Source organism: Strix aluco, chromosome 10 (genome assembly GCF_031877795.1).
Source record: "Strix aluco isolate bStrAlu1 chromosome 10, bStrAlu1.hap1, whole genome shotgun sequence".
NCBI lineage: Eukaryota > Metazoa > Chordata > Aves > Strigiformes > Strigidae > Strix > Strix aluco.
Window position 1 is genome coordinate 18,442,840 of NC_133940.1, and position 141,715 is coordinate 18,584,554.

The 141,715-nt window shown below is 51.1% G+C and overlaps 2 protein-coding genes across 16 annotated transcripts; both read right to left on the bottom strand.

The window, feature by feature from the left end:
- Positions 1-246: 246 nt before the first annotated feature.
- Positions 247-79,075, bottom strand: DLG3 (discs large MAGUK scaffold protein 3). 9 transcript variants are annotated; one of them, XM_074835606.1, is made up of 24 exons: positions 78,714-79,075; positions 76,503-76,634; positions 69,123-69,271; positions 67,325-67,480; positions 39,289-39,342; positions 31,732-31,782; positions 28,532-28,656; positions 27,878-28,047; positions 27,361-27,497; positions 26,908-27,052; positions 26,597-26,756; positions 21,826-21,982; positions 21,268-21,370; positions 15,307-15,421; positions 11,366-11,542; positions 10,602-10,677; positions 9,902-10,001; positions 6,953-6,994; positions 6,196-6,246; positions 5,285-5,386; positions 4,932-5,104; positions 4,248-4,357; positions 3,164-3,255; positions 247-1,413 (listed from the first exon to the last, which is right to left on the bottom strand). In XM_074835606.1, exons 1-24 carry the CDS (start codon positions 78,727-78,729, stop codon positions 1,307-1,309), a joined length of 2,700 nt encoding a protein of 899 aa, XP_074691707.1. In that variant the 5' UTR covers positions 78,730-79,075; the 3' UTR covers positions 247-1,306. The 9 variants fall into 9 exon arrangements, with proteins under 9 accessions (XP_074691707.1, XP_074691706.1, XP_074691708.1 ...); XM_074835605.1 differs by lacking the exon at positions 78,714-79,075 and having other exon boundaries at positions 247-1,193; positions 1,284-1,413; positions 76,503-78,651; XM_074835607.1 differs by lacking the exons at positions 9,902-10,001; positions 78,714-79,075 and adding an exon at positions 8,126-8,171 and having other exon boundaries at positions 76,503-78,650.
- A 146-nt stretch (positions 79,076-79,221) lies between these two features.
- Positions 79,222-99,831, bottom strand: GDPD2 (glycerophosphodiester phosphodiesterase domain containing 2). 7 transcript variants are annotated; one of them, XM_074835616.1, is made up of 16 exons: positions 99,382-99,831; positions 95,285-95,326; positions 87,933-88,081; positions 86,675-86,778; positions 86,507-86,600; positions 86,303-86,362; positions 85,869-85,967; positions 85,389-85,482; positions 84,797-84,942; positions 84,202-84,284; positions 83,506-83,656; positions 82,733-82,948; positions 81,726-81,877; positions 81,221-81,368; positions 80,422-80,450; positions 79,222-80,119 (listed from the first exon to the last, which is right to left on the bottom strand). In XM_074835616.1, exons 3-16 carry the CDS (start codon positions 88,044-88,046, stop codon positions 79,804-79,806), a joined length of 1,806 nt encoding a protein of 601 aa, XP_074691717.1. In that variant the 5' UTR covers positions 88,047-88,081; positions 95,285-95,326; positions 99,382-99,831; the 3' UTR covers positions 79,222-79,803. The 7 variants fall into 7 exon arrangements, with proteins under 7 accessions (XP_074691717.1, XP_074691718.1, XP_074691719.1 ...); XM_074835617.1 differs by lacking the exon at positions 95,285-95,326 and having other exon boundaries at positions 99,382-99,574; positions 99,722-99,799; XM_074835618.1 differs by lacking the exon at positions 99,382-99,831 and adding an exon at positions 96,951-97,145.
- Positions 99,832-141,715: the final 41,884 nt, after the last annotated feature.

Consider the following 141,715-nt stretch of genomic DNA (forward strand, 5'->3'; position numbering starts at 1 on the left):
TCCATCCAAGGCACAGCTGGGGGCTTTTCCTGCCAGTGACTAATGCAGAAGAGAATGCCAACGTGCTACCGCAGGCTAGAATGGGTCATTTCACCTGTGCCCACAGGTACAGGGCCAGCCCAATGTCCCAGGTTTTCCACAGCAACACAGGACAGAGAATTCATTTGTTCCATGTGGCCAGTAGAGTATTTCCTAACTAAACACTGCAGAACTAGATTCTATTTACAATAGAGCCAGCTTAAAAAATAAGTTAAAAAACTGGATTTTATACCCATTCAGTTCATTATTAACAAGAGAAAAATGGAATAATGAAAAAAAAAAAGCCAACACAGCAACACAATATGGTTTTGGTTTAAAATCAGCTTAAAAAAATAGAACCAAAAGGAAACCTCTCATGCAAACACATAAGGTGGTGTGTAAAACAATGTGCAATTTAATATGTAGTATCATCCATTCTCTTGCTGTGCAGCCTCCTGCTCAGTCTCCATCTCCCAGCCTCACTCAGATCAGCTGTTGCTCCTTGCTGGACCTCTGGTCCCTTCTGCAGGCAGCGTTCCAGTCTCTGCTCTGCCTCATCGACCTGGAGTGGCTGGCAGGAGGCTGGCCCCGAAGGGAGACGCTTCTGAAGCACCTGGTACCGTTTTGAGCTCTTCCTGCCCAAGTGGACTCCCTATGCCCAGTCGTTGGGACAGAGAAACTGAAAGATCCTTGCAATAATACAATACCTTTTAAGAGAGGTCCCTCAGGTTTCCTAGTCCACATACATATATATATATATAATATATATATAATATCTCTCTCTATATTATATATAAATTACATATACAGATAAATAAAATGCTTTCTGCTGCCTTTCTGTTGCACTGTTCAGAGCTGCTAGACAGTCACACTTGGAAAAAATGCCCCTGGAGCTCTGATACTAGCTCATGTGCTCAGAGTCCATTGTTTCACTTGTTTCTTACGTTAGTCCTTAGTCGCCTCCTCCCATCTTGATTCTTGGTTTAGTTAATAATAATAATAATAATAATAATAATAATAATAATAATAAAAAACGACCTTGAATGGGTTCTCATCTGTCTCTAATGGAGCAGTGGGAAGGTCCATGCAGGAACGGTGGGAACAGTCACGTGATGAATGAGATGAGTTCATCCCAACAAAAGAAACAGGACTAGAAAACTCAATTTTGCGACGATCTAAAAAAGGGGGCAGGAATAGTTTTCATATCCCCCCCCCTTGGGGCAGAGGGCTTGGGTGGGGTGGGACTTCGGAGATCTTCTGCTCACAGGGAAGCAGGTGGGGGACATCTTCAGAGTTTCTCTGGGGATGGGACCCAGATGTAGTGCCCGGACTGGTCCTCAATGATCTGTTTGATTTTGCTGTAAATTTCTTCAAGAGAGTCTCCTTGTACAATGGCTGGAAGAGGAGAGAACAAGCAAGACCTTGAGCATCAGGCAGTGCTGCACCTTCCCCACCACACTCTGCACCAGACGGGCCGGTGTCGCGCAGCCAACAATTAATGGACGAGACAACCCGTGTCCAAGGAGCTGTAAGAGGCGCACGATGACACACAGGGTTAACCCAGCGTGTCCAAGGGGATTAGCGAGAGCTGATCCCGAGCTGGCAGAGCTGCTGGCAGAGCTCCTGCGTGTGTGAATTGCCGGCTGGGTTCTCCACAACAGGCTGCTAATCAGCTTTGCAAACTGTGTCACGCCACCGCGCCGAACTGGCTGCAGCAGCTACTGCACCGCGGAGAACAGGAGGGCCTCACGCAGACCAGCCCGTGTGTGCCGAGCGCGCACCCCGAGGTGCCGCGTTTGTCCATCCCCTCTGGTCGGCTGCCGAGGGCTCCTCGTGTTTGTTGCTTCCTTTGCCATGGGGTGGGAATCGCAGCACTGTCAGGCTGGAGAAGGCCAGCTTTTGGCTGTCACTGCCAGCTGTAACTCTTGCCCAAAGACCAGTGGCAGTCTTGCTGCTTAGTACAGACACAACACGAAGCACTTCACTGTGCTTCCTACATCAGAGCAGGAAGATGCACACGGAGGGCCAAAGCCTTCTGGTAATTCAGCCTGCCTGTGTAGCCCAGCCAGGACCATCCTCCAGCATCTCTGTTCCCTCATTCCTGGCCCAGAACTTGCTACAGTGACCATCTCTCTGCCCATTACCCACTTCTTTCAGCAATGGGTTTCAGCCAAGAGCGTTCCTTCCCCAGGTCAACTTCAAACTCACCGTCCAAGCACGCGACAGCATGCCAAGGCATGCAAAACCATGGTGCATGCTTCCTTTGCGCTCCTCCTGGAAGAGCAGCTGGCAGCTCTGGAACTGCTGCCCAGGACAGGAGGCCTGGGGAAAGCTTTTACTCTGTTTGTACCCCTACATTTACTCAGCTGAGATCCATTTTTGGAAAACGTTCTGCTTGGGATTTTTCCCAGTAACTGTTAGGTGGGTAATGCAGGGTTTGGCAGGATTATCACTCCTCAACTTTAGAAAACAGTTACTGCACTGGAGAAAAAATGGCAGATCAGCTTCTCTGCCTCTTTGCCTGCCCATGATCTTCCAGAATTAACCATGTTACAAAGGTTAGTTCCTTAATGCACAAGGATGTCTCTGTGTGTCATGAGCAGCTCATCTCTGCAGGCACAAAGTGCCAGGCAGCCCCTGACTGGCTCTTCAGCAAAGACTACTCAGGAAGCCAGCCAAACTTCCAGTCTTTTTTTGGGAGATGTTTTGCAATAACTCAGGGCAGTCTCCACTATTTAGGTCACTAATTTTTTATCTTTCCTCTTTAAAATTACTCTTTTCTCTTTTTGGCAGGGAGTTTTTTTATTTTCTGTAGCCTTGTAGCACCCTGAATCTATGCTCACTTCCCCTGCCTGGGCATTTTTTTCTTATTTTATTGTTATTAAAGTTGGTGATAAACTTTCACAAACTCAGAAAATCCTGCCTGACAACTTGTCTCCTTCTCTAGACCTGGTTTACTCTTATCCACTGATCTTGGAGCATTCCGTTTGCAGAGCTCTGCTGGCAAAGTGCCACTTCTTTTCTGCTTTGATGAAGCTGGACATTTTCCCATGACCCTGCAGTAAGACAGTGCTGGTAGAGAGGTCACAGCTGCCAGCTGGAAAAATAAAATAAATCAAGATACAAGCCTGCTCAGGACACTCACCTGTAAAATACTCTCCAAACTCTTGCTCGAGTTTCATGGCTTTGTCAAAGACCTTGTTGGCCTGTTCGTACGTCTGTCTCCGGTTCATCTCCCTGCCATGTACAAAAAATAGAAACTTAGCTCTTTTTCTTAGCAATGAACAGAAGCAAAAATAGCCCATGGAGCCAGGCTGCCTGGGAAGCCTCTGCACACCAGGAATGGAAGCTGTGCAGGACCCAGCTCTCGAAGGCAGGACCCTTCCCCATATGTTCTTTGCTGTCTTGGCACTTCATCTCAACTTCCAACAGTTCTTCCCATCACCACCACTCCCCCTTTCACCATGGCACAGAAGTGGGCTCAAATCCAGACAATCCTCCAAATTTGAAAGACCACAGCAGAAGTCTCCCTGCTTTTCCAGAGCTTGCCACCACCCTCCTTGCCTAGGTTCTCTCATCTTCATACAACACCCAAATAAGCAGTTTGTGGCTTGAGAAGGGGTTTTCCCAGTCCCCTCTGTGCCAGAAGAGCCTCTTATGATCTCAGAGTCCATCTCCAGCTACTGAATCTCCTCACAGATAATATTCTCTGCTGCTGCTTGGAAGAGTTGCAAGCTCAGCTCTCACATCCTTTCCAGCCTGCGCTCCCCAGGGCCAGAAGCAGCAGGACAAGCAGAAGGTCCCCCTTAGGCACACAGGAAACGTCTCTTCTCTGCTCCCCAGGGCTGTCCTGGCTCAGCCACCATCCAGCTATGGTGATCCACTGCTACGGGCTGCAGGCAGCTCTCCTGGCTGGACTCAGGGCCCAGTTGAGCAGGTTACATCAGGCACATTTGGGATCATTTTTAGATTTCCCATGGATAATCCTCTTTGGGGCAAATGAAGGGCTTTAAGCTAGAGCAATCCAGGAGCCTGGATGCACCACGGCATTAGATGTGAAGGGACACCACCGAGACAGCAATGGGCCCAGCTCCTCTTAACAAGGGACAAGCTCAGCCCCAGCAGCAACCTCTGCTGCTTTCTAAAAAGCTGATGCAGCAGACATACAAATTCCCAACATGACAGAGCTGCTTGCCCTGGAGAGACACAGAACACAGTGTTGCACTTACATGAGAGCTTCAATGGATTTTGGTTTGATGAAAATGGCAATGGGATAAAGTTGTGCTTGTTGCAACCTCTTGATAGCATTGCCAGACACATCCAGGATGCAGTGTTTCCCCTGGAAAGGAGACAATCAGGATCAGACCTACCCACGCAGTCTACTCCGTGGAGAAAACAGCTTGCTCATACAGCTGTGCTTATGAAAGAGAGGAGCCACAGAGATGAAACACCAGTCCTGAGACACAAGCCAACTCCCAGTGGCCTTGTGTTCCTGCCTGCTTAGGGCAGGACAGCAGCAATGCAAAGGGACTGAATCTTTCTCTGAATGTGTGAAACAATTTACAAGCCATCGGTACACTCCAGTACTTCTGTGGAGGAAATGCTGCTGCTTCGAGGAGGGCAGCTGGGCACCTTTGCCCTGGGAGCTCCTGGGCATGAGGCTGGTGCCACCAGTGCCAGGCTTTTGGGTCAAGTTTGGATGACAGAGGTACAACACTGAGGTGGAGTAATGCAGCTGAGAAAAGCAGCCACGTGGCTTGGCAGGACTCTGGAGAGAGGAGAGGCTCGTGCCACACTTGCTTAATGTGGTTACAGCCCTTCGTTAACAACACAGGGCGAGGAGGGGAACTGCTGAATGTGTCTGGGTTCGGGCTGGATGTGTCCCGGTCCCAGGAATGCCACCCGACACTCACCCTCTCCGCCACTGCTCGCACTGACTGAATGCTGGTCCCGTAGAGATTGTCATTGAACTGCCCAGCCTCTATGAACTTGTTGTCCTGGATGTCCTTCTCCATCTGTTCACGGGATACGACAAAGTGGTAGTCTTGTCCGTCCACCTCGTTCTCGCGCCGAGGCCTGGTAGTGTCTGGAGGAGAGCAGGCACCATGAGCGAACCCAGAGCGATGCGCACCAAACCTCCCGGGAGGGAGAAAACCCACCCGTGCTCCTGGCCCCCTCCCCATGCTGTGGGCTAGACCCTGCAAGCAGCAGAGCCACCGCTCTCCCCTCCCTCTAGCAAGGGCACGGAGCGCCAGCTGGGACTTACGGGGCACGCAGGAACCAAACTTGTGTGGGAATTCGGAGATGAGGTCGTCGTTAATTCGGTCCTTTGTTGGCCCCAGGATGATCACTGGCCTCGCATAGTGAACTGCAAACAAGAGCCACAACCTGAGGCCCCGTCTGCGTTGCGGGCAGCTGACCCTTCTGCCACTTTTGGCATCAACCTGCCCTCTCCCTGCTGGCAGTGGGTGCTCCTGATCATATGGGCACCCAAAGGTGCCTCCTCCATGTGAGTTTATCTCTTCCTGGTCACAGTCAACATTTCCTTCCCATCTGACCCAAACCATCTGTATGACCCCAGGGAAGGTGCTGCAGGTTTTCAGGGTCACAGATCAGCAAAGCTGCTCCCTTGCCTGTGGCAGGAGCCAGACAACTGGGACAGCTGGGCAAGGATACTGCAGAACTGGGGAATTGACGGGAGTCTAAGAGTCTGATTCAGCTTCTGGCAGGAGACACCGCCGAGGTTGGGACTATTCAGCCTGTGAAAGGGTCTGCAGGGATTGAGCATCGAGCACAGTTAAATGCTGAGGGCTGGGGGGGAGTTGCTCTGCAGCAGGGACCTGGTCCAAGGCAGGGAGGGATAATCCCATCCTAGATGGGAACTAAAGTCCAGCTCAGTTTTAGCTCTGGATCTCTCCCTTGGTCTTGCAGACCAGGTCAGAAGTCTTTTCTATTAATTAAAAAGGGACAATCAAGGCCAGGGGAAGCCCTGTGAGGCAGCATGCATGCCTGGCTCCCCTGCTGCACACAATAGACAGGAAATTCCACTTGTGTTCACCCGGCATCGAGCTGGTAAGGCAGAGGAGGGGAGGAGGTCCCGACAGTCACCCTGGCTGTGCTGGGGACACAGGTGCCCATGCTGGAGCAGGCACGGGGCAGTTCAGCACCAGGACTTACTTTCTTGCCGTGTCACTGGCTCGTACGACAGGATAGTGTCCTCTTGTCCTTCTGCAACAGAGCCAGGGAGAGGCAGGTGAGCTCGCAGCTTTCCAGCCCCTCCACACCCGCCAGGAGCTGGCTCTTGCCCTGGCCAGCCTCCCACAGCCCTGGGAACACCTCCAGGCTGTCCCCACCATGCCGCCAGCTGACGTGGAGCGTGACGGGCATGCAGTTACCAGCCCTTGATCCACGTTAATTATTCACATCCCAGCTCTGGGTCAAGTGTCCTCTTTCTCTCCCCGCTGCTGCAGGCTCGGGGCCCATTGGGACGCATCATCCTCCCTGCAGGGTGGATGGCAGATGTGCTGCAGATATTTAGAGGACCCGCTGGGGATAGAGGGATAATTCGCTGCAGCTGGACCCCCACGCTGTTGTACAGGCTTGGGCTTCAGGAGCTACCTATGCTACAGAGCCAGCCTATGGCAGCAGATACCGAGGATGGGGGACCACCATGGACTGAGAACCCACCACCCAGCCTTGGAGCAGAGCCCTGTAGCCAGGAGAGTGCAAGGAAGCAGCCAGGCTTGCTCCTGCCCTCCAGCCCCTGCTCTTCCCACCCTCGAGGAAGGAGCTGGCACAGCATGTTGGTGTCACCAGCAGGAAGGACCAGCCTCCGGACAGAACCACCATCAAGACAACACAAGATGGAAGTGCCAAAACGTGTGCACACACACACGTGCACAGGGGTGGGAGAGCAGGTGAGATGCACACTTACTGGAACTGCTCTCGCTGTCACTGGTGTTTGATGTCACGCCCTCTGCAAAGCAACCAGAGAGATCCACTTCAGAAGGAGCACGGGCAGAAGGCACAGGGGCACCCTGGCTGTAACCCAGCACTACTGACCCAGGGCAGGGCAGTACCAGCCTCCTGAAAAACCCACTTCCCAGCACCCTCTGGGACGAGCCTGCACTGCATGGGCAGGGCAGCATCTCTCACCCTTTGCTGGGAAACTGGGGACGTGCAGGGCAACACTTGGCTACTCTGGGAGAAGGCAGGGATGCCAGGAGAGGGCTGCCTGGCAGGCGTGGGCAGACATGTGCAGGCGCTGGGCTTCCCAGGCTGAGGGAGGGAAGGTGGAGTGCATGAGGAGGAGGGTGCTGGCGGGGGGAGCGGGTGCAGCATGCACATGGGGGGCAGGGGAGGGCACAGCTCCACACCGGCACGGGGATGGGGGACCCTACCTCTGGGGATGGGGCTGGGACTCACAAAGACAAGACAGTGACAGGATGGGACAGAGTTTGGGGCTTTGCTTGCTTAGGCTGATCCCAGTGCTGTGACTGCCCCACAGAGGCTTGCTGGCTGCTGTCTGCCCCCAGTCAGGCTCTGCACTGGTCGGGGGGGTGCGGAGCTCGGCAAGGGACTCACACCCAGCTGGGAGGGATGAGGGGCTCCTGCCATCATTGTTTTTCAGCTCTGGGTACGTGGTGCCCCAGGGTAGGTGGCAACACTTCAAAACACTGTCACTCGCCCCACTCAGAGCAGACCCGTCATGGTTATAGTCACCTCCCACCTGCACTAGCAGTGGCTCTGAATCTCCGAGCACTAAACCAGCAGCCAGCCCAGCTAGGAGCAGGAGGAAAAGGAGGATGAGGAGGCACAGCTCATCCCGGGTGCAGCAGGCAGCACTCAGCTGGGCGCGCTTAGGGCACGGCCAACATCCCCAAGCAAAGTCCCCCATCCCCTCCCGCGTGCAGCAGCAGCACCTTCCCAAGCCCAGCAGCCTCCGCCGGCAGATGCGGCGTTCCCCGGCAGAGGGGCAGCGCTTGTGGGGCTCCTTCCCTGCACCCAGAGAAGCACAGCTGCCCCAGCTGGAGCCCGGCCGTTCCCCAGGCACCACCAGGCATGCCAGCGACGGAAAGTGAACAATGCGCATCGAAATTCGACTTACTCAGGTTCTTTGCTCCATAATAATCGTCACTTAACCCAGGGAAGTCCTGATTTCACAGACAGCGAGAAGGGGGAGAGGGGGAGAGAAGAGAGCGCGGGAGAGGGCAGTCAGAGGGATGGGGGAGACAGAGCCAGATCAGCATTAGTGACAGGAGTGCAGAACGGCCCAGAGCTGCAACTGCAAGTGAAGTTAAATGTTTTCAGAGCTGACGCCATCAGCCTGCTGCAAACGGCTCGCCTTGCGCTGCTGGGCCCCCCCACTGAGCTCCTCCTCTCTGCCAGAGAGCCCCCAAGGGCCACCCTGGGTCTGGGGAGGGCAGGGCAGCCACGGCAGCACGTGCTGGCACCGAGCGGTTGCAGCCCTGAGCTGCTGGCAAGCGGGGCCAAGGTGTTTCTCCTCGATGCCTCACAGGGTGTACTGGCAGGGCACAGCAGCTCTGCAGGCCTCTGGAACAGCCTGGCCGCTCCAGGGGAAGACACAGCAGAGCCAGTCCTCCAACACGTGCCAGGGGGGCACATTTTTCCCTGCTGGCATGTGTTAGATGCCCACGCCCCAGTGCTTGCATGGCCTGTGGAAGGACCCCCCACTGCAAGCCGGGACGGACAGCGGCAGAACACAGGTAGGGAGCTGGCTGCGGGTCTGTGACACGGGCTGGCGAAGAGCGTTGCCTGCCCCATCCCCACTCTGTACATCACTGTGCCGCAGGGCTGGCCGAGAGCAGCACCCCAGTGAGTCCCCAGCTCCAGCACGGAGCTGACGGGAGCCCAACCATGTCCAGGCACTACAGAAGACACCCAGACACACAGACTTAACCTTCACCACAGGCCAGAGGCTCATGCTGGCTGCTAAGCTCACTGGAAGCTGGTGCCAGCTTGGCACAGGCAGCAGAGGGATGTGGGCAGCTCCCAGCATCAACCTCCTGCCTTTGCGTCACACCCAAGAGAGCCACTGGAGGGGAGGGGACACACTTGCTGCGCTGGCAGTGTTCTGCCTCACCCACCTCCTCTTCCCTGAGGTGCGAGGACTGAGGCTCTCTGTCTGGACACTTGCTGAAGGAGCAGATGCAGTTTAGCATCTGGAAGAAGGAGGGGCTGGGTTTGGCAAGCAACTCCAGTGTTGCCCGTGTCAGAATTTGGGGCAACAAGCTGCATGCCCTGCCTTCACTGGGAGCCCCAGGGTGCTGCCAGGTGAGAGCTGGGGAACCCCCAACATCTGCAGCCAACTATCATGTGCCTCAGTTGCGGGTGGGCAGCTCCTCCACCAGCAAGGGCTTGGGTCTCCCCTACCCACAGGGTTTAACCTGTGGGAAGGACTCTCAGACAGGAATACGTGGCTGCGAGTCACTTCTAGAGGAGATGAGGAGCGCAGCCAGGACCTCCCCAGCCCCTCAGCCCTGACTGGGACAGGAAAAGCTCTGCAGGAGGTGGCCAGCCCCTCGCTTGGAGGGGAGCAGTCCTTGGCAGGTGGAGGGAGGGAGCAGAGCCCGCAGCAGAGAGGGGAGAGTAGCGGGAGGGAGAGCAGGGGGTCAGGCGAGTGTAAAGTTGGATGAAAGGATGAAGACATTGAACATGAGAGAGAGAAAGAGAACACCAGCCCGCAGCCGTTGCTTTCATTTCAAGCTCTGGTTTCTCCCTAGCTGCTGGCACAACTGTGGAGCACAGACCCGACACGGGCAGACACCAGGACCCCTGGCTACAGAAACGTGCTCAATCTCTCCCCCCAAGGCAGGGGACCTGAGGGTTGCACGCCTGCCCTCTCTGGCCAGCTGCTACTTACGTTCCTGTCCGCTGCTCTCCTGGGCCAGGTTTTCTTTGCTCTTGTAAAATGGAAACTTTCGAGAGAGGCGGAAACTCTTTTTACGTTTCGTTTTGATCGACTGAAGAACATGGAGATGGAAGGGAGGACAGAAAAAACAATGGTGTTTAACGTATGTGGGAAAAATTAAAATGAAGAGACAATGAGGAGCTGTGTCAGGGCAGTTACCCTCAAATGAAATCATGGAGATTACATGGAAACTGTAATGCAGGAAAAAAATTAAGCGTGGAGAAAAACATGTGGTAGGGATGCTGGGAAGCTGACGGGGCAATCAGCAGCTCTGCAGGGGTAGCCAGGCCGTTCTCCCTTCCTCGTCTGCTTGCTAAGCACTCCACACAGGGGTGAGGGCAGCCACCTTCACCTGCATGAGCTGCCTGCAGTCAGCTCCCAGCCACGGGCCACGGTGAGACAGTCTCTGCTCCCCCATCAGTCCAACCAGGGGTCCTTCCCCAGCACTTTCACACCATCCCAGGCTCCTCTGCTCACCCCCTGCACAGTCACTGAGGATTTGTGCCGAGCAGATGAGGGCCTGGGGCAGGTCCAGTCACACTGCCCTTTGCTTTGGGATTGCTCCAGCCGCCCCACCAGGCTGCTGGGATTCATCCTGTCCCTGCTAGCTACTGGCTCAAGGGGCCCCGCTGAGCCCCAGCTTGGCACTTACCCTGTTGGACTCAATCATTCCAGTCCTGGCATGGAACTTCACAGTTTTCAACCGCGCTCTCTCCTTCTTTTCCACCCTGATTGGAAGTTAAAGGGGAGAAAGACCTGCTAGTCCTGTACACGTGCCCTCCATGCCACCTGCTTAGTTCCCCAGGCAGCTCCATGCACCCTTGGGTGGTGGCCCCATTGGCAAAGGGCAGCTCCTTCCCAGAGAGGGACAGAGGTGGAACCACCTGCCCAGGGTCTGGCTAAGGCCAGCATCTGCAGGAGCAGGAGAGGGGAAAAGCCAGTCTTCCCAGGAGGGATGGGGGATAGACACAGGCCTGGCTCTGCAGACCTGAAGGCAGTGGCAGCCAGCTTCTCTGCTTCCTGTGAGTTCCCACCTCATGGAACCTGACTTGCAGCGGTTGTCAGAGGACACAAGGAGCAGCCTGCAGTCACTGCTGCGGCTCTGCTCTCACTCGAAGCTCCAGACTGGCTAACACCAGCTCTCCATCCCCACGGGAACCACAGAGCGGTCTGAGTGCTCTCCTCCTCACTTGGAGTCTCACCCAGCTTTGAAGAACATCTTCCCAGGGAGACCTGCACATGGCCCCAGCTTGCAACTGGGGTGCCCTTCACACCACACAGCCACGGAGGGGCAGGTGGAGTGGAACCTCAAGAGGATCCCACTCTGAGCAGACCCCCAAGGGCTGCAGGGCTCATGGAGGCTGGGGAGCTCCAAGGAGGCACCACATGTGAGAGCTCCTGCTGATGGACACTCACCTTTTCTTGCTGGGGATGACTCCAATCTGCTCACTCTCACCGTGGGGCGTCACAAGCCTGGCTTGCCACCACTCATCATCAGAGGCATTGATGACATGCAGGATGTCCCCGTAGGAGAAGCTGAGCCCCTGGCTGGGCAAGCAACTGTCCCGGGTCCGGTCGTAGTCAAACAGGGCTCTGCAGAGGAGCAGAGAGAGGAGCGATGCCTTCCCTAAGGATGGCCAGGCAGTGAGGGCAGCAGCACGGCCAAGCTCCTGGGGCACTGCCACCTTCATACCTTAAAGGATTTAAACCCAAACTTTGGGGAAGCCTCCTACTGAGGCGAGTGGCACCCCAGAGCCACCAGCAGACAGCTCCCACTGGCGGGCTCAGCACAAGCCCCAAAGCGTGCGACGCAGGAATAACAGTGCTGGACCAAACCAACTCGCTCTTGACCTCAGCTGCAAGAGGCACGTAAACCACAGATGCACTGAAGACAGCTGTGGTTAGCAAGCAGGTGAAGCTCACATGGCCTTAACAAAGCAGCAGCATGCACAAGGGCACCAGGGAGATGGGGTGCGAGGCCACTCCCCACCATCCCTCCCCAGCGGCTGCAGGGCCAAGGAGCAGGATGGGGAACATCAGACCCCACTGCTGGTGAGCAGTCGCACAGGCAGAGACCGCAGGGCACTCTGAGCACGCGCTTTAGTTATGTCCAGGGGTAGGTTAGTCCAGAGCCTGTGAATTAGGAACGTATCTGAGGATAACTATATCTGCTTCCACAACCAATCCTTTTCAAAAACTCAAACACTTCCCCTGAGAACATTTGATTTAGTTTAAAATTATCTTCAGTATTAAACTAACCAGGTACAGAAAAGATTTTTTGATTTTTTGTTTTTTTAACTAGAGGAGCACCAATACCCTTCCTCCACACACTTTTTTGCACGCAGCACTGCCGACCGTAGCCACAAGCTGCTCTCAGTGGCTTCATATGCAACTAATGTCAGATCTCAAACCATGTCTGCTTTGATATATCCACTCCGCAACAAACCAAACCATGGGAACAGTCACTAAAAGCACCACTACCAGCCCTGTGTTCACTCCTGAGACATCGGCTCCACTCGCCCCCCAGCCTTACATGAGCCCAAGCACTGCAAACACTGGCTTGCTGCTGGTTTAATCCCAGTATTAACAGGCCTCTTCCTCAACCAGCAGACATGCTCTCTGCCCTGCTCGTTACCGTCTTCCACTGTGGGGACACGGTGCAAACGGGAGGGCCGAGAGACCATGCAGCAGGTCCCTGTGGAGCTGCAGAGCTGGGAGGGCACTTCTTCAGCCAGATCCCTGCTCCAGTGTTCCCAGGGGAGCACCAGGTGATAAAACTTTTCAGGTCGCTTGGGACTGGGTCAAGGCAGCTGGTCTCAAATGGGGAGAAGAGGGATTGCCCCGTGAGCTGGGGAGTCCCCTCCAGGACAAGACCCAGTGCAGCCCTACACGTCCAGGTACACCCAGCCACCAGGTCGCTCCCCCATTCCCGGCTTGCTCAGGGCTGGGGCAGCTCTCGTGCTCAGTTCTCCTGCACCCAAGCGTGGCCCCCGGCACACTGGAGCCAGCAGCAAAGCACCACAGGGTGCTTTGGCCGGAGGTAAGCAACCCTTGCAGGCAGCTCCTGGCCAAAAGATAAGGCTGTGCATGGCCGGCAGGCCCCTGCGATGCCATCGGGAGCAAAACAAGAGCCAAGGCCCCCGGGGAACTGGTCAGGCCGGTTCCGAACAGCAGCAGGCTGCAGGCTGCCCTGCCCACAGCCCACACCCTGCCCTGCAGAGCAGTGCTGGCCCCATGGCTCCTCCCGCAGCAGCCACCGGCATCCCAGGGCAGGCACAGCAAGGCCTGTGCAAAGGCTGGACACGGCGAGGCAGAGGCATGAGGCATTTGCTTCAAGGCACAACGCTCCCGGAGACCAGTGCCTGGCCGTGTCAGCACCCAGGACCCACCGTGGCTGGGGGCTCCCCGGAGTGCACAGGGCTCAGGGGCCAGACGGCAGCGCGGTGGCTCTGCTCGGCCCCGGCTCACAGCACAGACCATGAGCAGCCCGGAGAGCAGATGGTTTGGCTGGAGGACAGGGGAGCAGTGCCAGGGACTCGGTGTGGCCTCCTCCCGGTGCCCAGGCACAACGCCCACCGTCCCCCATCCCTGCCCAGCACAGCCCCGGTGCTGGCGGACTTTGCCCAGCGGCAGCGCAGGCAGGAGGCAGGCAGCGTGTGAACCTGCCTCACTCCTGCCCATGCTGCGTGGCTGTGGCTCCGAAACACGTGGCGAGCACCTGGCACCCCTAAATCGGCTCCGGCAGGCGCTCAAGTGTCAGGATCCAGCCTTGTCGACAGTACGCGGGGTGCAACACAGCCTCACGAGGCTGACTCAAGCAGTTGGGTAGCAAGTCCTGTAATTGATGTCCTGTCCACAGCACAGCAGCTCAGCTGGTTTCGGGTAAACTGTGCTCGAAACTACCCCGCCCAGAAGGGCTGGGGCAGCCTGGGCGACCGGCGGCTCTCGCAAGCACTTTTGCGGGGTGCATGGCCGCCAGAGCCGGGGAGGGTTGGAAAGGGACATGCTTGGGGAAAGCTCTCCTCTGGGATCACCCTCTCGGTAAGGTGCTGCCCAGCTCCTGTCTGAAGTCACCTGGGTGTATGTGAGGGGACGTAGCACTGTGGAGGCCACCAAAGCCACGTGGAGGGATACATCAAGAGATGTGAGACACTACAAGCAGCCTGGAGGCAATGGGGAGCTCTCTGGCTTGCAGGCATACCCTAATACATGCAGCACCTGTTCAGGCAGGGTACAGGAGACTCATAGGCTCAACTCAAGCTGGACCCAGCCTAAACTCTGCTCCACCCACAAGGATGTCCATGGGACAGCAGGGAAGCAAGGGCAGGACTACAAGATGTTTCTTCAACACAGTGCCCGGCTCGTTGCATACCCCCAGCACAGAGCCCTGAGATGCTAAAACAAGCAAGATGCCTGCAGAGCCTCATCGGAAGGTGTGAACTGCAGGAACCCAGAGCTGCAGCTCCCCCCTCCTGCCAGGCTGGGCTTACGCCAGGTCCAGCAACAACCTGAAGCCCCTCTGCATGGAGCAGCTGTGCAATGGGAGATGCAGGCTGAGGCTGATGCAGCCTCGGCCCCTGTCATCCTTCCCATGCGGAAGAAGTATCCCCTGCTCCTCCCAGCCCCCACCTGCAACAAGCTGCGCAGGGCGAGGACTTACAAGATTATTTTAATTACGAAGTTAAAATTACTCATTGGTTGTCACTCCACTCGCACTGTGGCAGGCAGGAGGTGGCAGGAGGCAGGCAGTGAGCAGGGGCTGCCCAGCTGCACAGAACTTGCACAATTAGAGCTGCATGGCTGCATAACCCCTGCCTGCCCCGCGCCTGGCTCCACACCAAAAGCGCATCAAGGGTTCAGAGCAATAATCCTCCTAAGAGTTCATCTTCCCTCCAGCCAGATCCTGCTGCAGGAATGGTGGGAGGAGACAGGGAGAAGCCTGTTAGCAGGGAGTGGTTTGAGGAGAGCACCCTGAATGCTTCCTCAAGCTGTGTGAGGCAGAAGCAGAGCTGGATGCCCACATTTCCCAGTGGTCCCCAGCGGGTCGGCCTGGCCAGCAGCCACCCAGGGCTCTGTAGAGACACCAGTGCTTTCCAAAGCAGAGCAGCCCTTGGAAAAGGCACTTAACTGCAGAGCACCCAGCCCCAGTGAACCAGTGCAAAAGCACTCCTTTCCCTACTGCACCCTCTCTGCTTCATGATACATCTATCACACTCACTTTCCTGACCTCTGAAACAATCGTCCCCAGAGGTGCTGCACAGCCCAGGCTGAACTGTCCCACCCTGCATCCCACGCTGTGGGGATATACCCATCCCACCCACCTCCGGCTGCCTGGAGCAGCAGGGGCTGAGCCTTACCTGACATAGAGAGATCTCTTCTCGCTTGTCCGGAGCGAGCCGGAGCCAGAGCTCATGCTGCTGTTCATCATCTGCTCTCTCAGGTCGTGGATCTTTGACTCAAAGCGGCTGTACTCTGTGGGGAGAGAGGTGGTCAGTGCAGGCAGGAGCTTGCCCCCGAGCTGCCTCCCCTGCACCAGGCAGGGCGCAAGTGGTAAGCACCAAGAGAGGCAATGACAGCCTGTCCGTGGGGCATCTTGCCCACGAGCTCGTCTGTCCCCACACACAAGGGAGGACGAAGCTGAAGAGGCTACAGCACCTTGTGGGAGTCCAGACAGGGCATCCTGGAGCAGGCAGGGCACTGGCTGCTCCCAAACCCCTGCACAGGCAGCTCAGGCAAGGGCTGCTCAGACCACCACTACTGAGCTGCAGCTCAGCGAGGGAATGGCTGGGCAAGGCTCAGCAAGCCAGTGACCTACAGAGCAGTTCAAACTGTGCCAAGAAAGAGAGCCCCTCCAGGAGACCCTCACGCACCGGCTGGAGCAGCAAGGCAGGACCGCAGCCATCAGGGGGGTCCCCACCCACCACTCTGCAGGCAGCAGAGTCCCTCTCCCCAGAAGGCATGGGGAAGGGCGGAGGTAAAGCACGGACCCTGCCCATGGAAGGGGAGCGGGGAGAAGGAATTCACCTTTCGCTCCCACATCCTGGCAGTGGAGACCCGCAGGAGGAGCCAGGGGACCCTCCAGAAGCCACCGCCACCCCTCTGCCACGGGGCTGGACAGGAGCAACCACCACCCCAGCGCCCGCTGCCGCGCCAGCCTGACCTTCAGCCGGGTGTAAAGGTCGGGCCGACAAGCAGAGGGTGGAGGCACCAGCCCTGCTTACCCAGGGCTGACTGGGGAAGGTTTGCCAGGCAGCAAGCAACTGCAGCACCACAGCACCCCGGAAGCTGCCGGCATCACCACAGCCCACCCCAGCAGTTCTCACCCCGTGCCCTTTATTTGTCCCCTGGGCACACCTTACAGTTCCATCTCTGTGTCCCAGTGAGAGGGGACCAGTCTCATCTCTCCCGTAAGACTTGCCTAGAAATCACTCTCCACAACCCAGCAGTTTAGATGTGGTTTGAGGGTTTTTTTTGTGAACCGGGGCACAGCAGCAGAGGCAAGCGCTCACTGCAGAGCAGAGCCCCAGCAGTGTGGGCGACTGTGCAGGCTGCTGCCTGGCCTGCAGAGCCGCATCGCACAGGGGCAGTGGGAACAACACGCTGCTAAGAAATGCACTGCGGGCTGTGCTTGAGAGCCAGCCCCTCACCGCGCAAGGAGAGAGGCGACTCGGTGCAGACGCACGTGGGGCTGGGGTTATGCAGCTGCAGCTGGGCATTTCCTGACTCTCCAGCCAGACCTACCTGGGCATCCCCCTCCTGCGCCCAGCTGCCAAAGATGTGTTTTTATTTAAAGACCAAAAAAGGCGATACACACAAAAACCGCCAAGCAACACAAACTCTACATGAAGCCCCTTCCCCAGGACATCAAGTGGTGCTGCATGCCAGGCAGTCTGTTGCTTAATGTTGGGGGGGAGGGATCACCAGACCCCCACTAACCCTGGCTGCCCCATGCAAGGGGCACCCACTGCACCCAGCTGCCTTCCTGCTAGCAGAGGGAAACACAGAAGCAGTCAGGCGTGGGCAAGGCTTATTTTAGAAGAAAACTGAAGTCTGACACCAAAGCAGCACTTTTGCACACGCTGACCAGCACCAGGGTTTTATGGAGCTCCCAGCACAGGGATGTGAGCTTCATCCTGCTCCGCACCTCTCACCCCACACCAGGGTGAACCACAGCATCTGCAGCACAGCTCACTCTGCCCCAGGACGCCCATGAGCTCTTATATCCCAGAGGAGCATCCATCAGAAGCAGGTACAGCTGCTCCGCAAACCCTCTTTGGTACGGAAGGGCTATTTCCCCTGGAAAGCTGCTGAGTTGGGCACTACAATCTCCATCCCCAGCCGAGTCATCCCAAACCCCACTGAGGGTACAGACTCTGTGCACACTCCGCACCGAGAGAAGCGCTGCTCCCTGCCACATGGGCTTGCATCCCTTCTGCAACACCCTTCTCCACGAGAAGCCTGGCATAAAGGACGGACCGCCTGGGATCGGGCAGGTGGTGAAGGGCAAAAGCAGGTTTAGCTGCCACTGGCGTCAGGTGGGGATGTCGAGAGGGCAACCTTTGGGTGCCACTGCCCTGTCAGCAACCGCATCCCCTACATGCAACCCAAGAGCAGAGTGACATCTCAGATGCCACCACCTCGGTCGGGGCACTCCATGGAAGGGGACTTTCCAAATTTTTCTGGAGTGGCCACATTGCTTGGAGGGACTGGGAAAAGCCCGCCGACACAAGAGGCACAAGCCAGGCTTGATGTAGCAAACTGAAGGACACAGGGTCTGCTCTGGCTTTATGCCCCAGACAGCAAATACAATCCCATCCTAGGAAGGGTCTCCCAAGGAACCACCAACCTGTGCTCACTCTGACTGCGGGAGGGCGCAGGGAGGAGGAGCAGCCAGCCCCAAAAGCAAAGCCACCACCTCCCTCCCAGCACAGCGGAAGCCAGGTTACCTGGGGAGCAAGCATGGGATGCTCCCAGCTGCCACCAGCCCCCCCTTATCTGCGTGCTGGAGCAGCCTCTGAGACAATTGAGGCAGATAACCCCCAGCCATCAGTGCTCCTGCCGCTGCTCCCTGGTTCACAGCCACCTTGCCTCCGCATCCTGGAAGATCTCCCGCGCAGCCAAAACTCGCCTGGGAAGTTTGCCCACAGCGTGATGGGGAGGTGAGCCACGGCTGACCCCCACCTCCCCGGCATTCCCACAGGACCCAGGTGCCAGACACATTCAGGACACACTTATCAAGACTGAAAAATATGCAACAAGTGACCCGGCACCTCTTGCCACGAGTGCCACTGCAATGCTGTGCCACGCGCCAGGAGGGGCAGGACGTTTGCTATTCCCACTCAGCAACTCGATAAAAACACCGCTCCACCCTCCTGCCGCTCTTCCCTTCCCAGGGTGTGGGTGCCCCTGGAGCTGGGCCTGATCCTGCACCGTGGGGTGAGCTCGGTGCCAGGAGCAGGATACGGCCCTGCACGCCCGAGCACGCGTGGGCCGCAGACCATTAAGCTGAGGTGCAGGTGCCTGCCTGCACTGGGGATCCCCAGTACTGGCACACGCTGGCGTGGTGCACCTGCAAATATACCCAGCGGAGCCAGCAAGACGGTGGGTCTGCAGTTGATTTCTGGGCACCAGGAGACAGTGCCAGGGGAGAAGGTGCTGGTAGAGAGGGGAGCTGCATTGGAAAGCCACCCCCGAGCACACATAAAGCTTCGTGCACGTGTCGTGCTCTCTCTGGCATGCAAACCCGCTTGCCCAGGGCGAAGCCAGCTCTGCTGGGCTATCGGTGGAGCCCAGGGATGCTCAGCCACAGGTTCCAGCCCAGCCACCCGGAAAAACTACCCCCAGCTCCATTCTTCCCTCCAGCCCGGCATTTTAGTGCCCTGATCCTGCACAACTTCCAGCTGCAGGGTTAAAGTACAGACACCTCCCTGCACAGGACACACGTGCTGCAGGCCCAGACGAGCAGAGGGGAACATGGCCACGGGGAAAGCTTGGAGGCTTTTCAAAGCCACTGCGTGGCCCTGGCACTTCCCTTGGAGTGGCCAGAGCAGAGAAATGCCATCATGCGAGTTTTTGTATTTTCAGGTGAGGAATATCAAGGCTTTGTTGCATGGGGTGTGAGGAGGGGGAATTGCCAAACCCAAGCCCTGGTGATAGCAGCAGGCAAAGGTCAGGGGAAGAAGTGCTCGAGGGGAAGGGACCTCACAAAGAGCCCAGAGGCACCATCACAGGGAGCAGCCTCCTCCTCCTCCTCAATGGCATGCAGCCATGGTGACAGGCGCTGCACCGGGCACAGGTGCTCAGAAGGAAGGCAGGACAGCAGCTCCTCTTTCTATCCTTCCCTGGTTTTCTCTTTGCTTCTTTCCACTGCTAGTGCCTGGCAGGACCCCACAGGGAGGGCACCTCATCCCCCAAGACCTGTGCAAGCAGCCCCTCTGCTCGGAGCCCCAGCGAGGTCAGATGCAGAGCACGCATGCACTCATCCAGCACCCCACAGGCAAGCCCTACCTGCCCTCATATACAAGACACAGGTACCATTTTCCACCTCTGCTAGCAGGGAGGAACTTCTCAAAGCCCCTTTCCACCAGCATCTCCTCTCTTGGGTAGCCTACCATCCAGCTCTCCCACTCTTTCTGAAGCCATAATGCACGTAGAAAAGGCAAATGTTTGGGAGCATGTGTCCCCTTGAGGTGATCCAGCCTCACCTGCACCTCAGGCTCGTGCCAGGGAAGCCTTTCTCCTTGGCTCCCAGGCCTTCAAGCCTCTAAAGTGCTGAAGTCAACTCCTAAGATACAACAGCCTGTGTCACAGCAGCAACGCTGCTTCCTAGGGCAGCTGCAGCCTGTGTGCCGAGTGCTGCTGCCCGCACGTGCCAGGAGCCATCACAGACCCAGAAAGCCAACGACTACAAAGCACTGACATTTCAGCCTCAGTCTAAAGGGGTTCCAAAACATTTTGTCCTGTTTGACATTTAGGAACCACTCTTGGTTGGCATCTTTGCCAAATCTCAAGTAGCAGAGGGAGCCAGAAATACAAGAACATTAAGTGCTTCCTGGAAAGAAGAGAAAAAAAAAAAAGCATGCCAAAACAAACAAACCCCACACCCACAGCACACCCCTGAGTGACACTAACGGCTCCGCGCCCCAGTGGCCTCTGCCTTGGGACAGAGGAACAGCGGGGACAGGGACCCACAGCACACTGCCCAGCGATGCCACCGAAGAGGAACAAGGCAAAGGGCAGGTGAGGGGTGACACGCTGGCCTCGGCGCAGAGAGGGACCAGAGCTGCAGGGGGAGAAAACCACCAGGGCCTGGGAGAGACACCTTCACCAGGGGATGTGAATTGCTGTGTCCCAGCACTGGCACACGGTCACAGCGCAGCAGTGGCCCTGGGAGCAGCTCCTGGCCCCTCGCCCACCAGTGGGATGCCCTCTCCAGCACTCACCCTGCCAGCCCACGGGTGACCCTTCAGCCCTGCCAGTCCACGGAGGGTTTCGGTAGGCAGCTGCCAGCTCCCTTCCCGCAGCCACTGAGTGCCCCACTCGGGACCACCAGCCCCCCAGACCTCAGCCGAGGGAATTAAAGGCCAGCATTAATGAACGGCAGTCCTTGGGGCAGCGCGGCAAGCGGGATGCTCAGAGGCGGGGACGAGCCCCCACCCAGCCCCGAGGCCCCGCCAGCGCGGTGGTGGCGGGGGGGAGATGTCCCCGAAGCCCACCGCGCTGGGGGCAAAGGGAGCCGCCTCCCAGAACAAGGGATGGCCACCGCACCCGCAATCCCCTCCGGAACGCCCCGGGCCCCCCAGCAAGGCCCACGGCACCCCACAGAGCGGGGCCTCGTGGCGACGCCCTCCGGCAACCAGACCCCCGCCACCAGAGACGACCCCCCCACCCCTCCTCCCGGCGAGGCCCCCCGCCGGCCCAGGCCCGGAGGGGGCGGCCCAGGCCGTGCCGCCGGGCCAGACGGGGGGGCCGCGGGCGAGGTCGGCGGAGCCCCGCTCACCTGCAGGCCGGTGGGGGGCGGCGGCGCCCCCGGCAGCAGCCCCGGAGCGGCCCGGCCCGCACACAAAGCCGCGCAGGCACCGCCGGCGGGACGCCGCCGCCACGCCCCCTCCCCGCCGCGTCGACCAATCGGCGCCCGCACCTCCCCCCGGGCCCCGCCCCCGCGCCAATCGGAGCCTCGCCGGCCTCCCCCCGCCCCGGCCTCCCGGCCCGCGCGCCAGCCACCGCCCCGCCTCCCTCTCATCTGCATGCGACGCCCCGCCCCGCCCCGCCCCGCCCCGCCCCGCCCCGCCCCGCCCCCCTGTTCCCGGTGTCGGTACCTTCGGGCCGGTACTGCGCGATGATGGTCACCGTCTGCCCCGCCCGCTTCAGCGCCGCCGCCGCCTGCTCGTGGGTGGCGTTGCGGAGGTTCACGCCGTTCACCTGCCGGGACAGAGCAGCTCTGCTCGACCGGACCCACCGGGGCTCGCACCGACCGGGTCTGCCCTGCGCCCCGGCACCGCTGTCCCTGCGCCTGTACCGGTACCCGCGGTACACACACTCTCAGTGCCTCGTCACCCAGCCCGTGTCCACGGTACCGGTACCGACTGTACCGGCATCTCTAGTACCAGCATCCCCAGTACCTGCCCCAGGCCAGCCCGGGTGTTGGGGGTCCCCTCCACCGACCGGCGAGCAAGGACGCGGCCAGTCCCCGCTCTACAGCGGGACAGATCCTGGGCAGGCTGCTGATCCGATTCTACGCGCCCAGGAGCCACATCCACGGCAGGGCCCAGCCCCACTGAACCATGTCCCGGGTGGCAGGGGACAGGTGTCCTGCAGGCGCCTGCCCAGGGCTGTGGGAGGCTGTGAGGGGGCAGCGGGTGACCCCACCAACTCACCGAGAGGATGCGGTCTCCCCTCCGCAGCTCCCCGCTGAGGTCGGCAGGGCCTCCAGCCAGGATGAAGGACACGAAGATCCCCTCGCCATCTTCCCCGCCGACGATGTTGAAGCCCAGGCCGGTGGAGCCTTTGTGCAGGATGATTTTCCGGGGTTCCCTGGAAGCACAGACATGGGACAGGGAGACATAAGGGTGAGGAGCAGCAAAGCTGGTGACAGGGTCGGCCATGTGTGGGCTTCCCGGCACACCGGCAGGGCTGAAGTCACCCCGAGTGCGACCTGGCGTGACTCAGCCCTCGGCACCAAGGAGGCTGATAAACTGGGAGAGGTGCAGGCAGTTGCACAAGTGACATGAGACAGAGCACAAATGGAGATGGAGAGTCCACTGGGAAATCACACACAGAAACATCAGACTGTGAGGCAGCATCAGATGCCACGAGCCCAGGCATCGAGGACAGCACCACTGTGCCAGGAGAGGGGGATCAAGCCCCTTCACACCCATGCAAGCGTGCCTGCAACCCCACACACCCCCACGCCACAGGCCCTGCATGGCTCAACAGAAGTCCTAAATTTTTTGATGATGACTTAATTCTTTCACAGCTCAAACAATAGGCAGGCAAATGCAGGAAGACTGCCTGGCATTGCAAAAATCCTGCGCCACTTTTTGTCTAGGAAAAAAACAAGTCCGAGGGGAACAACGGCAGCTCCCAGCTCAAGTGTTGGATTAAAATAAGAAGGAATAAATGACGCCAGACAACTAGCACAGGCTGGCGGTGATTGTCAGCCAACACTACACTGGGGACCATCAGCACATCCGCTGCGGTGACTGGCTGGATCCTGGGTGCTCCGGCGGGTACTGCAAGGACCGAGGATCTGCCAGTGAGCTCAGCAGCCTGATCAACTCCACGCCTGCCAGGGAGCAGCGGGAGATCACTGGGACACAGTAGGAGAGATGCTGGAACCCCAGGCACAGCACTGGCTGAGGGCACCTGCAGTGGACCCTAAAATTCTGGCAGACTTGTGCTAAGGGGACTCTGGGGGGCTGGGGGGGGGGCAGCCCAGCTGCCCCCCCAGCTGCTGGCGACAGCCAGGGAAGGAGCGGGGCTCAGGTGGCATGAGCGGAGCAGGGACCCAGGGGAATAACGTTTGGCTGAGCAGACAGCATGAAGCCCTGCAGCCTGTCAGCGTGCTCCCAGGCCACTTGTGCAAGAAAACATCTTCTTCAGCCCCCCAGGCCAGGCTGGAGCATCACTGCCATCAGCTGGGTGGATGGGGGAAGATTTTAGTGCTTTCATGGATGCAGGCATCAGGATTTACCTCCAGGGACATGTGCCAGCACCCCAGGAAAAGTCTCCCACCATCCTTTCCTCCAGGGGAATCCTGATGGGCTGAATGTCACTTAGCTCCAGGCAACCACCTTATAAGGAGCAATAGAGCAGGAGGCGGACAGACAGAAGTGCAGGATGCCTTGCAAGAAGGTTTTGGTGGGCTCCTGCCCTGCCCAGACCCTGGGCTCAGCACAGCCTGACCCTCCTGGCTCTCCCATCTGCTCCTCTCCCCATCCCCGTGCCTCCCACCAGGCACAGCGGCATCCCGGTCCCCTACCTCTGGTCACACTTGCTCCTGTGGCCTCGCCACTGCCTGGAAGGGGACAGGGACGACTGTCCCCCGTAGGACATGGACGACGACACATTGACGGTGAACATTGCGGCGTGGCAGGCTCTGCTAGCAGCGCCAGCCAGGAGGCGTGAGGGGCAGGAATGTTCTGAATGCTCTGCGCCACGGCTGCCCAGCGCTGCCTGTCTCTGCCTCTTGACGGCTGCAGGGCCGGCGGCTTCCCCGACCAGCACACAGGGTTTTTTATGGAAGCACTGAAAGGACACAGCCTTCCCTCTGCTAGACCCTACAGGCTTAACTCCTTCCTGCCCCTGCAGGCATGGACAGAACAGCCCCGACAGGGGGGAGCACCCAAGTGAGGGCAAATTTGCCGCCCGTCTCCCTGTGCCTGCAGCTCCACACACACCATGCATCACCACAGGCCCTTGCCTTCAAACGCAGAGGTACAGCAGAGTTGTAACTCCAGCTATGTATTTCTGATGGGGCAGAGGCTGAATCTACCTTGTGACCTTCAGAAAATACCTGCTTTATCCTTATGGCCTTTGGATGTGTTCAAGTTCTGAGCTAAGTGGGGCTCAGGGCTCAGCTGGACCATAGTTTGAGGCTGGGATGCGCCGGGACCAGGAGGAGACCGGGTAAACACCATGGAAACGCCACTGGGGTCAAAAAAAGGCTCAACCCCAACTCCTCAGGATGCCACCAGTGCTTGGTTCGGGAGTAGCAGTTGTGAGGGGGCAGAGAGGGCTGCAGCCATCAGTGCCTCTGCAGCAAAGCTGTGCCTGGGGCTAGAGCTCTCCCAGGGGAAGAAATAGGTCAGATTTCTGGGTCTGCAGACCCTGCCTCCAACCAGCTGATGAACTTGCTTTGCCCCTTGGTTTTTGCCACTGCCCAAGCAGAGTGCAGGAACCACCACCCCAACTTGGCCTGGGGGTGAAGCATCCTCAGCATCAATGAGGACCAGTTTGGTGGAAGGTAGAGCAACACAACAGGAACCAAGGAGAGGAAATGAAGCCCCAGACAGGTACATCTCAGGTCTCAGTCATGACATGCACTCTCTGCTTCTGCCCTCATCCCGGGAGGCAGGGCACTGATCCTGCAGGCAGATCCCACGCTGGATGTTGCAGCGTTAACACTGGGATCTCAGCACAGAGTGACTGCAGGGATCCTGTGGGGCTGTGCCAGATGTTCTGATCCCCGTTCCTGGGTGCTGCAGGTCACGAGGATCACTGGAGCCATGTCCATGTCTGCAGCAGCACTTGTGCCCACAGAAAGGAAAGAGGCTTGATGCTAGATCCAGGCCAGGACCTCTGCTTGGGGAATGGCTGGCAGGAGCTTCCTGGGAGACAGCTGCTTTTTCAGGGGAGTCGCTGCCTTTCCCCACCAGTGAGATGCATTTGGCCCATGCTGGTCCCAGTGCACAATCTTGGTGATGCATGAGCCAACAGACCCATGGCGGCAGCGATGAAGCTGTCCTGGTGGGGGGGTTGGTGATGCACATGAGGTTTTCAGCGCTGCCCTGGGCTGGATGGGGGAGGTGCTGAGCCCATGGCAGGCTGTGGATCTACTGGGGAGCAGGGGGCTGTGGCTGGGGACAGTGGCCCAGCGGTGTCAGCCTGTCTGCAGCAGGGCCCTCCGCAAGGCAGCACCATCCTCTAGTGGCCACCAGCACGTGCTGCACCGGGGCCACTGCCAAGCCACTGCCGAGCCACTGCCGAGCCATCGCCAGGCCATTGCCACTGGGCTATGTCCAGCCCGGACTGGGCTGCTCTCTCCGCTCTCTGGCCTGCAAATAAGGACGTTGGTGGGTGTAGGACACACTGGTAGGACTGGGGTCCCTGGCGAGAGACAGGTGGTGCATTTTCTGAGCGCTGTGGTGCAACGTAATGGCAGAAAGCACTGCTCCTGCATGTGGCATCATCCTCCAGTGCCCAACAGCACAGGACTTGCTACACCCGACGAGGACGCAGTGCCGGGAACAGGCTGTAGAACCGGCATCGCTGGTGCCAGGAGCAGGTGGGAGAGATGGGGCGCGGCCAGAGGCTGGTGTTGCACAGGTCATAGCGTGCAGAGGCACCCGGCTGCGGCCGAACACCAAGAAGCAAAAAATCCCCGTGGTGAAGGTGAGTGCAGCCACTCCCCGGGGGACAGCGGACCTGATGCTGGATGGCAAGTCAGGGTCTCCCGCTCTGGCATGTGCCAGCGTCCTGAATGGTACAATCCCAGCCGAGGCTGCAGCATCTTCCACTGCAAATGCAACCCTGAAACCAGCCTGCAACCCTGCTCCTAACCGCAGAGCCAGCCCTAAGCTTAACCCAAGAGTCGGTCCTAGGAATACAGCCTGAGCCCTACAGCCCTGGCCCTGGAGATACCAAACCAAGAGCAGGCTCAGCACTGGCTGTGAGGCTGTTGCAAGCAGAGGGAAAGCTGTGAGTCCAGGCAAGCAGAGCAGGACCAGCCGGATCTCGCTCTCCCATCCTCAGCATGAGGCTTTGGAAAAGTTTTACACCACGTTTAGGCTCAGAGCAATGTCTGCTTTGTGCTCCTCTTTATTTCCTGGGTTCAGGAAACAAACCTGCTTGTGCAGTGTAAATGACGCTAGTGGGGAAAAGGGGGCCATGCCAGGGCTGTGCAGGCTGTCAAGCCCAGGGCTGGCCACTGGTCAAATAGCACCTGGGTGCAGGTGAATGCCGGGCTCGGGGAGCACAAGAGGAGGAGCCCTACTTGTACCCAGACCTGTGTCCCCTCCGGCCCCTCACACCCAGCACAGCTCTGCTCGGGGACAGCCAGCTCACAGCCTGGGAGCCTGTGGTGCTGCTGGCACCGGATGGCAGTGTCAGGGCGGGGAACACCTTGTATTCCAGGGATTGTAAAACAAGTAGGAGAAAGAAGCTGAAATGCAGAAGTGTAAGGCTCGGGGAGGAGCAGGAGGGGAACAAGGAAGGGAGGATGCAACAAGCCAGGGAGTGACAGAGCAGGGATGATCTTGGAGGGGTAAGCATGGAGCTCACTGCGGGGGCCCCAAGCTTTGCACCATGCACCCACAAATGGGCTTTTGGCCGAGGCTCTACACTGGCAGCAGGGATGAGGCATCCAGGGAGGGAAAGAGAGGGAAGGAGAAGGAGCAGGGAATGGGGATGCTCATGCCTGGTACTCACCTGGTGAAGTCGTCATCCCCGATCATGTGCCGAGGGATGGGTGAGTACCGGGACGGAGTCACCTGGGGAGGGACTGGGTAGGCAGGCTTGCTCTCAACGCTGCCCAGGTAGCCCAAACTGGAGTTATGGCTTATGTGGTTGTCAGCCAAAGCTGAGAAGGCTGCAGGGGAGGAGAAGGACATCAGGAGCAGAAATCCATCCGCACCGCAGACATGGAGACCAGCCCAGCGTTGCCCGCTGCCCAGCACGCTCCGTCCCCCCCAGCTCTGCGGTGCCCCGGCTGCCGCACCAGCGGCTGGAGGCGTACGTACTGCTGGCGTAGTCGGGGGGCGCGTACATGTCGTTGAGGTGGATGTTGCCGGGCTTGGCCACTTTCAGGTACACCATGTCAGAGGTGTTCTTCAGGGCGGCCACCGCCTCCTCGTGCCGCACGTCCTGCAGGTTCGTGTTATTCACCTGCCGGAGGGAAGGGGCTGGGTGACACGGCTGCAGGCAGGAGGGCAGGAGCCAATGCAGCCCTGAGGGAGCAGAGCGGTTTTCCACAGAGTAGGTGTTGCAGTAGCTTTGGAGACAGTCCCATCTCCATGGGTTTGGCCCTCCTGCCTGCAGCCAGTGCTGCGCCTGCCCCTCCCACAGCCCCGTCCCAGTGGGGACCCTAGGGAAGGGGCATGGGGCTGTCGGAGCGAGGGGTGCTGGGGTTCAGGATCGGCATGGCAGAGACTGCCCGGCTTTTCCTCGTGACCGGCTGTGGGCATGGGGCTTACTGCGAGCAGCCGGTCCCCGATCTGCAGGCGTCCGTCCTTCTGGGCAGCACCTCCCTCGATGATCTTGGTGATGTAGATGCTGTTGTCCCCGGGGATGTGCTGGTTCCCGATGCCCCCTGCGATGCTGAACCCCAGGCCTGAGGGGGAGTGAGACGGCAGGTGAGGGGTGAGGGACAGACAGATAGACGGAGCTGCAGGCTGACATCACGGCCCCTCTGCCTCACCGTATTTCCCACCCTGCCCCAAACCCGGCAGGCAATAGGCCACCCCATTGCTGTGAGGGAACAGCCCAGCCACTGCGCACTGGCCGTGGGGCTATCCCACACCCCGTGCCCCATAGCATCCCGTGCTGCTGTGCCACCCTGCGGCATCCTGCACCGTGGCAGTGTCACTTTGCATCCCACAGCCCCCACGATGCTGCCTCACACCCCGTGGCATACCACACCGAGGGGCCACCCCACATCGTCCCGTGGGGCAGCGGGGCACCCTGGTCCTGCGAGCAGAGTGAGGGGTTCACCTTTGGGGCCCTTCATCAGGTTGACCTCCATGATGGTCTCTGGCGGGGGCTGCCGGCGGCGCACCACGAGCCGCACCACGGGGCCCGCTTCCTTCAGGGCCTCCACGGCTTTGCTGTGCACCACCTCGGAGACGTCCACGTCGTTCACCCGTAGCACACAGTCGTTCACCCTGAGGGCACAGGGTGGCCCTGAGCTCCCCTGGGGAACTGCCAGCCTGTGCCACCCTCCTCTGGACACCTCTGCCACCCTCCTTCGGCTGCACAGACCCTTGTGTGAAGGAGAGCTGCTCAAGCTGGCCAGATCCTGCCCTGCTGGGGTGAGAGTGGGGTCCCTCACGAAGGAGGAGGCAGCAGGGCTGGTCCCTACGGTGCAACCCTGGTGGAGATGGGAGATGAGGGGAAAGGCTGGATCCTGCTCTGGGCTGCAGGGGGAAGGATAGGAGCCAGAGCCTGGCGCAGGTCGGGGTGGAGGGGTGGCTGCGGACCAGAGGCTGGTGACAGGGGATCACAGGCATCCCTGCACTGAGGGGACTTGGCTATGGGGAAGGGACCAGGGGGAGTGCTGGGGACCATGGCAGGGGAGGGGGACAGGAGCTGTCTTGAGGGTCCCTGGGGAGAATCCTGATGGGACTGCTCCCCTGGCCCTGTACTCACCCTAGACGGCCATCCATGGCTGCTGCTCCCCCGGGGATGATTTTGGTGATGAAGATACCCGGGTCATCTGGAACATGGGGGTTGTCGATTCCTCCCGCTATGCTGAAGCCAAGGCCAGAGTTACCCTGCGGGAAATCAAACACCGCGTCTTTCCCCCGCAGGCAACCGCTTGCTGCTGGCCCTCCTGAAGCGCTTCCCCGCCAGCCACGGCTGCCCGGCGTGTGGGAGCCCTTACAGCATCTGTTGCGCCCCAGGGTGCCTGGCTCAGGGGGCAGAGGGATGCACGGCCAGAGGGGAGGCCGGCACTCATCAGCCAAGGCGCTCAGTGCAGCAGCGCGGAACACCGAACAGATGGAGTGGGAGAGTGGGAGCCGCCGAGGACCTCCCTCACCACCGCGTCTCCGCTGAGAGACTCTGAGGCAGGCAGTGAGCTGGGGGAATAGGGGGTGGTCCTTGGCGGAGAAAACCTCCCCTTGCTGGCTGCTCCCCAGGAGGAGACACCTATGCTGCAGCCTGCACGGAGCAGTGGGGCTCGTACTAGTCACCAGCATCCCACCCCTGCCGCCCTGCACCCTGGGATGCAGCCCCAGCAAGGAGCCAACTCAGGGACCAGCAGTGCTGATGTCAAAATATGCAGGATTGGGTGGAGGGGGCTGTCAGGATGGAGTGGGGTCTCCAGTTCTGCCTCCTCTTCCTCCTGGACATGCCTGGAGCATCACTTGAGCTTTGTTCTGCTGAAGTCTGCCCGGGGGGCATGCAGGAATCGTGCTGTGTCTCCAGCCCCATCCCAGCAGCATCCCAGGACGAGTGCCCATGGCCCTGTGCTGCCTCTCCCACTTGCAGGATCCCCTGCAATTAGTGACACACTCACAGGTGCTGCTTCCAGCTCCATGCTTGATGCAAGTGGACAATTCCTGCTTTTTCTGCTCCACTTTGAAAATCAGATGGCTCCTCACCTTGTTTTCTCATGGGGAAGAGCTGACACTTAGTCACATCCTATCATGCCACCTCTTTCGTACACAAACAGGCTTGGGCCAAGCACTCTCCTGGCTGCCCACGGCCCCAGTGCTCAGTGTTAGGTGATGGGGAGCTCTTCCCTTCTGGGGGACCTGTGGCCAGGAGGGCCACACTGGAGCTCAGACTCCCCAGCATCACTTAGCACTGGCTGCAGCTCACACTTCTGCCCAGCAGCTTGGGCTCAGCATCAGCTCTTGTGGCGACGCAGAGGTCTCCGCTATGACTTTATGCCACTCGTGACACAGCACATGGCATCTCCAAGAGCCACCAATGCCTGGCACTATGCGACACTCCCAGATGCTCTCCTGCCGGCTGGGATTTGGCCGGCACATGACAAGGAGGCACTCAATGGCGAAAGGTCTGAGGCCACTCTCCTTCCTCTAAGCTGGATGCTGGTTATCCCGAGCCCACTGAAACAAGCTGCTTACTGTCACTGGAGACCCAACCTGGCCCCAAGCAAGGCAGGTGAGACTGTGCAAAATGGTCTCCAGCCATTCATTGTGCCTGTCTATGGAAAGGTGCGCTCTGACACTAGGTACAAAACCTGGACATTATCCAGGTATTTATTTTTATTTTGATAAACCTTGAAATGGAGTTCAAGGGATTTCTTAGCTGTCATCGGGGTTGATGTAGATATGGGGGCAGCTCCTGCTGTGGACACACGTATGGTAGGTAAACCCAAAGCCACATCCCTCTGTGGGTGGTGTTTCCTCAGTTATTGCCCCCAAAACACTGCTGAATTTGCCCTTGTCTTTACAGGGACAAGGATTAATAACAGTGACAGACCAGCAATTTTAGGATACACTGAGGTCACCTGTGGGAGTCAAACACCCCAGCAAGAGGACAGTGTCATCCACAGGCACCAGGGTGCTTCTCCTGCAGTAAGACGGTGCTGTTGGATCCCACTGGGGACCAGGTGAAGGGGAAGGACCTGGGTATGGTCCATGCTGGCCCTGACTGACAAGCACTGAAATTCCCTCCTGGTTTCTCACTGCCTGAGTCCCACCGTCTGGGACTTTGAAATGGGGGGCAGCAATGAGTGCTGACTCTCTGTGTGACCCTGCCAGCTCCCCCGTGCTCCCGCTGGGGGATGAGGATGGCTGAAGAATCCCTGAAAACAAGGCTTTTGCCTCTAAATTGGGCCTGGAGTGAGAAGTGCTCAGCCCAAAAAGGAAGCATCCCCTGGGCTGGTTTCGTCAGGCACGCTGGGGAAGCAGTGGGTGAGGCGGCAGCCCCAGATAACCTTCCGTCCACCCACCTCTGTGATGCAGAGCCAAGGGGAGGAGGGAGATGACTAAAGGCAGAGAGGAACAGAATAACGAATGATGCGTCTTCCCCTGTGATGCCGGCCACGCGGCGAGGCTGAGCCACCCAGCGTAGCAGCGAGGAGGAGGCAAGGTGTGTCGTGGGGCACCGTGCGCAACCTCCCGCCTCAGCCATCCCCACTCATCAGGGCTGTGCCCACCTCTCAGAACAAACCTTGAGCCAGCTTCTCCTGCTCCCTCTCCATCCCTCCATCCCTGCCACTCCCTGGGTGCCAGCGGAAAGCCCTCCCTTCCCTGCACGGTGCCAGCTCACCCCTGGATAAGCCCCATCCACCGGGGTAGGTAATCTTAGCCACGGCTGGTGCGGCGCACGCCATCAGCTCTGCGTTGCCAACGGACAAGAAAAAGCTTGAGCAGAAACTCCCCCTGTTGTGGTCCGGTTACGAGAAGACCCGTCCTTGCTGCTTAGCATCCCCTGGCTGTGTACCCCAGAGCGATGGGGGCTCCCTGTGCCTGGCTGTGGGGTGTGCCTGCCCGCACGCCTGCACGAGCAGAGCTTCCTGGCACCTCCATCTTCCGGCAAAGGCAGTGACAAAGAGCCTCCCCCCGGCTCTGCGCTGGTGGGTTTGTGGGGGCGAGGGTGTGAATGAGGGAGGTGAGGGAGAGGCCTTCCTCCCTCCCTTCTGGAGGGGTCTGCGGGGGTGGGGGGGAGCAGCAAGCCCACCTCTCCCCATGCCAGGGGGGCTGTGCAGGGAAGGCAAGAGCAACACCCCCAAAAGCCTCTGGAGAGAGCAGGAGTGGAGAGCAATCTCTCTCCATCAGCTGGCGCGGGGATGCGGGGGGTGCCGGCTGCGCCAGTGGGAGGGCGAGTGGGAGGAGGCAGCAAAGACTGTTGGCAGGTGAGTAAAGAGCACTTACCCTTTCCAAGACGATCTCCTCGTATTTGAACATCCCATCGCTGCCATTCACCTGCGGAGAGGGAGACAGCGCGTTACGGCTCTGTGCCGGTCAAGGGGGATTTGCTTTTCCCCTCTGATAGCTGAATATTGAGAATCCAACCTAAAAGCTGCACCATCACTGCTGAAAAAACCTTAAACACAATCGCTCAAGCCTGCCCTGGAATTAAACTGTGCGCTGCTTTTCTTTCTGGGCATGAGCCAAAGCCCACTGACTTTAATGCACTTCAGCGCAAAGCCTTTATTCTCCCAGCTCATTTCTTGAGCCATGAAAAGGAACACAACCAAAGGCACAAAAAGAAATAACGCCTTTGTTCCACAGCATGTAATTAACCTCGGGAATTCACTGCTGCAGGAAGGAAAGAAAGGGGGCCGGTCTATTTAAAGGAAAAAAAAATAATGTCTGTACATAATAACATAATAAACACCTTTAGCAGCTTATATCTTCTAAATCTTTTAGTAGCATGACTGTGTTAACAGGGAATTCAGAATAATTTATTCTACCAAATTAGCTGGGTGCAAAGGAAACGAGGTATGAGAGTGGGGCACAGTAAGAGGGGAAAACATTGTGATGCCCTTGTATAAAAAAATGGTGTAGCCTGTCTCAGTGCTGTACACCATACTGATCTCCACTCTTAAAAGTCTCCCATACCCGGAGGGTCAAAGCAGGGCTCTAGGAAATGTAATGGCTTGAAACAAAAGGGATGCAACTGTGGGCTCTAAAATAGAAATGGTAAATGTACAGGTCAAAAACTTCCATTTTCCCCAAAAGCAGCAATGCACAGGAAAATAAGGTGGCAGTTTCACTCCAGGTCATCACGATCAGGCCATAAACAGCTGCTGAGATCTAAAATTTAGCAAGATTTGCAAAGCAATTAGCTATTGGAACATCTAGAGTTGTTACACTCAACAGCAACCGTTTTGGAGGGGACTGGACTCAACCTCACCATTTGAGTCACTCTGAGAAACAAGGGAGGGGATGCAGGCAAGTCAGCACAGCACGGCAGAGGTGGTGGGACCCAGGGCTCAGCAGGCAAATGCCTCTCCCATCATGCAGCCCTGCTTCTGCCTGTGGCCCCTGGACAATGTGCAGGGTTTCTCATGTGGATTTTACATCCACCATTAATTGATGGCTTGTAGACTGTATGGAGCCACTTTCTGTATGCGCTCTGTATCCCAGACAGGAGCTGCTGTGGCATTGTTTGGACACAGGTCCCCTCATCAGGCATCAGCACACTGGTTGTGTCCTGCTTGCCCGGCTCCCTGCTATCCACCCCTATGGAGGCACAGCCCAGCCATCCTCCAAAATCCCCCAGTGCTGGGTCGTTAGATGGAGGGGTCAGCAAACATCATTTAGTCTGACACCATGGAAGGAAACTCAGCGAGGTGGCTGTGAGGCCCTATTTATAGGTAGGAAGAGGAAACAGGCATTTTTCTAGGTGGGAATAATCACATGCCCAGGTGGAAGAGCCGGTGTGCATGCCAGGATCTGGGATGGGGCTGTGCCACCTGCGACACACCCCCACTCATCCCCTGCCTGGTTCAGCCCTGGTGAGGCCAAAGCAATCCCACACCCTGTTGTGGGTACCACGCTTCAAGAAGGATGAGGTTGGAGAGAGTCTGGAGTGGAGAGATGGGATGGGAGCTCCAGGGAACACAGGCTGAGAGGGTTGTCCCTCCTCAGATGTGCTCCATGCCTGGTGCCTCAGCCATGGGAAGATTTCAGGGCACAGTTCAGTGTTGGGACATCTAGGTGCTCCAATACGAGGATGGTCTGGTCTCCCAGCACATTGGGAAAGGCTTTGGTCAGCTCCTGAACAGGACCCCCCTGCAGAAAAGCACCAGGAGCGGTGGGATTAACCCACAGCAGGATCCCCGACAGCCTTGGAGGGACAGGGACATGTGGCCGGTGCCACCTCCTGCCACAGCACTGCCCTGGGCCGTGCTCCCACAGGCAGGGGCGCATCGCTTCCCTCGTCACAGGCTCCCTCGCTGCCATGGGTTGCCTTTCCCTCCTTGCATCCTATTGTACTGACTAATCTTGAGTGGAGCCGGCTCGCTGGCCCATGCCGCCCTCACAGCCTCCCTCGCCACAGCCTCCAGGCTCATCTCGTCTCCGCAGTTGGTAGCCCAGTGCGTGGGGTGCAGCGTTGCCTCTCCCCGGCTTTCCAGCAACTTGGATTCCTGGCACCCTTCGCTACTACACACATTGTCCTCTCTGCTTTGGCATTCAACACAGTTGCCACACAGCCAGCCATATGCACACCCACGGCCGCAGAGGAACAGCACATACATACCTACAGGATGGGGATGTGCAGAAAACTTTGACAATCTGTGAGCCGCGGAGAGAGCCAGCAGCACGCGAGCCCCGCCAAGCGAGCGGCCGCTGCCGGCAAGTGCCTGGGGCGCAGAGACACCCCAGCATGCAACCCCATCAGGCACCCTGCTGCCAGGCAGGTGAGTTTGGGGTATCCCCACTCCCCAAATCTCAAGGCTGCCAATGCTGAGCAGTGTTTTGCATCGCTCCCTGAAAGCAAGAGGTGTCAGTGCTCGCTCGGCATGGCACATGCTGGGAGCAGCCTGCTCCGGCTGGGCATGCTGGGGTCAGCCAGGCCTGACCATGAAGTTTTAGCTCTGATTATGTTTCCAAAATCCATGCAACAAAACGCCAGTTAATTGCATAAGGAAGCCAAATGGAGAACTTAATATATACCACGTAACCAAGGGAACGAGCCAACAAAGCAAACGTTCCAGCATCGGAAAATTGAATACCAGTCACTCGCTGACGGCAAAACCTCCCCGCGGCACCCACTGGAGCCACCATGACCCGGCTCTGCCGCAGGCTGTTCCCCCTCTCCTTCGTCGGTGCCTGTGCTCCTCCCCAGCTCCTGTTTGGGGGCTGTCTCAGTGCTACGGGCTTGGTGGGGAGATGCCCAGCTCCATCACCCCTGGGCAGGGAGAGTACACCCCATCCTGCTCCCGCCTCCCCACGTAACGCCTGCAGAGCTGACGGGGGTGTTGGGGGCTAATTAGCTGTTCCCAGCATATCACGATCCTAACACTGTCTGATTTCTCATGGAAAAGAGTAAGGGTATTTTTTTCCAAGCCCTTCCCACGCAGCAAGCCCACCTCAGGGCTCAGGAAGAGGCCCCCTTTGCTGGCCTTCGCTTCCCTTTTGTGTTTTGAGCAGCAGGGAAATAGTTAGCGATGATGACATTTAAATCATCAACAGAAGGCTGCAGAGTTAACACTCATTCGATAAACAGAAGAGCACACACCTTCCAGAGCTACTGCAAGCTGTCTGCAGGCTCTGCCGGCCAACACCGCACCAGCGCACGTGGAATGCGCTTTGCAATTTGCTAGAGAGTCAGGATTTGGTTGTGTGGTTTTTTTTAAAATAAAAAAGGAGGCCAAATTTAGAAGACTAAGATGGGGTTCCTCAATCCCAACCCAAATAGCCCACCAGGCTGCAGGAAGAAATAACCTGCAGGAAGGATAACGCTGCCTGCAGCCACTGTTGGAGCAGGATCTAGCCCATATCTTGTGGTTAGGACACGATGGGGACAGGCACCGGGACCTGGTGGTGGAGCAGCAGTGTACCGACATAAGGAAGAGAGTCTGAAGGCCAGAGGGTCAGCCCTTGGTGGTGCCAGCTGGACCCGGGGCTGAAGGGTGCCTGGCGATGCCCTACACGTGCCCCAGCGAGGGGAAAGGAGAGCAGCCCCACGCCAGGGTAGCGGGTGTGACGGGCACCTCCCCGCTGGCGCAGGCAGCAGTGCTGGCGAGGGAGAGCTCTCGCTGCCTGCACATGGCAGGGGGCCCAGAGAAAATAGGTCACGAGCTCCCTCCCTTCACCTCCCTGCATCCACACATCCTGCCGCAGCACCGAGACCTACCGACTCACTTCCAGCTAACCCCTGGCCTCAACCCCCTTCCATGTGTTGCCCACGGTGTTGGCCTTGTGTACAGAGTAAATAAACACAGTATTTCTGGTCAGCTTTTTGCCAGAGGGCCATGGGGACAAGCCTGCTGAGCTCGGGCAGAGGGAAGGAGTTTGAAGCCTGACAGCCCCAGCACACAGCTGGGAGGGCTCCACAGTCACGCTGTCTGTGGGAACTGGCAGCAGGATGTGCCACTGCCAGCGCTCGGGACCAAAGTGTCAGGGTGGCAGTTTAGTTCTGATTTTTTCTGGTTTTTCAAGCTTACAAGCAAGTTTTGCCCTGCTCAAAGGGACTGGACCGTGGTGGCCATCTCTGCTGCTCCCCACCTGCAGCAACAGTAGCTGAGGACCCTGGCAGCAGAGTCAGCACTGCACAAGGAGGTTGCCTCTGCACTCACCAGTTGTAGAGCCTGGGGGTCCTGTGGCATTTGCTGGCCAGGATCAGACCTGGGAAGCACTTGGCTTCCTCAGACCTGGCTTTTAGAGACTGAGGAGGTCATGGCACTGTGCTGCTGGGTGGTGGGGCACCAAAGGAGGGCTCCAAGGACCCAGGCTATGAAACTTTCAACTCCTCCAGGGCTTTGGAGTGACCTTCCCTGCTCACTTTGGGACTGCCTGGCAGCAGCTGCCATGCACCCTGGGCAGCCAGAAGTTGTTTCAGCTTCAGAGAGGCAGCTCTGAAACACACAGACCCCGTCCACCATGGGAACTGTGCTTTCAATGCTCCATCTCCCTGCTATGGACCTGCTGAGCAAAACACACCAAGGGGTGAAACAGTGAGCCTGGCACGGGTGATCCCCCCTGGCACCTGTCCTTACCCTTCAAGAGATGCTTTTAATACAGCAGGAATTTTATAAGGATTTATTTGGCTTTTTACACCCTAGGGGTGCTGGTCTCTGCACAAGCTGTAGGCACCAGAGCTGAGCCCCAGCCCTGGTGGTGAGTGGGACCTGGTGCTGCAGCTTGTACCTTACAGTGCTGCTGGTGCCACATGCTCTTGGGGATGGAGGTGGGTGGACAGAGAGATTGAAATGTGGAGCAGACTTCTTGATAAACAGCCGGGGCCAAATTCAGCCCAGCAGCTAGTCCGATGTAATCAATGGAGCTAGAACAGGAAGGAACTAGACTACATCCATCTGTTTATCATTAAGGAAAGCATTGAATAGTTAAGTAATTAAAGACTGGAAGATGTGACTTTAACCCTTCCAAATACATACTGTACCAACAGGCTTCAGCTTCTGGGTTTGTAAAAAAATATGTTTCCAGATTTGCCATTTTGGTGTGCCCTTCTGCAGCAAGCCCCTGGTGTGGCTCCTTTGCTGACCTGGAAACTGCCGAACGGGAGGTTTTGGGGTGTTTTCCCTGGAGCCTGAGGAGCCTGGCACCCCAGAGAAGGCAAGGATGGAGCAAAGTTTATTTCTGTGCTAGTATGACACGAAGTAGAAGGCAAGAGGGTTTCTAGGCTGGAGATTGAGAGGAATCCAAGCGAGGGGTCTCCCCTGCCCTGGGCATGGGCTCCTTCGGGCACCCCACAGGCAGCATACGCCTGGCACAGGGCTGGTGGTCCCCGCTCCACCCAGCAGATGACAGCCAGAACCTGCCCCTTCCTTTTGACCACCACAGAGCAGTTCCCCCCCTGACATGTGCTGCTGGGGTTGGATGGATGGGGTAGGTGACTGCCAGCCCCAGGGTGATGCTGGTGCCTGCCAGGGGTGTGGAGCACCCTCAAAACCCATCCTGGGGGTTGCAGGAAGGGAGGTCCCATCCAGCACAGCAAGAAGGAGCAGGGAGAAGGGGTGGACAGGGATATGGAGCTAATGAGGTGGAGGGAGAAGGGTGGGAGGGATATGGAGTAAGGGGAAGCAGCCAGGAGGGCAGGAAAGTGGAGTGCACTGCAGTGGGAGGAGGCTGCTGCTGGCCTCACAGGTGGGCTCCCTGCTGCTGGCTTCTGCAGGGCTCGGGAGCCTGCCTGGGGTGACAGAGCCTGTCCTTGGCCCTTGGGCTCTCCTCTTGCTGCCCTTGAGCACACAGGCAGGGAGGAGGGACAGGCACGGCTGGAGCCTGGCAAAGGATGTGGCACTGGTGGCTGCAATGGTGAGCAGGAAATGTTCCTCCAAGGGAGGGAGGGTTCAAAACTGATGTGAAAGCAGACTTTCTATCCAGGAATACCTCCCTGCCCTGCCCACAGCACACCCCTCACTCGCCTCAGTCCAACCTTGTGGTGTGGCCTTCCCCTCCAGGAGACATCGCCCTTTTTCCAGTTCCCTGTAGAACAGCACCAGCTGGGTGAGCACAGAGAGCAGACTGCAACAGGGCACTGCCCTGCAGCCGGGGTGCCCAGCACGCTGCGAGAAGCCTCCAACCCCACAAACACCCTGCCATGCCATGCTTTTGGAGAAGGAAACCTTTGGGGACAGCAACTCTCTTCTGCCACGTTCATACAAGGCTGCTGGACCCAGGACCACCATGCTGAGAGGCACCATCGTCTTCCTCCCCAATGCCAGGTGGCTTCAGTTCAGCACCTGAGGCATAATTAAACCACAGCCAGGGTTGCAGAGGTCTCAGCTGGGCTTCCCTTTCTTTTTGTAGCCCTGCCCAACCAGCCCAACACAGCTCTGATGCACACTGACCCCACCACTGAGATCTGCAGTTCTTTACAAGGAAGGTTCAACCACCAGAAGTCACCTGCAGCCCTTCACCATGACTCCAAACACAAACCAACCCCAGCTCTGAGTCCTGGTGCCGCTTCATGAGTGTGCAAGGCAGCTGAAATTTGCTGCATCAGAATAAAACCAGGTGCAAAGCGCCCAGCCCTGGCAAGCTGTCAATTCAGCTCCCTTTGGGGAAAAAAAGGGGAGCACCCCACAAGCACGGATCCAGTGCTGCACAGCAGGAATGATTCGCAAATGTTCTGGGAAGGGATGCAGCAGCACGCAAACCCTCTCTGCAACAAACTGAGGAGGATTGTCTTTATACTACGCCAAGAGTGCCAAATGCACTGTGGCTGCAAACACTCCCAGTCACCAAGCACTGCTCAGCTGCTGGCAGCCTTCACTGGGAGAGGAGCAGCATCCGATGGGTCCTGCTGCCCTGAGGACCAGTGGGTGTGATGCCAGTGAGCGCCTGGAGAGTCCTGCCACTCCCCTGAGGGGCCGGGGCTGCCAAAGGGGGCTGAGGCAGTGCAGGAAGGTAAGGGATGCCCCAGCAGAGCCTTGCAGCCACCCTGCATGGGAGGCTGAAGAAATGGCTGTGTGGGTGACCCTGACCGCAGCCAGCCCAGCTCCCCCTGCTCCTGTCACGCCTGCATACCCTGCAGTGTGGCCCTCTGAGTGCCTCCTGCCTTGTACCCTCCCTGTGCTGGAGTTCCCAGCATCGCTTGCTGCTGGCCGTGGCTCTGTGCAGCGTCACCGAGCGCCAGCAAGGTTTGGGGGTGGGACGTGCTGTGGGGACGTGGTGCAGGTCTGCCAGGGGGGGGACCTTGCCAGGGCCTCCTTGGGCTGGAGGAGCCTTTCCTGCACTGTCAAGCAGGGAAAACACACCGCTTGTTCAAAGGAAGCGAAACAAAACCAGGAGACTTACAGAGAGCCCTTGTTCCAGCGAGTCTGTGTTCACGATAATGGGAGCAGGGTTGGCCTGTGAGGAGACAAAAGTGGGATGTCACCGACCTGAGCGATGAACCCAGCCCTTCTCGGTGCACTACCTCTCCCCTGGTCATGCTACCACAGACCCTCCAGTCTGGGCAGAAGGGAGCAATTCAGGAAGGGTTCTGCTCTTGGCTGTTCTCCAGCCCTGGGACACAGCATGGCTCTGGGCATCAGTCTCCTCCTCAGGCCTGGTGTGTTCCAAACACCCCATGGCTTTGGCTGCTGGGAAGGAGACAGGCAAGGCTGGAAACTCTCCCAGCCTCAGGTCAGAATCCCACCAGCACCAAAATTTACTTGAGATCCACGTTACTGAGGAATTAGGAGGAGTAGGGAAGGAAGCTCTTCTGAGGCGGTATATATTGCCAGCAGACCAGCCCTGCAGCCTTCACGCACCTTCCAGCAGCTGCTGCTGCTGCTCCTAAGCACGGGGCCACCATGCCCTGGGAGAGGTGGCAGCGCCTGGCCCCTCATCCTCGTTACTCCTGGGGTGAACCCTCTCCTCGGCAGCCTCGGCTCACCCCCCACACCACCACACGCGCCCCCCCCCTCTTGCAGGGCTCCCCATAAACCTCTCTCCAATCCCCCTCCTCCCGCACGCCGTAGGGGGGTCACAGGCGCAGAGGGCAAGCGCCGGCAGGAGGAGGCGCTCCGGGAGGAGCCTCCCCCGGGAGCGGGGCACGGGGGGAGCCGCCGCCGTGCCGGTGGCCGGAGGGGAGGGAGGGGGCGGGTGGGGTGTCCCGTCCCCCCCCCCCCAGCGGGGTCCCGCCGCGCCGGAGCTGTCCAGCGCCGCAACCTCCTGAAGGCGCCGCGTCCCCCCCCCGCCTCCGCGGGCCGCAGCGCAGCCCCCGCCCCCGGGAGCCAGCCCGGGCCGGGGCAAAGCAGCCGGGAAGGAGGTTTTGTGAGAGGGAGGAGCGGCAAGAAGTGGGAAATTTAAGATTAATGACAAGGCGCGACGTTCCTCGCCGGCACGCGCCAGCAAGGGGTGCGAGCTCTGGGAAGGTCAGGGGTGGGCCGGGATTCACAGCGTCATCCCAAAACTCGATGGAGAACAACAGCCAGAGCGAGACAGGACAGCTGGGAGACGGGAGCTACATGGGGAGGTGAACCCTCTGCCTCAGGGCATCAGAAACATCAGAGTCAGCGTCAGGAGCAAGCAAGTCTATGTGTGGGCTAGTGCAGCAATGAACATGAACTGGCCAGTAACGCGGGGGCTTGGATTGCCCAGCCCAATGGCCTCCGTGAGTCTCTGATATTTTTGCAGGAGCAGGCTACCTCCTCATTGCCCTCCTCTGGGCTTATACACCCACAGCAGAGACCAACCTCCTCACATAACCCAGCGTGGCAGCCCCCACCATCTTCTGTTTTAGTTGATTGTCTTTCTGGACTTTTCAATCTCTTCATTTCATAGGTGGGAGAGCTAGAGGTCAACTGGATTGTGGTTTAAATCTTGCCCTGAAAGGTTCTGCTCTTATATGGATGGAGCAGGAGGTAGTTAATTTGATTTACTCAAATGCTTTCTGATCTTTCCTGCAGCTGTAACTATTGGTTACAAAACCATAGTTTTTATGGCAATTAATTCTCCAGCTCAGGCAAATATGACCACTTCCAAGCACTCCTGCCAAACCCCTCCCACACACATAAGAGAATTGCAATTTTCAGGTCCAATGTCTTGGGATCTCCACGGCCCTGAAGCAATGTTAAACTGGGAATATCCCCTCTCTGGCAGTACACAGTCCTTGTATTTAATCCAGATAATTTGTGAGATAGCATATATTAAACCTGGCACTGGCTTTTATTAGTCCCCAGTGCAATTCTAGGAAGGGATTCCACGTTTCAAGGCAAAAAAGAAGCACTTCTACTGCCAGCAATTAACAAACGATGGATGTTTGAACCTTGATGTGCCAGAGGCCTGCTCTTATTAGATGAGTTTCCAGGAAGGATGCAGAAGAGCCAGCCTAAGTGAATGTAGCCCATCACGTGCCCCATGATTTATGACATGAATTCAACTCCACAAATGATGCTTTGGATCCTTCCTAGGGAGAAGTGCTCTGTATGATAATGTTATAGAGGCTTTCGCAGGTCCAGGCTGAGTCCTCCACTGAGCCCCACTGCAGTCTCTTTGTTGAATTACTAATAGCCCACAAATCATACATCACATTGCCTCGCTCACACAGTGGTGAGCCCTAAGGACAGATTTTGTCTAGCCTGCTCACAGCACACTGAGCATCCTTCGCAGCCATTCCACACTAGTGATTTTTACATCTCAAAATACTGCTAGGAGCACAATTTCCCACTCAGGCTCCAGATGGGACCCTGGAGATGCCGAATGTGAGTGGCTGCTTAAAATAAAGTCACACATGGTCAGGAGAAATTCAGACCAGGAAATTCCCGCTTGCCTCCTGTGGCCAGCTATTCCAGCTACTACAAGAAAGGTGTTTGGACATTAGCTCTGACTTCCACTTGCAAATATTCTAACATTCACACCTTGCCTGTTCTACTGCAGAGTCAGACAAGACCCAGGACTCAGAAATAAGCAGAGGGACTGAAAATGAAAAGCCTCTGCCTTCCTCTGTCAGGCAGGCACATGTACCCAGCCCTCTGCTAGCCAGGGGAGGAGAGAGAATGTCATCATTTTTTGCTGGGCAGCAGGAATGTGCTGGTGAATTAACCATGCCCTCAATTCTATAGGGAGCAGTAAGTAATTTATGCCCTAAGGAGCAGGGGGTTGCTGCATGCAGGGAGGAGAGGGAACAGGGCTGTGCATTCAGGTCACATTCAATGGGGGCTGTCAGATCTCTTCCATCTACACCGCTTCATCACACTATTACTATTTACCAACTCCTCTTTGTGCCTGGGGGGTTTACAAACGGAAAGAGAAGAGGTCCAAGCCCGATAGTGCTCACCCCATGGCAGCAGGACCACTAAAGCTCAGTGGAGCTGGAGATGCCCCGAACTCCCTCTATCAAGCAGAGGTGCAAGGGGCTACACAGATCCTTGGGCTCAGGGCCTGGAGGCTGCGGGGAAAGGAGGAGGCTCAAGGAGGGCCTTGGGGAGCAAGCTGGGGGAGTCACTGCACAGATACAGAGACATTGATCTAGGTGCAAAGTCAGTGAGGCAGAGGACAGCTGTTGGGAAAATCTAGGCAGCAACAGGAGTCAAAGGGAATAGCGATGAAGGGGGATGAGGTTTGAAGGTCAGGATTCAAGAGCTCTTTGGTCTCACGGGGGCTGAGAGAAGCAGAGCCTCACATTCACGTGTGTCAAGGCACTAGCACTCGAGCACCACCCAACAGTCCCGGCGGGAGCCCCAGCCCAGGTGCTAACAGAGGGGAGCCACGACCTGCCCCGTGCAGCCCCCAGAGAGGAGCTGGCTCCCTACAGACGCCCCAAGAGAGCCTACACCCTTCTAGGGGCAGCTGCCTCTATGGCTAAAGCCAGAAGGAGGCTGTGGGTCTGCATGCAGGGCAGGAGGGACATCTCCCTGACAGCCCACAGCCCCCCCAGGCTGGAGCAATTCCACTGCAGCATGCGCAGGGAGCAGCAAGACTGCCAGCAGTGCTCGGACACACCCCGGGCTCAGGATGCAGCCTTTCAGAAACACCTTTAGGTATCTCCTCTGGGCAGTCATGTGAGAGGCACCGCTTCTGTTTGGGCTGTATTTCTAACGGGTAACTGGCCCTGGCAGCCCAGAGGCACTAACACAGTCATCCGGGGGCAGCCAAGACCCAAACATCTACAGGTATCACCCTTCATCTCTGTTTCTATTGTTGTCATCTGCTCGGACAAAGGTAGGAATTGCAAAACATGATGATTTTCCAAAACTTCCAAACAAAAGAAAAGCTGCAATTAAATGCAAAAAGAGGAGGTTCATTAGCTTGCTTCCGAGGGCTTGCCCTGTGGCATTTCCCCAAGGACTGCTCTCAGGGCTGGCACACAGGAGTGAGTGGGGAGATTCTGAACTGAAAGTTCAAGATGTTCTCTCCAGAGCTGAAATCCCAAAGCTTTGCAACAGCTTCACATCCTCCACAGAGCCAGCACGGGGGCCAGCCCACAGAGGTCAGGAATTATGTACCTCCTCCAGACAAAATAAATGTGCTGCAGATGTCCCAGGCCAACAGCAACAGGACTGTACCCACTTATAAACCCATTTCCATCTTAACCAGCAACAGGGCTCAAACAGGAGCCTCCAGAGCTGAAAAATACCAGGCCTAACGCACAGAGCTGGTGTCTGGAGGAGGCCAGTGTGCCCCATGTGTCACACACTGAGAGATGCACAGGACAGGGTGACTATTTGTGATGCTGGGCTAGTGCATAAGAAGCAAAGTACTAACTTAACTCCTTTATTTCTGCAACTTTCTTGGATTGGATCAGAGTGAAAAGTCAATCTGTCATTTAACATCCTTTGCTTTATACCATCTGAGGTAGAACAGTAACACTCAAAAGGAGATGGCTCTGGAGGTCAGTGGAATTCAGTCTTTACATCCTTTTAAAAGCTCTCAGGGGCAGAGGCCAAGCAGGGAGATGCCCAACAGAAGCAACTAAACAGGGTGGACACACTGGGCTGCTTGTAGCCCGGCTCCATCTGCTTTGATTTTTTTTTTTTTTAAAGGGTGTTAAACCATGGAGAAAGCTGTGCATTTATAGTTATGAAAGCAGCTGCTCTGTGGCAGGACCCCAGCTAGCTGTGAACACGCAGGTACTGGCTCAGGGACGCCGAGGAGCAGTGTGATGCCACCACAGCAGCGGGGTCAGCTGTGGGATGCCCGGGCACCAACAGGTTCCTGCTGCCAGGGGGAGCGGGTTCGCACCAAGCTAATGAATTAATTTCACAGGAGCAAGCCCAGGTCCTGCCGGCGCAGCACACATGGCAAGCCCACGCTCACCGCCACTCACCCTGATAAACACCGACACGCTCATCTGCTTCGCGCCAGACTTCCCCGCCCTTCGCACAGACGCTGGTTTTCCCAATGCTGGGGCTGCCTCCTGCACCAATCCAGAGCCCAACACTTAGCTGCAAAAAACATCACCTCCCAAAGTACCTGAGATGACACAGCTCCTCCACAGCAACCTGTGGGGAGTTCTGAGGTCGAGGCAGGACAGAAAGCTGCTCCCGAGGCTCCCTGTGCCGGAGGTGAGGGAGGGGATGAGCCTGGAGGTGCTAACACCACACCTCTAGGCTGCTCTAACTCCCTCCCCGATACCTGCATGCCTACAGACCCCCTCAGCCTTTACCGTGCCCAGGAAAGTCACCTCACAGTCACCTCACAGATGTCCTGTTCAGAAATGATGCACAGCACATGCCAGACCTGGCTCCCAGCTGGCCCACAAGATGTAGGGCTTTTCCTACATCTCAATACCAAATCCATGCTTTGGCCCTCCTAGCCCTTCACTTCTCAAGGGGAGAGGTACCACACTGCTGCCAGAGGCCGGTCCTCTTCTCACAGCTCCCTGTGCTCATCTCTTTTTGCCTTCACAAACTGTCTACACAGTGGCCAGAGCTGAAGGTGCTCGGAGGCGTCAGAGGGCTGCAGAGCCCTGAGGGAGAGTTGCATCCCTCAGGGCTCCCACGGGGTGGGACAAGGAAAGGGAGCAAAAGAAAATGGAGGCTGGAAACATCTGAAGGCTGAAGAATTTCAGGGCCAGAGATGAGTCTCCCTTCCCTTTAACAGGGCTGGACAAAATAACTCTCTTTTGGAATTTTTTTCTCACTCACTGCAAGAGCAACCTGTTGCCTGACACTGTTTGGGCAGGGGGAGGCACATACCACCCAACAGTGTGCCTGCACGAAGGGGAGAGACAGGCTGAGCCTGACCCCATGCCCTTCTGCACAGCTCGAAATGTGGCATAAACAACGTAAGAAACGATGCCAGGATCGACTATGGAGCTTGCGGGTGCCCAGACACCCTGTGTCAGTCCTGGCTAGCCAGGCACCAGCTGCTGCCCTTGCCCTCATGCTTTGCTCCCAGCCAGCATGGTGGCCCACGGGCGAGAGCAGCCCTCCTCTCCAGGCTGCCTCTGGGAGATACCAGAGCTGGACCGTTTTGGTGGCGTGAGCAGGCTCCAGGGTCATGGCAGCAGAGCCCCTGCCCAACAGCTGCGCCTCGGCTCCGGCTCAAAGCACTGCGGCCATCCGGAAATGGGGAACACAGGACTTGAAAGGTCCCTGGTCACAAGGATCTTTGGCAAAGCTGCTGAAGTGCCCAAAGTGTAACACGAACACAAGCAGCTACTGTGGGTTTAATCTTTGTTTTGGTTCCTTTTTTTTTTTTTTAAAGAGTAAGCTTAAATAGGGACTGGAAAAAGCCTTCACTCAGCGGGGAAGGAAGAAAGCTTCCCCAAACAGAAGCTCTGTGGAGTCTAAGTTTCCATTTAGAAACCATTAAGGCCAGCGTGTTCATACTTGAAAGTTAGACATCCTGTTCCAGGCTCAGCCCGCTAAAATAAGTGACCCAATTTGCAGAGGTGCTGGGCTCCAATAGCTTCCCTCTGACCTGGCGGTACCAAATAAAATTGACTCAATTCCTTTTTTCACAAGAAGAGTTATTATCATCTGAAAGATTCACGTGCTTTTTTCCCCCCCTCTCAAATAAATACATATGTACAGGGACAAAAAAAAAAAAAAAAGACTGAATAAGGGACAGAGTTAAAATAAAGATTTCTTTGGTCCCTGGGATTCAAATATCCTGTTTTCTTCTCTTCAGTAAGTTTTAGTGCATACCTAGTTATAAAGTGTTCAGAAATGTGTTTCTGTGGGACAAAAGCAAACCAAGGTCCATCAACAGAGCCTCAAACTAAATTCCAGCTAACACAAAAGTGAAAAGAGGGTATTTAGGGCCTGGTCCCGGGTGCTCTGACGCACCCTGAATCCCCAAAAATAATTACATCCTCTGAGCAGTCCTTCAGCAAGCCCCATCCACGTGAGCTTCTGCAGACTAAACTGTGAACTTAATTTCAAATGCAGGTATTCTGAACTTGTTAAATGCTGTATTAAAAGTTTTCATCTCCAAGCTCCTGATATATGTTCATAGCATATTGTTGGATTTGCAATGAGGGCCCTTGAGGGATCCCCGTATCATCCCATCTCTGCATGTGTTAAAACCAGCTGTGAGCATTAAACACAGCCCATTGCACCCGCAGCACTGGCACGACCTTACAGCAAGGGCTACACCCCTCTCCAAATCACAGCTGCGATGCTGAGCCAGAGACGCACCATCCCTCCCGCCAGCGCACAGGGTTTGGGATGGCAGGCAGAGCCCCTTGCCCCAACCACACCGAGCTCCTTGTGCCCCATCACAGACCAGTGCTGGATCTGCTCTCCCCCGGAACCCAGAGGCCATGGTCCCCTTGGAGAGCATCCTGCATGGGGCTGCACACCACAGGTGCCCAGCACATAGCTACAGCCGCAGCTGATTATGACCTGATTAGTCTTAATGACTTCCTCTCTCTAAATGAGCATTCACAGCTAAGGAAGGAGCAGAAGCTCCTCTCCTCCCATCACAGCATACAACACGCTGAGGGGCTTACCCAAACAAGGCAGCTCTCCAGGGATGGCAACAGCTTCTGCTTTGCTTCCACCTCCCACCCACCTCCACACCCAGGGTACCCAGATGGGACCTCTGGTATGGCCGTCCCCGGGTTTCCCTCTCAGACAACCCCTTCTGGGACCTTCCTCCCTTGAGCACACCCTGAGGACGGACAGCAGATCCCTGCCAAATCCCTGGCACTGGTCAGGACTGAGCTCAGGCAGGTCCCAGCCATGTAACACCCAAAACCATGGGGGAAGAGCCAGGTGGAAAGTGCAGCCATAGGGGCACAGGGAGCATCCCTCCAGCCAGGGCAAGGGCAGGTGCTGCCGTGGTGAAGGCTGAAGGTCTTCCCACCACCCCCAGGTTCTTCACGAGGAGCCACCTCCTTCACATTGGCTACACTCCTGCTGAAACCTGCCCATGCCTGGCCCTGGCTGCCTCACCAATGCGCTCTCCTCCTCTGGCAATGTGGCAGGCCCACATCCTCCCATTTTTGGCGGGTACCTTCCTCTTCTTCCACATGTAGCACTAATCAGGTCTCTCCCACCTATGTGGCTTCAGACACTGCCTTTACAACAGCGGCTACATCTCTACTACAGCCAGTTTGGACACCAGCTTCAGTGACTCTCCCAGCACCGCTCCCAGGGCCCCTCTGGCAGCTCAACACCCCAAAACCAGCAGTGGGGTGCACCTCCAGGGCTGCAGTCTGAACATCTGGGCTGGCTGGCAGGCAGTGGTTGGTAATCTGGCAGGAGAGGAGCTAAGCTCAGTTCTTCAATTCCCCTCTCTAATTCTAACATTATCCCTTACCATATTAATGGGATGTATCAGAAGGGTCAGCAAGCACAAGTGCACAGCCCCTGTCTGAGGGACTCAAGGGAAGCAGGGAAAAAAATCTTACAGGTGAATAAAGAAACCAGGGAGACAAATGTCCTCAGCTGTTTGCTCCTAAATGAACTCAGTATGTTTTGGGAAGGAGCACTGAGAACATCTGACCCTCCTCAGCCCTGTCCAGGGGATGGGTGACAGCAGGACATATGATGCTCTGGGGTGGGCAAGGGGAACCGGCTCAGCCAGTATCTGGGTGTTAAGCCATAAGTTTCCCCAGGAGACACACAGAGAGGGGGAATGACTTTATAAAACACTAACTGGGCCTTGGTTCCAGCTGGGCAGCAGGAAATGAAGGTCAAGACCATCAGAAATATCAGCTGCCTCCCAAGTACATGGGGCAAGGGGCCGAGGGCGGGTGCAAGGCTGGATTTGGGGGAAGGAGAGCAGCTTAGCGCCTGGTTATAGCAGCTCAACTGGGTGATGACAGCAGGATCACCAGACGGAGATGCCCAAGAAACAAGCTGAGAGGTGAAATCAGATGGAAGGAGATATATTAGGAACAGACACGCAGATTTACACATCGTGAGTGAGGAGGTGACAAACAGGTCTGTGGGATGGAAATCAAACTCTCACAACGAGGGAGTGGAGTGTGATGAGGAGTGGTGGAGAGGGAAGACCCTCCCGGGACTCCGGCTGGCGGAAGGATACACTGGAAGAGATGCTGGAGCTGGAGGGAGGGCAGGGGGACCACCAGTGACTGCAGAGCAGGGGCCAAGCAGACGGATGGGGTCAGGAACAGACAAGCACTGTGTTCAGAGACAGAGCCAGACGCTAAGGGCAAGTTTCACTACAGTTGTATCTACATTTAGGTTGCCAAAAATACCTTTCACAGATTGGCTGTCTTTAATTAAAAGGATGTCTCCTGTGCTCCTGGCACGATGCAGAGCTCGTCCTGCCATGCGGGGCTGTGTGGATGCTCTGCGGGGGAGCTTTCCCATGGGGCGGCTCCTCTCTGCCCGTATCCTACTGCGCCCTGTCAGCGCTGGGCAGGTCAGGCAGCTGTGCTTCCCCTAAATTCCCTTCCACAGCACAGGCACAGAGCAAAGGAGGAAAACTTCACCCCCTTCCTGTTTTGGCTTCTTCCCTCCAAACGCAGAGAACGCCTTCCTCCTCTCTCCTCCTCCACCTTTCAGTGCAAAGATTTAGCTAATTTCTTCTATGAATAGCACAGAAGTAGCCATAGCAACATCACCCTGCCAACCTCACCACCTCCACTGCCTCCGTGTCCCCGGCACCCTGTTCCTCTCACCCTCCCTCGCACCTCCCCAGGGAACATCTGGGGCTTCAGCCATTTCCCACGAAGCAACCTGCATTCGGCTTCCCGCCTGCCCCCTCGGTGCTCCCTCTGCTTCCTTCCAGCCGTGCCTGCCCAATGCTCAGAAACTCAGCCCAGACTCCCATGACCTCCCCCAAGGCTCTTTCCTCCCCCTGCCACTTATGCCCCAAGAGCCAGGAGCCCCAAATCCAGCAGCATCTGAAGGGTCGGCAAAGGCTGCTGCTTCTGCCAAGATATGTCAGCCTGTGCCCACCTAACCCAGGTAATTCCCCAGTGCACGGGAGGAACTATAACAAGCAATGTTTGTGCGTGGAAAATCACCGCCTTCAGTGAAACACTCACTGATGAAGACAGGCAGGGACGACTTGTCCCCCTCCTCCACCAGCCTGGCCATGAAACGCCTCTATCAGGGAGAGGGGGCACCACACAAGCCTGGCATGCTCCAGGCACTTGCAGGTGATCAGGGACTCATTGCAATGCTGCTCTAATCCCCCTCTGCATCCTCCTGACCCCCCAAGAGGGAGAAAGGGGTCACAGGAAGGGGGGGGCACAGCAGGACACTGCATTTCTGGCCAAGCAGGGCCAGCAAACCTGAGGCAGCCCCAGTGTTGGAGGGCACTTCCCAACCACATGCCAGGTCTCTGCACTGCCCTGGGCCCCTTCCCCATCCAGGAGAGGAGGTGCCCATGCCCCAGCCACCCCAAATGCACATGAACATGCTGGTGAGACCCTTGGGAGCCTCATGGGGGGCCCTGCTCTGGCCACCCTGGCTGGCACCAGGGACCTTAGGGTGAACTAAGCCCCAAGGCTGGATCTTCCCTGCGGAAAGGAAAGGTGTCAGCTGCTGCCAGACCCTCAGCGCAGGCAGTGCCGGAAAAGGGGCTCAGGCATGGCCGGGCAGCTCAGCGCTCCTCTCCTGAGAGCCCGTGGGCGTCACTGTGCAGGGGAGAGGAGGGGTTTGAGCGCTCTGCTCCTCTAGTGCTGCACATAAGCGATGCTTCCCTGGATCGCGCTGCCATTCCTCCCCCAAAGCCGGGAGTCCTCCTCTCACCCCAGTCTGGCAGGGGAGGACTCGAGTTCTCCACCAGAAAGGGAGGGGGGACGAGGAGGACGCAGGGCCAGCTGGAGGGACGGTGATGGGAACAATGGAGGACAGCAATGACAGCAAGCGCAGGGAGTGGGGACTAATGAACAGGGAACATGGATAGATAAGGGAGGAGAAACAGAACAGATCTCAGAGGGGGGAAGAAAAGCAAAGCAAAAAGAAATGAGAAACCCAGAGCTCTGAGATTTCCTCCCTCCCTAAGGTCAGGATTAGGGGTTCTCAGTTACTGGCATTGCCTGAGCAAGCTAATTTGTGTCCTAGAGAAGGGGAGAGGCAGGAGGAGAGAACCGACAGGGCACTGGAGGTGGGAGGAGGTGCAGGTTGACGTTGGGACCATGCCGTGCGTTGGGCAGCACGTGTGGGCACGTCTCACATGCCGCGGAGATGCGCACAGGGTCTCCGAGTATGCATGATGTCAGAGAACATACACCACCATATGCAACCGTGAGCACGTTTCCGATGTCAGAGCATCTGCGCACGCGACCGCGCCAGCGCACGCAGGCGGTGCACGCTCTCCTCTGCTTGCGTGAAGAAGCAGAGGGAGAAAAAAAGGCTTAAATAAGAGGTGGCTCCCCAGGAGGTGAACAGATCCCTGCTTTCCCGGGGAAGCCTCCTGGCCCGCACACCCCTTCCCACCTCTGCTGCTGGAAGTGCTTCCAGGGACCGGGAGCTCATTTAAAGGGGCAGCCCTGAAAAATGGCAGGCCCCCCCCTCCCCCCCTCTAGCCGAGGCTCTTGAGGACATGGAGGCTGTCTCCTCAGCTCCTGCAAAGGAGCCCAGCTTTGCATCCACCAAATCTACCCAGAGCCCAACATCTCCCAGCCTCCCAGAGCCAAACCCGTCTGCCTGGGCAAAAGCCATACCCAGCTGTTTCCATTTTACCACCTTTAGTCCCTCTACCCACCACCGGACTGGGAAGAACATGGATTCCTGACGGCTCAGGCACTTTGCACCCTCAGATCAGAAGGGGAGCATTGCTGAGGAATTTGCTGCAAGGCTTTACTCATTGCATACATTTGCTACACACCAGGGAGCAATCCTGCCTGCTCTGACACAGGCAGTGCACATACCACACACGTCATATTCTACATGCAGACCCCGCTATGCTCATGTAGCTTCATACACCAGCATCCTCTGTCACTTGCAATGCTGCGAGGAGCTTTTGATTATTTTTTTTTTTTCCTTCCGAAAGGCTAAGGCCGAGCAGAGATTCCCAACGTGGACTTTCAGAGCAGCCCAAACCCCAGGGCTCCGTGGCAGCACCACAAAGAGACAATGATTTCTCTCCCACCATTGCAAAAACATGAAAGGCTCCCCTGCCCAGCCTACCATGGCAGCAATGCAGCTGGCATTGCTTCCTTTCCAGTCTGCTTGCAACCGTCTTACCAGGAACCCTGGGCCGGACCTTTCACGCAAGCAGGAGTGAAAAGGAGGGAGAAGACATGCTTCAGTACCCTGCTCCTACCCAGCTCACTGCTCTGGATGGAGGGAAGAAAAGAGATAGCGAAGGAAAGATGGAAGAATGCTTGCCAGGAATCAGCAGGCAAGAGAAAGAGCCGAGGCTGATTTTGATGCGCAGAGTGGCAGAGAAAAGAGACAGAAAGCAGGACCAGGCTGATAGGAAGGTGGCTGGGGTTTTGGGTGCTTTCTGTAAGCATCATCTGAGCATATCAGCTTTGAATCTAATTATTTCAACCAGAGATACAGACTGAGACAGTAATGAAGAAAAAAAACAGGGGAAGGGAAGAAGAGGGTTGTGTTTTCCGAGGGGAAAGGAGGAGAGAATTCCTTCCCATTGATTCCCGTGTGTGTCTGCCTGCTACAGTGTCTTGAAATAATAATTAGAAGGATCAATAAGAAATCATGTGAGGTTTGAAGGTAATGAATGAAAGAGGCAGAAGCAGCAAATTGAAATGCCTTTCTCTAAAGCAGGGTAAATTGTTTTTCAGGCAGGGTCTAGCCTCCATTTTAATGCTTTGCAAACAGATCCAACCATTTTCTAAGCTGGCTTGTGGGTTCAAAATAAGACTGGTCTCTCCATTTAGGGGAGAAAGAGAGGCACAGCCTGAGAATGGGTCCTGAAGGAGAACACTAATAAAATGAATGTGTGTGGGAAGAAATGGAGGCAGTGAAATGGGGCAGAATGCACACAGCACGCCAGCAACCAGAGCAGGGTTACGTAATAATCTCGGGGATCAGGGACGTAGCAGCAGAGCAAGGAAACCACAACTCAATGGAGAGCGGGTGCCACTTCGGGAGCGCTGGCAAGCGGCACCACGAGCCCACGAGGCTGCCCGGCAGGCAGCACGCCCCACGCCTGCTAAACACAGCACGATGACACCTTGACACTGCTGGGGCTTCAGGCAACAGCATCGTTAAGTGGTGAGGACCTCGGGTGGGGTGTCCGAAAAACATCGCACCCGACGCCCGCCTCGTGCCAAGCAAGACCCAGCTGGCCCAGCTTGGCCCCGGGGAGGCTGCTCTGATGCAGAGCTCCTACGCTGGGCAGGACCACGGCAGCCAGCCCGAGCAACGGCAACGCCAACCTGAGCCACACCAGCAGCCAGCCTGAGCGAGGACGATGGCCAACCACGACAACGCCAGCATCCGCCCCGGCCGCCCGCAACACCCCAGGGGTGACGCTGCACCCCGCCGCGACCCCGCCACTGTCCCCGGGTTACCCGCCATCATGCACCCACCCCGTCCCATCCCATCCCGCACCGGGGAGCCGCTCCCCGGGGCTGGCCCGTACCTGCTCGTACCAGTCGCGGCTCGAACACGTGCACTCGGGCCACCAGCCCGGGCCGCTCCCGTTCACCTTGGGCGCGCTCTTCCCCGGTGGAGGCGGCGGCGGCGGCTTCAGCGCGGCGGGGTCGCGGGTGGGGGGCCCCAGCTTGGCCTTGCCACGGGCGGCGGGCGCGGCCCCCCCGGGCGCGGGCAGGGTCTGCGAGCCGTACCCGCCGTAGCCGTACTGCTCGTGCTGCCACTCGCCGTAGGAAGGGGGCTCCATGCGCCGCAGGGCCGCCATCCGCGTCACCTCGTAGCACTCGGGGCACTTGCAGCAGTGGTGGTGCTTGTGCATCGCTGCCCTCACACCATAGAGCCGGCAGGGAGGGAGGGAGGGAGGGAGGGAGGGAGGCGGCGCGGAGGGAGGGAGGGATGCTGGGGGGGGGCGGCAGCGGCCCCCGCCCCGCGCAAGGCGCGCCTGCCGCCTCCTCGCCCGCTCGGCGCCCCCGGCCCCGAGGGGAGGGGGGTGGGGGGGGAGCGGGAGGGGGGGCGGAGGCGGGAGGGGGGTTACAGCGCGGTGATCTCGGCGGGGACGCGCCGCGGCATCGCTCGTGGCGCCGCTCAGTCCCGGGGCCGCTCCCGGCGCGGGGCGCGGGGCAGCGGCTCCGCCCCGCTCCGCTGCATCGGGGAGCCCAGCCCGGTCGGGCTCGGCTGGGCTCGGCTTAACCCGGTCCGGCGCGGCTCGGGAGCACGGCACCTGCGGCGGCGCGAAGCATCCCCCGCCTCCCCCCTCCCCCCTCCCCCGCGGCCAATCCGCGCCGGCGGAGCCTCCGCGCCCCGCCCCGGCTATGAGCGCGGGGGGCCGGGGGGGCGCCGCGGCCGCGTTTGCCCCCACAGGACGGGGCCAAAACCCGCCTGTGAGCAGCGGGGCCGGGGGAGCGCCCGCGCTGCCCCCCCACCCCCGAGGGACAGAAGCCCTCCGGTCACCGGCCTCACCCATCCCCGGGGCTGCCCTCACCGCGTCCCCATTCCCCAGAGGCACCGGGCAGCTCTTGTGCAGCTCGGTTCCTCTCGCCCCAGCACGGTGGTGGGCGGCCCGGCCAGCTTTGTGGTTGACACCAGGAGGAGTTCACTTTCACATCAGCCGTGGTCCGCACTGGAGTATGAAATGTTTTTTCCAGACCTGAACCACGGTCGCTAGCCCGGCAGCAGCATCTCTGTTGCATCCCCAAGTCAGCTCTCACCCTGCTTTGCTGGGAATGTTACCATGCACCCCAGCACAGCACCCTGGGGATGCTGCCATTGCCCGGTGAGCCACGGGTGCATTGGGGGTGTAGAAACCCCCAGGAGCTTTGCTGGGCCTTCCACCTGCTGCCATCAGAGGATGGCAAAAGCAGAGCAGAAATGCCCGTTGGTGCAGCAGGGCAAGGGCACTGCTCCCAGTGCAGCTTGGGCAGCCCCTCACCTCTTGCACAGAAGTGCCAGACTGGAAGTTCAGAAGAGAGTCCCCCAGAGAAATTGAAGGGTAGAAAGAAAAACCATTACAAAAAACCCACATCTGACCAGTTAGAACCTGAACCTGGCCTCCTAATGCTTAAGGGTTGTAATAAACGCTAGGGTGGGTGAAGAGTTATTTGAAGAAATGGTACATAAATATGTAGAAGAGCAATGAAAAGTGTGCAGTAGGGCTCCCGCAGGATACGGGTAAAGGAATGAGACAGAAGCAGGAGGGGGGGGCACAAGCTGAGCCACAGGACATGGTGGTTCAACGCCCTAATTCAGGCTGCAAGATCTGTAGGCTCCTACTGACCTCATGCAGCCAGTGCACGCAGGTCCCAAGCAGGGCTGTAGGAGGAGGAAGCGCATGACGCCCAGTTGGACAAATGCCCCTGCCCACTCCTTGTTTCTTTAGCTCTTTAAACTGCAATAAAAAATTACTTCTGCACTTGACCACCGCAGACAGGTGCTCCTGCAGTGTTTGCTCACAAGAGGTCAAGTGAAACGGTTGCTTCTGGGCGAAGGCGAGGGGGCAGAAGACACTCAGCAATCAGGATCCACGTTGTCCTCAAGCCCCATGGTCCCCACTGCATGGTGCAGAGCCTGTCCTCTCCACTCATTGCCTCTGGGCTGCCTAGGTTACCTTCATCGCAGGATGGATGCTACGATCATGTGCTGTTCCATGCTTAATGCCATGGAGCAGTGTTGTGGCTCAGACACATTACACTGAAATTTCCCCAGCTGCAAGTTTAGGACAGTCATAATGCTCCTGGACAAACAAGTTTAGAGAGCCTGTCCCCACCACGCTGGCCTCGAGCAGCCGAGCACAGCACTGCTGCTGAGCCCCCAGAAACAGCTCTGCAGGTGAGCCTCACCCTGCTGCTCCCAGAGGCTCTCGCTGACCAACAGTCAGTTATGGGACCTGGGTGCACTGTGGCACTGGCCCAAAGACCCAGAGATGCAGCACGATGAAGCTAACGGCTGCATGTAAGAAAGTGTTTCTAGCCTGCAGAGCTCAGTCACAGGACACTGAAGACCCCAGGAGCTCACTAAGGCAAGGAATGACTGGATGCCTGCATGCAAAGCAAGCTTGTTCAGAGTTATTTTAATCAATGAAAAACTGTGTTCGTGTGCATGGAAGGAAAGCATGCAGTGTTGGCATTAACAGAGAACTTTACACTTCAGGCTTTAAGAAATTAGGATCATCTTCACATCTTCTACTGCTCCTTGTGCCATCTCCCAGCGCACACGGTGCTGGCCCTGCAGGAGGATGCTGGGCTGATGAGACCTGTGCTCCGGGAGATGCTGTGCCTTCTCAACGGCCAGTGTGGACCAGGGGGCTGGGGGATGTCATCCGTGCAGAGAGGGCATCTTGCAGCAGTGAGAGCAGAGGTGGGAATGAGGGGAGGGAGCGGGGCTGAGGTGAGGATCGCTGTGCCAAAGCAGAGCAATAAGCCTTGTAGAAACAGGCAGGTGGACGGTGTCTTCCATATGAGAGCAAAAGGACATGAAGTCCTTCTTGGCTACCCGCCATCTCCCACCCTGTGGCACCTCTGAGATCTGAGTCACTTCATCAAGGAGATGTGCCCAGGACCTGTAACACACCCATAACTAATTACTGTTCCAGCCCAGCTGCAAACTTCCCTCCCATCGCAGTTCCCACCTTAGGATGGCACGGTTCGGCCGCAGGGACCACGCAGTGTGCAGAGCCCCATGGCCGCCCCATGGCCACCCAGTGAGGTGCCCTCCACTACCATGAGCCTTCATCAAAGCCACCTCCAGGCCAAGGTCAGGCAGGAGACTCATGGTTGGAAGAGGCTGATGTGGGTGGGAGGAGAGTGGCAGGGAAGGGCATGTGAGGAGTTTGTAACCCCAACTGCTTGCACCTGCCCTGCTCCAGACATGTCTCCTCCTTTCACTCAGTCCTGTGGTGGGGGCAGGCAGGGACATGGGCATTCACTTAGGGGGGAAGTGCAAAAGCAAAGGACAAGACCTGTTAGGGAAAAACACTTTAATAAGGAGCTGAGTGAACAATTAAGAGAAGCATTTGATTTCCGCCCCCCATGGCAGATTGGAGTGTATACTCCACAAGTAAGGTCTGGTCCTCTGCCTGCTCGGTCTCCAGCAGCCCCACAGATGGGGCAGCCATGCAGTGGGCACCCCCCCATGGGAAACACCCTTGCCGCCAGCCCTGGCGTGCAAGCATTGCTACCTCCACCCCACTCCACTTGCCAGCTTGCAAACTCAGGGATGGCCCCACTATCTAAACCCTTCGGCCGCTTCCCCCAGCTCTTATCTGTTAGTGCCTCATCACCACCTGCAAGTGGAGGGGCCTTGAGCTACAGCCACTGCAACTCTGACGGAGCCCTTCCCTGCCTGCTCGCAGCTCCCCTCCTGAAAACCTGCATGTCCCATTTTAGCTGCCATAAGACTTGTTTAATTCCTAGTCATTTGTAGTGAACTGCATGTGCTACCTGCTAGCCCGAATTAAAAGGAAAAAGAAAATTCCCTGGTTGCTGCCACCTGCTTGCAACGCTCCCTAATGCTGCATGGGACTTGGGAGACATTATTGAGCTCAAGAGAAGGCCAGGGCTGTCTGGCCAGGGGCATCCGCATCCTGCACTTCTCCAGCTTGCTTCAGTGAGTAGCAGTGTTTTGGCTACTGGGAGTGGCACTGCCGGAGCCCAAAGAGTGTGGGCACCTGCACTTGGGGTGCCCAGACCTGGGTCTGGCAGGGCAGGCACAGTGCCCAGCACCTTCAAGCATCTGTGGGCATCTCGCCCCAGTGATGTGGGCATCGAGCAGGGCTAAAGGAGCTGGGAGCTGGTTTCCAGGCAGGTGCCTTCATGAAGGGAAGCGACTCAAAGGAAACCAAGAGTGCTCTCATCCTGTACCCTCTTCCTACCAGAAGCCTGCCCATCTTATTTAAATTCAGCTTTGGCAGCTGCTCTTTTTACAGGTGCTAATTTCAGCAAAGTGTCAAGAAATCCCCGGAGATGGTGCTATTTACACAGCATGAAGGGGGCATGGAGCTAGGTTTTATCTGGTGTTGCCGGCATTTCAGCCCCTGTTGTCGCTTCCTTCCTCTCCCATGAAGTCCTGCGAGAAGAGGAAGGCAAGTGTGAGGGACCAGGAGCTGGGGGTTTGTTGCACCTACAGCCTTTCTAGGAGCAGAAGATGGGGCAGGCTGAAGGCAGCCAGCTCCTTGCAGAGACAACAGTCACACGAGCGCTGTCATGCTGCTCCTTGCTTTTAGCCCAAGCGGGAGCTGGGTCCTGCCAGGGGAACTGAAGCCATGCGTTAGCTCTGAGCCTAGGTGCACGTGGGGAAGGTGTCATCTTTATAATGCTGGGGGACGAGGTGGGGGACAGTTTTGCATGGAGGAGGTACCTTTCTTGACTGCAATCACCTGAAAAAAGCTACCCAATGTCCAAAGCGCAGAGAAGCAGCAGGGTCTGCAGCCACCCAGCTGACAACCGGGGGGCAGGGAGAATCAGGAGGTAAATGCATGAGGGGGAGCCAGCCATGGGGGAGATGAGCAGCAAAGGGAGGAACCCAACGAACTCAGCTCAGCCTGTCAGTTGGTTCCTTAGCGCTACCACAGACCCCCATCCAGCAGGGATTTGCAATTTGCTGTGTCTGGGGCTTATCAAATGAAACTTGAACAGGCGCTCTGCAGAGCCAGCTGCACAGCTAGTGGGCAAACAGGGCCGGCAGTTCCCGTGAGCACTGGAGGGTTTGTGCTGTCACGGGTGAGTGGGAAGGGGCAGGATAAGGAACATCTCATGCTGAGACTGTTCCTCCCTGGCACCGGCAGCGATTCACGCCGGGAAATGTGCAGCTGGGATAATAATAACTAGGCATACCAAGGGAGTGATAGCTCTCAGCGCTCTCAGGGCAGTTGCCAAAGAAATTATTCTCCTCCAGGGCAAAACCATTTTCATTCTATTAATGATCCCTGATATGTTGCCCAGTGCCACTGCACAGTTCCTGTATCCTCACTTGTGGCAGCAATGGCGTGAGGGTCTTCAATAAACACTACCGGCTGCTTTCTGCAATTGAAATTACGGCCAACTAAACGTCTTCCATGGCTGGGCTGGCAGGGGAGAGGAGCGATGGAGACCTGCAGCAGGTCCCTGCAGCAGAGGCCAGGTTCACTCCCTGTAAAGGAGAGCCTGGAGGCTCTATTTAATAGCAATCAACTGCAGCAGGCTTTATGGATTTCCTGACAGCCTCACAACGCCCACAGCCGCTCTCCCCATCACCCAGCAGAGAGGCTCCTGCCTTGTTCTAGAGCATGGGCTGGCCGTGGGCTGCCTTCCCACGGCACCTCCCTGGGTGCAAGGGGGGAGCCTTGCTGCTGCACGGGCATGGCAATTACAGCACTGCCGTGTCTCGTGGTCTGTGGGTGCCCAGTCGCTGTGTGTGCCTCATTTCCTTCAGAATAAAGCACATTTCCAGCCTGATTGAGCAGAAGGAAGGTTTGAAAATGTGACCAGGGCACAACTTCACCACTCCAAGCCAGAGTCAGAGTGAGGTATTTTGAAGTGTCATGTCTTTAAGAGAATCAGTTGATATTTTTTTGGTTGTGCCTAGTGTGACCCCAGCAGACGTCCTGTTTCCCTGCATCTTTCATTAGTCTCAAGCTGTCCCTGGGTGTGCTTACACAGACTTACAGCAGCCAAACACACCCTGCTCGTGCTGTACAAGGCTGTCAGAGGTCTCCTGGCTGGACCTGCCTAAGCCAATGTGCCCTTGGGGCCACAAAGCCCCATGAGTTGGCTCTCCTGGGCTCCCCACTGGGGGAACTTACAAGAACCAGTCCCATCCTCAGAGTGAGTCAACATGTGGCTCTGAAAGTGCTGCAAGGGCTCAGCACTGCTCTGCTCACATCTGGGGCTGCCCTGGGCAGCACAGACCAGCCCTGAGAGACCCACCCCAACATCCAGGGCCCAGGGATGCCCTTTCATCAATTATTCCCGCCCTGTGTGGGGGACAAGAAGGGGAGCTCTGTGGGTCCACACTTTCTCTCTTTTGCCTGGCCAGCCCTACTCCAATCTGCTCCTTTCAGACGGAGCAAGGCCCATTCAGCATCTCCCACTGTTCCCAGCCACTGGCTCGTGGGGATACCAGTGCCTCGTCTGGGCTGTGTTGCCCCAGGACCAATTTCTGGCGTGGGAACCTGCCTAACGAACGTGGGGAGAGAAAAATGAATGCTGGTGTCCCTGGGAGCCTCGGGCACCCGCGGTGGAAGGGAGGTGGGCGCCCGGCTGGCCCCGTCGCTCCCTGCCGCCACTGCCCTGACCCCTTTAAGGGAGAAAGTGCTGCTCGGAGATTTGTGAATGGCTGTCCCCGCCCCCAGCCCGCCTGCCGGCCGCTCGGCCAATCAGCGCTCGTGCCGCAGGGCCGCAGCCGGCACACGGGCCTCTCTTAAAGGCGCACTGTCGCCAACGCCCGTCCCCACTGCCCCCTCTGCTGCCTGCTCGTCAGGATCAGACACGACGGTTTGGGAAGGCCCGAGGTGACCTTCAGAAGCGGGTCCCAGCCATGGAGTGAGGAGATGATTGCGAGGCACGGGCACACCCATACACATGTGTTTCTCAGGAGTGACACACCAGCAGCAAAAACCCTGGGTGATGGATGATGGTGTCGAGGGGTCATGTGCCACTTTCCCTCACCTTGGCTTCAGGACTTAGTTTGGACGTGGGATGGTCAGGTCCCAGGGACAGGGCACCCACAGGGGCCAGAGTGCACAGCTGGGTTGAGTTCCACCCCAAAGGAAGCCAGGCCATGAGCTCTGCCACCAAGCCACAGCATGGCGAGAGCAGGCAGCTGGGAGAGAGGTTTCATCACCATGCTCTTGTTCTGAACCAGCAGCAATGCCGCCGTGCTCCCACAGCAGTAGAGCCCCAAAGCTTGCAAAACCTCCCTGCAAAAACACCCCCTGAGACTCAGCTATGCAAAATCTACCACCACACAGAGGGGAAATAGCCGGGCAGTACGTGCCCAGCGAGCGGGAACAAACAGTGCAGCAATGGGACTGCAACACGCTCGCGAAGCCCCTGGCTTCAGCAACAAATCCAGCTCCAGGACCAGCCTGGGTCTCCCCCCTGCACCACAGTGCAGTGCCCCCTCGCTTGCTCTGCCACAGCTCCTCCTGCAGTTTGCTGTAGCCCGGGCTGTGAAATGATTTGGTCTAAAAATACCCCTTAAAAAGGGGGGACAGCCTGGCAGGACATTGCCCCATTTCCCGGACATGCACAGGTGGGAAGCTGATTGTGAGGCCGGGGAAGCAACACTGGCCAGGCATGATGCTCTCCATGCCAGTGCTTTGGGCACAGACACTGGTGTGCCTGAGCGGTGCCAGCCCTGAGAGCTATCTAGGCCACAGACCGCAGGAGGCCTTTGCCTGAGTCTCCATACTTGGAATAATTTTGAGGTGCAATGCCAGCGAGGCTCCTGCGAGGTGCTTTGTACCTGCAGGCTGCAGGGCTCTGGTGGACGCTGCCCTGGAGCAAACCCTCGCTTCCTGCAGCAGGGCATCAGGTTGGCTTGAAACGTTGGCACTGCTGCAGCCACGCATGGTCTAATCCCCCAGAGCAGGCAGAGCAAGGCAAGAGGAGGCAGCACACAGCAGACAGCACCTTTTAAAGGGCTCACACTCAGATTCACAAGAGGGATGATTCCCAAACCCACGCTCATCCACCGTCCTCCTTCCCCTGCAATTCCCCTGGCTCCTACCAACGCCGAGGATAATGGATGTCTCAGCGCAGCTTGATACTGATCCTTCAAATCCTAAAGACTAAAAACCTCCATGAGCAGTTATCATGGCAGCTCCATTTACAACAGTGCTGGTATTGCCTCTGCCATCAGAATCCTGATTTCCGTCCAGCCCGATGCCATTAAGATGCAGCGACGTTCCCCCAGCTTCAGCGCTCCAGATAGAAAGCAGCTGGCCTGCCAGGCTCTGCCTTCAAGCTTGGTTTGTTCCCTTACAAAATGGCGAGGAGAGCCTGTTTGTTTTGCAGAAATGCACCCAGAAGATTTATCCTCAGCCTCCTGAGATGGTGGGGCGGCTGCAAGGGGGAGCAGAGCCTGGATGGGTGGAGGTCAGGGTGGCACATCCTGTGGTCTGGGCTCTGCACTTTGAGAGCCCCTGATGGGTTTGTGCTATGGGAGACGGTCTCCAACGCTTCACTTTGGTCGCAGCAGGAATGTGGTCAGTCACCCGACAAGGCAAAGCAGGAAAGGAGGGACTTGGGTGCTGCTGCGGGGACCTTGCACTGAGGCTGCACCAGCTCATTTTGGAAACTTGATGAGCAAAACAGACAGAGACCCAGCGGGGAGAGTGCGGCAGCTCATGGAGCTCCTAACCAAGGTACTGATGGGGCTGGCCCCTGCTCAGTCCCCATCCTGCCAAAATGCCTGTGAATGGTCTCGGTTCTTGCTTTCAGAGTTACGTGTGAAACCCATCAGTGTGAATCTCAGTGTGCGAGTCACCCCAGCAGCTGTGCTCCCCTGGGGATGGGCAGACACAAATGAAGCTGGAGCATGAATCTGGAGGGAGGATGGATGGACTCCAGGCTCATCTGGATGACTCTGGAGTGTGGCTGTCTGTGGGATGCTCCCCAGAGCCTCCCCCTCACTGTCCTCTTTCCACCACTGCGTGGGAAACGCTGCACGCACTTGCACCATCGCAAAATAAATTCAAAACAATGATGATGACTTGGATAAATGGACAGACCAACAGCCCTATGTCTGGCAGGGCTTTTCTATGCTGCGCAGCCAGAAAAGCCTTGGGGTCTGCTGAGGATCTTCTTTTTGCCGCTGGTTTTAGATAGAAAGTCCCCAAACAGAGTAGGAACAGGTGGCCATGCATGGGCCTTTGGTTTGGCAGCCTGGTGGCTGTACTGGCTTCTTCATCCTTTGCTGAAGCTGTATATTGAGCTGAGAGTACTGAGGTCTAAGCATCTCCTTGTTCATCTCCGCGGCAGGAATAGCAAGAGCCTCTAGTAAAGCTGAGGCCATTCAACCCCAAAATGTCCACTGAAGTGACAGCTCTTACTGACACAGCCCATGCTGACCCCGCTTTGAGCAACAGCCTCCTTGGGACACAGGCAGCCGGCTGCCCAGCCGGGTGTCCATGCTGTGCAGGGCTGATGTATGGTTCAGTCTGAGTGCGCTACTGCAGACAGACACCTCCTGGCTTCAGCGCTTTGGCTTTCGAGCCTGTGTCTGCAATGTCAAAACACAAAACTGCTGGAGAGCATCTGAATGCAGAGCCCTGAAGTGATCTCCAGGCACAAAGTGGCTCATGTGACACCAGGGCAGCAGCCGGGGCCTCTGGATTGTGGGTTGCTGCTTTTCTTCTCCGCTTTTCCTAAAATTAAGCATGTTCTCAAAGGTGCATGGCAATGTAATGGGGAAGGGAGGTCCCTCAGGGAGCTGGTTCCTCCTCTGCTCCTATTGTTTGAGCATTAGCCGCTTCCCAGGATTTTGGGGTCACAGGGCTGATGCTGCTGGGCTCAAGCTGAGATAAAGCAGTGGCCAGTCTGGCCTGCAGTGATGGCTTTGGCTGTCTGACCGGCCAGCCCACAGAGAGGACACGGGGTAGTGGGGACAGCAGGGCACGTGCAACCAAGAAACTTCATGGAGGGGCTTTCTTCGGGGGCTGCATTCATTGTCAGACATTTGCCCGCAGCAGGGACCTGCTTAATTTCCCTGATGCTCCTCCAATAGCAAACAGTTATTTGGTGCTTCCCCTCTCACACACCTTGCAAAGAAAAGGAAGAGTGGTGGGGCTGCAGCCAGGGCAGGGGGCAGTGGGAGCTCACAGCGGGCATTTCTGCAGCAGCATCATCCACCACAGGTCGATCTCATCCCAACCCGCTGCAGGTGCCCTGAGCAGCTCCTGCCAGGCAAAGGCGCAGAGCATGGGAACGCCCTTCTCTTTGGCCAAAGGCAAATCGGGAAAGAGGAAAAAACACTTGAGAGAAGGATGGGGGAAGCAGACAGCCGGTCGCCACGCTGGCGACACAGCCTGCCTTTCTCTGCCAAATCCCCTGGGGAGCTCCACGGACCTTTTTGGCACTTTGGGTTATAGGGCAGACAGATGCATCTTCTTCAGCATCAGGTGCAGCGGGAGGGCTCCTAACAACCTGCCAGGGCGTTTCTGCAGAGCTGGGCTGTATCCTCCGTGGGATGCAGGGAGGGAAGGGGACATTTCTTGCCTCAGCCCAGCAGTGCTAAAGCACAGCCTGCACCGGGCACGCTGCAGGCACGCTCAGCGGCATCCCACGCACCCGCAGCCTGCGGGAGTGGCAGCATCCCCTGCCAGCGAGGTCTCCTATTCACCGGTGATTTCGGAGCACGCATGGAATGTCTGTCCTCTGAAGCAGTCTCGCTTGCTCTCTTTCCATCACGTTAAGACCTGCTGTTGCTCAGTGTCAGCTGTTGGGCTGAGCAAGGACAGAGCCACGGCGCTGGCGTCGGGCAGCGAAGCAACGAAACCCTTGGCAGGCGGGAGGGAGGGAGGGATGCACGGGCAGGCGACCGAGGGAGGGGCGGCACTGCACTGGCGCGATGACAGGGATGAAGTCAGAGTGGCTGCAGAGCCGTGCTGGGAGGCAGGAGAGGGTGACAGGGGAAGAGCAGCGCTTCCTCGCAGGCGCAGACTTTCTGCTCATCAGTGGTATTGTTCCTCGTTCATTTATCTTTGCAGCTGGTTGCTCTCTGCTCCCGGCACAGAGGATGAGAACGGCGTTTACTGAGAGAAGCAGCCTTCCTGCCAGCCTGTGAGCGCAGGCGAGTGGCACCGGCCACGGGAGCATCCTCGTGGGTCTTCCCACTGCAGATGCACACAAGCCCTGAGCAGCCCTGCTAAGGCAACCACAGGGCTCGGGGAAAGGTTGAAATGGAAGATTCGGCAAATAAAACCCCACAAACCCCAGAGCTCAGGCAGGATTGTGTCTCAGAGCACCTCAATAGGGCATTTCAGTTGGCCGAGTCCCTTTGCTCTTGCCCCGTTGAGGGCTGAACATCCACTTTCCCACGGATGGATGGTTTCAGCCCACTAAGCCTCAACATCAGGAAGCACGTGTTGCTGCTGTATTTACAGGTCCCACTTCTTTTGCAGCAGCCATTTGCACATTGCAGGGCTTCTCGGAGGGCACACGCATCCTCGCCAGCAGACAGAAAATTTCCTGTTCCTGGAAGTATTTGTACAGAGAGGCAATTTATTTCTCATGTGTCTTTCTGGCTAAAGGTTATGGTGCCTTTTGCTCTGCTATCACTGCTGGGGAGAGCTGTGGGCAGGGAAGAGGACAAAGCCAGGACAATAGAAAACTTATTTACATTGATGGATCCAATAAGAGAATTGCACTTACTTCAGGCAGGATGAGCCAGTTTATCATCTTGCCTTTTATCAGTGGCAGGGTGTCCACTAGAGCTCTTGTCCCTGGGATGATAGCACCAGGGCACAGCTGCTCTGCCCTGCAGCTGGTGCCCTCCTGCACTAGCATTAAATATCACCTATCATAAAAGCTTCCCTGGTTCTTCCAAGTGCTATTTGCCATCTCAAGTGTTTTCCTGAAACCCACTTTGGAAATGCCCATGGCAAAAGGCATGCACCAAAGGCTGGGGAGCAAGAAGTCACCGTGGAGGTGGGCAGGAGCTGGGTGTGTAGGTTTTATCTAGCTCTGACGCTGTCCTGAATGCTGGGGCTGTTGAGACTTGACATGGCAGGTGATGCTGGGCAGGAGCTGAGGTGTCTTCAGTGCCTTCATGCAGGAGTGAGGGATGTGTAGCCCAGCCCGTGCTGCAGTCCATCAGCACAGCCTGCCCCCAGACACAGCCAACCCCGTGTCACTGTCCAGGTCACTGACGTGGGGGACTGCTGGAAATGCTCCCGCTCCATCGGGGCAAGGCCTGTGTTCTGCGATGAAGATGACATCTCAGGGAACAGGCTCACTGTTGTGTCAAAGGTCCCCATATCCCAGCACAAGGGCTGTCACAGAGGAGCAGTGCTCAAGCCTGCAGCACCACTTGATCCCAGTTTCCAGGAAAGCTGCTGGGTCTCCACAGAAAGCTGAGTTTCAGGCAGGACTAAGGGAATGGCTAAGCCCAGCACTAAACACTACCATCCTGATGGTTTTTCCCTTCCAGGTCCCCGCTCTGCCTGTGGCCAGGCTGTGAAGTGGCCATTCTCTGGGATGAAAGAGACTGCAGATGAGAGAGCCCTGCCAGAGCACAGCCCTCCCAGCACCCTGTCATGCCCAGCTGGGTCCCCACTGCCCCCTCCCTCTCAGGGCAGTGACCCCCTGCTTCGGGCTGGCAGTTGCAGTCCCTGTGGATGGGTAACCCTGAAAGCACCAGTGCCCGGCACCGAGGACCAGCTCCTGACCCATACTGACACAAGCTAGGAAAGGAGGAGGCTGAAAATAAAAAAAGCTTCAGAAAAGAATGACAGGAATTATTTCAGGGCTGGAACAACCTGCCTCACACTGAGTGAGTGAAGAAGCCAATCTGTTTAGTTTATCTAAGGGAAAGTTCGTTAAGAGGGAACTTAGACGCATCTATAAATACCTACATGTTGGGAACATTTCTGATTGCCATGGTCCTTTATCCTAGCAAACAAAGGCAGCAAAATTTCCTGGGGCTGGGAGCTAAAGTGAGAGAAATCCAGGCTAACAGCAAAGAGCAGATTTTTAATGGGAAGGATAAATAACCATCAGGCCCAGCCAGGCTAAGGACACAGCATATTCCCCATCGCACGAAGTCTTAAAATCAAAGCTAGGTGACTGCTGCTAACGGAGACATTGCAACTCAGCCAGACATTTGGGGCTGGATGCAAGAGCTGCTGCACTCCACAGCCTGGGACAGTTAGGAAGAAAATCCCTTAAAATCTGACTGTTCCTGACTGATCAGGCTCTCAACCCCCATGGGTTTTGCCCCGTGACTCCCCCATCTGCGGTCGTGGTTCCCTCCCACTGGCAAACGGAGACCGGCAGCTGAGCTCATCTTCCTGTTGTGTTCAGAAAACCACCGTCCTGCCCTTCCAAAACTGGTAAAGATTTGGTGAATGTTTGAAAACATAGAGAGTAGCAAGAGGAAAAGGCGAAATTAAACAGTAAGGGAAAAAAAATGGGGCGTTACCCATTTTATTGCAGTCCAGAATAAGAAGGGAAACATTTAAAAAGGAGAGAAAAGAAGCAGTGCAATTTTCATATTTAAAATATTTCAGAAGAAGACTTTGACTTAGTAAACAAGCATATCTCTAACCACGCCAAGGAAAACAACGTTTTCATATAATTTTAAATCTGCAGTGAGCTCCATCCATCCTGGCAACTTCATCCCTCCCAAAAGTGCATTTTGCCCTTTGCTTGTCCCTAAAACTCCCCTCAAATGAGTAGCCCAAACAATGCACTTGCACCAGGAGAAAGCTGAGATTTATGATGCAATGCACATCCAAATAAACGGTGTTTCTAAGTAAATAAGACATCAGAGAAAAACTCTGGTAAGCTGAGGAATGGACCTGCCATTTACGAGCTCAGAGAAAAAAATATGGAAATCTGCAACGTGGGAGTGTGCCAGTGCTGGGGGCGAGAGGGATGGGGTGGGAGGATTTCTGGCTCTACGCAGCCTCTTTATTTCTGCGCCATATCCACCTGCCCTCCAAGCCCTGAGGGCTGACACCAGGCCATGGTAAATGCTAATGCAAGAGGATGATTTCTGTGTCATCCAGCCCCTGGTACAGGTGACTGCTAGATTTCTTAGCCTGAGCATCACCAGAATAGCCATGAGGAAACACTGCCAGCCCCAGGGGAGGAAAACGCCTCACTGGCACTGTCCCAGCAGTGCTAGGGGCACACAGCCCTGGTGGTGTCCCCTCAGTGCCAGCCACCGGCCGGGCTGGCAGGGTGGGACATGGTGTGGGGTGCACGGAGGCTCACCTGGGGCAGGGCGCTGCGAGAGCCGAGCACCAGGCTGCAGACGCTGGCCGGTGCCTCCGTCCTCCGTGCTGTCACCCTCACCAGCCGTGGCGGTGTCCCTGGTGGGCTATCCCCAGCCCCTGCAGAAAGTCTCCGCTCACCATCCTGGGACAGATTCTGAAACGAGACAGGGGGTACATGGGGGTAGGGCAGGCCAGCTGCCTCCAGGCCCCTCCACCACTTCTGGAAGGGCCTAAATGAGCTTTCCCCATGCAAGGGGCTCATACTGCCTTCAGAGAGCATCCCACCGCCTGTGACAGCCTGCTGTGACAGCCTGCCCTGGCACTGGCCGCATGGGCAGTGGGGTCACTGCAGGCGATGGTGGAGGCTGGCAGGCAGGGGACTCTGGGGCTCTCCTGCTGCTGGGTGGGGGTAGTTCCCTGTCGCATTTCACCTTTTGGCAACACAAGATGCCTCGAATACATTTTTTGGAGAAAGGATGGCGTCAATGGGCTTGGACTGAGTTTGGTGCAGGGAAGCCCTGAGACCAGCTGCTTTGATCGTTCCCCCTGCACGCAGGGCACTGCGGGGACAGCAGGAGTGCCCCTCATGCCAGCTGCACCAGGCCCACAGCTGCTTCCTCACTTGTTTCCACAGTGATTTTTAAATGTCCTTATTGACTGTCATATGTCCTCCGGGCTGCATGGCCTGGCCTGGCCACAGAGACCAGCAGCTGTTGTCAGCAGAGCTTGCTGTCGGGTGGATCGAGGTTACAGGAGACCCAAAAAACCCAAAGCAGGATCCCACTGCCTATGGTATAACATCATTAAGAGTTCATTCATAAACACAGACTAGATCTGCAGGTTTTCTTTAACTAGAGGGACTGTCAATGTGAAAGGGATCAAAAAAAAAATGGGGCTAAAATGGTTCCTGAGTCAGAGGGACACAGATATCTCCTGCACTGATTGTGGGCAGTTTTGTTCCCTCTGTTCTTGATCATCAAACTCCTTCAAAGTGTTCCTCCTTAGGAGACATCGTTCAGCTCCATTGCCCCTGTGTGCCATTCAAATTTAGTATCCCCACAGGTATATGATGGGAAGCTAGTTCAGTCTGTGAGTCAGAAATACCGTGTTTATCTGATAGGATTATTTCACTGAAAGGAGGAATCCCTGAATTTTTGCATTTCTGCACAAATATTCCTGTATCCCCAGTTCAGGGGGTTCCCACAGCATCCCTTAGCAGGGCACGAGGCAGTGAAGGGAACAGGAAGAGGGCCTGCAAAGGCACAAGGCAATTTTATTTACTTTGGTGCCTTTGAGATAACTGAGACCCTACTGCACAATTCCTGCCTCCCAACCTGGTGCTGCATCTTTTAAAAGGCTGTTGAAAATTAAAGAGAATGCAAATAAGAGAGACAGAAGTTATCTGAACGCTGGAAAAAAATACTGAAAAGGGAAACTTAAAAGACTCAACCTACTTCATTTATCAAAAGCAGCCTGTGAGGTGGCTACATCAGAGAGCTGAAACGCCTCCGTGGGAGAGAGCGTCAGACGGCAGCAACTAATCCAGCTACAACAGCAGAGCAGGAACCAGAGATGGAGCTGAAGCTATTTGCATTAGGAGTAATTCTATTAACACTTGTGAACCAGAGAAGTTGCCTCATTAGTGAGACAAGCGATGACAGAGGAGGTGTGGAAACACCCTGGGTATGAGCCGGCTTGGCTGCCGTGGCCAGTGGTCTCCTGTGCCCCTTGCCTCCTCCTTGGTGCAGGAGTGTGCAGGGTCTAGCCCCGCAGCATCGTGACAGAGTGGCTCTTACCTCGGGTAGGTTTTGGGGCTCTCTGGGTGTGACCACGGAGCTGGGCTCACTGGCCCCATGCTGCTGCCTGGCTGTGCCACAATGTGCATCTGGACTAGGAGGCTGCAGGGGTGCAGAGCGCAGTGTGAAATCGTAGAATTCATGGATATCTGCAAAACAGTGCGAGAAACTCCACAGGACCAGGGAGGGAGCCTGATACCAGTACCCTGCGTGGGGTGCAGCACCTGTGCCCACCCGCTCTGCCCCCAGAGCATCGTAGGCCTGAGCCCTCAGTGAGAGGCTGGCACCTGGGTGATGGGCTGGGACAGGGCTCTGCTGGCTCCCCACCCTTGATGCACTGCCCACCACACCCCCTCTGCAAAGCAAGAGGTGTAGTGGGGTGCCTGGCTCAGCAGGCAGTGCCCCGTGGCTCTGGAAGGCATGGGCATTTCTGTGGAGCAATGACCATGTGCTCCACAGGGATTAAGAGCAAACTGTGCTCAGCAACATCATAGAGAAACCCACCCCATCCCACTCTCCTCCATGCTGTGCCAGCCCCACGTGTGGTCCCATGTCCCTTCTGCTCGGAGAAGCCTCCTGCACCAGGCAGCTCCTGCCTGCCCTGACACTGCCAGGATTTTCCTTCCCCATCGCTGCTCCCCAGTGCCCCTGGCCTGTGGAGGAGCTCCCTTCCCAGGGGGACAGGCAGAGAGGGCACAGGGCACTAGGACAGCAGGCTCACGGTGTACAAGCTCTAAAGCTGATGGCTACAGCTGTGTTATCTCCAGCTCCTTCCCCGATAAATTCCCTCTTCCCACCTGGCATGATACCACCTGTGCACTGCAACAAGCAGATGCCACATATCCTTGCTCTGGGTTCCAAGGACCTGAGTTTGCTGCTGTAAATCATAGTGGCTCCGGAGAGAGGTGTGAAAATGGGGTGTCCCAGCCCTCACTGCTCCAGAGATAGTCATGGGGTGACAGTGGGATCTGTTGGCAGCTGCTGCCTGGGGTGTAGCTCCAGAGAGGCTGTGGGAGCCCAGACTCTCTGCTACCCGTCAGGAGCATTTTACCCTCTCCTGATCACACATGGAGGATTGCAGGGAGCAGCAGGGCTGCAGTGGGCTTCACTTCTCCTTAAGGAAGCCCCCACTGTCGTGCACTCAGGCAGCTGCCAGCCCCCAGCTCATCTCCAGAGACAGGTTGGACACGGACCTCCAGATCCAGCACCTCCGTAGGAGCAACAAAAGTCAATATACCCATTGCAGAAGTGTTTAATTTCAGAAAGGGAACTACATCAAAAGTGAGAAGCTTTTTTATGAAGAAACTGAAAGGGGTAACAAAGAGGGTAAAATATTTGTGGGAGGCACTGAGCCTATTTAGAGACACGCCACCGGAACATCAGAGCAAATGCACAGTGACTGGCTGGAGGATACTCTAAAGGCAAAAGGGAGGAAAGCAAGGCTGGGCTGCAGGGGAGGGGAGGCTATTAAAAGTGAGAAGACATTTAACTAACCAGCTGAAGCTGTGTCCAAATGAGAAAACCAGAAAGGATGGTAAATGCTGCCAGGTTAAAGGTAAAGCTCCAAAAGGTCGGCCAAAAGAGTTTGGTAAATACCTTGCAAAAGGCATAAAAAAAGTAATAAATCCCTTCAAGCACCTGGGAAACAGGAAGCCTGGTGCAGTCAGCAGGGCCAAAAAGTCACGGCAGCATAAATAAGCACTTGGAGTGAGGAAAGCCACAGCAGGAACCTGAGTTCATTTTCTGTACCTGTATCTGCGGAGGAGGCTGGAGAGCCCCTCTTCTGCGAGCAAGCCCAGGGGCAAGTGGTGGGTGTCAGCTCGATGGGGCCATGGCCATTCCCCTGGCATTCCCTGGGAACTCAGGGATGAAGTGGGTTCACCAGCCCTTCAGTGTGTGATTTCTCTCTTGAAACTATGCCACACTGAGGCACCACAGGGTATTAAATGCCCACTTTATAAAGATTTCCAAAGGAAATCTGGCGAGCGCTGGGCAATGTAAGCAGAGACATGCTGAGCACTGCCCGAGGCTATTTCCCAGCGAGGCTTTCACAAAGCAGGATTGCACCCCCAGACGCAAGTCCCCATCCTCTCCCTGTGCTTAACCACATGCCCATGCACTGCAGCAGCACATCCATGCTGCAGATGGGACAGGGAGCAGCATCGACCCCCATTATCCAGCTCCTAGGCACTGCCTGGTGACCTCCCAGCTGCAAGAAATAAGCTGCTATAAATCTTGTCTGCTGGCAGAGTGGCTCTGTGCCCACGGGGAGCCCAGCCAGGCCATGCAGCCACCTGAGTCCAGGGAGCACCGTGCCACTGCCCAGTGTTGATGCTGCTTTTGGAGCTGCTGCTTCATGCTGCATCATTGCCAGGCTCTGTCCTGTGCCCCAGGAGAAATGGGGCAGCTGGCAATGACGGGAGGAGTGGGAGTCCCCAGATTCACCCACCGCACCTGGGGCATTCCCTCCACAGCCTCCCAGGTGCTGAGCACGCTGCTGGCAGCCCCCGAAGCCCTCCCAAATCAGACATGAGGTCACAGCAAGCAGTCATCACACAGCCAGACAAACGGGACTTTGTTTTCATGCAAAAACATCTCTCTCTCTGGTTATAAAAATAGTCATTGCGTAACGGGATAGCAGGGGCTCTTGGCTGCGTGGATTACGCCTGGAATGCACAAAACTTCGCAAAAATGAAAACAGGATTTGAACAGCTCTGTCGTGGGGGTGCACCGCTGCCGGCATCCCTGTTTGTCACCCATCTGCTGCAGGAACACAGCCTTGGGCAGCCAAGCTGGCAAGGCGCCTGCAGAGCGGGAAGCTTGTCCTCTGAATCAGCTGCTCTCCACCTCTGAAACCCTCAGCCCATTTTAGATGCTTGCCAGAAGGGGGAAGCGTTGCTGGCTCCAGAGGTTAGAGGAGTTTCAGGATCAGGGGACGGGGTTCAGGCAGCAAAGGGCATGGCCGTGACAGGAGTACATTTTAGGACACATGTGCATGTGGTATTAAAAGTAATTTAAATATATGCAGGTTTCCTTCATTTCTTATGGGCATCACAAGTTGCAGACAAGTCTGCCTCACCTGCACACTTTAAGAGCAGCACTACCTGAAAAGCCTCAGTAAGAGGATGTCGTGGTAGCAAAAGATGATGCTGCATGTTCTGTCTTACAGCTCCATTTCTGTTTGATGATCCACTCTGGATCTAATAAGGAAGAGCAACTCAAGATTTACAGAGATTAGAATTTGTCTAACAATTTCCTCCTGGGGTCAATATGTCAAATAAATGTCATTAAATATTTCTATAACACCAACATCTGAGGGCTAATGCAGCACTCTTGTGCCAGCCTGCACACACACTTCCAGAAAATGACATTTCTTCCCCGATGCATGCACTGTCATCGGCTGTGTCACTGCAGATTTACCCCAGGCAGAAACTCCAGCCTTCCACCAGCCTCCCAGCTGCAGCCCTGCTGCTGTAAAGAGGATTCACACCTACGGCCACCACAGCAGAGCTTTCAAGCAAGCTATGAATTTTCATCCTTGGCTATGGGCTAATTTGCAAAAGGAGTCGTCCTCAAAGCTGGGAACCCTCCAGATTTCTTCAGTTTTCCACCCTGGCTCCTGCAACCACCTGGTGAAGCCACAACCGCCATCCCCAGCAGCACTGCTGGCAAGCTGAGTTCTCGGCTGGAGTTTTGCACCCAGAGACGCACTGTGGGTCAGCAACAGCCTGCCTCTCCTCGTGCCTCCACAGCAGCAAGGCTCTCCAGAAGGGACCTTTTTTGGGGTAAAAGGAGCTGCAGGGGAGTATTGGGGGGCCAAGCAGCTGACAAGTCCTCACTGGGGTCTGCACCAGCCACTGCTCAGGCACAGGAGAGGAGCCGAGCCCAGAGGGCTTTCAGGAGGAACGCTGCCCTTTGGGCTGCTGGCAGCTAGGCTGGCTGAGTGCACACAAACCCTGCCTGTCTGCCCAGCTTTGCCCGCTGCAGAGGGCACAACGGCCCCTTTCAGCCCTGGCTCCGGGAGGAAAGGTCAGGAAGCTGCTTCTGTGCGTGAGCCCCGTCCTCCCCAGCAGCATGAGACGAGGGTGAGCATCTCCATGAAAGGCTCGGGGGAGCAGAGGAAAAGTAGGGCCATGACTGCCCCAGTCCAGCTGCAGCACCTCTGAGCCCAGGCTCCTCGAGCACCCTTGTGCCGGGCTGTTTCCCTGCAAGTCACGCGCTTGCCTCCATGGCTTCTGACGCAGGGAGAGAGGGGCCAGGAGGAGGGAGCCAGCACAGACTGTTTTCCCTCTGCACCGCCAAGGAATTTCTTTTGTGTGGAGCAAGGGTTGGCGCATTCCAGCACAGAGCAGCTCCTGCATCGCTGCACCAAGCCAGCAGCCTTGGCACCGCTGGGGCAGGAGCCCTCCTGACAGAGTCAGCGTGTCCCAGGGCACAGGCAGCTCCTGGGAGAGGGAGTTGAGTCTGGCACTGTGGTCACAAGGATTTAAGGGGCTGTGCTGTGCTCAGAGGAGTCTGGCATAAAACAGGGTATGTGTACAGCAACGCTGGGCATGTTCACAGTGACAGATACATCCAGCCCTGGACACCACCCAGGCTTTCTCTGAACGTCCCAGCAGATCCTCCCCTGGAGCTGGGCAAACTGGGGCTTCTGGAGTCCACCAAACAGCTAATTCTTAAAATAAAAAAAGCCTATGGAAAGCCACATCCCTGGCATTTTTCACAGGGACCAACTTGGAAAACTCCATGAAGTTTGGCACTTCTGGTAGCTCTACTATGGCATAATGCATTTTGCTGTTCAAACTCGAGCTGGCCAATATTTGTCCTAGGAGAGCATTACCTGTAGGAGCATGCGTCCTGAGGACAGGAATGTACCATGCTCATGCATTCATGTTCCCCAGGGGTTTAAAAAAAGCAGACCTGTGTTGCTGAAAGGCTGCAAGAGGAGGGACCTCTGCAGGCTGAGACCTCTCTGGAGCCAGAAGCATGGCGTGGGGCAGTGAGATGGGAGCCTCTGTGCTGGGAGATGTACCCACAGCTCTCCTGTAAATCCTCCTCCCTTGGATAAACTCTGAACCAGCTCCATGACTCTGAGCAAACTTCAGACAGAGACGCAGCAGCCCACTGGGAAAAGGGGAGGGGGGTGAAAAGTAAATAAAATAGAAATGCTCCAGCACCCTCCCAGAGCTGTCACTGCACTCCAGTGGGTCCAGACCGTGGACACCGAGCAGACTCCAGGCACAGTGAGCATGCAGCTGGACACAGCATCACACGTGTCCACACAGGGATGGAGGAATTCACAAACCCACGCTCTGGGGTGGCGGAAGTAATTAATGCAAATTCCTAGTTAGATAAACACATCTAGAGAAAGCTGCTCTGGCACGGGGAACTAATATCCTGTTAAACCAGTTGAAAAGGTCACCAGCAATCAAGCGACACTCCCTTGTGCCAGTGTTGACAGGACACCAAGACAGACAGCTTAGAGCAGGGAAGTCTGTGCAGCGTCCGTGTGCCAGCGTGCAAACTGCAGCCAGCTCAGCCTGCGCATGGACGTGCTCTCTCCAGCTACACTCTCTCCACAACACTTTTGCGCTCCTATGAACAGCCCTGGGCTTTGGGAAAGCTGCTTCTCTGCCTTCATGCAGCCCCGGGGAGGGCTGGGGAAGCACACAAAAGCAGCCAGGGGTGTTGGGCTCCTGTCAGGTTTGCCAAAGCAATCACACCCCTGCTGGGGACCACTGCCTCCAGCTTGGGGCTAACTGTGGGCTGGGGACCATTTTGAGAGCACGTTGTGTAAATGAAGAGGCAAGAAAGGAGATGCATGCTGGTCCCTTTGGCATGGGAGCTCACTGCCCTGGGGAGCCTTCCCTTGCCACATGTCTCTGCAGCTCATGGCACAGATATCCCAGCACAAGCCCTGCACAAGGACATGCTGGGGCTGAAAAGCCTCCAGGTGATGCTTCAACAACAAGAACAAGGAAAGGAGAGAATAAAATAGCTCAGAACACACCACTCATCCCATGTATTTAATTTTCAGTGGAACACCTGAAGCACAGAGGAGCTGCAGGCAACTCAAGGCTGTGTGGGCACAGAAATGGGTCTCTGGCCTCAGACGTACAAAGAAAAGGCAAAAGTTGCCGAGAGGGAGTGCCAGGACTGAGACAGCCTTGGGTCAAAACACACTGAGAATGAGGCACAGACCATGCATGGAGCTCTGCACCCCAGGGCCCAGGTCCTCCTCTGGGGTGTAAAGCTTCTGGGGTGCTTTCTCCTCCTTCCCAGCAGGGAAACTTGGCTTCTGTCCCAGGAGACCTGGGAACAGAAACCACCAGGGCTGCATGTGCTTCCTTGAGGCCCACGGTGAGCAGGGCTTAAGGAGAGGAGCTGAGCGGGAGCTCCTGCCCTTCTCAGCACACTGCAGCTTCTGCAAATGGCCTCTGGGATTACCTCCAAAATTAGTGTCCTAAGTGAACCTGAGCAGCCAGGATCTGGTCTGCTCTGGCAGGGAATAGAGCCAAGCAATTTCAGAGTCCAAAACCACTGAATTTTGTTTTTCTAAAAAAAAAAAAAATACTTTGCAAAGAAAGTGCATTTTCAAATTACTTTGTTCAGCAAGATAGCCATGTGTCTTGCATGGAGAAGCTGTGTAGTCCAGTGGGACTCCAGCTGTATTTGTCTAAATCCACATGGAGAACTTCACGCTGTGCTCAAAATGACATTTTCTGGTGCCCAGCCCCAAGATGAGCCTCACTGTCAAGTCTGTTTCTTGTGTGAAATGGAACCACTTGCAGTGTGTTACTTGCAAGTGCTCATAGGTCTAAGCACAAAAAAGGCCAGAATACCTCAAAAGTTGGGTACATGTGGATTCTTTCTCAAAGACAGAAAAATTTAGTTTCCCCTTCAGGTTGGCAGCAGGAATGGAAAGTAGCAGGTTGTGATGGGGCTGAGGGGTGCAGGGAGGAGCAAGGCCCCGTGGCGGGGCGTCCTTGGTACGGCAGCAGAGCTGGAAACCCAGCAGTGGCTGTGGACACACCACGCCTGCACAGCACAGAGGATGCCTGAGGCATTGGAGAATCCTTTAGCAGGTGCTGAACAGTTCTGGCATGGCCTGATGAAGGCGTCTTTATCCCTTGTCCACAATCACCTGACTGAGGAATCCTGTTCACGTCGCAAACACCCAGTGATAGCAGCCCTGACCCCCAGCACCTCCTGCCCAAGCCCTGGAGATGGAAGACAGTCCAGCTCCCCTGGTGTTACAGCCACCCATGTGTTTGCACAGGATGCACCCAGCCTGGTCAGTGTCAGGCACCCGTGCAGGATCAGGCCCCCAGGACAGCCCACTGACTGCAAAGTCCCAGAGACCGCAAGGCAGGGGCTTACCCAGCAGAGCCTGGAAGAGTTCACTTTGGAAGATGTGAGAGACTTTTCCAATGGAGGCCTTTAGCTCCTGCTCCTCTGGGGACCGCAGGGTGCTTTGGTATCTGGTCAGAATTTCCACTGCCCGTTCAGTGTCTGCAGAGATGACACAGAAGTAACAAGGCATTAACACTGAAGGATGGACAGACATCATCAGGGAAGGCTTGAGTGCAGTCTCGGAGCAGTGCAAAGGGCTCACCTGGATAATGCCTCAAGTTGCCTTCCAGCTCTGCAATTTTAACTCAGACAGCCACAAAAGCAGCGTCCTTCCACATACCTGTAAGAGCTACTCCCTGGTGTGAGGTGCAGAGGGGCCATGGCAGAGACACAGGCAGGGGCTGGAGGGGGGTGGTTCTGCCTGTTGGCCCTCCTCAACCCTGAAAATCAGGGGCTAAACCCAGGTTGACTCACCTCCAAAACCCCGTGGCACTGAGAAACCTGACAAACTCTGCCAGCTCCTAGGCAGAGAAGCCATTCAGGAGCTGGAGACACGTCCCGGATGCACAGGGCTGTAAGTACTATCACAGGAGTTGCAGTCTCCCACACGGGGCCAGACGGCTGCAGCAAAGCTGAGCACAGCCCCACTCACGCAGTGCAAGATACTGTGAACAGCTCAGCTACACAAGTGACAAAAATTGGGTTTCTACAGGGTGAAGCGTAAGAATTGCTCCATGCAGCAGGCAGCCTTGGGTCAGCAGGAGACACAGTGGGAAAGGAACATGATGCCTTGGGGTCAGGGAAGGAGGAATGCTGGCCAGGAGGGGAGCTGGAAGCTGCCATAAAGCAATGCTTTGATTAAAGATGGGGCTCACCACAGCTGTGAGACAACCTTGGACTTAAAATAGTGGAGTTGCGATCTCTGTGTTAGGACACCTCCATGCCTCTCTGGGCAGATGCACGAAGCTGCCAGTCCAGCTCCAGCCCCAGATGTGACCCATCTCTCAGGCGGGTGGGGAGTTCCCGTGGACCTTGAGCCTGTCCGAGTCCTATCAGTGAATATTTCCCTTTGTCACCCAGGCAGCCCACAGACAAAGAGCGTCTGTGTGAGGAGGCGGGGGAGCTGTCCCGCCACTGTTGGGTACTCATCTTTTAGCCCAGGAACTCATGCAGAAAGGATGACCCTGCTCATCTCAGGACTCTCGGCAGGGAATTCAGGTCACTGAACAAGGGGGCCTGTGTCTGCTAGGGTGCGTGCCACCTGCTGTCCCAGCTCACCCAGCCAGCTCCCCCTCTGCTGAAAGGGGAAGGGGGTCCTGCCTGTTTCACTGGCCCACACTGACTCATCGTGGGAGCAGAATAGAGAAAGGAGCCTCGAGAAGTGTGAATAGCTCCTGATCAGAGCTGGGCTCCACGCTGGCGCTGGGAAAAGCAGGAACTTCCCCAAGCTCCAGATTTATTGGGCTTTACTAAGGGCTTTCTTTTCTGTAAGATCAGACAGTGGCTCCAGACACTGCCCAGCATCCCGCGAGCAGGGTTGAGTCATCTTCGCCTGGTCATTCCTGACCTTTTCAGCAGAAGCTAAAGAAGCAGGTGGAGAACCAGGGCCACCACAGCAGCACATAAAAACTGCAAACCTGGTGCGAACATCCCCCCACAGTCCAGGCTGCACAGAAAGAACAGCATGCACCCTGCACTGATGGCCACCAGCACCGGGTGACAGCCAGCTGGGGCAAGGGAACACTAGCCCTGGACCACCAAACCCAGGGAAGGGCTGTGCCCCCAGCACAGGGGACAGACCGGAGCACCCCTTCTGCAGCACCCAAGAAAGAGCACATAGTGTCCTGGGCCCATCTCACCATGCCTCAAGGTGTAAGTCCCATTTACAAGGGATCCTTCTTGGCAGGACCCACACCCCCATGCCTGCCTTCCCCTCAGCACCCAGGGGTGCTGCAAGCAGAGCATCCCATGGCCGCCCGCTCCGAGCCACGGTGGCACTAGGACGTGTCCCACAGCCCAGGGAAGCCGGGGCACCCGGTCCTCAGGTCTCAACCCCGGGGGTGCACCGGTCAGGGCTGCCCAGCCCGTGGCGGGGAGGGAGGGAGAGGGCGGGAGCTGCCCGGCAGGAGCAGGGGGCACCGGGCGCGATCCCGGTGCCGGTACCGGCAGGGCAGACACTTGTTGAGCGCGGCGGGACGCGGTGCCCGGCGCTGCAGGCAGGGCAAGGGCGCTCCTTACCTTCCCGGCGGATCATCGCTCCGCCGTGCCCGGCGGCCGCGCTCCGGTCGGTGCCAGCCCGCGAACAGCCGAGCCGCCGCCCGCCCCGCCCCGCGGGAACCGGCCGAGGAGCCACCGCCCCCCGGCACCGCCTCCGGGAGCGCCTGGTCGCCGAGAGCTCTCCCGCTGCTTCGACCCGCCCTGGGGCGCGGCTGCTCGGGAGCCCGCCGGGCTGCGGGGCGGCTCGGCCTGCGCACCCCGCCCCGGGAACCCCGGCAGGCACGCCCGGCTCGGCCTCCCCTCCCTCCCTCCCTCCCCGCTGCGGAGGGCCCGGCCCGGAGGAGCCACCCGGCCGCCGGCACCGCTTCCCCGCGCTGTCACTAGATGGCACGGACGCGCCGCGGATCAGCGCCCGCCCCGGGCCGGTACCGGCTGGGCCGCGCCTGCCCCGGGGCCGGCAGCGCTCCAGGCAGGCGGGGCCGGCGGAGAGTGGGAAAGGGGGAAGGAAACACTTATCAGACCTTCCGGGTCTGTCTACCACTCCGCTGATTTATTGACATAAATAGGTAGGAACAAGTAAAACCGACCCGATCCCCCTTTTCCAAGTTCAAGGCCCTGCTGCAGAGTGACCGACGCTGAGTCCCTGCGCTCCCCTCCCTCGCACACCTCCGCCACCTTGCAGCAGCAGGAGCGTGACCCTGGTCCTGCCAGCCCCAGGCACCCTCCACCTCCAGCCCCTGCTCCCTCTGCCCCCAGGAGCAACACGCACAGACTGCTGCGCAGGGTGCCAGCACCCTGACCTGCCAGTGTGAAGCCAGCAGCAGCAGGACTTGTGTCCAGCATTGGGGTGGGAAGAGCTCAGCTCCCTCTCTCCATCTTGTGAAAAGCCACCGACCCCACATCCCACCCCCTTTCCTATTCCTCAAGCCATGGGGGAGCAGGGCAGCACTCAGGGGAGCAGCACTTTAACCAAGATTTCCCAGCACTGGCTGCAGAGCTGGTGCTGAGAGGCAGAGGCTGCCCTTCCCCTGCACCAAACAACGACTCAAACCCTCACTAGTCTCCAAACCCCAGGGCAGAAGACTTAGCCCCAGCACCGCTGGATAGATACTCAGCCCCCAGGCACAAGCCAGCCCCAGGAAATCCCTGCAAAGGCTCCAGTTCCTCCAGTGGGAACTGGGAACCCAGTTCCAGGTCTTTTCAGCTGAGGGCAGCTGTGTACCACACAAGGTGCCAGGAAGGCTATGAGGGACGGGAGGTTCAAGAAGGAGTCTGCAAAGGAAAGGAGCCTTGAAGCTGGCCTGAGGAATGCTCCCCCTGGGAGCTGGGCAGGTCTCTGGCTGCCCCTCCCCATGGCTGACGCAGGCCAGAGGGTCACTCCTGCATCAAGCTGTTGATCTTTGTGAGCAGCACATCTGTCTCGGACTCTGGGGAGACAGAGAGAAAACAGAGTCATTGCAGGCAGCCACTATCCCACAGCAAGAGGCAGAGCTGCCTGAAAAGCAGGTTTGAGGAGACTCGGGGAATGTGGGATTCCCCAGCGCTGTCCCACAGGGCTGTTTGCTAAGGGCAGGACAGGAACTCCCTGGGCTGGGATTTCCTTCCCTCCCCCGGCCATCCCAAACTGCTCTGTCATGTTCAGCTGGAGAAAGCTGCCTGCCAGCTAGGGAGAGTCCCACAGGCACAGCCTGGCTCTGAGGGAGGGAAGCTCACATCTGTGCGCACTCACCCACTGGCCGTCTTCTCTGGGAGCATTTCCTAGGAGATGGAATAGGATTGATGTTAGCATGTCAGTCTGGCCTCCCCCTTCCCTCCCCCAAGCTCCCAGCTGGAGACTATGGGGTCCCACAGGACATACAGTCAGTCCTGCTGGGATCTGCTCTTGACACTGGTAAAGGAGCAGGGCCAAGGTCCCCCAGCCTCAGCCCACCAAGCCCTGGGCTGCACAGCGAGCTAGTCAGTGTGTCCTAAGGCATCCAGCTGCTCAAGGAAGGGTCAGGCGAGATTTTTAGCTGCAGCCTGGTGATAAAAGCTGCCTCCACACACTGTCTCACTCAGCCAGACAGGAGAGGGGCCCTTAGGATCTGAGTCCAGAGAGGGGTAGCAGCAGATACAACTGGGTTTGGGTATGTACCAGCCACCCAGGGCACACTACAGCCACCTCTAACAGACCTGCCCCAGGAGGGCAAAAGGGATCAAACGTACTTCAGCAAGAGGAAGGCCCAGAGGATGGCAAGGAAGGAAGCGCAATCTACAACAATCCAGATCATGAGGTACGTGCTGCTGGGCTGCAAGGCAACAAGACAAGCCATGAACAGCAGCCAGGGGTGGTGTGGTGGTGGCACAGCCCATCCTGCTGTACCAGCAGTCCCTTCTGCAGGGTCACATGTTCCCATGCCAGCACAGCACTGAGCAAAAGCCACCCTCCAGGCAGCTGGCTGCCCAGGGCTGCTGCTGAAAGGGACCCACAAGTGCCTGAGGCACAGGGCTGTGGGGCAGGCTGAAGGATGAAGGGGTGGGTCACTTACAAGCAGCCAGATGGGGTGTTTCATCTCCTTCAGCACCTGACAGGCGTTGGTGGTGACAGAGCTCACCCCAGAGCACCACAGAATGGAAAAGAGCCAGGGCTGGTTCACCACATACAAGTTGATAGAGATGTTGTCCTGGCGGTACTGCCTGCATAGGGACAGCGGTGGTCAGAGCAGCAGACAGCAGGGTGCCAGCACACTCTGTGTACAGCCAGAGAGGACTCTATCTGGGATGTGATCCAGCATTTGCAGCCACATGGAGCAACTGTCTGGAGAGCCAGACCCAGGGCAGATTTGCTGGCAAGGCAGAGGACTGCAGCCAGCTTCATCTCCTGCACCAGCCCTGCCTGATAAGGCATGCTTGTCCGCAAGGCTGTAGCACACACCCAGCCTTTTCCAGCAGTACACCAGCACTCAGCCTCAGCTGGCCCCTAGGACAGAGCTGGGACAGTGCCCAGGCCCCACAGCCCATCACTTCCAGGCTCCTGGGCACAGGGCTTTCTACCTGATCTCCTCAGAACTCATGTCCTGGTAGGGCAGATTGACATGCAGCAGTGGCTCCTTCTCATTCTGGAGTCTCTTCCGGCCGTAAACTTGCTGAACGCCTGGGGCTTGCCGTTTGACCTGTTCCCTGAACCCATCCGGCAGCCAGAGGACCTAAGCAAGAGCCAGAGAGTACATGCAGAGGAGAGGTGCTCCAGAGAGCTTGCTCTCTTCCGATATTTCCCTTCAGGTCCAGGCACACATGGCCTGCTCAGACAGCTGTTTCCTGCCCCCCTCTCCACACTTAGCTCCTCCATGAGGATCTCAGCCAGGACAGTCTCCCAAGAGCTTGCCCCAGCCAAGAAGTAAGCACAACAGACCCCACTGAGGGGAGAGAGCAGTTCCAGCCTAATAAAGCTGCAACAGTTATGTCCCTTCTGGGTCCTTGAATGGATCAAGCAGTGCATTCTTTTGGCCCCAACTCTGCAGCAAGAATGCATCTTGGATCAGCATTACAGTACAAGCCTTTGCTGTGTCCCCTCCTGCTCTACATTCCCAAATAACCAAGAAGGGAAGGCAATTTGGGTGCTAATTCATCCCCTCAGGGCAGCACGTGTCCTGTGCTGAAGAGGTTGGATGAAGTGCAAAGGCAACACAGGAGGTTGCAGCTGGAGTCCAAGAGCTGCGGGGAGAGGTGTGGCACAGTGTGGAAGCCTGAGCATTATTTTCCTGCTCTTGCTAGCACTGTTGGTCCCCTCCCTAGACTGAGTCACTGTTTACACACCAGGGTAGCCAGTGCTGCAGAACCAGAGTATTTGGACAGGTCTGAAGGCATTAACCCCCAATTATTGGCAATTTCTCCCAACCTAGAGGAGGGTTAGGTCTGGACAGAGTTCCCCAGCAGGGATCACATACAGGAATGTGGTGTATGGGGTGACAGGGATGCTCAGTGGGGTTGGCAGGGCACCTCCCATCATGGCAGGGGTGTGATAGCAGGGCCCAGCAGTGGTGGGGTGGTGGCCAGCTCACCTGCTGTAGTGGGATGCCTGACTGTAAGATCACTTCCAGGGTGGCATTGACAAAGCTCTGGTAGTCACTGTGGTTCTCAGGCCGGAGGTCAAACATGATGGAGATATTGCTCTGCTTGGCTGCTTCTAGCACCTGTTCCAGGGATGGGATCCTCTGTTTAGTTGCCTGGTAGAGATCGCCAGCAGAAAGACTCTGCACAGTGGGAAACGGCCTCCGCTGCAAGGGTGAGAGAGTGTTAGTCATCATAGGCAGAGCCCTGTAAACTTCTACCTCCCAAACTAGTGCCTGGCTCTGGCTCTCAGTTTCCTACAGTGGCCTCTCCACATGCTCTCCAGTGCAGACAGGCACAGGGATCCTTCCCCTGCACATGCACAGGGCACCTCTACCCTTCTCCCCACTAACAGTACAGTTCAAGCAGTCCCAACACCTGTGGACATTCAGAGCAGCTGCTCAGCAGCTGGTTAGTCACCTTTTGGTAAGAGCCTTGCCACAGCTGCCTCCAAGCCCAGGCAGGCTGTGCAGCTCAGAGCAAATTCATGAGACATCTCACCTCAAACCAGCCTCCTCCATGACTCAGCTGAGGAGTCAGAACAAACCCCAGCTTGGGGCATAACCACACCCAAAGGATTCATGCAGGCATGGAAGTGCTTCTGCACCCTGTCCAGGTGTCTGCCAGGACCAGCACTCCAGAGGGAACCTTCCCCAGGGCAAGGGCTCATTTTTCACCCACAGACACACACATCCCTGACCAGCTGCCCTGGGGGCATCCTCACCTCCAGGAACCAGCTGCCAGCATCCAACTTCTGGAGATCTGTCCAGTTGAAGGTGGTGCTGTTTAGGGCAGCTCTCTCAGGGAACACAGCCTGCACGTTGGTGGTCCTGATGAGTTCCTCATCATGCATGAGGAATGGGACCCCATCAGCACTGGCAAAGGAGCAGAGATGGAAACTCTGTGTTGCAAGCTGTTTGTCTCTTATCCTTGCCCTGGCATTTCTGCCCCCTCCCAGCCACTCTGCTAAGGTAAACCCCACCCTGATGCCTACTTGTGGTCCTCTACACAAAAAGCTGTGTCCAGAAAGCACAGAGGACCTAGAGACCAAGTCAGGAACCAAGTAGTTCTTTGCACACTGCAACAGCTGTCCCCATAGCAGGATTGCATGAGATGAACTAGAGCCAGGGTCTGTTTTCCACACGGTGCCCCTCCCCAATGGTGCCTCCCTCATAATGCCCTGGAAGGCAACCTGCGTGGGGAGGACAGAAATCCAGTACCTCTCCTAGATCATTGGGACACCAAGCTGGAGCCAGTCCCATACTGGGAAGGTGAGAATGGCAGAGCCCTTTGAACAGGGCTGCCTCCAAACGCAGGCTCTATCAGTCCTCCAGGCGTGTTCTAGAACATGCCATGCAGGAGGTGACATCCCAGGACACACAGGCCCCTTCCTCCCTCCGAGTCCCTGATGCCCCTTTACCTCACCATGACGTCCGTCTCAAAGACTTGCACATCACAGTCCACTGCCTTGTGCAGCGACATGAGGGTGTTTTCAGGGGCCAGCTGAAAAAGAAACAGTGTTAGTGCAGAGGGCACAAGCAGGAAGGGGCAGGAGACAGGCACTCACCCTGCCTGGCTGCACCCAGCAGCTTGGCTGGGCTCTAGGGCAACCACAGTGAGACTGGGGTGACCCTGGTAAGGGTCTGAGTAAAAGGGCTCAGTGCAGACAGCCAGAGCCTGCCTAGTCCCTGCTTCCCAGCCTACACTACACAGCCAGGCTTCCTGCTGAGAGTCACCTGCTGCTGGTCCAGCAGCGCTCAGCAAGCAGCTCTGCCCTGCAGCTGCTGCGCCCACCCTCTGCACCCTGTGCTCACCCATCCTCCAAACCCTGTGCTGCCCTAGCTGCTGTGGGGATCTCTCTCTGCTGGGCTGGCCAGAGCTTGTCCAGGCCTGCAGCAGCAAGGGTCTGCTGCTGGTGCCCCATGGCCAGGACCAGCTTGGATTTTGCTGTCAGGGCAGCCTGCCCCATCCACCCTGACCACTGTGCCAGGACACTGCCAGCACTGGTCACTCACCATGGGTGCTCCTCGGTGGCCAACCAGGGCTGGCTTGGGGGGCAGCTGGTTCTCCTCCATGATGCAAGGGGAGGTGATTCCCAGGGGAGCCAGATACAGCGCAATCATCACCATGCAGTACACAAGCAGCAGAAACACCTTGAGACCTGCAGGCAGAGACAGAGAAGATAGAGGGATAAGGTACAGAGGAAATATTTTGCAGGCCATTACGAATAAACCAAGACTGCTTCACCTGGCATTAACTTATGGTTGCCCTAGGTCAGGCATTGCATTCCCAGCCTCAGGAACACTACAGATTTATTCTTGGCCCACTACCTGTCCTTGTACCCCAGCCCAGCACTTCTGCAGGACTCAGTCTGCCATCCACAGCCCTCCTTCAGCTGCAAAGCAGTGAGGGCTGAAACTGCACCAAGGGCTAGGCATAAGAAATAGCAACCAAGTGCAGGCGTTACTACCAGACTGAGTCCTGGGCACCTGTTCCCACTGCACTGATGCTCTCTGTGCACCACTCTGCCACCAGTGCCACTTGTTTGGGTGGTAGGAAGCAGGGCACCAGCCGAGGGCGGAGGTGGAGACCTTGGAGGGCAATTACCTCTGTTTCGGGTGCGGTAGATGAAGCTGGCCAGGGGCCAGGCAAGGAGTGTCATTCCCCCCACGATTCCAATGTGCAGGAAGGGACCTGTTGCCTGGGGAGGTAAACGCAGGGGGTCAGCCAGCACCAGCCCAGCCCCTGTCCCAAAATTCCACATGCTGTAATGCCAGGGATCTGCCACTGCAGCCAGCAGCACTGGAAGAGCCACAGTGCCAGGGAGGGAAGGACAGGCTCCTGGGGGACTGAACAGATTCCCTGCTCCGGTCCAGCCACTGTTCATCACCCTGACTGCAGCTGCTCCAGGCAGGACTGCAAGACCAGGAGGAGCACCTTGCCTGGCCAGGCAGCAGAAGTCAAGGACAGGGAGTTAACCCTTATGGCACACGGCCATGCTGGGGGCTCCAGTCACCACCCTTCAGCTCATCCCACAGGCCACATAATGGGTACAGCAGGGGAGACTCTGGTATGGAGGTGACTCACCTGCAGGGAGATACGTGCACTTTTCCATTCCTCCGCCCACTTTATTCCCAGCCCTGTGAAGGCTGCAGCCACCATCAGGGCAGTTAGGATCAGCAGGGTCTGTGGAGCAGGGCACAGGGCAGTTAGGGGAGAACACAGCATCTTGCAGGCCAGCTAGGCTTTGCCCTGACAGGTCAGGTAGACTCCTCCTCATTCCTTCATCTTGAGCCCCTACTTCCCCCATTTGGGTTTGCAGCTGAACTCTGTACCCCATGCTTTTAGCAAGGGTAATTCCCATCCCAGAGATGGCTGAGGGACAAATAGCTGCAGCCCAGCTCAGTGGGGACACACAGCCACTCTGAGGTCACAGCAGCTGTACGCAGCCCCAGTAGGCTGGTCGCAGCTTCCCAAGGTGCCAGGGCAGGCACCATCTCCCTGCAACCCCAGTGTCTCACCTTGTGCAGCCAGTGTAGCTTCAAGGGCTGGCCGCAGAGCTGCAAGCACAAAGCAAGGACCTGTGAGAAGAACAAGGAGATGTCAGAGCTGGGCTGTACCCCCCACCTCAGTTCTCCAAGGGCTCTGCACAGAGCACAGCAGCCAGCCTGAGCTTGGCACAGCTCTGTACCCCCACTAGCCCAGGTGGGATCAGCAGGGCTCACCAGCAGCACAGCCGAGTAGGTGATCAGCACAGCTGTAGCTATGAGCAGGACCAGGGACCAGTCTAGCCACAACTTCCTCTGCTTGAAGATGAACCTACCAGCAAAGGGGACTGTCAGAGGGGCAGGGGGGGACACAGGGAGCAAGGCTGGATGTGGGATCCTACTCACTCATTGAAGTTGTGGAAATCATTGAGGATGATGATGGCGAAGTAGAGCCACACCAGTGTGAAGAGAAAGACACAGAAGAGGAAGAAGAACCAGCTGTAGTCGCACTGAAAGCCAGAGATGACAGCTATGCACACATCTGCAAGGTACCTAGCCCCGGTCAGGTTGCTGAGACCCCTGGGAGCACCCAGCCTGCAGCAGGGTGCACAGGGGATCACAGCAGGCACTGGCCTCATGGGTTCAGACACTAAGCTGCCCCATGGAGAGGGAACAGAGCTCCCCAGGAGAGCTGTTTTGGCTGGACCCATGCTGCAGGAAGATGGACCAGCATCTCCTACAACAAGCTAAAAAGCTGCCTATGCCAGGCTGCGGAGGACAGCCCCTGTGGCAGGACTGACTCTTTTCTCATGCAGCAGCCCCTGGGAGCAGGCTGTGACTTCGGACATGGGAAGGGGTAGGGAGCCAGGTCCTGTGCCCAACTAGCTGGGTGATCTGTGGGCTGGGCTGAGAGGGGTGTGGTGCCTCAGAGCTGCCATTGCAGCAGTGAGCCTGCAGACTACTCCTGCCTGCCCAGCCTAAGCCAGGCCCACCTTCAGAGTATCCAGGCCCCAGTCCCATGTATGCAGGGAGGTGAGGGGTGCCACAGGTGCTGAGCAGGACACCCAGAAGCCTGGACCAGCTCACGCATTCCAGGCAAGACAGGACAAGTAGTGGCACAGCCGCTCCCATGGGAGTTGGAGACCTTAGAGAATCCCAGGGCCTCACCCTTCCCAGGTTACAAATTGCTGGGGACACCCCCTTCCAGCACCCCATCAGATGGGGCCGCACCCAGCCCAGGAACTGTGCCTCCCACGTGCCTTGCCAGGCACTCAGCGCCTCAGGACTTGCCTGCCACGCTCAGCCCTCGGGGAGCGCAGCACTCTGCTCCAGGCACGCGCAAACCCTGCCGCAGACACACGCTTGGCTGGGCAGGGGACAGCCACGGCTCAGCCTTGCTGCTGCCAGTGCGCTGCTCTACCCTTCTTGTCATCCAGTGGGAACAGACAGCTCAACCTCTCACAGCTCCAGGCAGAGAGGGTGCTAGGTAGCACCCCAGATTTCTTGGGGCTCAGCCCTGGGGAGCAGGACCAGTGGCAAGGGGTCAGCAGCCTAACTTCTGGGCTGAATGCCCCAGCCAGAGCCATTCCCCACCCTAGCCACCACTCTGAGCCTTCCACACAGGGGCTGGCCAGCCCCAGCTCAGGGTCACGCATGGTATCACCTTGGTGGTTCTCAGGCCCTTCCTCTTCTCCTTCTTGGCAGTGATCCACTGGCAGCTGTAGAGGCAGAGCAGGCAGGTGGCACAGGGGCGGCAGCAGCTGGGGGAGTCTGCCATAGTGCCGGGCTGTCCCAGGCCAAAGGTCAGGTGTCCTGCGGGGATATACACAGTGTGTTGGCACAGACCTCCCAACACACATGACCCCCTGTCCCATGGGAATGGGGCACTGCAGCATCCTGGGTTCAGGTACCCTGGCAAGCAGCTGCCCCAGAGCCCTGGGACATAGCGGGGCTGCTGGCCATGTCCCCAGGCAAGGCATGGTGCCAGGAAAAGCGGGAGCACAGGGTGGATCCCAACCTGTTCAGCAGGCTGCCCTGGGACCCTTCACTCAACAAGCTGGAGCAAGCCTGGAGCTGGCAGGGAGCAGGGCCTGCTCACCAGCCCACAGCTCCGTGCTCCACCTGGGAGCCAGAAGCACCATGCAGGCTCCAGGGGCCAGCAGCCTCACCAGCCAACTTGACAAATCTTGCACCCAGGCTTGGCAGGAGCAGCCCAGCTGCAAGGACCATGCAGCCCCATGCCACAGCCCAGGACTCCTGCTGCACAGCTGGGGGTGTGTGCAACAGCCTGGGAAGTTCCTGTTCTCCTTCCTAAGCCCAGGTCCTCTCTGAGGCAGCGCCATCCTAGCAGCCCTCCAGCTCAGCTCTCACAACAAGGGGTCATCAGGGGGCTGGAGGAGCTGCAGCTGAGCCAGCACTGGATGGTTGTTGGTCCAAGCATTACAGAGAGAGGGGGGAGAGTGGCAGTTATGGGGGGAAACCCATTGATACACTCACAGGCACCCAGGCTGGGTGTAAGGCTACCATTGAGTTCCCTACACACTGGGAAGGGGATAGGGCCAGGACTCTCTGCTGTGGTCCCCAGATTCCTGCTGCTCAGCTGGAGGAAGCAGGGAGCCCCAAACAAGGTCTCCCTTTATCCACCCCAAGAAACCCCATTACTGCTTGCCATGCTGCAGAGCCGCTCCTCTCATCACAACCTCCCCAACAGGTCAGTCACCCCTCACAATGCTATCACCCCACAGATTAAGCCAGGCTCTCATTTCACTACAACCACTGAGCCAGGCATAGGAGTCAGCTGACCACATCCTCCCTAATGTTAGGGGCAAGGGTGTGTCTAGCAGGGCCATGTCCCATCCCAACCTGGGCCCTGCAGAGGGGGAGCAGAGCTAGCCCAGGCCCTCCTAGCCCCAGCCAGCCACACCAGAGTGGCTCTGCCATGCCCTGGCTACGGCCAAAGTCAGCCTGGTCTCCCCTTACCACCAGTGCTCCCAAATACCACCAGTATATTGTTCTCCAGGGCTGGGATGCAGAGTCTCCCCTAGGACCCATACAGAGCAGTGGCCACTGGGGCACACACAGCCAGATACTAACCCGAGAGCAGGGCCCCTAGCCTGCCCAGTCGGCTTCTGCAAGCTGGGGGAGGCCTGGGGGCTGCCATCAGTAGGTCCAGCCAGCCAAGGTGCTGGGCAGCACAGCAGTGCCCACATCTGCTGCCCGCTCTGTCTTCTAGGGACCAGATCAGCAGCTGTGATCTGCTCAGTGATTGCACTGAAGGAGCCAGCCCTAACATAAGTGCAGGAAACCATGGGACCAGACAGTTTCCCCTCCCTGATGCCCAGGGGCTCTGGCTGCAGGCTCATACCCCTGCTGTCACCAGAAGGGGCACCCCTTCCACCAGGGAACAGCAGGCTCAGCCAGGATCCCCTGGGACTCATCCTGTCCCCCCTGTCTTGCTGCTCACACAGGCAGAGCACCAGTGCCAGCAGCTGCTCAGGGAAACCCTACCACCCCCCCCACCCCGGCTGGCTCCCACACATGGTACAAAGTACAGTAGGAGTGGCTGTGGGCACCAGTGAAAGTTCAGCACTCAGCTGCTCCAAGAGGCTGTTGCTGCCAGGACTGGAGCTTGGCAGAGAAGTGGCTGGCCACAAATTTATGCCAGCAGTGCTATCTGGAGGGTTCAGAGGGAAAATGCCACCCTGTTCCCCAGCTCAGAGTGAGACTGAAGCAGCAGCACCAGTAGTTATTGTGCAACATCCGTGCACAGGGCACAGGTGTGAAACAGAGCAGACCCTTGAAACAGCTCGAGCAACAAGGGAGGGGAAAACCGAGCATGAATAAAGAGACCAAGGTGGGAGCAGACCCTGCTCAGCTTCTGCTCCAGCTCCAAGGGGAGAGCTGCACAGGGGAAGCTGGGGGTCTGGCAGGGCTGGAAGGTGCCTTCCTTCACCTCTCAAACAACCCCCATGGCACACCCCAAACCCTAGTGTGGGGGGCACAGGGGGCTTGAAGGGGTGACAAACCCATTGCTACAGTCACCCACACAACAGCATGTGCTTGCAGCCCTGCAAGGACCTTTGTGCCCCGGGGGTGCTGGCACAGGACAACCAGGTGGCCATGAACAGGGTAAGATCCCCTTGCCCTTGCAGAGCCACACCAGCCCAGGCTGTGTGCCACCAGACATATCAGCAGGAGCTGACACCCAGCCCCACTGTCCGCTGACCTCACAGGAGGGAGAGCAGAGCTCCCAGGTCAGTGCGGGGAACAGGGTGACCCCAAAACTGCAAGAGCAGCACAGCAGCACACCCCCCACTCCCAGCCTCACACCCCACATCTCCCCCATGCAGCCAGCCCTGGGCTCCCCATCCCCACTCTCCGGAGTGTGGGAACAGTACACACAGCCCCTTTCCTTCCCCGCCTGAGCTGTACATAGGGCCAGGATGAACACCCCCCTTGCCACTCTGCCAGCTCTCCTGCAGCTCCCATGGCAGCACGGGACAGCGTCCCCATGGCATGGGCTGCCACCCCGGGGCAGCAAGCCAAGCGGGCAAAATACCTGCTCCCTGCAGACGCTGGGATCCTGCAGCTGGGACGCCGGCAGGCCAGGTGAACGCTGGGGCTGGGCTCTCAGCTGGGCGTCCCTGTGCGCAGAGCCCTACTCTGCTCCTCTGCTGCCTGTTCACACCCTCCTGGGTGTGTTTGTGGCCCGGCAGGGCTGCCGATGCTGCCTGCAGGTCTGCACAGGCCGGGAGAGGCGGGCTGCCTGCAGCGGGCACAGCAGGCAGGGCTGGGGGTCAGGGCAGGCCCCCGCCAGCGGCTTTGTGCCCTGCCGACCCCAGCACAGCCTCTGCTTCGTGGCCGCTGGGAAAGCAGAGAAGGGGCCCAGGGGGGCGTCACGCGCCGCAGCACAGAGGAGTTTGCAGGCAGCCCACGCTCCAGACAGATTAAGGCTCTGGGGAGAGCTGTGGGAGCGAGGAAAACAGGTTGAGGCAGAGCTTCATGCATTACTGGGCCTTTGAGCAAGGGGCCGCGGGAGCCCCTCTGTCAAAGGGAGACTTTTCCCTTCCTTGCAGAGAAAGCCTGGGACAAACACATCCCAGGTCACCACAGCTGGCCCATCTGACACTCACTGAGGCATGCTTTAAAGGCAGAAACACAGAGGTAAAAGCAATGTCTTGTCCTGAGCCAAGAGAAATACTTCAGAGCCAACGCATCCGAACTTTGCGAAAGCAGCAGATGAAAGAAGGCTCCAAGACAGGGGCCTGATGCCACCTGCAGATGGATGGGGCAACGCTCTCCATCTCCTCTGCTCCCTCCCTGTGGCACAGCACAGCTGCATTCTCCCATGAGAAGAACAAGGAGATGCCAGAGCTGGGCTGTACCCCCCATCTCAGTTCTCCAAGGGCTCTGCACAGAGCACGGCAGCCAGCCATCCCGAGCCAGGATGTAGAATGGGCGCTTGGACCTTTCTGTGCCAGTGACTTGCTCCATCATTGCCTGGGATCTCAGGGGACCTCCGTGATCTCCTGCCACATGCAAAGATCTGAGAAAGCTGATTTACAGGGAGGTGACAGCATCCTGCAGTGACACAGCAACTGCTAGACTAGGCAGAAGCCTCAGCACTCACCCCAGCAGCTGATCCTATTCCACACCATTATGAACAGTTTTGGCACAAACCATTGAACAGCTCCATGAAATGTGCTGATCAAATACATCTGCAATGCCTTATCAGTGGAGGGTCTGGAGCACTATGGGAGGGATTGTCTAATGACACCCCTTGCTCCACACCCAAAGGAGCAAGCTGAAAGCATTGCAATTGGCCAGGAATGCCCCTGGGATGAGCTAGCAACCCTGCACCCCAAATTTTGTCAGCTGCGAGCAGCTGGCCATGAGGTTCACCTCCCACATCCACATGCTCTGACAGCTCTGGCACAGACCAACTGTGGTGCCATGGGGCAGAGCAAACCTGCCGGCAGGGGTCTTCCCAGTGGGACTGTGCCCTGGGATGCAGACAATCCATTTTACCAGATTTAAGGTATTTAGTGTTGGCAATAGGGTTGCAGATAAGGAGATGAAAAAGTGAGCACTGGGGTGGGGTGTGGGCAAAGAAGCACTTAAGCCAAGAACCAGCTTGGGCAGCAGGGAGGGGAAAACCGAGCATGAATAAAGAGACCAAGGTGATACTGGAAGAGCAGAGGTTGCAACAGAGCTCCTGCAGACCCAAAAGCTGTGGATTTTAGGGGTGCAAGGCAAAGCTGACAGGAGCAGCACTCCTCAGACACAGGCAGATGGAGCAGGGGGGCTGGTGGCTCCCCCAGGGATCTCCTCGGGTAGTGGCCGCTGTCTGACCGCGCCGGGCAGGACCCCCCCTTCTCTCTTGAAGGACAGACTGGGACAACCCCGACGCTGCGGAGAGAGCGAGGCCTCCGGGGGCCGCAGCGGGCCCTCGCCAGGGGACCCCCGCCACAGACGGGCGCGGAGGCCCGGCCTCTGCCCGCCAGAGGGCGCCGCCACGCACTCTATGGTCACGCAGCCGTTGCCGGGTCATGGCCGGGCGGTGCGGTCCTGCCCGGCGGCGCCTGGACACGGGCAGCTACAGGGAAGGGGAGCGGCTGCAGAGCCGCTAGTCCCGCGTGAGCCGTCAGCTTCAGCCCCGTGCGGAGCGGCAGCCATTTTTAATCCCCGCCGCCTGACGGCAGGAGTCAGCCATATTGAGCAAGGGCAGCGGCGTCGTATTGGTGCCTGTCAGGGGCGGAAGCCATTTTGAGTACTGGCACGTGCGGCGGGCGACAGCACCGCCCGTGCCCTGTCCGGGCAGTCCCGGCGCGGGGCCGCCAGCGGGCGCGCTGGGCCCGCGCTGCAGTCGCCTCAGCGGCCCGTTTCGCTCCGCGACGGTACTGCCGCCTCTGGAGCAGCTGCCCCCGCCAGCCGCTCCCTCAGAAGGGCCCGGTCTCCGGGAGCCGCCTGAGGGCTCTCAGGGCAGCTCGCCCGGGAGGCTCCTCGGGCTCCGCCTTCCACAGAGGTGGGCCTCAGCCGAGGGCTCGAACAGCTGCGGGTCCCCAGAGCACAGGCCTCACCAGGAGCTGCCTGCCACCTCGGATCGTTTTGATGTTGTACAAGGCCCGTGGAGGTGACATACAGTGACATCTAGTTTGCTTCTGCCCGCGTTTTAGGTCTTCCTGTAGTTGATATTCACACAGGTCACTGAACTGAACTGCGGCTGGTTTGTGGTGAGGGAGATCTGCCTTGTCCCACCTCTGGTCAAAGTGAGCCTCACTGGAGGAGCAGGTCCTGGCTACCTGAGCCCGCTACAGCACAGGAGTGAAGGTCATGGTTTCACAGAAAGTAAGGAGCTGAACTTAGAGATACCTCATGGCCACGTCCATCAGCCTGCCATAAACGGGGGCACCCTGGGCATACAGTGCTCTGCTAGCTTAGATGCTTGTCTGATCCAAGTCACAGTTGAACAATTAAAGCTAACCGGCCAAATGCTAGCTAACAACCAGAATGTCAAGCTAGCTCAGCTCTACAGCTGTCTGACCATGAAGTCAGAAGTGCCAGAATTAGTTGGGAGCAAGACAGAAAATAATATCCCTGTCAGGACAGTCAAATCAACTCATGAACAACATCAAGTGTTGCATTGCTGCAAGTAGAGTTTGTACCCTGCTTTCACTTGTGAAGAGTCTCATCTGTAAGTGTTCTTTTAAATTCTAGTAAAGTTATAATAACAAACACACAGAGAAATGGTCTAAGTAAGCAGGGAACCTTGTGTTGGGCTATCACAGTTCAGCTGAAGTTCTTTTCCCCCCCACTTTTAACTTGGGGAGCAGAGAAGGTATTTTCAACATATGGAAGTGACTCGATGGCTTTATGTTAGGTTCTTGTTTGTCAACTGAACCAGTCACAAACCAGCCTTTTCAGAAGAAGACATAAGCCAGTGTTTCACTTCTTTTTTTCACTATACTGTGTGTAATTGACAAGAAATACAGCTTTTAAGTCTGCCTGGTTTAGAGAATGTTTTCCCTTCATGTAATCTCCCTTAGGGCTCAAGACCTGGGATAAAAGGGTAAGGCAACACAAGTTTCTCTAACCATTATTTCACACTCTCTCAGCTTGTAACAGACAACAAAAATTCAGTGTATCACCATTCCTCTGCTGTCAACACTTTAAAAGCCAGTGGCACAGACCATGCTTTCACCCCAGCTGAACTACATAAACTGATAGGCCAAGACAAAGATCTCTCCATCATGAATTTAAAAATCCCTGCTTGCTGATAAGCCACAGTAATATAGAACTTGATACATTTTGAAGCTATCTTGCATAGGCACATTAAGTTGTTCGAAAGAATTACTTAGAAGGTAAAATGCCTGCTTAAGGGAGGGTATATACATCATGGCACTAGTCTCAATGGTTAGGTCTCCTAAAGGCCAGAAGTTTATAAGGAATTAAAGTCTGTGGTGAGCAAACTTTGGATCAGAGATTTCCCCCCCCCAGAAGTAGGCTAGTTAAGGAGATCAGGAATGCAGATTGTGAGAGTATCATTCAGCATGAGAAAAACCTCTGTGGAGAACTGTATTTATTTCAGCTCTTACCACTGAGTTTATGATACAAGGCAAATCACTTGACCCAAACTTTTCATGGGTGGTCCTTATAGTTTTCATTTCCCGAGTACTTGAAAATAGCATGGGGCTGATTTTCAGGAGTGCTAATCATTCATTGTTGTAATTGAGATGAATGATAGGAGCAATGAGGATCAAATGATAATGAGTGTTAAGAGTTCAGACTGCACAGTAACAGCAGATTGAGCCCTGTACCAGCACAGCATTTAGCCCCAATGTTTTCATAGGAACCTAACACCCCTCAAGGGTTTATGGAGATACATTTATTGATGGACAGAGAACACTGACTTTTACAAGACCACAGCAGAAAAGCAGAAGGTAATCTGTTCAGTAAGCATTATACTGTATACATACAGTTAGGAAATGATTTTTTAGGCATAGTGTCATGGCATACCTAAAGTTGGTAATAAGACAAAGAAAACTTTTCTGGGGCTCCCTGAAAAAAAAAAAGAATTCAAGCAGACAAGTCTTGCTTTAATTTGAAAAAAATTAGTTACCAGATTCTGATATTTCTGTTAGAGATCTGTCCTGTAAGATTTCAAGGACTGAAATAATTGGTTTTGTTCAGATGTAGTTTTTTCTTTTTGGAGCTTGAACTAGTTTGGAATTTGAAGATGTTTATCATTTGTCATTTCCTAATTGCCTTATTGCATACTTAACTGAAGCCACACAATAACAAACTGAAGCCAAATCTTAAGTATTACATTTAAGATACAGTAGAAGGGATGTTCACAGGGTATACTCACATGCAATTTTGCATCTTAAACTACATATTTTTGGTTTTTGTATCATCTACAAAGGAAGCTGACTAATTTAATTATAGCAGAACTGTTGTTCTAGTTAGTCCGTTTCCTTTATAGGGATAATTAGCTTTACTGGAGGTTAAATTGTAGGCATAACTTACTGAATGGGGCAACACTGATACTCTGCAGACTTCATTCCACTTGCTCTGCATTGAAAAAACATACTTGAGCGATATCAGTGGTTTATGTTATTTTCTGGCCAATATTTTTGTTTTTTCCAGAAAAAATATAATACTTGCCAAAAAGTGTAAACTATCTTATCTGCCACTTCCATTGTTCTACATGTACTACAAAAACATTTTCATTTAACTTTTTTTGTTGTTTATTAAACTTGCAAGACATACCAATATTTTAGCACTGGGATAAGCCTTTGCTATGGAGTGTTTGTTCCTGATGCATCTCTAATTTCTGTTCAATTATAGTTACTCTAGAACAGCATTTTTGCCCCACTTTCAGAATATAAAAGTGGCTGTGAGATCACCATATTATGGCACATGATGGAACACAAAATCTATTTGTTGCTTAAGCTGCCTCATTTCTCATTGTTTCAGAAGCCTTCTATGAAGTCGTTACTGCTCACTGATGTTACTGTTAAGCCACATTGTTACAGCATTACTGAGGAGCTAACAGCACTCTCATAGGATAAGACTCTGAATCAGTGTTCACATCAAAAACAAGCTTAAGTACTTGACAAAGAAAAGTTCAACTCTCAAACTATAATAAGCACTTCCTAGGATACAGCCTAAGCTCCCAAGCACCTAAGTGCTTGCTTTGTATTCAAGTGAAACACAGACAATGGTTCAAGTTAGTCCTTGGTCAAAGAATACCACTTCTGATCCCCTGCTAGCCACATCACTCATGGGATGCTAGCCTTGCTACTCTATAAATCTAGACATAGAAAACAAGACTCTTGCATGTCCATTTTACTATTACTTCCTTATTCTTAAATAGGTTATCTAAGAATAAATAACACTGAGAGTCATGATGTGCTGTAGCCAGTAACACTCCCATTATACTTATAGCATTACTACATTTTTCATCCTAATACCTACAAGCTGTTCTTATCAGATAGCATCACAGAACTATTAGAGCTTTTCCTGTTGTCTTAAGGGAGACCATTAATTTACATTAGACAGTCTATAAAAGCAGCTTTCTCACACATGTAACTTCAGTGTATCTTATATTTTACAATTGCCATAAGCTATTGGCTTAAATGCTAAAAAACCTAAGAAAAAGGCCCCAAACTAGCACACTTACCAGGCAGAAGTAGTTTCTTCTTTCAAACTCTCCAGTACATGTAAGTAGCAGCTGTTTGCCATTACCAAATTTATAGGACCAGCCTCTAGAGCACTGTGCTGAGGGTAGGTTTATATAAAGGGCCCTTGCTAGGGAGGGGTGAGTAATCTGGTGGGGAGGTGGTGCCTTATGGCCTTAGGTGGTTGGGGTATAGCTGTTTTGTAGTGAAGCTAGCATGTAGTATTATTAACAGATGGGTAGTTTTTATTTAGAAAGGGGACACTTTGAGTCTAGAATGCTTACTCTAACTTTTTTTGTTCCCTGTAAGTATAATTTCCTGGCTATGTTCATTTATGGCTTATTTTCTTGTACTTATTTAAGGCCTTTATAAGTGTTTCTGGGTAAAGGCTTTACTGAACTGTTTAATATAGCTAAAATATTATAGTGGTTAAAAAAAAGCTTTAGTGCTGTCTACCATCTGTTTTCTTACTTGACTGTTATAGATACCTACTGTGAATATAAGGACTCTGTTTTGGTAACTTCTATGTGAATTTTCTTGTGAGCTTTTAACTAGTGCAAAGGGTTGTGGGGGTTTTCTAGCTAGTGGTCTGTGTTTGTATTTTTTTCTTTGTATTTTCTTAGAGCTACTATGTAATCAGTATCTCTAGGGCTTGGTGTCTAGCTGCCTGTGGTTTCTCACATTCAGTGTTTATGGATAAAATGCTTATGTTTGGAGGGAAAAAGTGCCTCTCAGACTGTAGAAGGTGTGCAGCTGTGAAGACAACAGTTTCTTGACATCGCATGTTGATTGGGGGGAAAAAATATCTTTTTTTGCATTGAAGTTAAGAAAGTGCAAGTATAGCCTCTTTTATCTTGCTTCCTAGGAGACCCTCTTTTCTGGAACCTAGGCTGTAAGAGACACTTGCCACTCTTTCAAATGGAGTGGTTGACAGCATAGAGAGGTTTGACATCATGCCCAAGTGATTCTGATGAAGAGTTAGTACTAGAAAGTGTAGCAGAAAGCTATTTGGTTTTTTGTTTTTAATTTTCTGACAATGAAAAGCTGAATTTCCTGTGGTGGTGGAGGGACTCAGCTGTTAAGGCAGAACTTCAAAATGCAAAAATCTTAGGCTGCCAGAGCCCCTTCCACAACAGTGCTTTGGCTTCTACCTGAGGGACCTGCTGTAAATGACTGGTTCTGGTAAATTAAGGCTAGGTCTTGTAGCTTCTGCAGGTAAATACTGTCCAGAATCAGTGTTTCTCTGCTGTCAGCTTGAAGTGGCTGTGCCTGTTTGAACCTTCAAAATAGCTAAATACCTTTTTCCAATGAGCAAAGAGAATGTACTGTGGGAATGCATTAACAGCTTAAATGACCGATATTGTAGTATCTTGAATCTGTGCATGTATGGGCTATCTCTGTCGGAAGTGCATTCTTAGCTGCTTTGGAAATGATTTTCAAGTAGGTATATATGTGATCCTTTCTTTTAAGCCTATTAGCTTCCAGCTTATCTGGAAGCTCACCAACTTGTTCCTGCCAAGATGTAATTGATGATGGAAAATAAGGCTAGAATAAAAAATCATGTTTCTAGGTTGTTCTGCTTTTCAGTCAGTTCAAGCATTGCAGATTCAGGCATTACTAAGACCAGATAAATAGTAACTTTGGAGGTAGTGGTACTTAAAACAGCATGTATATATCTCTAGGACTCAGTGGATTCATGTGGCTAGGATATATAGGTAGGTATATGACACTAATGCTTACCTATAATTATCTTTATGCTTTTTTTGCTTACCTACTCCAACAGATTGGAGTACTATAAGCAATTAGTTTACCATTTTCATGTCTCTTCAAGGTATTCTTTGAGCTTTCTGAAGTATCACTAGCTTTTAGTTGGGCATTGGTTAGCTGTCTGTTTATTAGGTGGTCATTTGCCTAATTTGTTTTGCTTTGTTTTGTTGGTGTTAATTGATAGCTTACCTTGGATCAGCTTGCACCCAGAAATGGATTTGAAGAACTTCTGGGTGATTTCCCAACAACTCATTGTTCTGCACTTGTACTCTTGAATGACGGTTGTTACTTTGTCTGGTCCTTTTTTCTCCAGCTTGCTTGTGTTTCACTCAGATGCAAAGCTCATGCAGTTAACTAGCTTGTGCATTTAAAGGACATGCCAATTGCTTCCCTCCACAATGTAGCTTATGATAAAATCTTAATTTACTTTTATGCCTTTTGCTAAGTTATTATTGGGTTTTGCTGTTAAATTAAGTATTTGATCCTGTGTCTGGAACATTTGCATTAGGAAAATAATTTGCATTAGGAAAATAGACTTGTACTTCTTGTCTCCTATGTTGCAGCAGACATACACTAATACTCTCTAAGAACTTCTAGGCATTCCTGTGAAGTGCTCACTAGATAAGATACTTACACAGAGATCTAATGTCTATTCACAGAACTTACCTTTATTTTAAGAAGGTGCTTGAGTGCTCAGAAGAGGTTCTGTTCTTGTTTGGCAGAACTGGGCTGGTCCGTGACTTACAAGTGCATGTGGGCTCAGAATTTGTGAAGTTCATGAAGAGGGTGCTCTGTCTTGATCACTGCAGAGTGATGCTGATGTGGGAGCATCTGTTGCCTAAAGTCCTTATCTCCAGCACTGGGAAGAAAAGAAGCACACCTGGAGAAAAAGTCTTAAGAGCAAGTCCTGAGAGGACCTTCAATGGTTGAAATGGGTACTGAGATGAGAAATGCCACTCTCTAAGTTTGCAGCTGTTGTACTTGGAGCTATCATCACAGATTGTACCTTGTTACATTAGACATTATAAAGCTATAGGATGAAGGTGATTGTTGCCTCAGGTACTTGCGTTTGCTTTGTCAGATACAGTTACAGACAGATGGTTATGAGGAACTAAGAATATGCATAGCTCAGCATGAAGGGCATTTGTCTTGGCACTCTAGCTATTCTATCACTGTCAAGCTTGCTTTCTGGGTTCTGTAGAATTATGCAGAAGCTGAGAGTACTGCATGTAGTGAGACAGTCCCCACAAGCGAAGGCTAACATGGGAGAAAACAAAATGTGCTTGTTTGCAAAACAAAAGAAGTGGTGAGGAGAGTATAGGAGAATGCATTCAGGATGAATTTGAATGGAACAATCCCAAAACAGGGATGCAGCAGTGACTGAAGCTTAAATTGAGAGTTCTAGTTGTGTGATAAAATGTTAGGAATAAAACTGCAAATGTAGATGGATATTGCTGGGGCCTTGTGTCCAGACTGAGTTGTGTGTGACACTGGTATTTTGCTCCTGAATGCTGTTGGTAATCAGTGGTTTGAAAAAACAGCAGAAAGCTTGCAGAAAGCTTACAGAAAGCTTTTGGGGTACTTCACAGTCCTCCTGGGGACTTTTGGAAACCCAGGATTAGATGCAGCCATGATCTAGTCTGTCTATGTGGTTCCCACTACAGTGTAGTCCAAACTGCACCTCCCATGCTCTGTGGTGCTACAGGGGTGCTTGTTAGGTTCTCCTTATCTTCATTCACTTTTGTGATCGTGAATTGCTATGTTTGAACTGAACAGCTGAATAAACTTTGGGGAACGTTAGGCAAATTAGGCTAAGAATCACTTAAACAGTGCTAACTGCAAGATCTGACTTATTCCTGTTCTGTTGTAGTGCAGATACTTGTGTTAATTTTCACTGTCAGTCACTTCTGCAATATATAAACTACTCTTTCAGATGCCTAATTAAATATTACAAGTAGCCTGACCAGAAATGCTTTAATAAGAATACTACTTGAGGTTACTGCTACCAGAAATGTATTTCCTTGAGTTATTCAATGACTGCAGTCTAATGACATCAACATCTGGACTGCTAAATGCTGTTAATGAAACCTTTTTTGTAACTACAAGCATGTTATCACATCGGTCCTACTCTAACTATTGAGAAACACAGACTTTGCAAAAACAGTAGCAAGTGGGAAATTCAACCCATGTTGAACTCCAATAAACCTTACCAAAACTCAACAGCATTATCTGAGAGAATGGGGTTTGCTGCAAAAGCACAAGTCAAAGTATTTAATGATAAAAAATGAAGGACAGAAGAGGTCAGAGGAGCAAGTGGAAGTGCTCAACATCTCATTGCTCAGACTGCAACTATCATTTCTTTGAAAGCAGTACTGTCATGTCCTGGCTGGAGGTGGGGGAAGCTACACTTTATCTGATTATGGAGCCTGGGAGTATTGTTATGGAGGATGTAAGTCTTAACCTTGATTTAATTGGCATAAATAGCTATGCTGTCCAAAGGAAAAAAACTTAGGATCCTGCACTTAAGAGGAATAAATGATGTAGATTCTTTGGTGACTGTGGGCTGTTTGTCAATAGGCTGATTTGAGTAACTGATCTTGGGTGTCCTATTCAGTTACTTGCTTTGACAGATAGCTGATAGTCAGGTCTCTATTCCAGTTGAAAGCCTTGTGCCTAAGCTCCTGGTGAGGCATAGCAAGGCTGCTGTGTACTCTGAAACACTACAGATCTGAACAGATAATTTAGAGAAAATCTTTAAATAGTTTTCCAAGTGAAGCTTTTCATATGCTCTAGAGCAATGAATCAATTTTGGTTTTAATGACCATCTGTGCAACTCGCCTCCCCTAACTTTGCTGTCATTGAATTTGCCAAAGGTATAAGTGAAGAGTCCTGAAGAGCAGACAAGTTCCACTGCTATTATTGGAAATAAATAATTAAGTTCTCTAACAGCTGATGGGCTGTACTAAGCTTTACTGCACAAAAATAACTGTCCCTGTTGCATCTTTCTTGTTTCTCTAAGTTTATGTGGTAATCAAAAGAAAGATTCCATTAAAAATTCCAGGTGTCTTAACCTCTCTGTGTGCACACACACACGTATATGGGGAAGGAAGAAACTGTTTGAAACAAAGCCCATTCTACAGCAAATATTTGATCTACCTAGGAGAGAGTTTACCTTGAAGGGCTGCCCAGAATTATGGGCTATGCAGTTATGTGATGTCTCTTGCATGTCACATTCTTTGTTGTAAGATTATTTGGCACATTTGCTTGAATCAAGCAAAAAAATGGCAGTCCCATCCCATCTGGCATGATGCATTGATTTTCAGCATGCTGAAGGTAACTCATGGGTTATATGCAGGTTTCCTCATAACTTTCTTGTGCTTTGGGAGAGCATGTGGAATATGAAATTGAGAGAGCATCTGTAGAGTGTCCAAAAGCTGTTGATACTCTGATACTAACTACTGCAGGAGATGTGCACAGTGAATGTGTGCAGACTTTAACCTGAGCATTTCCTCACCCTACAAAGCTGCTCATGCACAGAGGTGATGCCACTAGGTTTTGCTCCTACTCCTAAGGTACAAAACAGAGGACTGCAAGCCAGCATTCTTGGGTTGTCTTCCTTGCTCTGCTTTCTGGCAGAGGACATCTAGTTTAGTTTTTCAGTGATGTCTGTGGGAAATGGATTTTACATGGCCTAAGTACTCACCTTCGAACATGGCCAAGCCATCTGGAAAGTGCTTTTGACTAGGTAAGGAACAAAGCTAAAAATGTGTTGCTTTTCATCTCATGGACTCCATCAAACTAAAAATACATCTTTCTTGGCAGGAGTTCCTGCAGTGTGTGAATCCAGCTGTGTACTTCTGAAGTCCAAGCTGCAAGATGTTTTGCATCAGAATATTCTACTGCTGTAGTGGTGTCTTACTACAGCTGAAAACTTCTGTGCATCATTTTATGGAAGGAGGAGTCTTGTCAGGCTTCTTTCATAGGGTTGTTCTTACTACTTATGACATTTGCTATACCTATGAAGTGGTTTATAGTGCTGCCTACAATTATTTATTAATGTAGCTTTTATGCCCAAGGAGCAAAAATGTGCCAGAACTTGCTAAATAGGTTTGATTCTACTATGTTGATGAATACTGTGTATCTGCTATTATTTACCTTAGCACATCATGCTGGAAGCCTGAAATGTTATTTAGTAGGGAATAGTCTCAATGACCTAATAAAAAAAGGTAAGGTAATACTTACAGTAAAAGGTTTCAACATGTTTTTCCTGTTTATTAACTCTAGAATATCTCTGAGAATGAAAGGACTGAAAATAATTAAAAAAAAAAAATCTCTCCTTCCCTATGCATTGTGCTTTTGGAGTTTCTTCCTCCTACACTTCTGAAATGGAAGAGCTAATTGCAAATATGCAAAGGGGTCTGCTGAATCCAGCAAAAAGTTGGGTTAGTGTTGGGGGTGTTTGCCAAGGAACACTTTAACTTCTCAGATTGAGACTCTTGGCTAATGCACATATTTTTAGCTGTTTAGGGGGATTTAATTAAGTAATGTATGTTTAACTACTTTGTGTGCATTATGTAGGTGTTATGTATTATTTTAAATTCTGAATGAGCCTCCCAGGATGTTAGTCACTTAGTTAACAGAGCTAGTTAAAGTTAACATGACCTTTAATTCTGTGGAATATTCTAATGACTTGTTTCTGAAGGTTTTTTCCTTTGTGTGAGGCCTAGATAATTGTGTTGCACTTTCTGTTTCTGTAAAACAAAACAAAAAACAACAAAACCAACCCCAGCCTCCGGATGGATGTTGTTAATAGGAATATCTTATGTTTTGGTATTCTTAGACCTATGCTTTTGAGATAAGCAAATGGGACATGTATTGTGAAGAAATAGGATATAACCAGAGTTGTTTAAAAATGCATGCCGATCTTTCGTTTAATCTGTTATAGCATTGCTGCCAATAAAAGATTGGTAATGTTGATTTATGTTGCTGATTGGCTGTAATATTAATACCTCTAATCAATAAGCTGGGGTCATTATAGTCTTTTATTCACATTAAACCATTTATAATCAGCTATCAATTTTTCCTGCAGGAATTGCAAGGCTTCTGTGAGCATATTTTGTCTGTATATGCATGTGGGGAAGAAAACAGAAAAAAGCAAAAACTTGAATATTCCTACCATAGGGTCTTGCTCTAAGTATGTTGTGACTTAAGGAGAGGTGATGGGTAAACAGCCTGACTGCAAATGCTACATCAGGTGATTTTCTTTTTTTTTGTTTCAAGAACATAGTTGCATGCAGTCACAGAGGGATGAAGCATTTGGAGTAGCTTCCTAAATGGCAGGGGACTGGTAACCCAGATGGCTCTTTCTGGCTCTTGGTTAATTTCCTACCCCAGTGTCTTGTTTTAATGAACTACCGGAGTTGTCCTTTCCTGTTTCCTTTGGAGAAGGGCCTGGCTATCCCTTTTACAGACCTTGAAGGGAATCCTATGAGGAGTGCAAATGGGATTGTTGAGAATAGAGGTGCTTTTTTGTACAAGAGCATAAGCCATTGCTGGTGGTGTTCCAAGTCAAAGGAGTGTTTGTGCCAGGCTGTGTTGGCAGTGAATGCATTAATCTTCCCTTGCTACCTCTTGAAGTGTGTGGTATGAATCCTGCTTGTGCACCAGGCACCTCAAATCTGTTAGACAGTTGGTTTTCACCTCTGTGCATAAAATTGTGTGTGTGCTTGAAGGTCAGGGTTCTAAAAAGCAATGACATCTGCATACTAAATTTCAATCTGTTTGAGCATATTGGAATGAATTCTCCTGAGATTAAATGGAATGTGAATTAATGTTTAGCTGGCAAATATATGGATTTATTGCTGGTGATCAGAATGAAAACAGTTTCTGATAATAAAAATAAAGCATCATGTTGAGGAAACTTAAACAGATACTTAGTGATGCCTCTGTATACAATGTGATACGTGCAAATGAGGTTGCCAGATGGCACAAGACAAACTTGCGTAGATCCCAGCAAAAATAAATGGCACTTCTTGCAGTGAAAGTCAACAACAACCAGAAATACTTATGTATTCTTTTACAGTAATAGTATATTCATAAACAAATAATAGATTCCAGGTTAATCACTGCCAGAGGGAGATGCCAACATCTCAAGTCTTGACAAGACTTTTGTCCTTGGTTATCTAATTTTTCAATTCATCATTAAGCAATAAGAGTAACTCAAGCCCTTATTTTAAGGAAGCTGTAACTCCAGTCTACTTGAATAGAATTTTTTTAAACAAACATGGATAGAAAATTTCAGACATACATAACTAGAAAGAAGTATAAGTAATTTTGGAAAGCTGCCAGGGTCATAAATTAAACAAATTAAAGAACTAAGACTGAGATACTTATTCCCTAGGTGTCCTTACAGCATCAAAAGGCACATTATATTGATTTTTCTGATTTTGAGAAAACATTTTCTCTTAATGAAACAAAATTTTTTTATTCAAAGGTTCTATACTTGAAGGAGCAGCATGCATTATCACTTGCATTATCTCTTACATTATCACTTGATTGCACTTGCCTGGAAATTAATAGGATGAAACCATTTAAATTATACATACTAAGGAGGATACTTGCTCAGCTCAGTTATTAATCTGTGAAGGAATAGATTATTTTTATATAAAAAAGAATCCTATATCAAATTAATGTTTTTTCACACAGTATGTGTGATAGGCTGGTGAATTCAGTTGTGTATTGGTGTGGCTTTTTTGAAAGAAATAAGTATGAGTAATTGCAGAGGTATTTAGTAGTTTCCTTACACAAGTTAAAATCTTCTTACACCTTCCAGCCCCATTCCTGCCTATGGATGTGTTGCGCCATTGGGGTTGGCAGGTCAGGTCTGGTGGAAAGCAGCACTGTACATGTGTGTCCCAGTTGATGCTGATGGACAGGCAGAAGTTGGGTGAGACTGAAACTGTTGTTCAAAAGGCTGGAGTGGCCTTCATGCAGGAAAGAGCAGGCTTCTGGGGAAAAGTGTAAGAATGAGATAGTTTGGCTGACATTTCAGGGTCAGGGAGGAAGGAGTAGGAGCTCTGAGCCAGACTCGGAACAGAGGAGAGCACTTGCTGTAGGCTCAGATGGATTATTCTTCAGTCCACCTCTAGTTGGTCTTGATATTCCTATGTAGTCTGAGCACTTCTTAGCAACTTTGAGATACAACCTCTTCTGACTCATGGAGCATCATCATCACATTGGGGATCTAACTCTTGTGCTTCCTGAAAATATTCGCAGCAGTAAATGCACTTTAGGACCCTTAAATGTGAATAATTATACTGGAAGGGCTCCTAAACTGGAAGTAGATTTTGTGGTAGGGAGCTGCTGTGTTGGAGACATCACCAGACAAATTTTCTCTTCCAGAGTCTGGTGTCTTAATACCAATTCAGTGTGTGGTCTTTACTGAAAGCAGATAGGTACCTTTTTCCTGTGGTAAGTATCTATGCATGAAGACTTTTGGTGAGATAAGCCTCAGCAACATGTAATTAAACAAGTTTGCAGGCAATCTAGAAGGTCCTGGATTTCAGACACATGCAGTACAAGCTACTGCTGGTAGTGTGTCCATATGGGAACTGCAGTGCCTTTCCAGTGGCTTTTGGGAAGGGTACTACTAGCAGGTTGCAGCCAAGTGTCCTGCTGTAGTGGGCAGATGGTGGTGATTCACTTCACAGCTCAAAGTAACCATTGGGGATGCAGGCATTATCTGGGATTTATGTACCAGCAAATGACCAAGCATCTGATCTTTAAATCTGTTTAAATACCTAAAGATCAAGTATCTCTAATGAGATTTTTCAAAAAAACACTTAAGAACAGTGTGAATTTCTTAGTCACTGAAACCAATGAGACCAGTACCTTTTGGTATCTTAGTCTAGTCACTAGGCTGTGCTTTTTAGCAGAGTACTGTGCTCCTTACCTGTGATCATTCTTTGAAGCAATGATACCTTGCAGGGGCTGTCATTCTTTCTCCTACCAGAACAGTGTGAGTGTAGAAACCCAGAGTGAGCCAGAATGAGGGTACCAGCTGAATGTTGCCCTAGTCCAATCTAGCTAGCTAGCATTACAGCATCTCTGAAAGTACTATTGCAGCTCAACAGGGTGCATCCTCTTCTGCATGTGCTGTGACAGCCAAGGCCATAGAATGATCACACTTGGCTGGGCTTTTGCATCAGAGCTCTTCCATATGCATGGAAAAGTTTCTCCACTCAATATCTCCATCCACACTACCTAAGAGCTAGCCTCTCCTGTGGAAACTCACCCTGAGATAGCAAAAGATTGAAGCTGTTTTGCACTGTTTGTGGGAAATGTGAAGACCCAGGGACAGAAATGGGAGCTGAAGACTATGTTGCCTGGAGGGTGGCTGAGTTTTCCTGTTCTCCTCCATTTCTCTCCTTAGCTGTGTCTCTTTCACTTTCCTGGCTCCTGTAGGTAGTGTAGTCCTAGAAGCCCTAGAAGTCCCTAGGAATAGGGCTCTGTATCTGGGTTCTTTCCCTTTGGGTGAGTAAAGGTCCTTAAGATCATCTACTAGAGTGGAGATAGCTGCCAGCACTATGTAGTTTCTTTCATACTAAAAGAGCACCTTTCTAATACCTGTATATCTTATGCACCAAGTAGCATTGCTTTCTGTATAGATATGACAGTGTTGAGGGTAAGAATACCTCTCATCTTCTTAAGTTCCCTGTATATCCCTGTTCCTTTAGTGTACATAGTAGGCAAACCACCTGTACATAAGTTTTCCTGCAACAAGGGCCCCATTTCTGGAGCATGTGGTCCAACTGTCGAGAATGGCATAAGTGGATTATTAATGACATAAACTACTTTGAAACTAGCTGAGCCCTGAACCCACTGCAACAGTTGCTGTATTACACTAGGGTCAGAACACAGTGGTGAAATACACTGTGTATTAATGTGATGGCAGTCTAAAGGCTAGAAGTACCTGCAGTGTATTAAAGTTTATAAAGAGGCAGCAGAGAAAAGGTAAACTGTAGAAGGAGCAGGCCCTGCTTGTTCTTCTCCTTGGATTTGCTGTCAGGGTTGTGATGAAGCACTAAGGCTGGTACTTACTGTTTTGCCAGAGACATCAGGTCCATCAGAGTTCCCCACTGTTTTATTTTCCTTTCTTTTGGCTTTTAGTTGATTTGCCTCTTAACCTTACACATTACACCTGCTATTATGCACTGTTGCTAAACTGCTGTTCAATTTACCTTATTTTCTGTGAAATGTTTTGAATTATATTGAAATTGTTCAGCAAAAACCCTGTGTTGTTTCTTAGCTTTTCAGCGATGCAAGTTGTTCTCTGGCTTGCAATGGGGAGCCAGATTCAGGGCAGTGTTGATATGTGTTTCCCTGTTTGCAAGGCAGGGAAGACACAGCTGGGGATTTTAACCTCTGTTCTATTAAGCCATTGTAAAATATCATAAATAGACAATTTTGAAACACCACTGGTGAGAGTGTCTCAGGAGTTTCTGAATATATTGTTGTCACAGGAGTCTCTTGAGTAAATTATTGAATAAATTGCATTCTTACACTGCACTGCTGGACTAATAAATAAAAAAATACTCATGTACTACTTTGATATTTTTATTAGGATTAGCAGGAAATTTGGGAGCATTTACTTATTTGTCCTTATTTGTACTTTACTGTATATTTGTACTGCACCATACTGTGCTAATTAAAAAAAATCTCAAAGTGAGTAAAAAAAAAAGTACTACTATTGCTAGAAGAGTCATTGCATTAGGTACTAGACTCCTTACGTCTGAGAAAGTGAGTGGCTCTGAGTCATGAAATAATAATGGAAATTTGATGAAAGGTGCTGAATTTACAGAACTAGTTACAGTGTTTGTAACACCATAATTTACAAGCCAGACTTCTTTTCCTCTTGAAACATATGACAACAAATGGAGAGGTTTTCTTCAGCTCTTCAAACAACCAGTGATTAAATTTACAGAACTGCTTTTACATTTCTCAGCTCTAGCTGCTATGATAAAACATTTTATCACTGTCTGGGTGGTCCCTAGTGGTACTGAGTTGTATAACAGTTTTGAGCATCAGGCCAGCAGTCTTTATTTCAGACTGAATCTTCCAAAGGTGAGCAGCATGTAAAATTAACTGTTTCTTGTCAGGAAATTTTGGAAGATTGCATAGGTTTTTATTTTAGTTCTAGGGTGATATTTAACTTGGAGTAGCTAGCCTGAGAACATAGTGATGGACTATCATGAGTGGTCATAGCTCTGCATCAAGAAGTCTAACAGCTGGTAGAGAATGTGCATACCCTAAAAGAGATGCTACCATGTGCCATTAGATTGGATAAGGAAGGATTTCAAGTGTGCATTTTATTTGTATTTGAAATGTTGCTCTTCAGATTTGTTGTTACTAGGAGCCATCTTCCAGAGGTTCAAGATACACTTCAGGATAAACAAATTCTGCCCTATTAATATTTTTCTTTTTTATGTAAATAAATTCTTGCTAATGAAAACTTCCTCCACCTCATTGTCACATGCAGAAGATGGAGCTTCTGAAGCGAGTGTCCAGAAGCTGATGATAGTGGAGTATAACATAGCATGTTCTCATGCCTTAATTGTGTGGATTCTTGAGGAAGTGATTGAGTGAGTAGTTGCTTACATGATACAGTAGGGAAATGGCACTTCCTGGAGAGTGCAGGGGAGACAGCTATTCTTACACTTGTTTATTCTAGCTTTTTCGCTTGTATAAATTCTATGTAATGAAAATGCTGAGGTGAAGGATGGCTGGAGCAGGAGGTCAAAGCAAGGGCAGTGTGGTCTGTCTGGTAACCTCTATAAGCAATTAGCCTATGCTCTGCTTCCAACTGCTCTGTTCTACCCTGTAAGCAATGCTTCAGGTGCATGGGCTGTACCAGGACACCTGAGATCTGGTATGCCACATCATGCTGTACAGATAGTCATGACTGTAGGCTAGACCTGCTCTCCCTTGAGTCCTTGCAGGCACTACTGAACAAACCCTGTTTCTTACAAGGTAAAATACCAGCAAACAACTATTAAGCAATATTGTGTCTCTGGCTTACAACTCCATCTGGATGTGAACTCAGCAGAAATGTGTCTCAGAGGATCTTGTTTCTGAGAAGCAGTGGCTTCTTGCTTGGTTCCCTACTTAGAGAAACTGAGCAGATACCTATTTCTATAAGTGTCTGTAAACAAATAATTCTCAGTCTCTGCAGAGGGTTGAGAAAGGTGAACAGGATTATGAGAAACTACAAACTTTAAGCAAAGCCTTGGTCCTGAAAAAGAAGAATCAAACTTCTTGGGACTGAGATCTTCTTTCAGTTACTTTACTTGGTGTACAATGTCTTTCTCCTGCTAATCTAAGGCACCAAGTTCTATAAGCAGGCTATAAAAATCCTTTTTCCAAACACAAAAGGAAAAAAATAACTGAACCCCAATGAACAACAAAAATCCTCTGCTGTCCTTTAAGGCATGAGTGTCCTTACGTCACTCTGGGGTAGTCTCCATTGCCCAACAGGCATCTGTCTCTAGCTAGTCCTTGTGACATCTCCTTACTGCTTTGTTTGTCATCTTGGCTGCTGGAGTGGGATAGGAGTTGGACCCCTGGCTGGTCCCTTGCCCCTCTGCATTTCTATATTACAAAGCAGGACAGATTGTCTGCCAGCTCCTCTGAGGGTCCCTAAGCCCCTCTCCACACTGGGGGAACCCAGAGTGAGGTGAGGAACAGAATAGCCTCCTAAGCAACATAACATTAGTCAAGTCAGAGTGTTGTCCTTGCAATAACTGCATTGGGTTACTCTAGACACATGCCTTCTCAGCGTGAAAGATGCAGTCCATGTGCAGAAGCCTGTTTAGGCTGTTATGCACCATGTAGAGGAGAAGTAAGAAAGTTCAGTCAGTCCAGGTGTGCCTTTTCCTATGTGGTGATGACAGCTTTCTGTTGATTACTTTGTGTTGAAAAGTGTGCAAATTCTAACTGACATCTGAAAAAAATGGCTAAGGCCAGGGAAGAAAGCAGTTAGCTAATCTATGGCTTCAATGGGAAGCTAAGGGAAAACTTATGGTTTAGGCATTGTTCCAGGTAGATTCTATGGAGACAAACAAATGTTCTCTTCTGTAGCTAAGGCTAATGTACGCTTCAACAGAAGACACTTCTTACAAGATGTAATATATCTATCTTGAATAATTAGCGTTTTGCCAATTACAGCTTGGAGCACTCTTCTTTTTGGGGACCCGTTCTCTCTATGAAACTTTTTATACTGCATATCACCTGAAAGATGAATTCTTTCTCATGCAAAGCTTGTAAATCACGCAAGCAAGAGAAAAAATGCAGACCCCATCAAGAAATTAAAAGAAAAATACTAAGGACCCACATGAATTTCTAGGGAAAATGCTCTGATCCAGTGGACCAGCTGCTAGTGGATGTGTTGGTTCATCTTATGTGTGCACTAAGGTTGCAACCTGAAGGGTGTTAAGGTGCCAGTAATCAACATACATCCATATTTGTGAGAATGGTAGAAGAGAGCTGGCTCTGCACAGATAGGAAATCTTTCAATGTCACTTTGCAGTTTCTTCTTTGCTGTAGTACTTTTGCTAGGCCCAGTTAGTGCCCCTTTCATCTTTTTTCCTTTTATTTTTAAAACATACTTCCTCCCTATTTTTCAGGTTCATTCTAAATTTTCTTCCTCTGCCCGTCTCCTTGATTCCTCCTTCTTGACAATCTGTGCCACTTTGAGGTTAATAGTTCAGAAGAAGCCAAACATAGCTCCTCTTAGCAGTGTTGGTTACTCAAGTTGGCTCTCTTTGATCCTGAAATGTGTGGTGAATCTGCAGCTCTGCTTTGGTTTGGTCATACATCATCTACTTGGAAAAGATTTATGACTAACACTTCTCAAACTGTATTTTAAAACTTGCATTTTTGAAAAGATGAAATCACAATGTGTAGTGAACTGGGTAACATGGCTAGGTCACAACCAAAACCTCTCATATCACCAAACGAGAATCTGATTTACCACTGAATATAAAATGAAAACCCTGTAATCTGCACAAAGTGCCTTTAACAGAACTTAGAGGAGATCCATATGGATCTTCAAACTCAGTGTAGTGAATAACAGTGTAGGTTTTTTAATAATCCCACTACTGATTCCAGTCAACAGAATTTCTGTTGGCTGATGTGTGCATGAGTGGTTTTTCTTTTCAATTACATTTAATTGCTTTACAGGGTGCTTAATTCCTTAGGTAACCTGCATATGTGATTGAACAAAGGGCTGTACTAAGGCTTGGGTACGTATTTTGTCCCTACAAGGGAAAATTTTACTACTTTGGGCCTAGAATTTCATACTAAGAATATAGAGGAGAGAGGAATTTGTTTGGAAGGCTTTTCAGATCTCTTATAAAAACAGTAGGATAGCCCAAACTTCAGACAGAAGCCACCTGATATTATATGATTGAGAAGATTTAAGATACCTTTCTTATCTGTGTCCAACACATCAATGTTGCTACTTAGATATAATTCTGAAGATTTTGTTCATTTCACACAGTGAATTCTCAGTAGTATATTTTCCTACAGTTCACACTAATAGTTTTTGTTGTCCAGCAATGTGGGCAAGTTCACTGTAAAAGTAAAAATCTTCCCCTTATGTCAGTGAAGAAACTCGTAGCACAGTAAATGCACCCTGCTTTCTATCTGGATACTTGTGTACCTCTATATAAAACCTCTCTGTAGTCTGTCTGCAGACTGCATGAACTTTTTGTGAGAGAAATATTCAATAGTTGAACAGTTTTGTTTAGGTGCAGAAATCACTTGGCATGTTTTTGTACTCTTGTTTAAACCAATGCTAGGCTCAGAAATTGATTCCCAAATGATTTCATGTCATAGGTATGAATATAGAATTCTGACTCACTGTAACAGCAAATACAGTAGAACAACATTGAACTGACAAACTTGCTAGTTAAACATTCAACAAACATATTAGGCTACAGTCAAGGACAGAGCTGGTGTCAGTTTTCATTTGTAATTAAAACATGGTTGTGAACATGCTTACTCAGTGCTTAAGTTAATAGCAGCAATCATGTTGACTATGACCTCACTGAGAGCTTCATGGGCAGATCTTTTGCTTACTTGAAACCTGTTGTAAAATTAGGGACATATTGATTAAAGCTCTTATTCCTCAAAGCACTTGAGCATGTGCTTTGCACTAGCCATGTGCATAACTCCATTTTTATGTAGTCTTATGCCTGAGGGCAAAAGAGAACACAGGCTGCTTAACTGCCCCTTAAACTTACAGAAATTCCCCAAGTGATGTGCTGAACAGGATAGTGAGGTCTGGGTGCATTATCAAGAACAAGGTTTCTTTACTTAGCATGAAGTGGTGATGCAAGTAAGAAGCTGAAGTCCATCAGGTGAGTTATTTCCAATACACTGTACACAAGGATGATAAATTCTAAACTTTAACAGATACAGAGAAAGATGACCAAGGGAATGGATTACCATAAGTGACTGGAAAAGCTTGGCCTGTAAAAATTTAGCAAAAAGAAAGGTGAGGATTATAACTGCTTTCTTTGGCACGTCAAGGAGTTATGTACCACAGAGAGAAAAGAGTAAAGTCAAATTAGAAGACAGCATTTTCACAAGTACCAGTGGGTACAAATAAATAAGGCATGATTAGATCTTCTTCCCCTAATAATCAGCCTAAAAATAGATTAGCCTGAGAAGTTCTGGAAAAGACTTCTACTAAAGGCAATGAGGACACAAGTTTTAACTGCTTTTGAGATGGTATTTGGATAGTTCATGAAAAAGAGGGTGTGATATGGTGCCTGCAATAGTGTGGACTGCTTCTCAAGGTCTGGGAAATTCTGCAGCTCTTTACTATGACAGCCAGTATCTGTTGGGGATTTGTAAGCTAAAATGCTCTCTTATTTCTTGATCTTTGGATCAGAGCTGAATTAAACTCATCAGCTGGGAGAAAAATGTGAAGATTTAAGTGCCTTGCAAATGCTTCAGTTACTATTAAAAGAGGCAGTGAAAGATTGTCAACCACATCTGGCCACAGCAACTGTGGGAGATGCTAATATCTATCTCATTCCCAGTATTTTTTTGAAATACCAACACAGATTAATACTATTTGAAGCTGCATTATTCCTCCCTCATTAAGCACAGCTGGAACCAGCTGAAGAGTTGCTTTGGAGCCAGTAAGGCTTGTTGTGTGATGGCCCTTTCTGAAGTTTTGTCAGAAGAGATACAGATTCTGATATGCTCCTGTCATGATCCAGACAGGGAGCCCAGGGAGTCTTAAAGGTTCTGTGATCCCCTGAGTTAAATTAAGGTGGAATGACACCAAACGCCTGATTAAAATGTTTTATTTATGGTAGGAACAATTTAAACTTGGAAAAGGATAATAAGCAACATGGTCTCTTATAAATCCATAAGAAAGGAACGAAAGGAAAAAGTAAGGAGAGAAAGAGTCAAAGAAATCTGGTCACCACCCCAGGTTCCAGCGTTGTCTCAGGTCCGGTAATCTTCGGTGGTGGGTGCACACACAGTGAAGTTTTCTGTCGCCTTTTGAATTCATCTTACTGGCTGATTTGCATACTAGACAAAGAGAGGCAGGTATTCCATGAACTCATTTCCATGAGATACGAGGAAAAAGGTGGAGCATGGGTTCAGTGGACATGCTTACGCCTCCCCCCCCTTTATTTTTTCCTCAGTTCTTGCTTATGTCCATCTGATGCTGGTTATTTATTTCTCTTATCAGTCTTTTAGCTCTTCTTCAAGGCTATAGTTGTAAATTAAGGTGTAGACATTAACCTGAACATATGGTTTTACTCAGTCTACGTCTCCCCCCTTTGAGGCTTATCTAAGGAATTTGGCTATAAAACTGCAAGGGAGCAGAGCTGTGCACCCTTTGATACACTCTGTGCTTCCCCGGGCAGATAATTCATTCCTTAGACTAACAACAAAGGCCACAGTTTGTCCTTGAGGTTTTCTGTGTTGATGAATGTTTGAGGCATCAATTCCTTCAGTTCCTTACAGCTCTCCAGGCTCACATGTGCTCTCTGAGCATCTGACACCAGTACTGTGTGGGCTGTGAGGACAAAGGGGAATGTGGTGACTTGGCCAAGTGTGCTTACTGCAGCCTGGGGACAACCATGCTGTCATTGACCGCTCAGGGGCTGTGATGTTGAAGCTGACCTATGGAATGTTGCCCTCAGAATTTTATGGTGGGATGTTGAAATGATCACAAGAAGAGCATTGGCCTAATGCATGCAGCAAAAGAAGGCCAGTGCAAGGGAAGTTCTCACAGGCTTCATGTATGCTGGTTAAAAATTGCTTCAATGTGCACAGAGGCAAAGGGAAATGGCCCAAGTGCCAACAGCTCTGTGTTGGAAATGGCTGTTTCTGGATTGGCTATAATGTTTTCTTAGAGCAGTGTGTTAAGGGTGAAAGCTCCAGTAGCTTCTGACCAAATAGTTGTGCTCTCCAAGGACATAGCTTTCTGCACAGAGGGCTGTAATGTTGAAAATTTTAGGTTTTGTCAGTCAGGATGAGAAAACTATACTTCCTTAAAAGTGGTTTTGGTGCTCCCTACCCACCCATCTGCATTGCTTTTAGATAAATAAGTACTGATGAGGAGTGTCCTTCATTGTGGATTTCCTGGCTAGCTCCACAGCAATCACCTTTTGGCCATGTTTGCCACTGTCTAATTAAGTCATTCTTTAGAAGACAAAGAAGATTCTCACTCCTAGCCCAGATCTCTGAATTTCCTTATGTAACAAAAATCAAGCAGGGGCAGAGGTGATTGAAGACATTAAGCAGGAAGTAATTTAAAAGTGAGAGGAAAGTATTGATCTACAAGCTAGCAAACCTTATACAGGATCCTTCTTGCTAATGCCAAAAATCATTTGGCCTGATCCCATGCTCTTAAGTGGAGAAGCAGCTTCATCCTAAAGTGACTTGCTGTGCTTGAGTTCAGTTTAGTCTGTAGCTGTACTGACATCAGCAACACTGACAGGAAGGCAGGACTGCTGAAAGATTGTTGGGGTGTGCAGCACAGGACCACGACTATTCAGCAGAAGTTGGCTAGGAGCTGCCAGTGCTTAATGCACCTCCCAGTTACTCTATGACAAAAAGACAAAGACTTTGGTTAGCTTAGGTTCCTAATTAAAAAGTGAGAGTTTTACAATGGGAAGAGACATAATCAATACACAAAGAAAAAAAGCATTCCTGTGGTCCAAGCAGTAACTTCTGCACAGAGTGGATACCAAGAACATGGCTATGCTGAATGTGCTGCATGGTCTTAGAGGAGAATATTTTTTAGCTACTTTTGGCCCTGCTGATTTTAGGAGCTGAATTATTTATTCGTTATTGAAAGACTTTGTCATATTTTAAATCTGCTTACAGGCTTATTTTTGATTCAGTGACTTAATTCTACACAATCACTGATGACATGAAGCTGTACCTGTCTTTCAAGGGCATGTATGACATGAAATTTCTGGGTTTTATAGCTCAACTGCATCTTAACCATTAATGGCATTAAAACTGCATTTAAATATTTAAAGACTGCAGATCCTACTTTACTAGAGAAATGTTTTTGCTGTCTGCAAACATGCAGGTTCTCTGATTACAATGATCAGTCTTGTCTTCAAGACTAGAAGCTGCTGCTGTTTAAAAAAAAATAAAATTGAATATCCATACATATATTCATACACCTCCCCCATCTCACAGTCAGACCACCATCATAAAACCTGTTAAAACACAGAGGAATAAAGATAATATATTGATAAATAAAATTTTTCTAACTTAAAATTTCAGGTTCATCCACACACAATAATTTCTTAATGTGTACTATCTGTGCTTATCCCATACAACAGTGTGCTGCTTCTCCCTGAAGGATTGTTGCTTTTTGGTCACAGTAGTTTTTTTCAGGTATTTTCCAAAGGGCCCCAAGCTCCCAGGATCTGGCAAGATGCCCAGTAGTGAGGTCTTTTCTATTCCATTGAATAAAAAGAGATATAGTTACTGTTTGTGTCTTTTGCATCTTGTGCTATGTTAGTATCAGTAAAGGTACTTCATGTAATAGGAATGTTATTTCACTCCTGAAACTTTGGGCTTACAGACTCCTCTCTTGGCAGGTACACCACTTGTGTTAAGAACACTTCAAAATGCTTTGCCAGGATTTGTGTCCCATGCCAAGGACACGAGCTTTCATTTTTTTCTTTATCCAATTTTTGTTTTCAAATGTGGCTAACATTTTTCTAATAGAAATGTGTTCATATTGAATTTTGTGCTAAAGGAATCAGTTTGAAAGCCACAGTGTATTTTTGAGCATTCTAACAACTCTAGCTTTCTCACTGAGAATAGCAGAAAATAATTAGTTATCAGCAGTGGGAGTCTAACATTATAATTCCCCAGCTGTTGTGCAAAATAACTTTGTACATATCTGGTAGAAACAATTAGTGAAATAACAAGGAAAAAAAATTATGCACCACAATTGCAGAATTTGTGAACAGAACAGTAGGTAGAAATTGATGGATTCTTTTGGTTTGTTGCCACTCATGTAAATGAAAATCTGAAAAACCTGTTGATGAAAGAATTGTGATTATTAGCCTGAAAGCTGTGACAGACTGAGTGTAATAGGGGAGCTAGCTGCTCAGATGTAAGTGGAAAGAACATTTTCACGGGGTCTGTATGAGGTAGGCTGTTTTAGAAGCTTTAAGCCATTGTACAAAGTGCTGGATTCATTTAGCTGAACAGATCTTAATGCTTTGAGCTGTCAGGTATGTGCTGTAGAAGATCGTGCTGTTATACAGTGCTCTGTTATAGTTCTTAGTAATGATATATCTCTTGGGCAGCGGATGGGTTTTTTTCCAACTCTTATTGGATATCTTTTGATTTAGTAAACCAGCTTCAGTAGCAGCATAATGTGTTTTTTGATCAGTGTACTGGACAGTTGTTATTGCTTAAATAGATTAAGATACTGTACTACAGTGCTCCTAAAACCATGAGCTCTCTCTTAGCTATAAGCTTGCATATATTGCAGATCTCTAGTCCTTTAGCTTCATGGGAACACAGCTGAAACTCTCTTTCAACATAGCTGGTAGTAGTTAAAACCACTGCATGTGTCAAAGGAAATGGGATCAACAGAGGAAGTGAAAAATGTCATTTGTAAACAGAATTGTGAAAAAGAACTTGCATTCTAGCTCATCTTGATTGTGCCATGTGGGACCATATGTCATTTGACCTTTATTTCTTTGGCTAAATAGGTTCATTTATGATGAAAATAAGTTCAGATTGGATTGCAACACAGCTTTGGTTAGAAGAATTCTTGTAATTGTATTTGCGCTTTTTGCTGTACCTTCTTTTCTATGGCTACCTCTTTCTGCTTCGCATGCATGGAAATTTGAGGTTATAGGTGCATATTGGGCTACTCTGTTAAGTAACTTGGGTTCTGTGGGCAAAGTGGTTGAGCAGCACCCCATGGTTAGAATTCATGTATTTACTATTTAGATTATGAAGGATATTTCTGTTATGGGATTTTATGGATCAAATGTATAGTCCTGGAACTGGAGGAAAGCTTATCTTTTATGGAAACATTGCTTAAAATATATAGTGATGTGGTTTGTGAGACCTCACTGAAAATCATGCAAAATTCCTTGTGTGCCCCTGACAACTTTGCCTGTGGATAATGAGCTGTGTGACATCTTTTCTGGGGTGTGCCCTGATGCTGTGCTCTGTTCTTCTGCTTCTGTGTGGGGATCATTCAGTTGTGCTCCTGACAGTTCCTTAATTGACTACATAAGTTGCTGACTGCCCAAAGCAACGAGTGTGAAATGTGATGGAGCTGTGGCTTATCTCCTGAACTGTAAGCATAGTAGAAAAATAGGCAAACTTTCCTGGGTTTTGCTGTTGCTTTTTTTTTTTTAGTTAAAATGCTTGTTTTCTGTCTGTATGTTTTTAACCCTGCTTCATTCCACTTTGCTATCAAAGCAATGCTTGTCATAAGAAAACCTGATGCTGTATTAAAACAATTTAAGTCTCCCAAAAGGGACTGCATAATTCTGAGCTCCTAACTAGGCAGATAAGTCCTAATCAGTTTTGCCTAGTAGAAGAAAAAGTCTTCCCCAGAAGAGAAATCTTGTGGCTTTCAGTCACGGAAAGTACTGGATAAAATGAAACGATGAAATTTCACAGACATATCCACAGAGACTGCATTGCCTCTGGATGTGCTCCTTCCTATTTGTGTGAAGCTGCTGTGGGATTTCTCACTGTTGCTTTGAACGCTGTTGAGTGCGGAGGAATTACACAGATTCTGGGAGCCTGAATCCATGTCTTATGTGCTGTGCATGAGCGTCATTACCTGTCACATCCCACTGATTCTGCACTGAACTGCTGTGTCTGGATAATTATGTTCATGGGACAGAAGCTGTCACCAGTCATAAATACCTGGTGTTTTGGTGAAATAGGTAATGTAGGTTCTTATGCAAGAACAGCTTAAAGCTGTATCTGATGCTTAGGGGTTGCTTCTTAAATGCTGGGAAGCAATTGAAATGTCACCAGAACTCTAGTTAGTAGTGCTGCCTTGAGTCAGCATTTGTGAGACTAGTGCACAAGAAGGTGAAACTCATTTGTCATCTGCCTTGCTGAAAACTTACTGCCTTCGAAAAGTAAACAAAGTGGCTTGCAACACAGGCTGAAATGGTCTGAAAGAGTTGTGATGAGCAACAGAAAGCCCAGCTGGAGGCCAGTTACTAGTGGTGTACCCCAGGGGTCAATAATGGGGCCAGTGGAGTTTAGTATCTTCATTAATGACCTGGATAATACAACAGAGTACACCCTCAGCAAGTTTGCAAAGGATACAAAATTGAGAGAAGTGGCTGATACACCAGATGATTGCACTGCCATTCAGAGGGACTGGGACAGGGTGGAGAAATGAGCTGACAGGTATCTCATGCAAAGTCATGCATCTGGGCAGAAATAACCCCATGTACCGGTACCATCTGGAAAGCAGCTTTGCAGATAAAAGACTCAGGTTTCCTGGTGGACACCAAGTTGACCATGAGCAAGCAATGTGCCTTTGTGGAAAAGGCGGCCAACAGCCTCCTGGGCTGCCTTGTGAATAGCATTTCCAGCAGACCAAGGGAGGTGGCCCTTCCCCTCAGCCCTGGTGAGGCTGCATCTGGAGCATTGTGTCCAGGACTGTGCTCCTCAGTACAAGAGACATGGACATACTGGAGCATGTCCAGTGAAGGATGATGAAGACGATGAAGGGATTGAAGCATCTGATATACAGGGAGAGACTGAGAGAGCTGGGACTATGTGGCCTGGAAAAGAGAAGGCTCAGAGGGATCTTGTGCATGTGCATAATGAATGCTTGATGGAGGGGAAGTAAAGATGATGGAGGCAGACTCTTCTTGCTGGTGCCCAGTGAAAGGACAAGAGGCAATAAACACAAATTGAAATACAGGAAATTATGTTTAAGCATAAGATTTTTATTTTTTTTTTCCTGAGTGGAATTGAACACTGGAGCTGGTTGCCCAAAGAGGCTGAGGAGTCTCCACCCTTGGAGATACTCAAAACCCACCTGGACAAAGTCATGAGCCATCTGCTCTGGTTGACCCTGCTCTGTGCAGAGGGTCCAGAAGTGCCTCAGCCGTTCTGTGCTTCTGATCTTGTTTGCTTGAATACAGGCATGTGCCTAAACTCTCCTGCGAAATGTAGCAATCGAGTAGGTGTGCTAACAGTGCTAATAATTCTGTGTTACAGTCACTAATCATCTCCACTTAGATTTGTAGCCCTTTATGTTCCTGAGTGACATTAGCCTATTATCCTATTGCTAATTGTTTCCACTTGGTAGGAAGCAATGAAACTTATTTAATTGGTTACCAGTTAATGAGCATTGCAATTAGAATACTTCTAGCAGAAGGGAGCATAGGTTCATAATATACAATCGACAATTGCAGTGAGCATGCGAAATAAGAATTTCCTGAGATAGGCATGGAGTGGAGGGAACTGTAGCTGAAACCTGACCCCTTTGAATTACTGTGTTAATGAATCCTGGAATTGCATTTATTCTTCTTGTGTTTTTAGAATAAAGTAATTAAATATTAAACTACTGGTTTATATAACCCTCTCTACTTTTTTAAATTAGTAATCACACAATTTTCTGGGCTAGTGAATAATTTTTCAAGGGTTTTGTGGATGGTGAGGAAGGAACTACCACGTGTTCCTGGTCCTCTGGTTATAACTGTAATTGCCTGTGTGGGAGCGCAGACTCTCAGAGCAGACTGGATGTGATGAATCTGCAGCACTTTCCACTAGGTCCCTGCAGTCTATTGTGGAGCCCAAAGAGGAGCAAGCACTTGTGCACTTACAGGTTATTTCTTATTAAATTAAGCTCAAGTGCTGCAGGAACACTAGAGTAGATGAGATCTCTTGGATAGCTTAGTTAAAACTTCTGCAGTAGTTAACACCTGTGCTACCAAGCTGCTTTGTAGAATGTGTGTTTTTCTACTGTGAAGCTCTTTGGTCCTCTGGCACCTCCACTGCAGGTGTCTGGGGTACTCTGCAACTTTTAGGCTAAATCTGGTTAGTTTGTGTTTGCATAGCTGTCTTTTGTGCTGTTCATTAGCAGAACACTGCTTAACCGTTACATTTATTTTCTTTGTGCTTATCTCCTAATAAATTTAGAAGCAACTGTATTGGGTTTACGTGGCAAGCTTTTGCTAGACTGAACAGATTGGTGTACACTGTTCCAGAAGAGGTCTTGTGGGGGATGTGTACAAAGGTTGCCTTTAATCCCTCTTCCATTATCTTAATTTTTTCTATTTCTTCATTTCTCCTAAAACCTAGTACGTTACTGTGTCTGGACTAGTGCCCCATCATTTCTCCCAAATCGTCACTGTACCTGCAGGTGGACCCACTGTTCAGATCCATTAGTATGAGATTTTAACACTTCTGTACTTTCCTCTGCCTTTGTCTTTGGAGTTGTAGTGCAGAGATGGTCTTGTCCCAGTGCTGAGCCTCATGGGATTTTGAGCTCTGCTTATATGATGGATGATACAGTTGCTCTCCCTTCAGCATTTGTCTGTAGCCTTTTCCCTTGCGTGTGTGTATTGTCCCCTACTGATAATATGACAGGACACAACTCCACGTGTTTGTGTACGTATGTGTGTACGCATATTATCAAGCTGTGATGATGATCTTTGCTGCAGTTGTGAACCGTTGTTGGTGATAATGGCTCTGGCGCCTTTTGCAGTTCTGGGATTTTAACTCAACAGTTAAGGCAAAAATAAGCCTTTGTTCTTAAAGATCATATACATTTCCACTGTGCCTTTCCATTTTGTTTAATTGCAAATCTATGTTGTTATTGTATCTTTTCTAGTTAAAAATGGTTTATGAATTGTGTATTGAAAGTAAAAAGTGATAATCTTGAAATTATTACTCTAGCTTTTCTGTATACTTGCATTAACATTATATTGGTTTTCCTTGGCTCAGGAGCTACTTGTTATTGTCTGTCTACTTTCAGCACTGGATTTGTGGAAGATCTGATAATTGCATATTATGGATTTACTCAGCAGTGTGAAGTAACTTAAAATTCTGGATTCACTGTTTATTTGTTGACTTCTGATCTTTATTTTAAATGAGTCAGGAGTACAAAAAAAATCTTAGTCTTAAATGCCAGGCATGAATATAATCATTCAGATTTAGTGTTTAAATGTATTAGATGGAGACTTTGTTATTTGTTGTTCTCTAAATTATCTAGGAATGGCATGGAAGTAAAACATCTGACTCTCTAATCAGTACTCAGGCATTCACAGTCATCTCTGAGTTATTAATTTTGTCTGGAAATTGCTTCAATAGAGGTTTTTAAGTAATGCTAATGAAATTGTTTTTGCTGTGTGCTAAATATCATTACAGATTTGAAGCTTGGGCCTGAACTCCACCCCCACCCCCCATTAAAAAGGACCTTTTCATCTCTCTCAAATTAGGTACATTGCTACCATCCAAATTACACTGGCTTTTAAAAATTTTTTTTTAATATAGTGGCTGGATGAAAACAGTGTTTTACCACATATAAGAAACAATCAGAAAATATATCAGATGTATGCTTTAAGGGTGTTCAGAAGTTTTCAGAATCTGTAAGATTATGTAGTTTGTGTATTTTAAGTAAATATGTATGCTCACCTTTTTTGGTGGAATTGATTTTAACCCAAATTTTACGAATCTTTACTGCTACCCTTAGCACAGGCTCAAATAATTAAAAAGTCAGTGAACTTTAGTGAAAAAGTCTGTTAAATTTCTCAGAGCAGAAGGCTGCCATCCAATTTAGGAAGTTCTAGTTAATGGTGATATGAGAGAAAACTCTTAACATTGAAAATCGTAATGGTAAGCTTATCTAATTAAGAGCTTCCAAAAAAGTTTTGATTTTGTTTTCAAAAACTTCCAAAAGGGAGTCATTTAGCTGTTTTAACCTGGTGGCAAATCTTAAACCTAGATTCCTTAGGCAGAATTTGATATGTAGCTGAATGATGCAGCATCTACTGTACTTTGTCACCCTGGAGGAAAATTAGGAAATGAGATTGGTGAGGAAACATATGTCATGTCATCTTTATGCTCCTTTGTTTTTATGCAAGTACTGGACCTGGGTGCTGCTCTGCTACGGCTCATCCAATCACATAGATGTTACAATGTCCACAAGTACATTTACTAAGAGAGGATTTAGGGACGAATTAATGTGCTTACAAGGTAACTACCATCCCTCCTCACTGCCTTGGAGAACTGGCCTCAGTAGGAGCAGAGTTAACACTGGATGTGGAGATCTTTCTAAACAGGGATGTAACCTGCTACTGACTGATGATACAACACAGCGTGAAAGTCTGGTTTTGGTCACTCCTTCAGTTGGGCTGCAGATCTTGTCATATGTTACAAGACTTGACTATTCACAGCTGTGTGTGATCTTTGCCTCCAAATTAGACTTCACAGTATTTGAGTATCCACTGAAGCACAAGGAGATAAGATGGAGAACGTAGCAAAGTGTAACCCAAATCTGGAAGCCAAAATGGGGCAGGGAAAGGGAAAGTCCTCCAGCAAGCAGGGAATAGCACTTTCCACTTAGCTGAGTTGGGAGCTGAGATTCTTCCTATGCTTTTTTACAGCTGGGTGGCAGCATTTCTGCAGCAATTCATGTGTATGGTAAATTAATTGCTCAAAGATTTTTTTTTTTGCGGGATCAGATGTTATGTGCTTATTTCTCTCAGCTGTGATTATCCTTTTCAGAGAAACATAAAATTCACCAAATCCTTGTTACATGTCTCTAATAGTGAGTCCTAAAGATGCTACTGCAAATATCAGTATGTGCAATATTTTACAAAATGAGCAGTTTATAAAACTGTAGTGCAGAGACTTGTCTACTGTCCATCCTCTGTCTCCTGGCATTTGGTGTCTTCCCTTACATGCACAGCCTGTGTTCAGGATTCCCTAACTCAAACACCAGCTTGCTTCATTTACACACATCTGTGAAGATGAATTCAAATGAACCAACTGCCTCAAAGATCTGAACTGATACAGTTTCCTCCACTGCATTTCCCATTTACCTATGCCACCGTTCACCTTTTACATTAGCAAATTAAATCTTAACTTCAAGGCTGAATTTTGCAAGCTTAAACTTTAAGCCATTAGATTTTGTTGTTATTTGCATCAGAAGGAAAAATTCCTTGCTATTATATCTACTTCATTGTGAAATGATCATAGGGTAATCACATATCCTTTTTACATCTTTAAAGCTTTTTTGCCCTTCATCATGAAATTTGCTTTTCTGGGTAATTTTTATATCTGTCCTTTCTGTAACCCCTTTTTTTTGAATGGATGTGGTTTTCTAGAAACATCTTACTAGTGTTGTATACATAATAGCTGTCATTACCCAGCCTTTAATGGTTATTTTCCATTTTATGAAGGGCACTTCAGACATACCCAGAGATCAGGCTAACCCAGTCACTGTGTCTGCATGCTGTCATCCTACCACTATTACCTGGTACTTGGCTGTGACAAAACAAATTTGGTTGCATTGTGACTATTCAGTAGGCAATTCAGATGCTCCTGTATCAGTGACCTGTCTTCATTTATTACTGTACTGAACTTTGTGTTAACTGCAAACTTTATCAGCAAAGATTTTATATAACTTGTAACAATATTGAACAGCACGTGACTGAGCACTGATCTCTAGGATAACCACCAGCAATATTCACGTTAACTGAAGTTTTCCCATCAGCAACTCAAAGACCTGAGACTAAGTCAATTCTTAATCTATTTTATGTATCCTTTTAGCACTATTTGGTATCTTTGGAAAAAAAACCCACAACAAAAACCTTGCATTATATGCAATCAAATCTAACAGCTTGAAGAAATCCAAATATAATATGTCAAAATAGCTACCTTGATCTACCAGATGAGTAATCTTGTCAGTCGTACAGGTTTGTTTGAGAAGACTTAAAAAGGCATAGAAAGACTATGAAACCATATTGACTGTCATTAATTGCGTTTTAGCTTCTAATTCTTTTTTATGAAACTCACAGTAATTGTTCCGTGGGAGTAATATCATGTTATCCAGACCGTAACTCCCTGGGTGTCCATCTTGCCATTTTTACATCTTGAAGCTACTGGGGGAGTCTTTCAAGATTTGTGAAATTCCTCAGTTTATAGGATTTATTAAAGGTTTAGAAGGTTTCTCTGTTCATCTAAGTGGTTCTTTACAGATTCATAGATGCAAATCTTTCAGATGCACAGATTTGAAAATGCATAGTCTAAGTGGGTTCTTCCTTCTGTTACAGACAGTAATCTTTGTATTGGGTGTATGATAGGCAGGATACACGTGTCTCTGTTAAAAAAACAACAGTTCACAAGTATCTGCTGTATTCTTCCTTAGTCTATATCCCTGTTTAAGATTATATCAATTGCATTTAGCAATAAGCTATGTCTGGCTTGAGATTCTTTTTGTTCTCACTGTATTTTAAAATGCTTTATTTCCCTTAACTGCACCAATTTAATGTTCTCTAAACTTGTTGGCTATTGGTATCTTATTGACTTTCTTTTATGTCCAATATTGGTTACGTATGTTTGAACTCATAACTTTTAGCAGTGTTAGCTTTCCTGTTCCACCATACTTAATGGGTTTTTGTTTTCTTTGCTGTTTTAACGTCCTCTGTCAACAGGAAGACTGAGCTGCCAGTTTTTCTCTTTTTACATTGGTGTGTTCATGGCTTTCTGACCCATCTTTTATTTTTGGGGTGTTTTTTTAAGACGAATAAATTACTATTAATGCATTGTAGAGAAAAACTGAATATCCACAACAGAACTGCTCAGTTGTCCTAAAAAGTGTTTCTCTTACACATGGCCATATGATTTATTTTTTTCTTTTACTAACCCAGCAGGCTAGGATTATGCTTTCAATTAAAATGGCTTAGCTGAAGTAGTTAGGATTTGTTGCAATCAGCAAGGATAAACTTGATAAAGGAGGAGACTTTCCTTCTTTTGTAGGGTTTTTGTCTTGACTGTGTTTTTGTTAGCAAATCTAGCTAAATAGCTTGGAGCCATTATTGCTGATAAGCCAGTTAGTGGCTTCATCAAGTTTGGACTGAATACTGGCACCATTTGTACAATATTTAATATGCTACAAAACACTTTGTGATACATGATCATCCCATGGCCTGTTGCTGTTGCTCAATACAGGATACTTTGAATAATTATTGAATTAAATGTATGTTTTAGAGTGATCCTTTTGCTCTGTTCCCAGGCTGTGAATATGATTCACTGTCTTGTCAAGCTCAAATTTCTGTTGCTTTTTCCTCCTTCATGCTGGCTGCTCAGGAGTACCCTCTGCTCCAGCTGCTTGTCAGTCATTCCACTGCAGAGCAGCTTTTCCTCTGTGAAAAGGTTACCTTGTTTAACTCTTCTAGGCTCTTGCCTTTAACTGCAGCTAGGTGCTAGGGCATTCACCATACAGCTGGGCTTGCTGTATCCATAAATGCACCCAGCTCCATGAGCATGGTGGGACTCCACCACAGCTGTGCAGTGGCAGCTGTGGGTTTCCCCCTGAGTGGGCTGTGCAGTGCTACTGGGTGGCATGCAAAATCATGGCATTGCATGCCATCAGGAAGATGGTTGCCACAGATTTGGAAAGATCTGTGTGAGCTGTGGCAATGGCTCCCGTGGACTCCTGGGTACATAGCTGGTTGGCGTGGTATGGAATGGGCAAGAGTCCTGTGGGAGGACTGGGCATAGTGGTTAGTCTGCATTTGCAGGCCGGTGGGAATGGATATGCAGTGTGAAACAACGCCTGCTCAGGCCTTGATGTCCATGCTGTACACATTTTATGTTGAGTTTTTAACTTCGGATTAGCTCTAGCCCGGTTTTTTGTTGCAGCTGGCATGGATTTCTAGGCTGTGCTCAGCTGAAAGGGAGTCAATTCACACGCTCTGAGATGACACAGTGTACATCAGTGCACTCTAACTGGGGATGTTTGCGAGGTTCAGTTCAAAAGTGCACGCCTGAGTCAAATGAAGCACAAAGGTATGCTCAGTAAAGTTCCTCGGCACTGCTGCAGCATGAATGATTACTGGGACTAATTTCTCAGGCTATAATAGATATCTCTAGTACCCCTGTGTAGCAATTACAGTGCAGAACTGAGACTGCTCTGAAGGTTTTTCTGCCAGGGCCCAGTTAAATTGGAGTTTGTATTTGGTTGTTATTGCTTGAGTTCATAAAATGAAATTGCAGGAACATAAGTATTTGGGCATTGGGTGAAAGTTCCTCCAGTTTATAATAATATTCTAAACCCATGACATTTAATTTGCTTAAAAATATATTTGCTTCATAGATATTTCATATATATATTATTCTCATTCCTACTCCTATAGAGCATCATATCTAACATTCTCCTTTCATAATATACCTTAGCTCACAGCTATGCACACTAAGTAATGCATTATTCACAGGTAGAATAATTGTATAAGAGTGTATAACTGAGGATGAGATGGATCCTTCACTATAATGTTATTTCTTGTTTCCTTTTCCATCATAAATGAGTCCTTACCTTTAAGAATGTGGGACAACTGCAAGATGCAGGCAGTGGTAATTGTGCAATAAATTGGAGAATAAGAGGCCTTAATCTGAGACTGCCTCAGCCCTATGCTTCATCAGAACTGCCATCCTGCTATAAACATACCATGAAACCTGGGTTATGATGGTGTGGTGGATTAACCTTGGTTGGCTGCCAGACACCCAGCCTCTCGCTCACCCTTCTCAACAGGGCAGGGGGAGAAAGTAAGATGAAGAAGCTCATGGGTTGAGATAAGGACACAGACATCACTCACTAATTACTGTCACAGGCAAAACAGACTTGACTTGGGGAAAATGAATTAAATTTATTGCCAATTAAAAATAGACTAGGATAGGGAGAAACAAATAGAAAACTAAAAACACCTTCCCCCCAATCCCCACATCCTCCTAGGTTCAACTTCACTCCTTCATTCCTGACTCTTCTACCTCCTCCCAACCTGAGTGGTGCAGTGGGATGGGAAAGAGGGTTGCATTCAGTTCATAACACCTCATCTCTGCTGCTTCTTCCTCCTCATGCTGTTCCTCTGCTCCAGCATGGTATTTCTCCCATGGAATACAGTCCTTCAGAAGCTTCTCTAACGTGGGTCCTTCCCATGGGCTGCAGCTCTTCACAAACTGCTCCAGCATGGGTCCTTTCCATGGGGTGCAGTCCCTCAGGAACAGAATGCTCCAGTGTGGGTCCCCCATGTGTCACAGATCCTGCCAGAAAACCTGCACCTGCATGGGCTCCTCTCCATGGGCTGCAGCTCCTGCCAGAAGCCTGCTCCAGTGTGGGCTATCCACAGCTGCAGCTTCCTTCAGAGCACATCCATCTGCTCCAGCACAGTGGGGCTGCAGGGTGGATATCTGCTTAGACATGGTCCTTCATGGACTGCAGGGGGACAACCTGTGTCACCGTGGTCTCCTCCACAGACTGCAGGGGAATCTCTGCTCTGGTGCCTGGAGTACCTCCTCCCCTCCTTCATTTACCTTGGTGTCTGCAGAGTGTGCTCTCACCAGAGTGTGCTCTCACCAGAGTGTGCTCTCACCAGAGTGTGCTCTCACCAGAGTGTGCTCTCACCAGAGTGTGCTCTCACCAGAGTGTGCTCTCACATTTTTTTTTCTCACTCCTCTCTTTCACAGCTGCTGCACAGTGTTTTTTACCCTTTCTTAAATATGTTATCACAGAGGTGCCACCAGCTTTGCTGATGGGCTCAGCTTTGGCCAGCTGTGGATCTGTCTTGGAGCTGACTGGAACTGTGTCTGACATGGGGGCAGCCCCATGTAGACTCCATACAGATGAGAAATATCTGTGGTCACTGGAGAAATCCCTTGAGGAAAATAGCACCTTGCACTTCTGTTGATGCAGGGTTTACATATATACACCCTGAGGTTATATGTGAATGTGAATTCCTAAATCTGATGGGTGGATGAGAAGAATACTGATTTGTATTTATTTTTAATCAGCTGAGGATTAGTTATGATTACTTGTGATGTCTCCATGCTCATAAGGAAAGCAGCTTTTGTCCAGTCTGGGAATTCCTGGTCACTAACACACTGCAGAAGAGAGGATTTGATTTAATAGGTGCAGTCTCTCTTTTAAGTTAATATTTTGGCATGGTACTAAGTGTTGGGATCTTTTTCTGTAAAGTGCCAGATTTTTGGAAATGATGTGCTTGTGACTCTCTTTCAAAAAACCTGGTAGCCTTAGTACAATGTCCATCCTGAATATTAATTTCCTGCCTACCTAATTCCCCAGCTTTCAGTTTCAGATGGATGTGGCAGTTGCTTCACTTCTGCTAAAGTTATTGTGCAGTGTTACAGGGGTGTTAAATACCCGGTTTTGCCCCAAAGGTGACTAGGTTTCAATATTAGGATCTCTGTAATAGGATGTTTTGTTTCTGAAATATTCCTCTTTAATGGTGCTTATGCGTGTAAGTCATTCTTTTAAATAAAAATATAGCAGGCAAGTTATAATACAATTAGCTTTGGTGGTAGTTAACTGTACTTTGATGGGAGATGCGATCTAGTCCCTTAGCTCTTTAATTTCTGTAAAATGTAAAACTACCCTCGCTGACTAGGGAACTGGTGAACAAGGAAAGATTTATGGAATGCAAGTGCTGATAGAATTATCCCACTTGGATAACTTTTAAGAGTCAGTTTGGTTTCTGTAGGAGTGTCAGCTTTGTCAAAATGTTACATCAGGAATTGATATGTCTTTTTTTTTAATGAGGTTTAATAAAAATGAAATGAACTTCCAGTTTTCTGCAGTTTCTTTCAGAAGCTGGATTGTACCATAGATAGCTCTACATTCCTGTGGGATTTTTTTAGGGAGAACAGAAAACATCCTTTGCCAGAGAAGACTAAATTCAGTATCTGCCAGCATCCTAACTTATTTTCAGATATGGTGATATCTTCAATATTAAAAAAATATTATCAGCATGTTGCTATAGCCATCCCAAACAAGCTTACTTTTTAAGAACTAAACAAATGTGCAGTTGGTAATTATTTGTAACATAATTATGTTACAAATTTATAAGGCAAAAAAAAATATATTGAAAGAGAAGTACAAAAGAAACAATTGAGGTCAGTGACAGCAAAATTAGGACAGGGAGAAAATAGCTCTATTAAATTATAACATGGATTTAAATAATAAAAAACTGAGATTAGTTGCTACCTATTTAAATAAAAAAATAGGTGTATGGTGCAAATCTGATTATATTGGATAGGATGCTTGGCAAGTTGTTGAAATACCCTTTCCCACTGATTGCAAATGACAAAAAATGTAATGAAGTAAGGGGTCTCCTACTGGTAAGTCTCTAACAAATCTTTTGTTTAATCCAAGATGTATTTCTGCTTTTTCATTGATGGAAGTGATGGAATGAATATTTCATTGAAGAATTGGAGGCTGAACCTATCAACATTCTCAATGGATTGAAAATGGTTTAAATTAACTGCATCACATAATCCAAACCTAATATGAAAAATCTGAAGTCCTTTATCCAATATAAGTAACAGGGCAGATTCTTCTTTCCCCAAAATGTCCAATAACTTGACTGTTGTGTACTCTTAAGTCAGGTTTCTTATCATGCTGGTACTTCCTGCACCCTTTATGCAAGGGAGAATCTTCCTGAGGAAAGGGCTTTGAATCAGTGATGCTGTTTTTCCTTTCATAGTTACCCAGTCATGGATTTTTGAAAGCTTTTTACAGATAAATGTTTTTCTTGTTTAAACTTTTTGTTCTATTTTTGATGATCCAGCTTTCACTGTTGTCACAGGCTAATTATCCACTGTCTTCTGTTATGAGATCTCATAGTGAAGCCTTAGACCTGTCACTGGGTGATACCAGTTCTCGGACTGACCCTTTCAGTTTAATGGGAGATGCACTTTAACTCATCGACTTTACAAATATGTCTCAACTTTCAGACAGCTATGGGATATCCTTGCATTGCCATATGATTAAGATTCATTTTAAAGAAGTATATAGGAGTTCCTCTTGCTGACAATTTAGAAATCAGAGTGGTAAATTTTATTCTAATGATCTGGTTACAAGACTGTAATAAATTTACAGGATAAAAAAGCATCAAATAAAAGCAGCAGTTCTGCAGAGAATATGCCTGGTATTAAGCTGTTACCTCACATTGTGTTTCTCTGCAGCGTCTTTTGGCAGTATCTCAGTCCTCTGCCTCTGTGGCTCTGTCTTTCAAAATGTATTCTGCTCTGGTACCCCTCTCTAATTGCACTTGAACGTTATCAGAGTGCTGTTGAGCACTAATGAGTCTTCAAAGCAGTATGTAGGGACTTCCACTTCCCTTTTGTTCATGCTAATTAAGTTAGGGAAATTTTATATTGTGCCTTGATTAATTCTGGGAATTTGTAAGAATGCAAATGAAACATTGTTTATCTGGGGCTGAGTTATCTTTTGATATGCAAACACACTTTGATATGCTGGTTTTCATTACCATGATTACTTTCCTCTTTGGGAAGGCAGTTGAATTACAATTCCATCCAACTCCTCCCTGCACAGAAGGTGTGACTTCTGTTGCTCACGTTTCATAATTATATACAAATTCCATGTTGTATTAGTTATCTGAACAATGTTCCTGTTAGTCTAGCAATATCAGGAATTTATCTTATTTTCTATAAGTGTATCTATGATCTATATTAGTAAATCAGACAATCAGTGTGGTCCTGGTTTCTTCTTAAACACAGAGTACATTTATGTAACTGAAAAGTTAACTGATGAATGATACTACATAGTCTTTGCTTATAGTAATATTGCTTCCTGGACACCTTTGAGATGAAGGTAAGTACATTCTGCCATGTGCTAAAAAATTCTGAAACAGTAATGAAGCATTAAATTAACAAAGTAGAAATATGGGGAAGAATTCAGCATGCAACATTTTTTTCAGATTTATACCTCTGAGGAACATCGCTCCTCGAACAGAGATCTGTGCTTTGCTGGCTGTCTGGACAGTAAATTTTTATGCAGCTTTCTGCACCTCCAAGGGAGCATACCCCAAACCATGGCACTAAGTTCAGGGTATTTTTATTTCTTCAGTCCTCATGGCTGTGTGTAGCTCATGGTTTTATTTACAGACTCACTGGAATCCTGATCTGAAGTTTTATTATGACCTCAGGATACAGTACTTTAAGATGTCATATATAGGTTTCATCTGGACTGATTTGAACTGCAATTCTGCTGAATCAGTGTGGTGGGGTTTCTTCCTAATGGCATTAAAATACTGCTGTGCCATTTTTGATCCAATATCCATCTTGCTGCTGTTACACGAATATGCCTTCATCCTTTTTTGAAGTCTCTTGCATTTCTTTTTGTACCTTGAACTGTGCTCTGGTGCACTGTTCTGGTGACAGACACAGCTAAAAGGGACATAGATTTTTCACACTCCCCTTGGGGTACTTTTACCTATTATATGAGTATTCCATTCAGCACTCATTTAAGGCAAAGCCAGTTGAACTGGAACTTCCATCTTTTGCACTGGAGCCAGAAACTACTGGCTAAGGTCAGCACTGGTGCAGCAGAGAAGTGCCAGGCACGACAGTGATTTGAGTTTGTCAGTGGAAGTCTGCAAGGCTGAAGAGGTGACATGATCTCATACAATGAACTGAGAGATGATGCTTCTCAAATGGCCCCTCAGGCTTTGTATCAGTGAATTAGAGCCTTGAGCAATTCCTTCTGCTGCTGCACAAATTACAAATGGTGGCTTGAGTGTTGGTGCACTTTCTTCACCTGCCTAATTGGGTAAAAAGGTAAGTACATGCTTGTAATACAAGTGTATGGATATGCCCTTAGGTCTTGGCATAGCAAGACAGTAACGTATAGGTTTGTTTAGAAAATGTTTTTAAAATTTTCTGTAGAACATCTGCTAATGTCAAACATGAGTATTTTCTTTCAGATATTTGCCCTCCTTTTCCTCCTCCACAGCTATCATGGTCCCAAGATATACAGAGATGATCTGCGTTCTGCAGGCCTTCATCTTGACTGGTTTGGCTCAATTATGCCTGTCTTAACTTATTTTCTAGGGGAGTCTTTGGGTAAAATAGTCTGTATACCTATATTTAGTGAATAAACAGTTTTATAAATGCTATATTTAGCACATATTTGTTTGTTTTTCATGAGCAAGATGCTGTTGGGAGCTCCTAAGGAATCTGTTTAATGTTTTTTCTAAACAGCTAAGACAGAATTTATGTATGAAACATACACACTCCTTTGGTTTCTTTGTAGCTGACTTGCCTTTGCATGGTGCTTCTCACTGGAAACCCATATGGAGGACTGTTCATGATGTTATTTTTAATTCTTGGTTTGTCTTTAGTATATGTTGAGTGTTCTATAATAGGGTACAGAGCTAGATAATGTGTTCAGTGTTGTGGTTATAATAAAGAAGGATCTTGTAAAGCTTCTGCTTTCTAATTATATTCTATCTTAGCCCACAATGTGTCCATACATCTCTTCCTTATCCTGAAAGACACCCTAAACACTAGAAAGTGCCAAGACAAATTAAAACACCCTATCTAAGTAAACAACCACATGGCAGAGTCCATATGTTCTAAAATTAGGCTTATCTATGTTTATAACAATATATTGCTTCTGCATCTAGAAAGGGAAATCAAACCAATTCCCTTGTGTGGAATTTTGAATGACTATTAGCATATTAATCACTTCCTGTGATATTTTTCAATTTAGTCTTTTGAAGTCATCTCTGGAAGAGGATTTACTCTAAAATAATAGTATCATAGACTTTAAACACATACTGTTTTCAGTCATGATGACGTATCTTTTAAACCGTCTTAAGTTAATCCTTTGCCCCAAAATGAACTCTGCATTTTGTATGAGAAACTGGGATCCAAGCTTTGTATGTTTTATAGAGGTGACCTGCTTTGTGACATGAGTGACTCCCCAATACATTCCCCTCTGCTGCCCTTCAGTCCTGCTGTGCTATGTCATTGCTGGTCCCAGACAGGGTTTCATGCATTTATAGGGGGCAAAACTGATGACCAAGGAAACTAAGGCAGAGGTTGATTCTCCTTGTGTCTCTGGGGTTTTGTGACAAGGCACACAAAATGATGTCACTGCGTGTTTAGACGAATATGGTGCATCTTTGAAGGGTCAGGGTTTAGTTACATACAAGACATGGACATTTCCCAGAGGATGAATCTGTGCTAAACCTCACTGATTGCTTATGTAATCTTTCTCTGTGGAGTTAAGAACACCAATTGCTGAGCTAGTGCTATACTGATAATAGCAGAAAAAGGCAAAGCTGATGTTATACGGGTAGGAATGATAGATGTACGTTGGTTTGGACTTTAGAAGAACAAAAGTGAACAGTGCTGATAACTTTAATATTCCTCCTTGGATGCCAGGGACTTGTATCCTGCACTGATAGGAGCTAGATGTGGTAGTGGTAGAAAACTCAAGGCAATGAGAAGTATGAACTTGGCTAATTATTTTGACCAATTTTGAGTTTAGGAAGGCTGTTATATTTGGATTTAGTTTGCTTAATTTCTCCAGGAAAGCAATTTTCTGGTTGTAGGACAGATTAACCTACTGAAGAGCAAGACAAGTTTTGTCAGAACAGCTGATGCCAGTGAGCAAGTTGAGTGTTCTGGGATTTGTAGAGATCTGCCCACTGCACTTAAAAATCTAAACAAGTACATGCCTGTAAGCCTTAGCAAACTGTATGGAAAAATCGTTTGTGACTACTTTCATCTATTGACCAGTTCTATTGCTGTGACTTCAATGAACAACATCTACCTTTCATACGCAGGCTTTTTGGTGCCCTTTGTCCTGTCTCGCATTATATTCAACTTTTAGGTAGCAAAAGTCTTGAAAGGCTCTTCAGTTTTTCAAAACATATACTCTTGAAGTGAAATAGCATATGTATCTACTTGGCTGTCTCAGTGAAAAGCGTTCTCATTCTGAACTGTGACTCTTGTTACATTGCTGGCCAAGGTCAGAGACTACTAATTATTGTGCCAAGGTCTTCCCTCTGGTAGCTTTTCATTTCAGTAGCAAGTCTGACATTCTGAGCAGATGCAGCTGCTGGGCATGTTTTATGCTGGGAAAATAAGATTCAGAGGAATAGTTAGCTGAAGTCTCCACTTGGAAATAGGAAAGGTATTGCAATTTGTCTTCTGGTGGCACTTATAGAGCCAATCTGAAAGCTCTGCTCCTTGTTCTGAGCTGCTTGTATATTTGCTTAAAAATGGTTTTCTCTGAGAAATGTTTACATAATGGGTAACAAAAGGTTACCTTGTGGGACTCCTTTTGTTCTGTGTGCATGGCAGTAGTCTCTGTAACAGTGTGTTATAAAAGACTTTAATATCCTAATTATCAGTTTTTGTTTAGTCTGGAGAATTTGGGCCTGGAAATGCAGTGAAAGATAAATAAAGCTTGCAGGTCCTAGGTGACAACTTTTGCATTTGGATGAATTACAATTTCTTAACAGTGAGTGTCTCAGGTGCACACTTAAGCTTTTCCATAAAAAAGTAAGAGTTAAGTCATGTCTTAGTTCTCCCATTTTTTCCATACTCTGCTCCATGTATTAATTGGGGCAAGTGAGGAATGACCCACTGGTGGGTTATTGAGTCTCACTTCTGTGAGTAACTCCTGCCTTCCCAAGTCTTTGGAAAGGAATTGAGCCCTGTGCTTGGCAGGAGGCAAACAGGCAAATGACATCTGCTCTGCTCTCAAATAAGTGATGCTGTGATGCAAAACGCCATTACAGGAAGACTGTCTTGGTCACATTCTGACGCAGCTTCCTTCAGGAGTGTCTGAATTTCTAAGATGATGACTCTCAAAGAGTGCTACGTGTTTGAATTTCAAGTGTATCTTCTAAAAATAAATAGTTTCTGCAAAGTCCTTCTTAAAATGTTGTTGAGACGTCATCTGTAAACTGATACACATTCACTGAGATGGCAAAGCAGTCACTGAGAGTCGCCCAGATGCAGTCTAGTGTACAGCTCGCACCCAGTCACTTAGATCACACTGAGGTAAAACACAGAAGAATCGCTTGAAATAAGGTGGAGCTGTTATTCAAAAAGCAATTCATATTACAACCAAATACCTCTCAGAATGTCCTTTTGCAAAGCAATAACATAACACAAAGCAAGAAATACTCACTAGAAAGTTAAACCTTTGATGTCAGTTTATTTTGAGCATGCATTTCAGCTTTTGCTTCAATATGTCTAAAAAGAGAGATTGTTTACTTCTATTTGACATACTATATTTCTCATTTTAAGTTTGCTTTGTAGCACAATGTTGTAATTGCAATGTAACTTGATCAGCCTATAACTGCAAAAACCTTTTTAGCATATTTAATCTCTGTAGGTAGCTTAATATATGTGCTGAAATGCTTGTGTTGTGATATAAATTATGCTAAGGAGAAAAGTACAGTGGTTGAAGCAATCAGACTAAAAGTTGGTCTGTGTAATGAGTGCTCTGCAGAAAGTAAAAAACTGTTTGTTGAATATTTCTGTGATCAGATTAAGATGAGGGCAGCCAGCAGTACATTTGACTTCATTAGTTATGAGGTGATTTTCCAAGTTCCCAACAGAGATGATCAAAACTGAAAGCTAGCTACATTTTCACCACCTCATTCTTCCTGTGCATTTTGTTTCCTAGTTAAAAGGAAGGCAAGGTATAGGAACTGTCAGTGCTAGTGACAACAGTTGGACTTGCCACTTAAAGCCAGAAAGGCAGAACTGGGTTTCCAAGCTTGAGCAGTAGGTGAGTAAAGTATGCAGAGATGCTTCTGGCTCCACCACTGCTCTGGCAAGAGGGAGTGACTCTGACCACTCTTTTTCTTCCCTATATGAGCTGCTGCAGCAAAGTGAACACACAGTTACTATGCAAGTAAAACCCCCTGAGGACTGGGTTCTCTTGCCTTGTGTCCCTGTTACCTCCTGTAAAATATACCAGGCAATTGGAGTTTCATCTAAGATTTCTCTTGTGTCTTCATCTACTCATTCCTTAATTGGTCTAGCCTGCCAACTGGGTACTCAGCCACATTGGCAGCTTGTGTGATGTGCATGATTATCCACCAAGAACTAGGTAGAAATTGCCAAATCATTTCATAGAGTTTGCTGATTAGCCACCTGCTTAACATGGCTTTCCTCATGATTGAAATTACTGTGGTGCTGGTGGTAGTATAAAAACTTCTGTGAAATAGCAGAGAACACTGCCAGGACTGCTTAGATTTAGTTCAGTGCTGCATCTACATCTCAGCAGACCAAAAAATATTTGCTTGATGAATAGCACATATATGGTTTTTTTTTTTTTCCATATAATGTTTGCCACTTGTTTATCTTCAGCTGAAAGATGTCAGTAAAATTTGAAGTGGAGAGAAAGAAATGTTTGATTCCAGCCCCAGTTCTAAAGGCAGTGTAGGTGCTTCTGGGTTGGAATCAGTAATCCTTCTTGATTGGCAAGAATTTGTGTAGTTATGGAGGAAAAAGCATTTCCATTGTCAAACATAGTGTTATAGTGAGCGATGCTCCAACCTATTTTCTTCTAGTTTATCTACATCCCAAGATAGTCCTTGAGGGTAATAATCCAAAAGTGTTTTGTATATTTACAAAAAGGTGTATACTTACAAAAACATAAAATTGTTATGTCTGCAGTGAATGAAGAAACAGAAATAGATTCTCTTTTATATTATGTGCAAGAAGGTTAAGTGGAATACTTGGTTGTAGTAGTATACCAAACAATGCCTTTTTTAAAAATGATGTGATGATCTGAGAAACAGATCAGTGATACCACTTACACATTTATATCAGGGAATGCAGGTGAGATGAAGATTTGCTAGCACTGCCAGGCTGTAATGGACACAAGGATTATTACACCTGATTGCACTACATCACACACCCATTGAGTAAAGCACAGGGTGGAAGTGTTTGTTCATTCCTTCTCTTAATAGGACTCCGCTGATGGCGTGCGCTGGTGTTTGGCTGGTTTGGAGTGGGGGTTTTTTGTTCACTTCTGACACTCTTCCTAGAGCCTTTCTGTAGGTTTGTCAGAGCAGTTAGTGGCATTTGAAGCTTATGTGCTATCTCCCTGTGCCTTAGTGATCCACAGTATGTTGTTTGTTCCTAATACCTCCTGTCTGCATTCAGGACCCAATGCTGTTATCTCTGAAATCAAAGCAAAAAAACTGCATTTACTTTCAAGGAAATAGAATATAGTTCTGCTTTGTTTGGTTTTTAGTAATACACAATATATAAAGCTAAATGCATATGAAGTATCTTCACATAGGCAAATAAGATTCAGGTATAGATCGTACTACAAATAGGACAGCTTTGATTATGAGATGAAATACAGGTAATCTCTTTCGGCTTCCTCTGAAAACTGAAAATGATTGTTCCCTACTTGAAAAGCGTCAGCTGAAGAGCAACCAGAACAAAGGAATTGTTATTCCTGTCTAAAATAGAGAATTATTGTTAGGCTTTTGTGATCATCATCTAAAAATCTATTTTATAAAATGGTACAGCTGTCTAGATGATACTCTAAGATCTCCTGCTTTGGTTTTTTTTGAGGAAAGAATTATTTCCCTTTTTCCTTATCAACTTTTTCTTTTTTACAGACAATAAGTACATTTATTTTGGTTTTGCTTTTTGCCTGTATTGCAGATGTTAATGGTTTAATTCTGACCTTGCTTAATCTTTTTTTACACAACGGTGAGTAGACTTGGTCTCAGTTTACACCTGAGACCAGAAACTCATTGTTTCTATGGGTAAGAATGAGTGTGTTGAGATCTGGGATTGAGTGTATTGAGAAATCTGAATACTGAACCAGCCATGAAAGCAGCTGCAAAATTCATTCACCCTAATCTGACAGAAGGGCTGTCAGAGGCTTCAGTAGTCACTGAACTTGTTTGAATTATATCAGAAAGTCAGAAGCTCTTCTGTTCTGAGTACTGTGACATAGTCTGTGACAGAAGTGCTGCTGATTAACCAGTTTCTCTAACTTGAAAACATAACCAGTCCACAACTGCATTTTGTTTCCTGATCAAAACTTATTTTTGATGTTTTAAGTGAGCATCTTGTTGCTGGGAATTTGGCTTAAGGTTCACAGTGAGTTGTAACTGGGGTTCTCGGGGGGGAATCTGATATTCTACATGTGAATGGTAAAAATATTTTCAAAGAGTCTTTATGCTAGCACTGAAACTTTAATAGTATATGCAGTCCTGGAAACAGGAGGAAACTACTGACACACGCAGTCATGTTCTCTGGTGCGATATTTCGCAGGAAAGCAAGAGCTGCTGTTATCTGCTATATGTGAAGTAGTTTAAATGTGGAAGAACTACAACAACCATGTCTGCAAAACCTCCCTTTAACTTTATCCAGTTTCAGGAAAGGGAGAATTGCCACCTGTTCCCACTTTGTGCATTTTCATTGAAAAGAAAATATTCTATTACTCTTCATAAGAGCCTGAAACAGTTTTTGAAAACCTGCCTGTCTTCCCTGTGCAGAGGGAGAAGGATTCATTGGTACTGACTCTACTCCTGATGTGGCTAAAAATTAGTTCTTGAAGTCTTGGTGAGTTGTCTTCAGATTCTTGATCTGCTGTTTGAGTCTCAGTGTTGCAGGCAAGCCTATATTTCCTTCCCCTTTTTCCTCTGTCCCAGTGTTTGCTCCTCAAGTTTAGTCCTTGTGCCTTTTTCTCTAGGGATAAAATTTTAGAATTCATGTATGTACTCTTAGCATGGGCCAAGGACCCTGATAGCCTGTGTTGCAGACAGGAGTTCAGCCAAATCTTGCCTTCCCTGCTTATATATTTTTGAAAAATTTTGACTAGTAGAGAATATCTGATCCTCTCAAACGCCATAAATGCAAGGTATTGTGGATTTTTCATTACCTTTTAAGAATTATGAGCAACATATGATGTTTTTGTATCTGAAGCCTTGCCTGATGATCACTCGCACACTCAGGTTCTTAGACACTCATACTACATTTCTGTGCCAGTTTCATGTTCCCTCACATCACTGTCAACTTTTTCTTGATGATAACATGTCCTTTAAAACCTGGCAACAAATCTTCTGTGTTTCTTTTTCTGAGCTTTAATCAAACTCGGAAAGGTAAGTTAACTTTTTGAAATTGTGGCCTTGGCATTAGTCTTTAAAAATTAATTGTAAGGAGCAATTTATCTTGAACCTGATCTTTTCCTTGTTTTCTTCCCATGGGCCTTTAAGGCAAATTATTCTTATAACAAACATCCCATTATTGAGGGTAGTACAGAGTATACAGGAATTATTATGGAATATACCAAAACCTGTCAGTTGTCTTAGTCATGCTATAGTGCAGTTTTATGTAGAACAAACTTTGTCTAGCACCTTAAAATTAATGACTTACTCTTTCCTTAAATGCATCTGAGTTTGAGAGTTACGTTCTCTAGTTTAATTTCATGTTGTGTCAGTGTAACACTAGGAAATCTACATAATGCAACATGAACTAAAAATGATGCCTTGAAGAAAAGACAGTATGTTAAATTCAGACCTGTATGTCTCTACACTGGCAGCTTGGAAGGTTGATAGAAATCTGAAAGTCTGGGAAAGTTTCTAGATATATTTTAGTGTAACCATTCTGGCTTTATTTCTGAGATGGTAAGTTGAAGTTTGTTAAATCAGTTCCGGGAAATTCAAAGGTGGAAAATAAATTTCCAAGAAGAATTTCATGAGTGTTAATGAACCATGTTATAAAAACAAGGATGGAGTTCACATCCTGTGTTAAACCAACAAAATAAGGAGAATTTTGTTCTAACTGTAAACTGTTGATAGATGGTTTTACTTTGGGACAGAAAAGAAAAACTGAAGTGGGGCTACTGGTCTTTGTTTGCTAGAAAGGGTCTGTCTGCATGGGCTGCAAGACAGGTGCCCAGAACCAAAGGATAGCGAAGTTATTTTGTAGAATGAATTACTTCACGTACTGTAAAGCCTGTTTTAAGCCACTCTTGTGTGTTTTGCTTTTTATGCCATCTGAAATTTTACAGACACATTTCCCACTGCTTATCAGTATTACTCTATACTGTAGGTTTGCTGTTGGACTCAGAGCACAGCAGTGGCAGCCTGGGAAGGCAGTGCTGCTGGCAGGTGGGCTGCTGTATGGAGCTGCATTACTAGTGGGGTGTGCACCCGCAGCTGTTGACCTCCCCATCATCCTGGGGCAGGGTGAGACAGGCTGGAGTTGTCTGCTCCTGCGTGATGCTTCCTAGAATTCAGCAAGCCTGTGTTGCTCAGGCTCGTGCAGAAGTTTTTATCTGGTTCACTTTCAAGTGGATTTACACAGTTTTTAAGTTGTGAATTTCATTTCCTCCCCTATCAGTGTAACTTTTCTGTAGAGGATGACAGTGTTTAACTGGGCTTGAAGAGCGAAAGGAAAC

Bases quoted from the DNA above. Each gene is read 5' to 3' on its own strand.
- GDPD2 (XM_074835616.1), bottom strand. From the start codon at position 88,046: ATGGCAGACTCCCCCAGCTGCTGCCGCCCCTGTGCCACCTGCCTGCTC. The intron at 85,968-86,302 runs GTGAGACACTGG...CCTGCTCCACAG, and splicing joins AGCTACACTGGCTGCACAAG to ACCCTGCTGATCCTAACTGC. The intron at 84,285-84,796 runs GTGAGTGACCAG...TTTCTTTTTCAG, and splicing joins GCCACCGAGGAGCACCCATG to CTGGCCCCTGAAAACACCCT.
- DLG3 (XM_074835605.1), bottom strand. From the start codon at position 76,692: ATGATGTCTGTCCATCCTTCAGTGTTAATGCCTTGTTACTTCTGTGTC. The intron at 26,757-26,907 runs GTACGTACGCCT...CCTCCCCTGCAG, and splicing joins GCCCCCCGACTACGCCAGCA to CCTTCTCAGCTTTGGCTGAC. The intron at 6,247-6,952 runs GTAAGTGTGCAT...GCTCTGTTGCAG, and splicing joins TGACAGCGAGAGCAGTTCCA to AAGGACAAGAGGACACTATC.